Below are 144,179 nucleotides of genomic sequence, written 5' to 3'. Positions count from 1 at the left end.
ACGGGTAGAGTATTCATTTTCATGAGAAAATAAAATGTAAACAAATAATAAAATGTCTTTCTTCCTCGCTCGCTGACAATATTTTGCGAATATATATCTTTTATTTCGGCATTACATCGTTACCACACTCATTACAATTATAAACATGATAAATCAAGGCAACGAGAGGCCCGAATATCCTCATATTCGTGTATCAAGGTCATGACCGAATATATCACTTTATATTCGTGTACATTCTGCGGTGAGGCGCCCGCATACCTTAAATTTTTATTATTATGTTTTACCATTTTGGAAATGTCTTGTCCTTTTTTTTCTTGCTCGTTCACTAAATCAAGAAACAAATGTGCCCATTCGTGTGTACATAGCTCTTGACGAATGCAAGAGTGATGCAAAATAAATAGTTTGTGAAGAATTTAAGATTGGGCGAAACTTTTCATTTCTTAAGAGGGCACTGTGTCTAACAAAAATTTGAAATAACACTGCTCAAGAGAAATCCTTCGTAGAAAACAGCAACCACAGTGGTGTTGCATACATTATAGTTAAAGAAAAATGTGTAGTAATGAGGAACATCACGCGCAAGTATTTGAACGAATGTGGGTTCATGCACGGGATGTTATGGGCTCGTAGCCTTCACAGCATCTCTCAATGTGTCAAATCGTCTTTTGCTACTGAATCCTGATTGTCCTCGGGGGGAGGGGGGGGGGGGTAGTTTGTTCTCAGGCGTAGTTATCCATGGGAGCGGGTAATTGTCTTGTCCTCGGGGGGTAATTCCTCAGGGGGTAGTTTTCCGGGGGGTAATTGTCCTTGGGGGGTAATTGTCCTCGGGGGGGTAGTTTTCCGGGGAGTAATTGTCCTTGGGGGTAATTGTTCTCGGGGGTAGTTGTCCTTGGGGGGTAGTTGTCCTCGGGGGTAGTTGTCCTCGGGGGGTAATTGTCCTCGGGGGTAGTTGTCCTCGGGGGGTAGTTTTCCGGGGGGTAAATTTCCGGGGGGTAATTGTCCTTGGGGGTAATTGTCCTCGGGGGGTAATTCTCCGGGGGGTAAATTTCCGGGGGGTAATTGTCCTTAGGGGGTTATTGTCCTCGGGGGGTAATTCTCCGGGGGGGGGGGTAATTTTCCGGGGGGTAATCGTCCTTGGGGGGTAGTTTTCCGGGGGTAATTTTCCGGGGGTGATTTCCCAGGGGGTAATTGTCCTAGAACCTATCCACATTGCAAATTGCCCACTGCCCTTTCCTGGTAAAAAAAAAACACCTTCTTATTTTCTTTTTCTTTCTTTCACCCTTAACAGGAGTTTTTATCACAACAAAATAATCAAACTCACATACATATTTTGTTTAACATAACCACTATAATACTTTACACATACATTTCTACCAATGCAGGTAAATTATACGGTTCTAGGACAATTAATGTATGTGAGTTTGATTATTTTGTTGTGATAAAAACACCTGTTAAGGGTGAAAGAAAGAAAAAGAAAATAAGAATGTGTTTTTTTTACCAGGAAAGGGCAGGGGGGACTTTGCAATGTGGATAATATGGGGTCCCTCTTGCCAGGCGTGTAACCCCCACCCCTAAAATAAACAAAACAATAAGAACAAAAAAAGAGATGGAAAAAGGGGGAAAGAGAGAATTTTTGTCAGTTAAAGGAGAAAGGAAAACAAATGAAAGAGAATTAAACAACGATAGAAGAGAGGTGCGAGAGCATGAGGAATTGCATTTTTTTTAAAACGAATAATGGGATAACAGCCAGGGCCGTCGTGAAAGGGGGATGTGGGGGTGCGACAATATCCTGACAGGTGGGGACCTGTCAGGATATTGTTGTCGCTAAATTATTGTCGGTAAAATTGCGCTGCTTTCGGGAAAAATGAGAAAAGGGGGAGGGGAAAATGAGAGGGAAAGGGAAAGAAAAAAATAAAAGGGAAAGAAAGGAAAGAAAGAAAAGAGAGGAGAAGAAAGAAAGAGAAGAAAAAAAAAAGAGGAAGGAGAGGAAAGAAAGGAAAAGAAAGAAAAGGAGAAAAGGAAGAGAAAAGGGGAACCAAAGAAACTGGGGATAAAACAGAGAAGAGAGCGAGAGAGGGGGTAAGAGCCTAAAAGAAGAGGGGTGGGAGTAAGAGAGAAAGGAGGATGTTGGGTGGAGACGGAGTCTCCATGTCGAGGGGGGCAAGGAAGATACGCATAGATAATAATGTTGCTGTGTCGATATTCTTGCTCAATCCTCGTGTACTATATCAATGCAGAAGTTTGAAGTCGGTGAGATGTATTATGTCGGTCGCCCGGCAATTTGTTTTACCCTACGAATTGTCACTTTTTATCGGACAAAGAAACATTTTCGAAAATTCAGAAAATGATTATAATAGTCGGTACAACGAATCGTCTTCTTTCTCTGATAATTTGATGAAACGACAAAGCTTCTGCGCTTCGCGCGGGAGGAGGGCAACTGAATTCAAACTAGGATTAAGAGACGAGAACGGTACAACGAATCGTTTTCTTTCTCTATTTAATAAAACGTCGAGGCTTCCACGCTTCGCGCGGGAGGGGGGGGGGGGGGCAACTAAATTCAGACCAGGATTAAGAGTGGAGAGCGGTATAACGAATCATCTCCTTTCTCTAATATTTAATGAAACGTGGAAGCTCCGGTGAAAGCTACGGCGCTTCGCTTCAGCAAGGATAAAAAATAATAATTTAATGAAATAGTGCGGTATGATATGTAATCCCGTAGGATTTTTTGGCCAAAATTGAATTTTTTGCTGTTTTGGCTTCAAAAGGGTCCCAATTGGCCAAAAATGATGGGGTTCAAATTTTCAGACCCCTCCTTCATTTCCTGGGGGGGGGGGGGTCCATTTTGGGCGCCAAAATTGTATATATAAAGCGCAATAGAGAAATTTGGTTTCTTCCACACTAATTCATATATTTTTTCACCAATTCCACCGTGAAGTTGTTTGAGGTATATATGGATTCATTTTCAATGATATTGTGTCATAAAACTTTTTCTTTTAGACCTTATGGGGGCGCAATTTGCGAAAATTTGTGAAAAACTGGGAAATATTTCCTAAAATGTGCCCTTCTTCTTTCTTTTGGGCTAGAATTTTGAAATAATAAGTGGAAATGGCATTATTGTGTATTATTATAGAGTTGAATAATTGTGAAACATATCACATGTCATTAACACTGTTATTTTAGGCTGTTAATATAAAAACCAACCCTATTTTAGTATTCTATCAAATGAATAACTTACTTAAACACCAGATGGCGCCAAACACCTTCAGATGATAATATAACAAAATTCTCAAATATCAACTTCTAGGCACTGTAATTGCATCAGTCAATCAGAAAGTTGACAAATTATATATGTAATATTTTTTTCAAATGCAGAATAATACGAAAATGTGCATTTTATGTTGTTGATATGGTCCCCATCCCCCCCCCCCCCCCCCCCCCTCGCCCCGAAGAAAAAAAAACAATAGAAACAAGTTGAGCTATTTTGTTCCGAAATACTTGCACATGACACAATCTTGATCTAAATCAAATAATTATTTGGAAACATTTTCCAGTTACCTACTTCGTGGTTACCATGACAACAGGAAAGTTAATCGCTGTCACTATCTGGAGCATCCTCCCTTGTCCGGTTTTCACAGTCTCCACTATAGCATTTACAGAGAGGAGTGCAGGGCAAATCGTTGTTGGAGCAGCTACACCGTCCCTTGCATCCTGCTTTGCAGCCACATTTGATGAGTTCAAGTACTGCCCGTGGTGCAGGGAGCGCAAGACACTTGACTGGAAGACATCCTCGATTATCTGAATACCATCCATTCTCTTCGATAGGAGGAAGCACTGGGTAGTTAGTCTTGTATGATTTATCTCTCATTGTGATGTAATTGGCATGGAGGATGTGAGGTAGTAATGCGGCACGAGTTGGAGGTAACATCTCACCTTCCGGGTTCTTTGATCGGAACAGTTCCCATCTGAGCGATGGTAGGGTTGTTGGACCTGATGAACAGTAAAAACGACATATGAAATGCTCTAGTGCCTTCACCTGTGTTGGAAGCTCTCCATTGCTAAGCTCAGTTGGAATGGAACCCTCGCCCAGTTCTTTGAAGCAGATAATGGCAGGATCATCATCATCAAGCTTTAAGTAGGCATTGATCCATGTCTTCTTGGATATCCCAACAAACTTCCTCCCCAGTCAGCACCAGAAAAATTATGAAGTCCAAGGAGGCCTTGACATTTTTTTATGTCCAATGACTTGAACCCGCTCCAGCACATCTATTTCTCGTTTCTTTGTACCCTTGCCTGTAGAAAATTGTAGAGAAGTGGGCACTGCATTGTTTCCACAAGATGCTAGATGAATTAAGAGAAGGAGGACATCAGTGTCAGGGGACCAGACAGTAATTTCTTGCAAGGCACCACTAGCAGTAGAGGCAAGGACTTGATAAGGAATCAGGGTATCAGCCTCTTCATGTGTGTGCGCCTCCTCAAAATCATGTCCCTCGATTAAGGTATCATACACAACCACTAGCTTGAAAGGGCTGTTCGTGTTCTGTGAAAAGTTATCAAGCACAGGCGCGGATCCAGGGGGGGCCGAGCGGGCCTTGGCCCCCCCCCCCGCAAAAAAAAAAAAAAAAAAAAAAAAGAGAGAGAAGAAAGGAAAAGAAGGGAAAGGAAAAGAGGAGAGAAGGGAAAGAAAGAAGAGAAAGAAAAAAAAAAGAAAAGGGGGAAGAAGGAGATCGGGGGGGGGGGGGGTCGAAAGGGCCTTGCCTCCCAGGCTGTTGACCACCCCCCCCCCCCCCCCCCCCCAATAAAAAAAAAATAAGGGAGAAGGAAGGAAAGGGAAAGAAATGACATAATTCCGAGATTTTTCCTCACTTTTGAGTAAAAACGTTTGTATGTGTTTGTTGGAGAATGACAAATTACTAAATTTACAGCCGAGCAAGAAATATGATTCTTGAGATTCCTACATGTCAGGCCCGAGGTGGGGCGGGGATCGGGAGCCTCCAGCTCCCTCCCCCCCCCCCCCCCACTTTTTTGAAAAAGTATATTAAAGAGAAATAAAATAGAATGAGAGCAAGAAAGAAACAATAGTTAACTGCCAGTGTTAAAAATTAATGAGGCATCTAAATATGCTCATCTGACCGTGATTAAATGCCTAGAACCCCTAAGCTCCCGAGGGCTCTGCCCCTGGATTCCACCTAGGACCCTACGGCGGGCCCTTAGATGCTCATCTGACGGTAATTTAATGCCTAAAACCCCTGATTATGGGGGGGGGGGGCTTCGCCCCCTGGAACCCACCAGGGGCCCTAAGGCGGGCCCCTAAATGCTTGCGGGGTCGGACAAGGTATCAAAATGTGTTTATCTGACCGCAGGCGCGTAGCCAGGGGGGGGGGGGGGGGGGGGCGGTCCCCCCAAATCGGAAGAGGACGTAGGAAGAAAAAAGAGCAGACAAAGAACACATTTAAAAAAGGATTAAGAGTATAGACAACGGTACAACGCATCGTCTTCTTTCTCTAATAATTTAATGAAACGTCAAAGCTTCGCTCAGGAGGGGAGGGGGGGGGGAACTGAATTCAGACAAGGATTCAGAGGCGAGAACGGTAATACGAATCTTTAATGATTTAATGAAACGTAAAAGCCTCCGCGCTTCGCGCGGGATGGAGGGGAAACTATATTCCGACGAGGATTATTTTTCGAGTACGGTACAACGAATCGTCTTCTTTCTCTAATGATTTAATGAAAATTAAAAAGCGGCAGGGGGTCACCTGAATTCAGACGAGGATTTAGAGTCGAGAACTGTACAGCCAATCGTCTTCTTTCTCTCATAACATTATGAAATCTAAAAGCTTCCGCGCTTCGCGCGGGAAGGGGGGGGGGGGGAGGGGGACCTGAATTCGGACGGGGATTAAGAGTCGAGAACTGTACAACGAATCGTCTTCTTTCGAATGAGTTAATGACACGTAAAAACTTCCGCGCTTAGCGCGGGATGGGGGGAACTGAATTCAGACGAGGATTAAGAGTCGAGAACTGTACAGCCAATCGTCTTCTTTCCCTCATAATCTTATGAAACTTAAAAGCTTCCGCGCTTCGCGCGGGAAAGGGGGGGGGGACCTGAATTCGGACGATGATTAGGAGTCGAGAACTGTAAAACGGAGCGTCTTCTTTCGAATGCTTTAATGAAACGTAAAGGCTTCCCCGCTTCGCGCGGGAGGGGGGGGGGGGGGAATGAATTCAGACGAGGATTCAGAGGCGAGAACGGTAATACGAATCTTTAATAAATTAATGAAACGTAAAAGCTTCCGCGCTTCGCGCGTGATGGAGGGGAAACTATATTCCGACGAGGATTATTTTTCGAGAACGGTACAACGAATCGTCTTCTTTCTCTAATGATTCAATGAACATTAAAAACTTCCGCGCTTCGCGCGGGAAGGGGGGGGGGGGGGGGACCTGAATTTGGACGAGGATTAAGAGTCGAGAACGGTACAACGAATCGTCTTCTTTCTCTAATGATTTAATGAAACGTAAAAGCTTCCGCGCTTAGCGCGGGAGGGGGGAACTGAATTCGGACGAGGATTAAGAGTCGAGAACTGTACAACGAATCGTCTTCTTTCTCTGATTCAATGAATCGTAAAAGCTTCCACGCTTCGCGCGGAAGGGGGAAAACAGATTTCAGGCGAGGATTAGAGTCGAAAACGGTACAACGAATCGTCTTCTTTCTCTAATGATTAAAGGAAACTTAAAAAGCTTCCGCGCGAAGCGCGGGAGGAGGGAACCTGAATTGAGACAAGGATTAAGAGTCGAGAACTCTCCAAAGAATCGTAATAATTTAATAAATCGTAAAATTTTCCGCGCTTCGCGCGGGAGGGGAAAAACTAAATTCAGACGAGGATTATTTTTGAGAACGGTACAACGAATCGTCTTATTTCTCTAATAATTTAATGAAACTTCAAAACTTCCGCGTTCGCGGAGGAGGGAGGGGGAAACTCGCCCCTCCCTGCATCGACCCCCCCGCATTACGTCACTGTTGGTCACCATTACGTACCAATATTTGGCTCGCATAATTTCAAATTTGGGCCCCCCCCCCCTAAGAAATCCTGGATCCGCGCCTGATCAAGCAGCCCCTGACCTAACAGGCACGTCAGCTTTTTCTTGGTTGACGATGAAGATAGAAGCTCCTTGATGGACATTGTGAGCTTCATTTCTGGGTGTATCTCGTATTATACTGATGTAGTTGCCCTCTTTTGTCGAGTCTTTTTCTTTAATTTTTTTTTTTTTTGTAAAATAACCATTTCAGGTCTTCTTTATTCTTTTCTTCATAATAATATAAGCATATTCACATTTTTAGCATTCGCCTCCATTTCTGGAGGGATATACATGGTTTTCTAATATTTTCTTCTATTTGTAAACGATAACTTAATAGGTAAACAAAAATATGAAGAAGTCTCGTTATAGTTGTTTTCTTTTTAAATTCTTTTCCAACAAAACTTTTGTAAACAGTAAAAAGTGCATAATTCAAAATAATATCAACATCGTTTTCCTTCTTTGAATTAAAATCAATACCAAACAATAGATGACTTGGTTTGAAATTAAAATTACACATGAAATATTTCTTTATAGTCCTTTCAACTTCATTCCAAAACATACTGACTTCGTTACAAAAAAAGAACATGTGCATACAATCACCTGTCTGATTACAGTAATAACATTTATCATTGGCATTAACTTTCCATTTAAACAAGTTATATGGTATTGCTAAAATATTATACATGAATTTGAAATTGAAATTAATTAGTAAGCTGTCTTTTATATTTTTTAACTTAAATAACCAAACATCCGACCATACAGGTATATATTCAACTTCCAAAGTATTACGCCAAAATTCCTCCGCTCTAGATTTTTCGATTTTTGATTTAATTAACTCTTGATATATTCTTTTAACTGTCAACTGTCTAACTGAAATCATATCCTCAATCAATTTTATATCATTATATACAAACGCTTTGGGTCTAAATTTCATATACTCTCTATGTTCTACATTCATATCTGCAAGTACTAACATATTCCCGAGTGATTGAATCGCTCTTCTAATACGTGCATATTGACTATACCACCTTCCATCCTTAAATAATATGTTCGCACTTAACTCATTAACTGGTAGAAAACCTTTACCATCCATTAAATCCCCAACAAACAAAATGTCAGAATTTATCCAATTCCTATAAAAAAGCATTTTCCTTTTATACGTTACATTTGTATTCAGCCAAATCATTTCTCTACGATAACTGCCCAAGGTACATGATCGATACAAGAAAAATGTCATAATTAAATTATAGTAGAAATGAGGCATCTTGTTCTCCAGAAAATTTGCGTTTTTTATACTATATTTACAATTCATTATAACCTTTATACCACCAATTTTCTCAAACCAATAGTCAAACATACATTTGCAACCTGCATTTAATTCATCGCTTAGATATTTACAAAACCAATTTATATTTAACGATGCCACCTTTGTTTGAACATCTAACATATCTAAACCACCTTCTTGAATACTATTCAGTACATTTGACCTTTTGACCTTTGCAGGTCTCCCTTTCCAAAGGAAATCAAAAAATAACTTATCGAGCTCTTTAATTATCTCTTTAGGACAAGACAAAACTTGTGAAGTATAAATGATTTTCGACATTATCAATGATTTTAATATCATTATTTTTCCTTTAAGCGTGAGATTTCTCTGTTTCCAAAGATTTAACAGCTGTTTTATTTGTAATATCCTCTCTCCAGACCAGTTCATTTCTAAGCCTATATCTTTATTTTTACAAAAATAAATACCAAGTGACTTAACATAAACATCTTCCCATAACATATTTCCAATAGTATTTGTTGGATTGTTAGTTCCCAACCAAAGTGCTTTTGTCTTGTTTTCATTTAATTGAATTCCAGAATACTTTTCAAATTTTTTAATAATCTTTATAGCTGTATTACCTGACATAACTGTACGAACAAATAATGTCATGTCATCTGCTAATTGTACTATTTTAAATGTTTTTTCATTACAACCAACACTCAAGCCTATGACATTGTTATTTTGTCTAATCTCATTTGCAAGAGCTTCAATGCTAAGGATAAATAATAATGCAGATAGGGGACACCCCTGTCTTATACCTCTAGATGGTTGTATATCTTTTGTCAACCAACCGTTCATTAAGATATTAAGATGAGGATCACAATACATCACCGAGACCCATTTCCTGAAGTTATCATTAAAACCATAGCTCTTCAAACATGTATCAACAAATTTCCATTCTATAGTATCAAAGGCCTTTTTAAAATCGGCAAATATGATGGCACCATCAATCTTATTAAATGCACTATAATCTATCATATCTTGAATTAATCTGGCATTATTAATGCCACTCCTGCCTTTAAGATACCCTACTTGGTCTTCACTAATTAAGTGTGTTAAAACTTTTTGTAGCCTGTTTGCCAACACAGTTGCAAGTATTTTATAATCGGTATTAAGTAATGTAATGGGTCGCCAATTTCCTAATTCCAGCGCATCACCACCTTTGAATAGCAGAGTAATGACTCCTTTCCTTTGTAAATAGCTAAGCTTACCCTTGTTATAACTTTCATTAAAGCTGTCTAAAACAAGATCTTGTATTTCAACCCAGAATTCCTTAAAAAACTCCACCGTTAGGCCATCTATACCAGGAGCTTTATTAATATGCATCCCTTTTAGAGCATTTGTTGCATCTTGAATTGAAATTAATCCCTCACATTCTTCGGCTTCACTACCAGATAAAATGGGATTATTTATTTTCTTAAGATATGTTTCGATTACTGTCTGATCTGGGCTTCTTGTTGTGTATAAGCAAGAATAAAACTTTTCTACAAATTTTATAATTTTACGGTTATCAGTTTCTAATTTTCTGCCTATTCTAATTCCTGATATATACTTTCTCGCACCATTTCTATGTTCTAAATTTAAAAAATATGAAGAATTGTTTTCACTGTTTTCAAAATGAATAACTCTAGACCTAACCTTTGCACCATCGCATTCCTTTTTGTAGTACCTATTAATCCTTCTCTGAACATTTGCCATTTGCTCTTCAAGCTCATCATCGCCTGCACATATTCGTTCATGTAGTTCATTCAGTTTTTTTTCTAAGGATTTTAGCTCTTCTTTTTCAGTTTTTCTGAGCTTCTTAGCAAAAGATATAGTATATTTTTTAATCCTTAACTTACATAGGTCCCATGCATACTGCAGATCAAGCTTTGATCTGAATTCATTTTTTGTACGACGAATAACGTCTTTTATACCATCTTTATAAACATCACTTTTCAGGAGCGAATTATTCATTTTCCAATACGAGGAACCACGGACATTATTACATGATAAAGTTATTGTCATAGTAACAGCACAGTGGTCTGGACACATGGAGACTGGTTTAATTGACACATTATTGATATAGTCAACATAGTCAACTTGCACAAGCCAGTAATCTATTCTCGATGACATATTCAAATACTTACTTCTATATGTATATTGTTTCTTAGTTTTGTTTATCTTTCTCCATACATCAATCATCTTAAACTTTTTAACAAACTGCCTATAGTTTGTTGGTTGTTTATAAACTGACTTATTTCCCATCACGTCAAGACGTGGATTGTTAACACAATTGAAATCACCCCCTGCGATTAAAACATGTGAGCCAGTAGGCCTACCATCATACTGAATTAAAATCTTTTCCATTTTTAAGAAAAAAGATTCTTTATTCTTCTTCTCTGTAGGAGCGTATATATTTATCAGAGTTACCTTTTTATTATCTATTTCAGTATTTATCATCAATATCCTTCCATCATCCGATGAGTAAATCAAATTAACTGGTATTTGAGCATTCTTTTTCACGAGAATTGAAACACCTCTGCTGTGATTACTTCCAAATGAATGGAGAGTAATACCATTCCATTCCCTTTTTACAGTATCATCTAGATCTTTAGTGAAAAAAGTTTCCTGTAAGAATATTACATCTGTACCTTGTTTCTCTAAAAATTTAAATACCAATTCCCTCTTTCTTTTATTCCTTATCCCTCGTACATTGAGCGACAAAAGTGAGATACCCTTTACATCATTCATTTTTTGTTCGATCCCTTCCTTCGTCTTTTTCTGGTTTTTCTTTTACTCCTCTCCCTATGTCCACTCCTTGAATCATGTGACCCCCTTGAATCACGTGACTGTTCGGATTCTGATTCATGAGATTCATGTGAGTCGCTATCAGTTGAATGATCTACTTGATCCAGGGAGGTGAAAGAACAGGAGGCGAAACTCTTGTAATTTATTCAAACGCATTCTTGAGTTCTAAAGCGTAACAATGGGATGTGTAACATTCCACTTGGCTTTGAAGTTCCATGCTCCGAACCGCGCTTCCACTGCGGGGAATTTCGGAAGACAGGCACCAGTTTTACATTTATTACAAAATATTAAATTACCGGCAAAATTACAGTGTAAATTAAAAACTTTATATGGGAATTTTATTGGGAATAGTGCTTCAAACAAATTTTCAAATTTAGAACTCCGTCCTGCCTTTAAATTGTGTGCCAGAGTTGGTAAAAGAAAAATTACATCCTGTCAAAAACTCAATATTTTAGGAAGATGCGCTAATTTGTGCATGCTTTAATGTCCCGTTATTTGATCCATGATTTACAATCTTCAATAACATTAAGTTTGCTAATGCGTGTTTTCGCGTGTTTTTTGTATTTTTCAAGTTTAAAAAAGAATGATATTACACAAGTTTGTGTTCGCTTGTTCTACTCTTTACACATTCAACAATGGATGAGAAATCATTGGAAGGGACAGCGAACAGTTGCTGTGATACCATTTTCTGATGTAGGAATTCTAAATCCTAAAATTTCATGCGCTCTTTTATTTCACCACCTGGTCAACAGCTGCAGATTAGCGCATAACTTTCCGGCGGCTTGGAGCATGGGGTCAAAGGAGAACGGCTTGATTCAAGTCCTTCTCTATCACGTCCCTGCTTGATCTGACGGCTTTACTTCTCGCGACAGCATATCTCGGATGCTTTGCTGTTTCTTCGCTGCGACTCCATTCTTTTCTTTCGGCCTCACCACCTGCACTTCTCTCTCTTGTGCTTGCTCTACCGTAGAACTTTTGTGTGAACTCTCTGCTACGATGCAATCATCATGCCTTGCCCTAGCGATTGACACAGAGGCAGCAACTTGACTCTGTAGTTGTTGCTCGTCACACTCAAACGCGCGATGCCCGGGATTCTTGCATTGTCTGCAGACAAAAGGCTTGGAGCAAGTGGAGGCGTGGTGCCCTGTTGTTAAGCAACGTGAACACGTTGCTATCGACGCTTCGGTCAATTGCCCGTCATGAAATGTGCGGGCCTTGAAAGCAGCTATGCTGACATGGCGGGCAAGCGGCTGCCGTGGGGTATCAATGAAAACAACCCTGTCACCGTTAAGGCAGGTAGTAAGCTGTCCGCCTACCCTCAAACGCTGCCTAACTATTTTCCCCTTCACTACATATTTCCATCCTTCTAATTCAGCCACAATTAGCTCATCAGAGACAGATAAAGGTACATCTTTGATAGTCACCCGCACAAAATTTTCAGATTCATATGAAACGAATGGGTTCCTGTCGTGAACACTCACCATTGATCCTCTAAGTAAAATCCCACTGCTAATGAGAGCGATCCTTGCCTCTTTGCTATCTATGTAGATCCGCCATAAGCCTCTGATTTTCTGCACACCAGCTAAGCGTTGGGGGTCAACAACCTTGGCAAGGGCTAGGTATAACTCTTCCCCAGTTGCCATGTTGTTTTGAACATTTGGTATGTCCCGTTGCCTGATGTACACTGGCTTCTCTCCTTCCCTTTGGGCGGGAGTGATGGGCGTGGTTCTCTCAGCGTACGTTGTTGTAGTACTAGAGCCTGCCTGATCCGAATGCACATTTAGATTTGTCTCATTTTTCTCACCTTCCTTTCTACTAACTTCCCTTTCTCTTCCTGAATCACGTCCATGCACCATCTTTATCACTGTGATTATGTCAAAATTCGAAATTACTTGTCTTTTCCTTGCAAAAAAGAAGATATTCCTGGACACTTTCCATACAACCGTGGTTATCTTGAAAAACGCCCTCTTTAATGACTCTTTCATATATCGGTCAATCACAACTCGACCTTCATCATACGGTAGCTAGCCATCATCCCTTCGATGCGCCTGTTGAATGCATTCTGCAGGTCTGACATATTTTGCATGGCAGCTAGTGTCTTTTTCATGCCTTGAAGTACACCCATGACGTCAATTATCAGCACCTTGACAGGAAGATCATGCAAGAGGTTAGATTGTTGGGCTGCTCCAGAAGGAACCTGCGTTATCTCATGTTCTACGGTAACCGGAACCTCTTCCTGCATCATTTCAACCTGTTGGGAAGTTGAATATGATTATCCTCCACGACATCAGGCTGTTTTACAGCATCGGGAGGTTCTGCCTTTGCATCTTAAACTGCATGCATCAGACTTGCTTTGTTTGTTGGGATGTTCAAAGAACCATCGACAGCACATAGTGAACGGGGAACCACTGACATTTCATATTCACCCATTTCATCTTCCCAGCAATTCACGTTCCTCCCGCAACTTGATGACCTTGTCCCCAACACGCACTTTCCTTTTCTCCATCCAGTTCGAAAAGGATTTCAGCTTCAGTTTCTTCATTTTGTCCCACACCGAGAGGGTTGATGATGAAAGCAAACGATCTGATACAAACTCCTCAAATCGCTTCTGGCCCTTTTCTGCAAAGTGGAGAAAGTCACTTTTCGCCTCATTTGACACAAGTGCCGATGAAACCAGACTCTTCAATTGTGTCTTCTCCTTGAAAGGATTGACTCCGCAGTGCAGCTCGATTAGGTGGCGTAGTTTCAGAGCATTCTTCTCTGACTTCACTGCAATGTCTCCTGAGAGCTGATGATGCTCCTTCCTCACCGAAGCTCCAGTAGCTGTTGGGAAGTCATTGAGGTAATGATTTACCAGAGCAGCAAGGTGAGGTGTGGTAGTGACTAGTCGGTCCAGAGCGGCTTCATTTCTTGTGAGTCCAACCATCCCACCATTCCCCTTTAGTTTCTTGATTTCTTGCTCTAGAGCCTGATCAGTGAAGAGAAGAGAAAAGGGTATCTCTGACTTTGCCACCACAAAGTCTCCAGACTTGAGGGCATTCCATGTTTCTGGGTCATCCTATTCTAGGGCATTCATTTGAGCGAGATGTACTGGCATCAGGCGAGCATAGTTCAGGAGATCACGAGCAAAAAGTACTTGGTGAGGTCTTCTAGTGATGACAAGTAGCCCTCCCAGTCCCCTGATCGACATGAACTAATGAGATGTAAAAGCTCTCCACCTGGTTAAGATACCGGGTCAGGAACTGGGCAAACTCGCCAAGGTCTTCAGCTTCTTCAAGCGGTTTAACATTGCTTGAGTACCAGGATTGGATTTCTTCATAGATCTCTACCATCTCCGGGTCACGTCTATGAAGTTTTTCTTTGAGAGAATTGCACTGGATACGAATTGGACCCTTGGGAAGAACCAATAGTATGGCATCAAAACGCAACATCATGATTGCAAGGCTTGCAGTAATGTGGAATTCAAGGCCACGCTTATAAGCTTTACCACCAAAGATCCTGCGAAGAGATGCTGAGGTGTACGCACCACATTCGATAGCACACGTGTCAAGACCGCTACCATCGATGGTTTTGCCAAGAGCATGTAAGGCAGCGAAAGCAATGTGGAGAGCTCCAGCTCTTAAGATCCAGTTGGCGTTTCCCACCGACTGCTGAATCTTCAACGCTCGGGAGTAAAGATCGAGATCTAGCGTTACCAATGTCTTTCTGTGAGGGCCAACAACAGTCGCAGATATTCCCTGGGATAACCGGAGAACAGTATAGAGGGTCCCATAATCAGTTGGCGATGTCTTGAATAATGGGGCAACCACCGCTGTGATTGTAGGCGTGCTAGCGGGAGAGGATTTTGAGACAATAAGGACCTAGTTGCAGCCCATGTTGGAAGAACATCATTCTTTGCTAGTTTATCTGATTTCTTCACCTGCTTTTTGATGATCACGACAGAGTTTGTTTCCTCTCTGTCCGTTGAAGACCCAGCTTCCTCCTTCTTGCTAGAAGGCTCATTTTCCTCATCATTTGTAGACTCTGCATCACTTGGCATCTCTTCACTGCGCTGGGCTTCTTCATCGTGCAGCTGAGGTTCAGTTCGGATGATTCCTCCGTTGTCATCTTTTGTAAGGTAGTACACAAGAGCCCAGGTATGAGTGAATTCTTGAGAAATGAGATTTTGTTTCCTCTTCTTGTAGGCCTGAAATCTCAGTGGGCTATTTCTGATGTCTGGCTCTGGAAGCACATGCATCTCAAATGCTAGAAGGTCTTGCCAAGAAAGTTTCTCGGGTATGACACGTGGTTGATTCACTGGCTCTCCATCTACAGCCTGTTGGTTGATTACAACCACTGTCCCGTGAAAGGTTCCTTGCCCTGTGGGTGTGTCTTCCAAGAGATCATGTTGTCAATGGCAAACCAGATGTTCACACCCTTCTTGTTAAAACAGCTGAATGTTCTCATTAAGATGCACATAATCAGAAGGCGGTGGATCTCATTGGATCAAAGAAAGAATAACGTTGAATGTCCTTCCGTAATGGGTCCATGATCTTATATATATATATATATATATATATATATATAATATATATATAACCATCTAAGTTGATTGATTGATCAAGAGTAATAAAGTTCTCTCTTGTTTTTGCAATTTATTTTCTTCTTCTCTAACCGATAATGAAGACCCACATCACATAAAATTTTAAAATCTAGATTTGCCATTGGCTATATGTTTATGCTTACCTTGGAAAATCAGGCAATATACTGCAAAAGAGGGGTCTTTATTCTGTCAAACTTGCGAAGACCAAGGAACAAAACAACTTTTACCACAGAAGAGCTGGAAACAATGATCACAGAGCAGCATAATATTATGTAGGAATGTATGCGCGCTGTGTGCGCGCGAGCGCACTTGCCTGTGAATGTTTGGGTGTGTGTGAGTATGTGCGTGTGGGAGGAAGGGTGTGCATGTGGGAGGAAGGGTGTGCGTGTGTGCATGAGCGTGCGTGTGTGTGTGTAGGGGGGGGGGAGGGGGAGGTAGATGTGTATACATGAAGGTTGTCTGTATGTTTGTTTCTGTCTCTTTGTGTTTGGAAATGAGCTGGTAAATATATATGATAAAAGTACTACACCTTAAAACAGCTGGCCGAACAATGACAAAGGTACGCAAATTGGGCTGACGGGGGTGGGGTAGGGATGGGGATGGGTTGGTTGGAGTGTTTATCCAACTGAAAGTCTTCAAATTACCTTTCGAGGGATAACCACAGTTCTAGAAAACAACTAAAGTTTTGTGAAACCAGTCATTAGATGAATGACACACCCAATTTTAGGGGGTCTCATGTTAAGAAACTACCCCCCCCCCCCCCAGAGAGGGGTTGAGGGTCGGGAAAATTTGAACCCCATCAATTTCTGATAGCTTGGACCCCAATCAATCCAAAAATGCAACAACAAAAAAATCAATGTTGGCACAAAAGTCCTACGGTAGCTGTTTCAGTGACATACCGTACCACACTAAAAAGTCAAAGCTTCGCGCGGGACGGGGGAAACTGAATTCAGATTAGGATAGAAAGTCGAAAACAGTAAAACGAATCGTCTTCTTCCTCTAATGATTTAATGAAACGTCAAAGCTTCCGCGCTTCGAAGTCGAGGGGGCCAACTGAATTCAGATTAGGATTAAGAGTCGAAAACAGTACGTATAACGAATCGTCTTCTTTCTCTAATGATTTAATGAAACGTCAAAGCTTCCACGCTTCGCGCTGGAAGGGTGGGGGGCAACTGAATTCAGACTAGGATTAAGAGTCGAAAACAGTACGTAGGCCTTTAACGAATCGTCTTCTTTCTCTAATAATAAAATGAAACGTCATAGCTTCTGCGCTTCGCGCGAAACAAGAATTAAGAGTCGGGAATGGTACAACGAATCGTCTTCTTTCTCTAATAATTTAATTAAGTGTCAAAGCTTCCGCGCTTCGCGCGGGAGGTGTACATCCTCTACCCTTTCGTGATGTATTTCTTTGTTTCTCCTTGAATCTATCCTTTTCTCTTTCGTCATGTATTTCTTTGTTTTTCCTTCCATCTAGCCTATCCTTTTCTCCTTCTTTATGTATTTCTTTTCCCGATTTTTCCTAGTCTTTACCCGAATCTATAATCCTCTTAGCTCTCAATGTATTTCTATGTTCTTCCTTTGGCTTATCCTCTTCTCTTTCCTTATGTATTTCCTTGTTTTTCCTTCTCCATATTCTCTCCACTATATGCTTGTTTTCCCTTTTCTATCATCTTCTTTTCCCTGGGTGTACGTGCTTGCACATGTACTATAGTGCGCTGACGACTTGGACTCTTTTACCAGAGCACTTCTAGGAAATATTTCGCGAAAATGGCTAAACAGATGTGTACAAAAATATGCACGAACGGCGCTGCTGTGCTGTAATGAACGAGAGATGGCGCTAGACCACTCGTTATTTTTTCTCTTTTTAATAGACTACCGAGTCCGATAGGGATTTGCCTCAATTATATTTCAATGGTCAAAAAGGAATTAAAGGATATAACATTCATCAAAGCTAGACTTACGTCACTTTTGAACTCACTTTTATGACAGTCACTTTCAACATAATATCATCTTGTCTCTCAAGGTAATTTGCACTCTCATCATCTTTTACTTTCAGAATATATGAGATTTAGAAAAGAGAATCGCAACTATTAAACAAAAATAAATGAGAAAATAAGACAATTTATTGAATCTGTATCCTAAAAACATTTGTAAGTTCATGCTGATAAATAAAAGAATTGTTCAATCCAGTACACTCAAAGAAATTCTTAACATGATAGCATATTTTCCCAATGAAATCAGGTGCTTAAGTGTACAACTAAAAAAATACATTTTTAAATTTTCAATTCTATCAAAAAATGAAAAGAATGAAAGAAAGAAAGAAAAAGAAGACAAAGAAGAAGGTTGTAAGAAGGGAAATAAAAATGGCAAGCAAACTCCTTGCAAATTTTTGGTACCTTCAATTTTTACTATGGAACAGACACATTTTTTCTCCTGACATGTAAAAAGAATTTCCCCCATTACAAATCAGAATAATACATCTCTCGTCCCATCATGAAAAATAAAGAAAAGGGTTTATTATCAGTACAAAAGTATAAACCACAAATGATTTCACAAATATCATAGAATTGTGAATGGGAGGCTCTCCATATCAGTTATAATCACAGATATTTAAAAAAGAATTGACCCTTCTCACTTTGTCTGATTCACAAATGTATCTGCATCTCACTAATTTTTTTTTTTTAAATTCCTGTTTCCATTTAATGCCAACATTGTAAGAAGATTTAATTCCCCTTTTATACAGCATGCTTTTTATATACCCAAATTATGAAACAACTTCCAAGTATCTTATAATGATAATAAACTGAAATCATGACATTACAATACATAATGAGGATAGTATTATTACTATTGAAATGGGGGACCAGTTCGGGGTCAGAATACATGCATTTCAGATTCACAGTTAGAGAGGCAATATCATGACGGGTCTGAAACTTACATACTAAAACAATTGTTCCATAAATAAATACAGCCTTCATGCCTTTCCAAACTATGTGGGAGCAATGTCAGTGAGGATAAAATGTATTAAAGCCTGGCGGGGGGGGGGGGGGGGGGAGGGGGCAACGAGGAACAGGTCATCATATCGATGGCACGTTTGCCTCACAATCTCAATACTCACATGTAGAATTTAAAAAATGTATGAATTAATTTCCTACAGTTATCAAATGGAAACCAGATTTGTTACAGACGGAAGGACGGCTTGCAGCATTACTATATCCCCTCCGACTTCGTGGGCGAGGGGATAATAACATTTGATTCTTTTATACCGTAGTGCATATCACATTATAAAGTCTCTATGCGTTTCCAAAGAGCTTTGGAAATGATTACCCTTGCTTTAGCAAGGCTGCCATCATGGAGCTCTAGCATTTCAAGGAACTAATTCCTGCCAGGTACCCATTTACCTCAACTGGGTCGAGTGTGGCAAATGTAAATTAATGTCTTGCCAAAGGACATTGCAGTGGGACTTAAACCTCAGACCTTGTGATCCACAGTCAGGTGACATATATCCACTCCACCACAACACTTCTACAGTTTAAAGTACAATACTTCTGTTTTAATTTTACTGTCCAACACACTTAAAATGTAACATATGGTCACTTTGGTTGTTGTCACATGTTTTCCTGTGCAGCTGGTATAAGTATCAAAGAAATATAATAATAATAGGAAGATATTTGAAATACCTATATGTAATGATGACAAATGTTTGATAAATATCCGTGATAGCTTATACAGAAAGTCAACTTATCAGTACATGGGTACCCATATCACTTCAAAATACACTCTCGAACAACCATAATAAAACTATCCATGAGTTTGTGGATACTGCATTTACTACTGAACACACATCAGCCAATATTCTACATCAAACAGATTACACTCTACAGTACACTGGGTAAAAGCTTGGTAGGTAGAACACAAGCGAATGCTTACCAGTATTAGAAGACTGTATTTCAGAACTGCATGTTGATGTTAAGTAAGCAATAAAATAATCAAATATGTATCTATGATTTTACAGCAATAGAACATAATGTATGTATCAATACCATACCCAAACATTAACTTTGATTGCTAAAATAATACTATGAACTGTTTAGTGTCAATTTTACAAGAGGATTTCTAAGAGGCCCAAATATGGCATTTTCCATCTTTGACACTAGAATGCAGCATCAAACGAAATATTAAAAAAATTGCTAAGAGTAACAGTTTTAACAATCACATGTAATTTAAAAAAGAAAAAAAGAAACACCAACACACCCATATTTTTGGCATTGAAAATTTGCACACAAGTTTCACATGCTTATAACTGCATCAATGTTCTATTTTATCATGCACAAGGGGCTTTCATAGCCTGACCATGGACTTATTAGAGCAGGTATTTGGTGATGTACATGTTTACAACTATGTTGTTTGAATATTTTATCTTCCCAATACAGGTGACAAGATATAAGTTCAGCAGCAACCCCACCTAGGTTTATACCTTTTTACAAATTGGAGTACCTGGGACTTTAAAAGAAAAGACTATGTGAATGGATGCTATTCAGCAACGTGCAGTTATTTGTTTCATGGTGCTACAGAAGAAGGAGCTGAAGGATATCAATGAGGAACTGGTGATAACATTAGGGGGACCATGCTCTTGCCAACTCCACAGTATAGAAATGGGCAGCTGTCTTCAAAGCTGGTAGAGAAAGCATTGATGATGACCCACACAGGGTCGCCCATCCACTTCAGTAACAGATGTCATTGTCATTGTCATTTGTAACTGAAGTGGACGGGCGACCACTGCGTGGGTCGTCATCAATGCTCACCCAACCAGCTTTAAAGAGAGCAAAGAGCATTGTCCCCTAATATTGTGTTAATCACTTTAGAGATATCCTTCAGCTCCTTCTGAACTAAGAAATGGGTGACTGCATGTTGCTGAACAACATCCATTGACTTAATAGTCAGGTACTCCAATTTGAATGGCTGCTCTTATACCTAGGTTGGGTGCAGCTGTACAGAAATGGGAAAGATGAAGTATTCATAAGACATAATTACGTCACTGAATACCTACTTCTTCATAGTTGGGTTATGAACTTACTGATCGCCCCTAGTAGGTATACACTAAAGACTAGGAGTATCTCACACCATGCCATACACAAATTTTATTTTTAAAAGTTAACGCCACCCATTTCTAGGACAGCTGGAAATCTAATTAAACCAAGAGTGGAACAAAAGTGAGACAACCTTTTGGCCATCGTAAAGTTATAGAGTTCATTTGGCTTTTTTGCAGGGGATAGAATGGTGGCCAATGAACAGCTTCAATGGCATACAATAGTGATCTATCCAGCAAATGTATAGATCAGTGGTACATGTACAACTGTCATGCTTGAAGATTTGGCAGAATAATATCTCAAGTTCGGGATACCATTTTTTAAAGTCCATCATCAGTTTCCCAAAACAAAATCAACAGACGTTGTTATGTAAAGGGTACATGCAACACAGCAATTGTCAAAGTCATTCTTATCATGACTGATTTGAACATTGAAACAGGTTTTTATTTTTTAAATGCAAATAAATTGTGTAATAATTAAATTTATTCAGATGCCAGCTCCATAGAATTTAGATCAAACTATTTTTATTACCCAACTTTTTTTGCCAGCAACTGCTTATATATCCCCTTATCCCATTGGTGTACAGCTAACAAGGTTTGATTGTTGAAATACAGGCATCATTGTGTGCTTACACTTCTCTAATAGGATAAATTACATGCATGCAGTAATTAACACTTCAAAAAGTCCTGTCATCTATGTTTCAGAATATATCTGATAGAAATTTGTGCATTTTTAATATAAATTTTCTAAAAACAGGGCTCAATGCACACAAAGGTCCAATTGTAAATGACACTATGACATCCCGCAATGAACCTCAAATGTAAACAATTATTCCACATAATGACAGCAAAGACTTTCAAGAAATCAACTCAAGGGCAATTCTAATTCCTATTTTTTTTCCTAAATAATATCGGTTTGGATATGTCATTGTACTGTTTGTATATGTCAGATATTGGTGGACAAGGCTATTTAAACTGCCTGAAGTTGATTTCTTGAATGTAAGGGGATAATGTTCCTTAAAGAGATACAAGATGATCCTCTTGTTTTCAAATTTTTTGAAAGACTCCTGAGTAAACATTGAGCCCTGGCAAATATTAACTGCAACAGTGCTATCATGAATTCATCATACTCAAGACCATTCAGTCAAAGATGCAGCGCAAGAATCCTTCTCAAAGTCACTCTTTATACCGGCCAAGATGCCTGGATCCAACATTGCTTTGAGTAACGCCTTACACATTGCTTTAGAAGCCACTATGGTCTGATTATGTGCCTCCTCCGTTCCTGCCAACTCTGCAAAGGACTGGGTGTTGGTGGCGCTTGCAGCGTTTGCAATGTCGAAAGCTGGCGCAATGGTCGGTACAACGTGTGACACGTTACCAGAGTCTGATGACCCGACTAGTCTCCCGCCCATCTCTTCATTGGTAGTGAATACGCAGCCCAGGCTCTCTGCTTCTTCTTGATACAGCGCAGCCAACTTGGAGCTGTTGCATAGGTTGGAGTAGGGTGTTGGGGTAAAGGCTATTTCCAGCTCACATCCAGTGGCTCGGGCAGCTGCCTTGAAGGCTGCATCGGCTCGCTGCTGTAGGTGGGCCATTTCGATGTGGTCAGGGGCACGCAAGTAAAACTTCATCTCTGTTTGTTCTGGGATGATGTTAGGTCTTAATCCTCCATTTGAGATGATACCTGTTGGATGGCACAATAGAAAAATAATAAATACATATTATTACTATAATATAATAATAACAATAATAATAATAATAATAAAAATAGTGGTTTCTTATATAGCGCACATGTCCGTCACGTTATAACGCTGCCCTGATTTAATAATAATAAACAAAATTTGTACAATCTTTAGCAATATACATTTTTAATTAACAAGATAATAGATTATATAGGAAACTGCTTTGTACAACGGTATGTACTGGACTGGATTGATTTCCTCAAGCACAAATATCTGGCATTACCATTGAGACAAGCCTTTTCAACACACATGACCCACTTGAACAAACAGATAAATGAATGTCAATAGTTAAAGGAGGCCACTTGGCTCAGTCAGTAAAGCATCTGCCTGTTAAACTGAATTCAACCCAGGCAGGTGACTGAAGCCTGCGTTGTCCCGTTTCATAGACATTAGACAAAATATAGGTTAAAGTGGAAAACACTCAGTCCCTGAGATAGGATATTAAATGGAAGCCCCATGTAGTGGAGATTCACTACTCTTGCATATTAAGGTTCCAATGCACTAAACCTCACCTGCACATCTCCAATAAGTGATAGTGGGAGGAGAGACCCCAAGGGTCACAGTGGCTTAGTTTGCTTTTCCCACCATAATCACCTTAACCTCCCTCCAAGACCACACAACTCCCTAGTAGCACTAAGGGTGCGTTTAATTGACACTTTTTCACCCTAGAATCACGATATTTAAAGACGTTTAGTTTAAAACACGTTCCGCTCAAGCAATTTTTTCATCGGGCGATAAAATAAACGTGTTTAAATACACAAACATGAAACACTGAAAAAGATGCGTTTTGTATCATGATTCTGCTGAATCACGGTCGCTAAAATTCGATTGAACGAACTTAGTTCTCAATCATGATTCTATGGCGTAATTTTCCTGGCCTGTTCCAGTTTAGGCAAAAACCGCGCGCATGCTTTTCACACAATTTGCGTTCACTATACCATGCTCTTTATCGTGGCCTGTTCCGTTTTGTTATTCCTTGTTTTCCTTCTATCATTTTCTCTTTGTTTCTTCTTTCTATTCTTATGTCATTCTTTGTTTTTATAATTCTATCACTTTCTCTTTTGTTATTCTTTGTTTCTTCCTTCTAATCTTATAATTATTCTTTGTTTTTTCCTTCTATTCTTATAATTATTCTGTGATTTTTCCTTCTATCACCTTTTGGTATGTTATTCTTTGTTTTAATCATTCTATCATTTTCTCTTTCCTTATGTTATTCTTTGTTTCTTCCTTCTATCACCTTCTCTTATCTTATTCTTTGTTTTTATAATTCTATCAATTTCTCTTATGTTATTCTTTCTTTTAATCATTATATCGACTTTCTCTTTCTGTCTTTCCTTATGTTATTCTTTGTTTCTTCCTTCTATCACCTTCTCATTCTTTGTTTAATTATTGCTATCTATGCTCAAAACAGCAATCGACAGTCGGCCGTTAACAATTCCAGAAAGCACGCGCCGAAGTTGACCTTTACTTCCTTGGTCAAACTGCGCAGTGTGATGGGCAGTGGCTGGGCTCGAAATGAGCTAGAATCAGCGTTAATGGAAAATCGCTTTAAGCACTTTCCCGCAGTGACCTTGTTTTGTAACAAAGTTCTGATTTGTGATTCATGTTTGGGATTCTAGCCCAGTGCAGCGAGCACGGATTGTATGCGTTGCCAACCTGTACCCGGGGTATAAAGTGGTGATGAATTGACAAATTCTAACCCTCATCCAACAAATGCGCAAACATATGGTAATATACAGATATTGACTGGCAGGGGGTGTAAAATAACATTCTTTGGACTGCTGAAGGGAGTTATATTTTCCCAATGCGCGCAATACTCCCTTCAGGTCCGAAGAATGTTATATGGCACTGTTTTTTTAAACTATGACTATATAGCTTAATGGCCCTTTGACAGCCGGAAACTTTACAAAGATAAAGAATTAGAAATCAGTTACAACTTTTTCTTGTAGCATGGACCTAGGTTAACCTCCCATAGCTTAACGAAAAAATGTCAGCGTTGCTTTATGTGCATGAGGTATCCCTGAACAGCCAATTGTTTACGGAATTTTGTAACAAAACTGACATACCTTTTTGGTTGGAGCCGAAAAAAATATATACCCACCAGCAATATGTTTTTTTTCTATTGATGATTAATGAGCATGGGTGGATCTTAAAGAAAGTTAACAGTAATCTGAATTAACTCCTGTATTTCTGTAAACAATGTAGGCCCTCATTTAACCCACTAGAACAATCATTTAATGAGATTGTTTATGGTTTGAATAAGCTTATTAGTTACTCCAAGTCATTAAATTAAAAGAAAATATCATTTAATTGTAGTAGCGCTTATATTATAAATATATTCAAAATTTGAAAAAGTTGTCTCATTTTCCGTAAACAATTTTGTAACGTCCGAAACAACTTTCAATTTGAAGTAGCAGAAAATATATGAACTGCAGGACCTACATGTATCTTTCGTAACATTTTTTAAACATTTCATGGCGGCTACCCACCAAAAAAAAAGAAATTTGCAATACATCATTACAATACTATTTTATAGTTAAAACCAATTTTCTGTTAACAGTTGTAACGTCCGAAACAAAAAATACCAAATAAATGATGATAATCTATATTTGAGGGTATCCGGAGTGAAAAAATCATTATGAAATAAATTATTATAAGTCTTAACACAAGTCAAAACACAAATCAGGTCAAATCCAATAACTTTGTGGTGCAAGGCATTCCTGGCTGTTTTAGTATATCCTTAGTTGTAATTTATCAGAAACAATCTCAATAAAAGTGACTCATAAAAATTATTCAGCCATTTTAACAGCACTTTCTTAGCTTAGAGACATTTGTATTAAGCGCTATATAAAAATTAAATATTATTATTATTATTTCTGTTTTGCTGTAGCACGTTTCGGATGTTACATTAAACTGTTAACAGACATTTTCATACTTTAACTAGTTCAAATGAGGGGCAAAGATAGATGTGAGAATAGCAAATTTCAATTTTTCAACCTCTCCTCTTGCTATTTACATTGATGTGTGTTTGCAAATCATCACGTTTTCATTTTTACAGAGGTTGTTCCAAATTATGTCATATAACCAAAGATTGTATGGTCTATCTAAACTATTTGGTAGGTTAAAAAAGCTCAAAATCACCCACTTAAGCAATACCCAGTGTACGTGTATGTACATGACACGGGTATGATACAGGTATATAAAGTTGATAAAATCAAGCAAATTAAAATGTTTTTCTAAAAATTTATGGGAAATATGGATTTTCATTTAAAAATACCTTTTAAAAAGGGCACTCTGTACACGTAACTAATCTGTGTAGAAAGTACATACATGTATAAAAGAAAAGGGCATTACCAGTAATACCTTATTTAATGATCCTAAACATATACATGTAGTATCTCCCTCAAATGTATGCATACATACAAAATGTATAAGCTAGTGTAGGGATTTATTTTGAACTTCTGAAACTCCCCTTCATATCCATGATTCATCCCTTTCATATTAATAGGTCATCCCTCATTCACATTCACCCTTTTCATCCACTTTCCTTTCATCTGTCTATCTCTCTCTCTCATTAGTTTCAATGTTCACCTGATGCAGTCATGCTTATGTAGTATGATTTACACATACTATGAATATTCAATATATACCCTTTGTTTATGTTTGAATATTCAAGAATACTTTGTGATGTTGATTTATACTTGTATGGGACTATATGAATATTTATTGATTTATTATACTTTGCATGGAATGTATGTGGAATGCTACATAGAATGCTGTAATGCCTTTACACATTAAAACCTGGTCAGTTAGCTAGTAGTTATCAATCCTACAACATGTCTGCTGGGCTGCCTCTGTGTTAAGAGTGGTAGGAATTATCTGTTAGAACCGCAACCCTACACTAGTGTGAAATATAAATGGGCTGTCCGTTTTTGTTTTTTTTCCTCTACAAAATGTCAAAGTTGGGGGTGCGGCGCTGCGGCCTTATCGCCGGCAAATACGGTACATGTTTAACCTACACTGTATATTGTTTGTCACCTGTAATATAGGCACAGCAAGAGTTAAGATGTATCAACCAACCAACCGACCAACCAATCAATCCATCCATTCATCAATCGGTCATCAATTAAATAAATAAATTTAAGAGCATTAAAACATATTGTCGTTTGAAACAGCCTCCTAATACAAATAGTGGTAAAGGATGATTGTTACTACAGTAGTATTATAACCTAAAACATACACAATTTTAAAACACATAAAAAATGTCTAATTCTCGAGATGTACATACATTAGGATTCACTTATTTCTTACTACCGTACTTACATGACTGGGGGTACTTTTTTATAGTTTTATTTTTTTAAAGATTTGTCAATGTTTCAGTGCTTACATACATGTATGTGTTAGTGATATTATTGAATGACACACTATATAGTTGAAGGCAAAGAACATTAGCAAGCTGATTAAACATCTATATTGTAGAGTTTGTAGAAATTGATGATCTCATTGAAATGTTAACATTGTGTAACATCTGAAACAAACCATAGTATACATTTCACACTGTTGTTCATAACATGCAATAAAGAGTATGTTTCTAAGTGAAAAATGTGGAAAATATCATTTCAAGGGAGAAAAAAAATATTGATTAAAAAAAAATTGACTCTCGGTATAGGTGTTACTGGTGACATACAGTCCTTAAGAGGGCGACATGCATTGGTTAAAAATATGTTCATTTCACCAGCTGGTGAATATAACACTGGAAAGTGACCAACCAGGAAAATACAGTGTATAACAATTACAAAACTTGCTCGCAATTGATAACACGTGACGAGCTCTGGACCAATTACATCTTGGTATCTGTCTAAGCTATCTAATATCACAATTTCATTTACTTCTTTTCGGAGATAAACCTTTGGACTACCTTCCTAGCTACATGTATGTACAAATTTTGGAAATATATGGAAGATGTCAATAATTAGATAAGAAAATTGTGATGATGACAACCTAACATTGGCTCTAACTCCCGATTTCCTTGGTCGATTTTGCTGGTTCAAATGGTTATGTCTTCAGTAGAGTTATCCGAGCACAAAAGAAACATATGATAACCAATAGAAAGTTGCATTGGTCATATGTTGTGTATTCTGTATTCTATATATTATAGCTACATCTTCACTGAACATGACGTCATTTTTTGCGGTGGCACGCATGGCTTCTAAGCTCGATGCCTCCATATTCTTACGACCGAGTGTTTAGAGATCTAAGGCGAGCAGACTGATCTGGGCAGCGTCTCACGAAACCGTCATAAGTACAATCTCACCGACATCCCATTGAAATGCGTGTATTAAGTTTAACACGCGTTTCAATGGGATGTCTGTGAACCTGTAATGTTTCATGAAACACTGCCCTGTGGTCTGATAGGGGCAGCTGTTGATGGACTTGATGGCTGGAGGGGATTACAATTCTTGTTGTTAAGCCAAGTCAATCCTGAATATCTTTTCCTCTGGAAATTCCTTTGAGACGGTATCTCCATCCATTCCAAGTTTCTAAATCCCTGGTCTGAATTGGATTTTATGTGAGCCCTACATATGTGGTTTTATGTTATCTTATGTTTTCTTCATGTAAAATCGTTAAAAAGGTTGATTTTATACATTTTAGATTTCCTTGGTTGACTTTATACATTTTAGATTTCTAGCTATCAGGGTTGGGCGGTAAATACCAGTGGCGGTAATTACCGGCGGTAAATACCGGTAAATACCGTCCGGTAAATAAGATGTGCGTCCGGTATATATGTAAAAAACGGGAAATATGATTTTAATTCTCTATTTATTAATAATTTTACTTGTTTTTAGCCTCATAACTGAAAATATTGTTCTGAAATAATTAGCAGCACAATACTCATAGTAGGAACACACAAACAGATTTATAAAATCCTCACTGCATACAAAATTGTACACACCCAAACAAATGGCATTTTGAGCATATGCTAATTAATAGATATTCATGAATATGGTAATTAGCAACTGGGAACCAAAACCTTTATACAAGTTACTTTTATTGTAAAGTTTAAGATATTTGAATAAAATCAGTGAAAATTTGAACAAAATCGGGCAAGGAATGAGGAAGTTAAAGCTTTTTGAAATGACTAGTCACTAGAGGGCGATATTCAATTTGACGACATCATTTTTTCTTGTGATTGAGATAATAGAATGCAAAATGATATTCTGCTTCACATGTTATGAAATCCGATCAAGAACCAAAATAAATAGGAAAAAACAAAAGACTTGTGAAATTTGATGTACAAAAGGCATGGCGAGTTGTCCACAAATGATGTCATCAAATTGAATATCACCCTCTAGTGACGAGTCATTTTAAAAAGCTCTAACTTCCTTATTCCTTGCCCGATTTTGTTCAATTTTTCACTGATTTTATTCAAATATCTTAAACTTTACAATAAAAGTAACTTAGTATGAAGGTTTTGGTTCCCTTTAATGAAGAACATCATATCTAGATTAGGTGTATATTTGGTATCTTTTTCCTGTATTTTTTTCCAGCATTACATAATTACAGACATAGACAAACACACGAACAAACACACACACACACAAAATAGTACACACAAGAGCAACCATACTCGCCACCATTGTTATTATGTTCAAAATTGGACAATCCCTATGAACAAGTGAGTGGAGAAATATATTTCCCGGTATTTCCCGGTAAAAAGTGGTAAATACCGGTAAATACCGGTAAAAAGCAGTAAAATACCGGTAAACACCGGTTATTTCCCGGCGTCCGGGAAATAAGCCTCCGAAGCGGGAAATATGCCAACCCTGCTAGCTATACATTAATTTTTTCTCTAGAGAATAGGTACACTTTAAAAGTATTCAATATTTGGGTATTGTACTAAAATATGAAAACTCCTGAATTTTGTTAAATTTTGTCCTTACACACAACTCGGATGTAAATGTGATGTCACGAGCTACAATTTCTACAAACCTCCTCTTAAAAGTCTTGCTACATTTGAAAGATAGAATTTTGTAATCTTTATCAAGACAAGCCCTCCACTTTTTGTGGTTTGGCTCAGTAAATATGATGCAGAACCATTAAAAATACTAGATGCATAAAAAGAAAGGGCAAAAATGTCTCCACCCACTGTATCCTTTTTGTTGCATTTATAACCACATTGCTTTTAACACCAGGAATTTTGAAAAAGAAAATGATCTTTAAAACCCTTCAAATGACAACGTGCTGACAGGCTTAAAACCACTGTTTTTCGAACAATATTTTTTTAATAAACTTTCCAACATCATGCAGCTCGCTAAGCATTTTGTTTTGAGAGACAAGACATTTTACTAGAACAACATTACATAGCAATGACAATTATAATTGGTGCCACTTTGAAAAAGAAAAGGGATCAATTTAGCCCTTAGAAATTGCCTATCCTAAAAGGGTTAAAAATATTGCTATATTGCTATCATGATCTTACAATGGATCTGCATGTATGGCTTGAGCTGTTGCCTTAGTACTGAGATGTTGTTATAGCACAGGATGGCAGCATCCAGGGCGTTCCTCCCATCCCAGGGGCTGGTTGATGCATGAGCTGCCTTGCCCTTGAAGCAGATGGTTTGCCTCATGATAGTCAGCATGATAGGCTTGGCGACATGGCAGGTAAATGGGATGAATGTCACAGCCAGGTCAACATCTTTGAAGAAGCCTTCCTTGATCGCCTCCATCTTCTTGCCATTACCTTCCGAATCTGGGGTCCCAAGGATGGTAACCTATTTGAGGGTCAGCAGCAACGTTGATTGGATAAAAGTGGTAAAATGGTAAAAATGAGTGGATAACAGTCTATACTCCAATTGTGAAAATATTCCTGAGGAAAAAACATGTTATGCATTGAAGCTATGTTACGTGCAGAGATAGAGAGAGTGAGAGAGAGGCACGTAGATCAGGATTGAGGTTTGAGCGCTGCCTTTGCACGAGCAAGAACAAAGCGAAAGAGGAATATAGGATCTTGTTTTAGTCCATTGTACGGTAGACTGAAATCATTACTCATTAGGAAATAAAGTTATATTTAAGAAAAGGTTAAATCTAGGATTTAAAAAAATGATTCCTTAGCCTATATTATGGGATAGGTGGCAGTACTAAATATGCAGGTAAAAAGGAGGAATTGATTAAGAGGAGGCTTTGATCGAATCACCAGAAAAGTAGTTTTTGGATTGATTTTTTCCTGGAAGGGGGGGGGGGGGGGCTCACTGAATTTCTTCAGCATGATTTTGCAGTCAATGGAGAGGAATTTCCTGACAAAAAAAAGAGATTGAAGTCCGAGAAAAATCATGTTATATCCGATGCATTTATTATGGAACATACCAGTAGACTAAACTACATCAGTTCCACTTACCGTATAATCCCGTTTAATGGTCCCTTTTCAGGAAATTATGGGTCAAAATCGACATCCATGTTGAAAATCTTGCAGCCGTATTTTAAACTCTCACTGCGCATGACGCATCTAAATCTCATCCCTTCTAGTCTACGCGCAAGGAAAAATGATTATGAAAAAAAAATTGTGCACTCGTAGCTCGGTAGCTACAGCAGAGACGCCAAGTTCAAAGATCGGCGATGCGCGTGACATTTTAATGATTCGGCGCGTGAGCGCATAACACACATATAAGGTATAGCGTTTTTCAAAATCTAGCGCACGCGTCGTGCGTAAGAGCATTTTCAGACCCTTGAAATGCATGATGTCAATGCCTAATGCATGATACTTGGTACTGGTAGCTCTGCTACAACCATCTCAAAACAAGAACGAGAGGGAAAACTGTGAAAGATGACGTCCTTTTCAAGCCAAGACTTAATGAAAAAATATGATTGCACTCGTAGCTCGTGCACAGGTTTTCCTTCAGAGGCTAACGAACGAAAGAGACAAAAAATTTCGGTCAACTGAATCAAGTCTAACTAAGTTAGACCGACTCCAAATCCAATATCTACCCGCATTAGCATTGACTCGCTATGACTAAGACCGAAAGCTTCAGTCTCTCTAATCATCGGTTGTTCCACTGAGACTACGTCTGGCTCCACTAGACCTCCGATTATAGAGACTGAAGTAGGGCCTATCCGGGACTGTACGGGACTGTACGGAACAAATGGTTCGGTTCGACCGGACCGCGATGAATGAGATATGCAACAAGATTTTTTACTCTTTACATCCTCATAACTGCAACTGCTGCAATTATAATAAAAATTAAAAATAACATATAGGCCTATATAGCTTATTTGACTTACGATAGCTTGCTGATTTAGATCCTAAATTAATGATTAATCCGAGAAAGTCTTGCGTCAACATTATCCGTCTTGGTTTTAGTTGATGAATATTCATTTTTTCTTTTTGAACGTCCAATAGCTACCGTACCTACGTATGAGTCAGCTTCGGCTTGACCAACGAACTCCCACGAAACGAGTGCTCTGATTGGCCATTTGGCTATGTTTTGGTAGGTTGACCCGGAAATATTTTGCATGAACGTACTGTTTCACAGTTCAGACTAGACCGAAAGCTTCAGTCTCTATAATCGTCGATTGTTCCACTGAGACTACGTCTGGCTCCACTAGACCTCCGGTTATAGAGACTGTGATAACGCCATTACGAATGTGTAGATGGCGCACAGTTTTTCCTTCATAATCATTTTGCCTTCGGCGTAGACTAGAAGGGATGAGATTGACGGCAGCGAGAGTTTAACACGGCTTGCAAGATTTTCAACATGGATGTCGATTTTGACCCATAATTTCCTTAAAAGGGACCATTAAACGGATTATTTCAATCAAGTTAGTAAGTGGAACCGATGTATTATAGCCTAGGCCTAATTTAAAATTGGATATGGACGAGGTAAAATGACATTTTGGGGGATTTTGGGGGCATAACAATACGGCCGTGGCAAGTTTGTCATGTTTGTGGGAGGGGCCTAGCGGCTAAAATCTAGCCGTGATATCTTCAACATACGATGGTATAGGCGATCGTTCAGTCTCTATAACCGGAGGTCTAGTGGAGCCAGACGTAGTCTCAGTGGAACAACTGACGATTATAGAGACTGAAGCTTTCGGTCTAAGTTCAGACATAGTCTACAAGTTGGATAATTCATATAAGTAAGTCCGTAAATTATACATTTAATATTAAGTTATCAAATTTTGATAACTGCAATTAGGACAAGTGACATACCGACCTAATTTACATCTGATATAGACATCAGAAAATTAGATCTAAAATAAAGAAAATCGGGAAGAAAATGTCGTGAACGAAAAGATGTTCATAGCCACCCCCACGGTACGAGATCTCTGGGTTACCATCTGTATTGGGGAATGACAACAAATGTCAGTTTTATTAAAGAAATGACCCAAATCAGATGGTTATTTCTGTCTAGCTATGACTGTCTTAGACAGCAATAACCATCTGATTTGGGTCATTTCTTTAATAAAACTGACATTTGTTGTCATTCCCCAATACGGATGGCAACCCAGAGATCTCGTACCATGGGGGTAAATTAGAGCCACAGCGGAACAGCTTTTCGTTACCGACATTTCTCCCCGATTTTCTTTATTTAGATCTAATTTCCTGATTTCTAAATCAGATGTAAATTAGGTCGGTCTATATATCTCCTAATTACAGTTTTCAAAATTTGCTAACCTATTATAGAATGTGAAATTTTCGGACTTACTTATATGAATTATCCAATTTGTTCCTCAGAACCGCGAAGCACTTACGTTCATGCATTCGAAATATTACCCGGCGGCCGATATATTTCCGGGTCCACCTACCAAAACATAGCCAATGGCCAATCAGAGCACTCGTTTCGTGGGAGTTCGTTGGTCAAGCCGGGCCGACTCGTATGTAGCTACGGTAGCTATTGGACGTTCGAAAAGAAAAAATTAATATTCATCAACTAAAACCAAGACGGATAATGTTGACGACGAGACTTTCTCGGATTAATCATTAATTTAGGATCTAAATGAGCAAGCTATCGTAAGTCAAATAAGCTATATATATGTTATTTTTAATTAGACTCTAATTATTGTCATATTGCAGCATGTGTGAGGATGTAAAGAGTGAAAATCTCGTAGCATATCTCATTCATCGCGGTCCTGCCGAACCGAACCATTGGTTCCGTACAGTCCCGATAGGACAATCTTCAGTCTCTCTAATCGTCGGTTGTTCCACTGAGACTACTTCAGTCTCTCTAATCGTCGGTTGTTCCACTGAGACTACGTCTGGCTCCACTAGACCTCCGATTATAGAGACTGAAGATTGTCCTATCGGGACTGTACGGAACCAATGGTTCGGTTCGGCAGGACCGCGATGAATGAGATATGCTACGAGATTTTCACTCTTTACATCCTCACACATGCTGCAATATGACAATAATTAGAGTCTAATTAAAAATAACATATATATAGCTTATTTGACTTACGATAGCTTGCTCATTTAGATCCTAAATTAATGATTAATCCGAGAAAGTCTCGTCGTCAACATTATCCGTCTTGGTTTTAGTTGATGAATATTAATTTTTTCTTTTCGAACGTCCAATAGCTACCGTAGCTACATACGAGTCGGCCCGGCTTGACCAACGAACTCCCACGAAACGAGTGCTCTGATTGGCCATTGGCTATGTTTTGGTAGGTGGACCCGGAAATATATCGGCCGCCGGGTAATATTTCGAATGCATGAACGTAAGTGCTTCGCGGTTCTGAGGAACAAATTGGATAATTCATATAAGTAAGTCCGAAAATTTCACATTCTAGATCTAGATCTATAATAGGTTAGAAAATTTTGAAAACTGTAATTAGGAGATATAGATCTAGTATAGACCGACCTAATTTACATCTGATTTAGAAATCAGGAAATTAGATCTAAATAAAGAAAATCGGGGGAGAAATGTCGGTAACGAAAAGCTGTTACGCTGTGGCTCTAATTTACCCCCACGGTACGAGATCTCTGGGTTGCCATCTGTATTGGGGAATGACAACAAATGTCAGTTTTATTAAAGAAATGACCCAAATCAGATGGTTATTGCTGTCTATGACTGTCTATGCTCTGCTGGAGTGCTTGTTCCAAAGTAGGCCTACAATTTAAAAGAAATCCAACCAAAATTATGACACTTTTCATGTATATTACCTTTCCCAAACTGCTCTTCTTGTCAATAGCTGCTTTGAGACCAATAGCTGTAGCGACACAGGCCTCTGAAACCAAATTATGTGCTGTAGCATGACCGAGCTCTGGAAGCGCGTCGTACTCAGCCATCAGGCATACGTGAACCCCTGGTGGACCAGAGACCCCATCACCATCGACATTTTCCGTGCTACCGTACGAAGCACGAAAGCCAGTGGGGCCTAGGAATTCTTCAACCGTGAACCCGTTTTCGCGAAAGAAGTTACACAGGATCGTGTTGGCATGAAACTCTTGTAAACCTAATTCTGGATTTCTCCATATATCTTGACCGATATCTCGAAAACTGCTTGCGCCAAAGTCGACAGCGGAAGAGCAAATTCTCGACAATTCTTCCATGACGAAATCGGTGTAGACCCTATTGTCAACTGAGCCAACTTTGGAGACCACTACTTTTGCGACTACTAAGAGGTCAACGAACTTTCAGAAATACATTGATATAAATTATATATACATTAGACTGCGAAGAGTGCGCACGAGGATTCTTTAAGGCCCCATTCGTTTATATTCATGTTACTAATGATAGCGGATGTTGCCTTAGTGGGCGCGGGTGCGCATATTTTTTTACACAACAGCTGTTTAGCCACTTCAGTCAAATATACTGTGCAAACGACTAGAGACAGAGTCTAGCATTACCCTTAGCAGTTTTGTTGGATTGCTGGAGCTGTATACATGATTGATTGATTGATTGATTTTTATTCGACAAGCTTCCAACATACAACAATATACAATAATAACAGATCAAAAATAAGTCAGCTTGAACAGGATAACCCACGAAAGCTCGAGAGCTTATTTCCAGTGGGGTCCCTTACAGACATGTATAAAATTAATAAGTTAAAATAGTTTTTTTTTCAGACAGATAAGAAAATTAAAAGAACTACTTATTAAAGATAATAATAATAATAACAACATTAAACTGATGATAGAAATGATATCAAGTACAAGAAGAAAAGGAAGAAGGAGAAGAAAAAAAAGAGGAGAAGGAAGAAGAGGAAATTAATGATGAATTTTTAGAATTTCTATAACGTACGAAAACATAAGTATATACAACATGAAAAAGTATGAACCGACAGAAGAATAAAAATTTCAATCATATAACATGTCATTCACTTCTCTTCTCTGACTGTCAAGTATTAGGTATGCCTTTAATTTCCTCTTAAAATGATCATAGTTTCCTATTTCTTTTACACCATTGGGAAGGGAATTCCAATGTTTTATGGCATTGTAATAAAACGAATTTCCAATACTACCTACTCTTTCTGTTAAAGTTGAATCGTCTATTTCTTGTATTATAATCATGTACGTCAGTAACAAGATCGAAGTTGGATCGAATATAATGATTCGACCTAGTATGATATATTTTATGCACGTGATGCAATACGAGTTGTTTTGATCTTTGGTCGACTTCAAGAAAACCAGCTTTAGAAAGTTCGCTAGTGTAGCCAACATGAGTTCTTGGACCAGAACAGTTGATAAATCTCACCATTTTGTTCTGTATAATCTTCAACTTCTTTTGATCGGACTTGTTTATGTTACTATACCATGCAGGGTTAGCATAGTCAAATAAACATTGAATAAGGGCAAAACAGAGTGTACGTCTTGCTTTTAAATCCATACAACTTTGATATCTGTACAAAAATTTCAGACGAGAATTTGCTTTTTTACAACTGATTCTACTAAAGATGAAAATGAAATTGCGCTAGCCAACTCAATGCCTAAATACTTCACAGACTCTTTTCTCTTGATTGCTTGATTATTGTGTGTCACTTTGAATTCAAATGACTTTTTAGAACTACTTTTAGAACAAAATAAAATGCTTTCTGTTTTTCCCAAGTGTAAAGAAAGCTTATTATCAGTCATCCAATGGACACACGTAGACAGCTGTTCACTGAGGTTTTCCTCAATATATTTAGGATCAGGATTTGAATAGATACGCTGCCATCTGCGTACAATTATAGTTTGAAGTCTTTTATACAAATACACATATCATTTATATAACTTGAAAATAGAATTGGGCCTAAAATGCTTCCCTGAGGAACACCGCATGTTATAGGCATTAGTTTGGAACGAATATCATGAATGGCCACTACATGGTGCCGATTAGATAAGTAGGATCTAAACCAATCTAAACTTACCTTAACAAAACCCATTAGTTGTAACTTCTTCAATAAGACGCAATGATTAACTGTATCAAAAGCTTTTTGCAGATCAAGGAGCACCATACCAACAAAGCGCCCTTGGGAAGTTTCTCTCTTCAAATAATCAGTCAAATGAATTAGACTTGTTTCAGTCGAATAACCATGTCGAAAACCAGATTGAAATTCATAAATTATATCATTTTCTTTGAATTTTTGATTTTTCTAGAATCTTTGATGCTACGCTTAAAACCACTGGCGTACCTGAGGGGGGGGCAAGGGGGCAGAGTGCCCCCCCCCCTGACGGGCTCCAGGGGAAAAAAAGGAAAAGGGGGGAAGGGAAAGGAAAAAAAAGGAGAAAGAAAAAAAAGGGGAAAGAAAATAAAAGAAAGGAAAGGAAGGAAAAAGAAAAAAGGAAAAGGGGAGAGAAAAAAAAAGAAAAGAAAGAAAAGAAAGAGAAAAAAGGAAAAGGAAAAAAAAGGAAGAAGAAGAGAAAAGGAAGAAAGAGGGAAAAGAAAAGGAGAGAAAAAAATGGGGAATTTATTTTAAAAAAGACCATGGCCGTACGCACCGGGGGGGGGCAGTTGACCCCAGATATTTTGAAAACGTACAGTTTTTTTTCCTGAAAATGTTTAACAAATCTCACAAGTAGTGAAGGCCTATACCAAATCCTTAAATTCTACTTTTGAAAAATGCAAAAGTACCCTCATGACCAGTTTGGTCGCTCGAACTCCCTTCACTCCTTTTGCTTTTGAGTTTCTTCAAAAAAAAAATATGCATCTTTCCCCCTCCCCCATCAGAAAAATATTCCGCATACGGCAAAAAAAAGACAAATGAAAATAGGAAAATATAAGTGATATAACAAATTCGACACTATTCGCTGGCGCGAGCTGCTTGCTAGCCTATTTTGTATTAATTGTTTTCACTTGCTCGTCCCCCTGAAAAAAAAAAAGGATTAGCCTTGCCTAGAATACAATTGTGTCTGCCCCGACTGGCCCCGACCTGCAACCATGGCAACCATAACACCCAGTTTATGTATCAAATGTTACTAAAAGAGACTAATTCATTTTTTCTCGCTCGCTACGATCGCTCGCGAATAAATGAAATAGACATTGCTTTGGAAACAATTGTGCCCACCCTTGACCTGCAACAATATCATTAAAAATGGAAGTGTTTTTTCGCCCTCTCGCCAAAAAGGAATTGATATCGTGTTAAACGCGATTGCGCCCATTCCGACCTGCACCAATAAAAACAAGTTTATGTATTAATTTCTATTAAAAGAGAATTGATTTTTTTTGCATCGCTATGATCGCTCACCAAAATGGAATTGACATTCCTAACAAAATATGTGCGCTCCCTTGCCTGCAACGAAAATCTCAGTAAATAAGTACCGAACTTTATTTTGAGAGATATTGTTTCCTCGCTCGCCAGAATTGATGAATTGATTGATTTTAGTGATTGATATATGACTTGATTTGTTTTTTGTTTTACCCTCTCTTGCTACGCTGTATTTACAATTAACATCGCTAACAAACATGCTCAACCAACCTACAACAAATTACCAGTTGATAATTATGTACCAGACGTTAATCAAAGAAAATTTGGTTTGCTCGCTAGCTACGCTCCCTCGCCAATATGGAATTAACATCACCTTAAACATGATTGTGTAAGCCCCGACCTGCAACAAACAAAACTGAAAATTATGCACCAATCATCATTAATTTTGTTTTGCCTGCCCACCTGAATGGGATTGACATTGGCTTAAACACGATTGTACCCACCCCCGACCTGCAACAAGGACACAAAGTTTATGGACCAATTCATTGAGGACAATTGAACCAAGTTTAATTGGCAATATTATTATTACAAAAAGAAGCGATTTTTTTATTCTTGCTCGCTACGCTCGCTCGCCAAAATGAAATTAACATCGCTAACGTGCCCGTCCTAACATGCAACAGCATTACTAGTTAATAATTATGTACCAAACATTATTCAAAGAAGTTTTGGTGTGCTCGCTCGCCAAAGCGGAATTAACATCACCTTAGACATGATTGTGTAAGACCTGACCTGCAACAAAAAACCTGAATTTTATGAACCAATTATCATTACAAAAAATTTTCTTGCTCGCTACGCTCGCTCGCCAAAATAGAAATAACATCGCTTTAAATAATCATGTCCCTGACATGGATCAATGAAATCAAGTTTATGTACACTGTTGGTCATAATGGTGGAATATTTATTTTTACCCCAGTTTAGGGAAGGATTTTAAAAAAATATTTATTTCTGATAGATCTAGATAATGGCGTACATTCTCAGATTTTATTGAATATTAATTTGCGAGTGTTTGTTTTGCGTGACTGCTTAATCATTTGTGTGCTACTATGCTAATCAGCTAAGGTACCTACGTTCTTAAATCATAATTGACAGTAATGAGGATTAATGCCTCACAAAAGGGCACTATTAAAGCTGATCGACACGATTTTTATTCTGGGGTCTCACAGTAACGAGGCCATTGCTTAGCCCCTGAATCATGACTGAACGCAGTGTTTGCTAGGGTACGCGGCCCCTTCCACAAATCCCCCAAAACGAAGAAAATGCAATAAATTGTCAAAAATTCATTGCATTTTCCCCCGGCCCCCAACAGGAAAAATTCCTCTGTAGGGCCATGCATTATGGTTCAAGGCAAGGCCACACAGAGGAATTTTTCCTGTTGGGGGCCGGGGGGAAATGCAATGAATTTTTGACAATTTATTGCATTTTCTTCGTTTTGGGGGATTTGTGGAAGGGGCCGCGTACCTTAGCAAACACTGCGTACAGTCATGATTCAGGGGCTAAGCAATGGCCTCGTTACTGTGAGGCCCCATGAAAAAAATCGTGTCGATCAGCTACATATTAGTGCCCTTTTGTGAGGCATTAATCCTCTTTACTGTCAATTATGACTTAAGGACGTAGGTCCCTTAGCTGATTAGCATAGTAGCACACAAATGATTAAGCAGTCACGCAAAACAAACACTCGCAAATTAATATTCAATAAAATCTGAGAATGTATGTCATTATCTAGATCTATTAGAAATAAATAATTTTTTTAAATCCTTCCCTAAACTGGGGTAAAAATAAATATTCCACCATTATGACCAACAGTGTACTATGTTCTCACCGTAAAGTGATTTTTTCGCTCGCTAGCTCGTGGAATTATGTGCCCACCACTGACCTGCTACAATATCATTAAAAAGAGAAATGTAGGGGAGGGGGTTGCCTGCCCGCCAAAATGGGATTGAAATTGCCTTACACACGATTGTGCCCACCCCGACCTGCAACAATGAAATAAGTTTTATATAGCAATTCATTAAGAGAAAGGTGTATTTTCGCTCGCTAGCTAAAATGGGTATAAAATCACCCCTAAACACGATATTGTTCCCGCACCCGGCTTAGGACAATTGGACCAAGTTTAAGTGGCAAATATTAAAAAAAGAAGGGATTTTTTTCTTGCTCGCTACGCTCGCTTGCAAAAATGAAATTAACGTGGCTAACAAATGAATGTGCCCACCCCCGACTTGCAACAATACCGGTTTATATACCAAACGTTACTTAAATATATTTTTTTGCCCGCTCGCTCGCCAGAAGTAAAAATTAGCATCGCCTTTTTTGTTTTGTTTCGATCGCTTGCCCCCCCCCCCCTGACGGAGTACCCCAGGTACGCCACTGCTTATAACACTAATAGGTCTATAGTTGCTAACATCAGTTTTATATTTCTTTTTATAAAGTGGAGTCACTTTTGCTATTTACAATCCTCTGGAAAAGTACTCGTCAAGATAGATAGGTTCATTAAGTAACTTAGAGGCTTAAATAAAACCTTCGCACCATCTTTTAGAAATTTAGCTGGAATCAAGTCTAACCCAGTACTTTTTGATACATTCAACTTACGTAACTCTTTGAAAACAAATTGTTCACTGATTGGTAATAACTCGAAGCTGTTTTCACGTACACCTTTTCTTTCGTAAAAGTCACGAATACAATCATTGTCTGCGCTGAAAAAGTCTTTGGAAGGGAGGAGTTTGTCTACTAATTTGGCAGCCACATTTGTGAAATGAGAATTGAATTCATCAGCGATGGCCATCTTATCATGACATAATTCCCCATCAATTTTAATGACAGATTCTTGTTCTTTTCGCTTCTTATTTTTCAATCCTAAGCTTTTGTAGATTCTGCCAAAGTTTTTTCGAATCTTGTTTATTTTCTTCTATCTTGTTTTGTAAGTAATCGAGTTTAGCCTTTTTCACCTCTCTTTGGACCATATTTCTTAATACTCTGTATCTTTTATAGAGCTTCTCATCTTTTGCTCTTTTCCTCCATTTTTTGTATACTATATTTCTCTCTTGAATTAGGGAAAGAATATCTTTAGTTACCCAAGTTTCTGATCTTTGTTTTATTCTTATCCGTTTCATTGGCGCTATCATATTCAAATTTGAGATAAAAACATGTTGAAATATTGACCATGCCTCATTTACATCTGTACAGTCAGTTATTCGTGACCAATCAACAACAGATAGTTGAAGATTGAAAGACTCTTCTGTATATTTTTTCATGGATCTGATATCATTAGTCCTATGATGACCTATAGCCAGTCTAACATTTTTCCGTGTACAGAAAGTAAAATAATGGTCGCTAATACCTAGATCAATGACACCACTTTGACTTATTTTATTTTCTTTGGTACAACCAACATGATCCAATAGAGAAGAACATGTAGGTGTAACGCGTGTTGCCTCTTTAATGAGTTGACTAAACCCATGAAGACTCAACAAGTCAATATATTTTTTAGCCAGTGGCGATTTGCGAAGAAGACAAATATTCATGTCTCCTAAAAGAATTATTTCGTCATCCTTCTTTAATGTATCAAGAATATTGGACAATTTCTCGATAAACAAATTGTTTTTCGGAGGTCGATACAGAACGCCAACAACAATTGGTTTTGATCTTGGTATAAGCATGTGTACAATACTCGTTATTTGTTTCGGGTTAAATATATCCTCTCTTCTCTTTCATTATGTATTTCTGTGTTCTCCTTCAATCTATCCTCTTCTCTTTTGTCATGTATTTCTTTTTTTCCTTCAATCTATCCCTAAATTTTCTCCTTAGTTATATATTTCTTTGTTTTTCCTTCAATCTATATCCCCCAGTTCTCCTTCGTTATGTATTTCTTTTGTTCTCCTTTATTCTAACCTCTTCTCTTTTGTTTTATCTATTTCTTTGTTTTAATCTGATAGATTCCCTTTCTCCTTCTTTATATTAATTTCCCTGTTTTTCCTTAGTCTAGATCTATGATCCTCTATAGCTCTTCAATTATGTATTTCTATGTTCTTCCTTTGACTTATCCTCTTCTCCTTCCTTATGTATTTCCCTTGTTTTTCCTTCTCCATATCCTCTCCACTATCCTTGTTTTCCCCTTTCTATCATTTTTCCTTCCCTGAGTGTACGTGCTTACTGACGACTTAGACTCTTTCACCAGAGCACTTCTTGAAATTTTTACGCCAAATAGCTAAACAGTTGTGTAAAAAAAAAATATGCACTTCCCGGCTATGCCTTTCTACCTCGTATTTTTTTTCATCTCTTTTTTTTGTTTAGGGGACACCCCCTCCTCCTCAACGTTTTTTTTTGATCATTTTTTTCTTCATATTGATTTTGATTTGTCCTTCTCTTTTTTTTTTGAGGGGATACCCCCTTTTCCTCAACAAAGGAGTACAAGTAGTTTATCAGCATATTTTTTTTAAGTCATTAACATCAGAAAGTGTTAAAATCTTGAACCGAACAAGTTAATAACAGTGAAGCAAAGTGGTCATGTGGATAAGGCATCGCTTCACAATGCAGATGTACTCGGTTCGATTCCCAGCTACGCCTTTCTACCTCGCGTTTTTTTTCATCTCTTTTTTTTGTTTAGGGGACACCCCCTCCTCCTCAACAAAGGAGTACAAGTAGTTTATCAGCATATTTTTTAAAGTCATTTACATCAGAAGGTGTTAACATCTTGAACCGAACAATTTAATATCAGTAAAGCACAGTGGTCATGTGGATAAGACATCGCTTCACAATGCAGATGTACTCGGTTCGATTCCCTTCTATGCCTTTGTACCTCGTTTTTTTCAATCATTTTTTCCTTCATATTGATTTGTCCTTCTCTTTTTTTTTGTTCAAGGGACACCCCCTCCTCTTCAACAAAGGAGTACAAGGAGTTGATCAGCATATTTTTTTAAAGTCATTAACATCAGAAAGTGTTAACATCTTGAACCAAACAAGTTAATATCAGTAAAGCACAGTGGTCATGTGGATAAGACATCGCTTTACAAAGTAGATGTACTCGGTTCGATTCCCAGCTACGCCTTTCTACCTCGCGGTTTTTTTTTCCATCTCTTTTTTGTTTGTTTAGGGGAGACCCCCTCCTCCTCAACAAAGGAGTACAAGTTGTTTATCAGCACATTTTTTAAAGGCATTAACATCAGAAAGTGTTAACATCTTGAACCGAACAAGTTAATATCAGTGAAGCACAATGGTCATGTGGATAAGACATCGCTTCACAAAGATGTACTCGGTTCGATTAAGTTCCCGGCTATGGCTTTCTAACTCATTTTTTTTTAATCATTTTTTTCTTCATATTGATTTGTCCTTCTTTTTTTTTTGTTTAGGGGATACCCCCTCCTCCTCAACAAAGGAGTACAAGTAGTTTATCAGCACATTTTTTAAAGTCATTAACATCAGAAAGTGTTAACATCTTGAACGGAACAAGTTAATATCGTGAAGCACAGTGGTCATGTGGATAAGACATAGTTTTACAATGCAGATGTAGTCGGTTCGATTCCCAGCTACGCCTTTCTACCTCGCGTTTTTTTTTCATCTCTTTTTTTGTTTAGAGGACACCCCCTCCTCCTCAACAAAGGAGTACAAGTTGTTTATCAGCACATTTTTTAAAGTCATTAACATCAGAAAGTGTTAACATCTTGAACCGAACAAGTTAATATCAGTGAAGCACAATGGTCATGTGGATAAGACATCGCTTCACAAAGATGTACTCGGTTCGATTAAGTTCCCGGCTATGGCTTTCTAACTCATTTTTTTAATCATTTTTTTCTTCATATTGATTTGTCCTTCTCTTTTTTTTTGTTTAGGGGACACCCCCTCCTCCTCAACAAAGGAGTACAAGTAGTTTATCAGCACATTTTTTAAAATCATTAACATCAGAAAGTGTTAACATCTTGAACGGAACAAGTTAATATCGTGAAGCACAGTGGTCATGTGGATAAGACATAGTTTTACAATGCAGATGTAGTCGGTTCGATTCCCAGCTACGCCTTTCTACCTCGCGTTTTTATTTTCATCTCTTTTTTTGTTTAGAGGACACCCCCTCCTCCTCAAGAAAGGAGTACAAGTAGTTTATCAGCATATTTTTTAAAGTCATTAACATCAGAAAGTGTTAACATCTACTTCGCGTTTTTTTTTACATCTCTTTTTTGTTTAGGGGACACCCCCTCCTCCTCAACAAAGAAGTACAAGTAGTTTATCAGCATATTTTTTAAAGTCATTAACATCAGAAAGTGTTAACATCTTGAACCGAACAAGTTAATATCAGTGAAGCACAATGGTCATGTGGATAAGACATCGCTTCACAAAGATGTACTCGGTTCGATTAAGTTCCCGGCTATGGCTTTCTAACTCATTTTTTTTAATCATTTTTTTCTTCATATTGATTTGTCCTTCTCTTTTTTTTTGTTTAGGGGACACCCCCTCCTCCTCAACAAAGGAGTACAAGTAGTTTATCAGCACATTTTTTAAAATCATTAACATCAGAAAGTGTTAACATCTTGAACGGAACAAGTTAATATCGTGAAGCACAGTGGTCATGTGGATAAGACATAGTTTTACAATGCAGATGTAGTCGGTTCGATTCCCAGCTACGCCTTTCTACCTCGCGTTTTTATTTTCATCTCTTTTTTTGTTTAGAGGACACCCCCTCCTCCTCAAGAAAGGAGTACAAGTAGTTTATCAGCATATTTTTTAAAGTCATTAACATCAGAAAGTGTTAACATCTACTTCGCGTTTTTTTTTACATCTCTTTTTTTGTTTAGGGGACACCCCCTCCTCCTCAACAAAGAAGTACAAGTAGTTTATCAGCATATTTTTTAAAGTCATTAAAATCAGAAAGTGTTAACATCTTGACACAAACAAGTTAATAACAGTGAAGCACACTGGTCATGTGGATAAGACATCGCTTCACAATGCAGATTTTTCCCCGACTCCCAGCTACGCCTTTCTACCTCGCGTTTTTTTTTTCATCTCTTTTTTTGTTTAGGGGAAACCCCCTCTTCCTCAACAAAGGATTACAAGTAGTTTATCAGCACATTTTTTAAAGTCATTAACATCAGAAAGTGTTAACATCTTAAACCGAATATGTTAATAACAGTGAAGCACACTGGTCATTTCGAAAAGACATTGCTTCACAAAGATGTACTCGGTTATATTAAGTTCCCAGCTATGGCTTTCTAACTCATTTTTTTTAAATCATTTTTTTCTTCATATTGATTTGTCCTTTTCTTTTGTTTTTGTTTAGGGGAAACCCCCTCCTCCTCAACGAAGGAGTTCAAGTAGTTTATCAGCTTATTTTTGAAAGTCATTAACATCAGAAAGTGTTAACATCTTGAACAGAACAAGTTAATATCAGTGAAGCACAGTGGTCATGTGGATAAGACATCGCTTTACAATGCAGATGTACTCGGTTCGATTCCCAGCGACGCCTTTCTACCTCGCGTTTATGTTTTTCATCTCTTTTTTTGTTCAAGGGACACCCCTTCCTCCTCAACAAAGGAGTACAAGTAGTTTATAAGCATATTTTTTAAAGTCATTAACATCAGAAAGTGTTAACATCTTGAACCAAACAAGTTAATAACAGTGAAGCACGCTGGTTATGTGGATAAGACATCGCTTCACAAAGATGTACTCGGTTCGATTAATTTCCCAGCTATGGCTTTCTTCCTCGTTTTTTTTTAATCATTTTTTTCTTCATATTGATTTGTTTTTCTCTTTTTTTTTCGTTTAGGGGACACCCCCTCTTCCTCAAGAAAGGAGTACAAGTAGTTTATCAGCTCATTTTTGAAAGTCATTATAATCAGAAAGTGTTAACATCTTGAACCAAACAAGTAAATTCTAGTGAAGCACAGTGGTCTTGTGGATAAGACATCGCTTTACAATGCAGATGTACTCGGTTCGATTCCCAGCTACGCCTTTCTACCTCGCGTTTTTTTTCATCCCTTTTGTTGTTTAGGGGACACCCCCTCCTCCTCAACTACTTGGCGACAATAGTCAAATTACTGACTTATCGCCAATAACTCAAAACACAACAGCAACAACAAAGGAGTAAAAGTAGTTTATCAGCATCATTTTTAAAGTCAGTAACATCAGAAAGTATTAACATCTTGAACCAAACAAGTTAATAACAGTAAAGCACGCTGGTCATGTGGATAAGACATCGCTTTACAATGCAGATGTACTCGGTTGGATTCCCTGCTACGCCTTTCTACCTCGCGATTTATTTTTTTGCATATCATTTTTTGTTTAGGGGACACCCCCTCCTCCTCAACAAAGGAGTACAAGTAGTTTATCAGCATAATTTTTAAAGTCATAAACATCAGAAAGTGTTAACATCTTGAACCAAACAAGTTAATAACAGTGAAGCACGCTGGTCATGTGGATAAGACATCGCTTCACAAAGATGTACTCGGTTCGATTCCCAGCTACGCCTTTCTACCTCGCGTTTTTTTTCATCCCTTTTGTTGTTTAGGGGACACCACCTCCTCCTCAACAAAGGAGTGCAAGTAGTTTACAGGCATAATTTTAAAGTCATTAACATCAGAAAGTGTTAACATCTTAAACAGAACAAGTTAATATCAGCTGAAGCACAGTGGTCATGTGGGTAAGACATCGCTTAACGATGCAGATGTACTCTGTTCGATTTCCGGCTGTGCCTTTCTATCTCGTATTTTTTTTTTTTTCATCTCTTTTTTTGTTAAGGGGACACCCCCTCCTCCTCAACAAAGGAGTAAAGTAGTTTTTCAGCATATTTTTTTAAATCATTAACATCAGAAAATGTTAACATCTTGAACCAAACAAGTTAATATCAGTGAAGCACACTGGTCATGTGGAAAAGACATTGCTTCACAAAGATGTACTCGGTTCGATTAAGTTCCCGGCAATGGCTTTCTACCTTGTTTTTTTTAAATCAAATCTTTTCTTCATATTGATTTGTCTTTTTCTTTTTTGTTTTGTTTAGGGGACACCCCTTCCTCCTCAACGAAGGAGTTCAAGTAGTTTATCAGCTAATTTTTGAAAGTCATTAACATCAGAAAGTGTTAACATCTTGAACCGAACAAGTTAATATCAGTGAAGCACAGTGGTCATGTGGATAAGACATCGCTTCACAATGCAGATGTACTCGGTTCGATTCCCAGCTACGCCTTTCTACCTCGCGTTTTTTTTTCCTTCTTTTTTTTTTGGTTTTGTTTAGGGGACACCCCCTCCTCCTCAACTACTTGGCAACAATAGTCAAATTACTGACTTATCGCCAATAACTCAAAACACAACAGCAACAACAAAGGAGTACAAATAGTTTATCAGCATCATTTTTAAAGTCAGTAACATCAGAAAGTATTAACATCTTGAACCAAACAAGTTAATAACAGTAAAGCACGCTTGTCATGTGGATAAGACATCGCTTCACAATGCAGATGTACTCGGTTGGATTCCCTGCTACGCCTTTCTACCTCGCGATTTATTTTTTTGCATATCATTTTTTGTTTAGGGGACACCCCCTCCTCCTCAACAAAGGAGTACAAGTAGTTTATCAGCATAATTTTTAAAGTCATTAACATCAGAAAGTGTTAACATCTTGAACCAAACAAGTTAATAACAGTGAAGCACGCTGGTCATGTGGATAAGATATCGCTTCACAGAGATGTACTCTGTTCGTTTAAGTTCCCAGCTATGGCTTTCTTCCTTGTTTTTTTTAATCATTTTTTACTTCATATTGATTTGTTTTTCTCTTTTTTTTCGTTTAGGGGACACCCCCTCTTCCTCAACAAAGGAGAGAAGTAGTTTATCAGCTCATTTTTTAAAGTCATTATAATCAGAAAGTGTTAACATCTTGAACCAAACAAGTAAATTCTAGTGAAGCACAGTGGTCTTGTGGATAAGACATCGCTTTACAATGCAGATGTACTCGGTTCGATTCCCAGCTACGCCTTTCTACCTCGCGTTTTTTTTCATCCCTTTTGTTGTTTAGGGGACACCACCTCCTCCTCAACAAAGGAGTACAAGTAGTTTATCAGCATATTTTTTAAAGTCATTAACATCAGAAAGTGTTAACATCTTGAACCGAACAAGTTAATATCAGTGAAGCACAGTAGTCATGTGGATAAGACATCGCTTCACAATGCAGATGTACTCGGTACGATTCCCAGCTACGCCTTTCTACCTCGCGTTTTTTTGTTTAGGGGACAACCCCTCCTCCTCAACAAAGGAGTACAAGTAGTTTATCAGCATATTTTTTAAAGTCATTAACATCAGAAAGTGTTAACATCTTGAACCGAACAATTTAATATTCAGTGAAGCACAGTGGTCATGTGGATAAGACATCGCTTTACAATGCAGATATACTTGGTTCGATTCCCAGCTACGCCTTTCTACCTCGCGTTTTTTTTCTTCCATTTCTTTTTTTGTTTGTTTAGGGGACACCCCCTCCTCTTCAACAAAGGAGTACAAGTAGTTTATCAGCATATTTTTTAAAGTCATTAACATCAGAAAGTGTTAACATCTTGAACCGAACAAGTTAATATCAGTGAAGCACAGTGGTCATGCGGATGAGACATCTCTTCACAATGCAGATGTACTCGGTTCGATTCCAGGCTATGCCTTTCTACCTCGTTTTTTATAAATCATTTTTTCTTCATACTGATTTGTCCTTCTCTTTTTTTTCGTTTAGGGGACACCCCCTCTTCCTCAACAAAGGAGAAAAAGTAGTTTATCAGCTCATTTTTTAAAGTCATTATAATCAGAAAGTGTTAACATCTTGAACCAAACAAGTTAATTCTAGTGACGCACAGTGGTCATGTGGATAAGACATCGCTTTACAATGCAGATGTACTCGGTTCGATTCCCAGCTACGCCTTTCTACCTCGCGTTTTCTTTCATCTCATTTTGTTGTTTAGGGGACACCACCTCTTCCTCAACAAAGGAATACAAGTAGTTTATAAGCTCATTTTTTAAAGTCATTATAATCAGAAAGTGTTATCATCTTGAACCGAACAAGTTAATATCAGTGAAGCACAGTGGTCATGAGAATAAAACATCGCTTCACAATGCAGATGTACTCGGTTCGATTCCCAGCTACGCCTTTCTACCTCCCTTTTTTTTTTCCTTCTCTTTTTTGTTTGTTTAGGGGACACTCCCTCCTCCTCAACAAAGGAGTACAAGTAGTTTATCAGCATATTTTTTAAAGTCATTAACATCGGAAAGTGTTAACATCTTGAACCGAACAAGTTAATATCAGTGAAGCACAGTGGTCATGCGGATGAGACATCTCTTCACAATGCAGATGTACTCGGTTCGATTAAGTTCCCGGCTATGGCTTTCTAACTCGTTCTTTTTAAATCATTTTTTTCTTCATATTGATTTGTTTTTCTCTTTTTTTTTCGTTTAGGGGACACCCCCTCTTCCTCAAGAAAGGAGTACAAGTAGTTTATCAGCTCATTTTTTAAAGTCATTATAATCAGAAAGTGTTAACATCTTGAACCAAACAAGTAAATTCTAGTGAAGCACAGTGGTCTTGTGGATAAGACATCGCTTTACAATGCAGATGTACTCGGTTCGATTCCCAGCTACGCCTTTCTACCTCGCGTTTTTTTTCATCCCTTTTGTTGTTTAGGGGACACCCCCTCCTCCTCAACTACTTGGCGACAATAGTCAAATTACTGACTTATCGCCAATAACTCAAAACACAACAGCAACAACAAAGGAGTAAAAGTAGTTTATCAGCATCATTTTTAAAGTCAGTAACATCAGAAAGTATAAACATCTTGAACCAAACAAGTTAATAACAGTAAAGCACGCTGGTCATGTGGATAAGACATCGCTTTACAATGCAGATGTACTCGGTTGGATTCCCTGCTACGCCTTTCTACCTCGCGATTTATTTTTTTGCATATCATTTTTTGTTTAGGGGACACCCCCTCCTCCTCAACAAAGGAGTACAAGTAGTTTATCAGCATAATTTTTAAAGTCATAAACATCAGAAAGTGTTAACATCTTGAACCAAACAAGTTAATAACAGTGAAGCACGCTGGTCATGTGGATAAGACATCGCTTCACAAAGATGTACTCGGTTCGATTCCCAGCTACGCCTTTCTACCTCGCGTTTTTTTTCATCCCTTTTGTTGTTTAGGGGACACCACCTCCTCCTCAACAAAGGAGTGCAAGTAGTTTACAGGCATAATTTTAAAGTCATTAACATCAGAAAGTGTTAACATCTTAAACAGAACAAGTTAATATCAGCTGAAGCACAGTGGTCATGTGGGTAAGACATCGCTTAACGATGCAGATGTACTCTGTTCGATTTCCGGCTGTGCCTTTCTATCTCGTATTTTTTTTTTTTCATCTCTTTTTTTGTTAAGGGGACACCCCCTCCTCCTCAACAAAGGAGTAAAGTAGTTTTTCAGCATATTTTTTTAAATCATTAACATCAGAAAATGTTAACATCTTGAACCAAACAAGTTAATATCAGTGAAGCACACTGGTCATGTGGAAAAGACATTGCTTCACAAAGATGTACTCGGTTCGATTAAGTTCCCGGCAATGGCTTTCTACCTTGTTTTTTTTTAATCAAATCTTTTCTTCATATTGATTTGTCTTTTTCTTTTTGTTTTGTTTAGGGGACACCCCTTCCTCCTCAACGAAGGAGTTCAAGTAGTTTATCAGCTAATTTTTGAAAGTCATTAACATCAGAAAGTGTTAACATCTTGAACCGAACAAGTTAATATCAGTGAAGCACAGTGGTCATGTGGATAAGACATCGCTTCACAATGCAGATGTACTCGGTTCGATTCCCAGCTACGCCTTTCTACCTCGCGTTTTTTTTCCTTCTTTTTTTTTTGGTTTTGTTTAGGGGACACCCCCTCCTCCTCAACTACTTGGCAACAATAGTCAAATTACTGACTTATCGCCAATAACTCAAAACACAACAGCAACAACAAAGGAGTACAAATAGTTTATCAGCATCATTTTTAAAGTCAGTAACATCAGAAAGTATTAACATCTTGAACCAAACAAGTTAATAACAGTAAAGCACGCTTGTCATGTGGATAAGACATCGCTTCACAATGCAGATGTACTCGGTTGGATTCCCTGCTACGCCTTTCTACCTCGCGATTTATTTTTTTGCATATCATTTTTTGTTTAGGGGACACCCCCTCCTCCTCAACAAAGGAGTACAAGTAGTTTATCAGCATAATTTTTAAAGTCATTAACATCAGAAAGTGTTAACATCTTGAACCAAACAAGTTAATAACAGTGAAGCACGCTGGTCATGTGGATAAGATATCGCTTCACAGAGATGTACTCGGTTCGATTAAGTTCCCAGCTATGGCTTTCTTCCTTGTTTTTTTTAATCATTTTTTACTTCATATTGATTTGTTTTTCTCTTTTTTTTCGTTTAGGGGACACCCCCTCTTCCTCAACAAAGGAGTACAAGTAGTTTATCAGCTCATTTTTTAAAGTCATTATAATCAGAAAGTGTTAACATCTTGAACCAAACAAGTAAATTCTAGTGAAGCACAGTGGTCTTGTGGATAAGACATCGCTTTACAATGCAGATGTACTCGGTTCGATTCCCAGCTACGCCTTTCTCCCTCGCGTTTTTTTTCATCCCTTTTGTTGTTTAGGGGACACCACCTCCTCCTCAACAAAGGAGTACAAGTAGTTTATCAGCATATTTTTTAAAGTCATTAACATCAGAAAGTGTTAACATCTTGAACCGAACAAGTTAATATCAGTGAAGCACAGTAGTCATGTGGATAAGACATCGCTTCACAATGCAGATGTACTCGGTACGATTCCCAGCTACGCCTTTCTACCTCGCGTTTTTTTGTTTAGGGGACAACCCCTCCTCCTCAACAAAGGAGTACAAGTAGTTTATCAGCATATTTTTTAAAGTCATTAACATCAGAAAGTGTTAACATCTTGAACCGAACAATTTAATATTCAGTGAAGCACAGTGGTCATGTAGATAAGACATCGCTTTACAATGCAGATATACTTGGTTCGATTCCCAGCTACGCCTTTCTACCTCGCGTTTTTTTTCTTCCATTTCTTTTTTTGTTTGTTTAGGGGACACCCCCTCCTCTTCAACAAAGGAGTACAAGTAGTTTATCAGCATATTTTTTAAAGTCATTAACATCAGAAAGTGTTAACATCTTGAACCAAACAAGTTAATTCTAGTGACGCACAGTGGTCATGTGGATAAGACATCGCTTTACAATGCAGATGTACTCGGTTCGATTCCCAGCTACGCCTTTCTACCTCGCGTTTTTTTTCATCCCTTTTGTTGTTTAGGGGACACCCCCTCCTCCTCAACTACTTGGCGACAATAGTCAAATTACTGACTTATCGCCAATAACTCAAAACACAACAGCAACAACAAAGGAGTAAAAGTAGTTTATCAGCAACATTTTTAAAGTCAGTAACATCAGAAAGTATTAACATCTTGAACCAAACAAGTTAATAACAGTAAAGCACGCTGGTCATGTGGATAAGACATCGCTTTACAATGCAGATGTACTCGGTTGGATTCCCTGCTACGCCTTTCTACCTCGCGATTTATTTTTTTGCATATCATTTTTTGTTTAGGGGACACCCCCTCCTCCTCAACAAAGGAGTACAAGTAGTTTACAGGCATAATTTTAAAGTCATTAACATCAGAAAATGTTAACATCTTAAACAGAACAAGTTAATATCAGCTGAAGCTCAGTGGTCATGTGGGTAAGACATCGCTTAACGATGCAGATGTACTCTGTTCGATTTCCGGCTGTGCCTTTCTATCTCGTATTTTTTTTTTTATTTCATCTCTTTTTTTGTTAAGGGGACACCCCCTCCTCCTCAACAAAGGAGTAAAGTAGTTTTTCAGCATATTTTTTAAAATCATTAACATCAGAAAATGTTAACATCTTGAACCAAACAAGTTAATATCAGTGAAGCACACTGGTCATGTGGAAAAGACATTGCTTCACAAAGATGTACTCGGTTCGATTAAGTTCCCGGCAATGGCTTTCTACCTTGTTTTTTTTTAATCAAATCTTTTCTTCATATTGATTTGTCCTTTTCTTTTTTGTTTTGTTTAGGGGACACCCCTTCCTCCTCAACGAAGGAGTTCAAGTAGTTTATCAGCTAATTTTTGAAAGTCATTAACATCAGAAAGTGTTAACATCTTGAACCGAACAAGTTAATATCAGTGAAGCACAGTGGTCATGTGGATAAGACATCGCTTCACAATGCAGATGTACTCGGTTCGATTCCGAGCTACGCCTTTCTACCTCGCGTTTTTTTTCCTTCTTTTTTTTTTTGGTTTTGTTTAGGGGACACCCCCTCTCCTCAACTACTTGGCAACAATAGTCAAATTACTGACTTATCGCCAATAACTCAAAACACAACAGCAACAACAAAGGAGTACAAATAGTTTATCAGCATCATTTTTAAAGTCAGTAACATCAGAAAGTATTAACATCTTGAACCAAGCAAGTTAATAACAGTAAAGCACGCTTGTCATGTGGATAAGACATCGCTTCACAATGCAGATGTACTCGGTTGGATTCCCTGCTACGCCTTTCTACCTCGCGATTTATTTTTTTGCATATCATTTTTTGTTTAGGGGACACCCCCTCCTCCTCAACAAAGGAGTACAAGTAGTTTATCAGCATAATCTTTAAAGTCATTAACATCAGAAAGTGTTAACATCTTGAACCAAACAAGTTAATTCTAGTGACGCACAGTGGTCATGTGGATAAGACATCGCTTTACAATGCAGATGTACTCGGTTCGATTCCCAGCTACGCCTTTCTACCTCGCGTTTTCTTTCATCTCATTTTGTTGTTTAGGGGACACCACCTCTTCCTCAACAAAGGAATACAAGTAGTTTATAAGCTCATTTTTTAAAGTCATTATAATCAGAAAGTGTTATCATCTTGAACCGAACAAGTTAATATCAGTGAAGCACAGTGGTCATGAGAATAAAACATCGCTTCACAATGCAGATGTACTCGGTTCGATTCCCAGCTACGCCTTTCTACCTCCCTTTTTTTTTCCTTCTCTTTTTTGTTTGTTTAGGGGACACTCCCTCCTCCTCAACAAAGGAGTACAAGTAGTTTATCAGCATATTTTTTAAAGTCATTAACATCGGAAAGTGTTAACATCTTGAACCGAACAAGTTAATATCAGTGAAGCACAGTGGTCATGCGGATGAGACATCTCTTCACAATGCAGATGTACTCTGTTCGATTCCCGGCTATGCCTTTCTACCTCGTTCTTTTTAAATCATTTTTTTCTTCATATTGATTTGTTTTTCTCTTTTTTTTTCGTTTAGGGGACACCCCCTCTTCCTCAAGAAAGGAGTACAAGTAGTTTATCAGCTCATTTTTGAAAGTCATTATAATCAGAAAGTGTTAACATCTTGAACCAAACAAGTAAATTCTAGTGAAGCACAGTGGTCTTGTGGATAAGACATCGCTTTACAATGCAGATGTACTCGGTTCGATTCCCAGCTACGCCTTTCTACCTCGCGTTTTTTTTCATCCCTTTTGTTGTTTAGGGGACACCCCCTCCTCCTCAACTACTTGGCGACAATAGTCAAATTACTGACTTATCGCCAATAACTCAAAACACAACAGCAACAACAAAGGAGTAAAAGTAGTTTATCAGCAACATTTTTAAAGTCAGTAACATCAGAAAGTATTAACATCTTGAACCAAACAAGTTAATAACAGTAAAGCACGCTGGTCATGTGGATAAGACATCGCTTTACAATGCAGATGTACTCGGTTGGATTCCCTGCTACGCCTTTCTACCTCGCGATTTATTTTTTTGCATATCATTTTTGTTTAGGGGACACCCCCTCCTCCTCAACAAAGGAGTACAAGTAGTTTACAGGCATAATTTTAAAGTCATTAACATCAGAAAATGTTAACATCTTAAACAGAACAAGTTAATATCAGCTGAAGCTCAGTGGTCATGTGGGTAAGACATCGCTTAACGATGCAGATGTACTCTGTTCGATTTCCGGCTGTGCCTTTCTATCTCGTATTTTTTTTTTTATTTCATCTCTTTTTTTGTTAAGGGGACACCCCCTCCTCCTCAACAAAGGAGTAAAGTAGTTTTTCAGCATATTTTTTAAAATCATTAACATCAGAAAATGTTAACATCTTGAACCAAACAAGTTAATATCAGTGAAGCACACTGGTCATGTGGAAAAGACATTGCTTCACAAAGATGTACTCGGTTCGATTAAGTTCCCGGCAATGGCTTTCTACCTTGTTTTTTTTTAATCAAATCTTTTCTTCATATTGATTTGTCCTTTTCTTTTTTGTTTTGTTTAGGGGACACCCCTTCCTCCTCAACGAAGGAGTTCAAGTAGTTTATCAGCTAATTTTTGAAAGTCATTAACATCAGAAAGTGTTAACATCTTGAACCGAACAAGTTAATATCAGTGAAGCACAGTGGTCATGTGGATAAGACATCGCTTCACAATGCAGATGTACTCGGTTCGATTCCGAGCTACGCCTTTCTACCTCGCGTTTTTTTTCCTTCTTTTTTTTTTTGGTTTTGTTTAGGGGACACCCCCTCCTCCTCAACTACTTGGCAACAATAGTCAAATTACTGACTTATCGCCAATAACTCAAAACACAACAGCAACAACAAAGGAGTACAAATAGTTTATCAGCATCATTTTTAAAGTCAGTAACATCAGAAAGTATTAACATCTTGAACCAAGCAAGTTAATAACAGTAAAGCACGCTTGTCATGTGGATAAGACATCGCTTCACAATGCAGATGTACTCGGTTGGATTCCCTGCTACGCCTTTCTACCTCGCGATTTATTTTTTTGCATATCATTTTTTGTTTAGGGGACACCCCCTCCTCCTCAACAAAGGAGTACAAGTAGTTTATCAGCATAATCTTTAAAGTCATTAACATCAGAAAGTGTTAACATCTTGAACCAAACAAGTTAATAACAGTGAAGCACGCTGGTCATGTGGATAAGATATCGCTTCACAAAGATGTACTCGGTTCGATTAAGTTCCCAGCTATGGCTTTCTTCCTTGTTTTTTTTAATCATTTTTTACTTCATATTGATTTGTTTTTCTCTTTTTTTCGTTTAGGGGACACCCCCTCTTCCTCAACGAAGGAGTACAAGTAGTTTATCAGCTCATTTTTTAAAATCATTATAATCAGAAAGTGTTAACATCTTGAACCAAACAAGTAAATTCTAGTGAAGCACAGTGGTCTTGTGGATAAGACATCGCTTTACAATGCAGATGTACTCGGTTCGATTCCCAGCTACGCCTTTCTACCTCGCGTTTTTTTTCATCCCTTTTGTTGTTTAGGGGACACCACCTCCTCCTCAACAAAGGAGTACAAGTAGTTTATCAGCATATTTTTTAAAGTCATTAACATCAGAAAGTGTTAACATCTTGAACCGAACAAGTTAATATCAGTGAAGCACAGTGGTCATGTGGATAAGACATCGCTTCACAATGCAGATGTACTCGGTACGATTCCCAGCTACGCCTTTCTACCTCGCGTTTTTTTGTTTAGGGGACAACCCCTCCTCCTCAACAAAGGAGTACAAGTAGTTTATCAGCATATTTTTTAAAGTCATTAACATCAGAAAGTGTTAACATCTTGAACCGAACAATTTAATATTCAGTGAAGCACAGTGGTCATGTGGATAAGACATCGCTTTACAATGCAGATGTACTTGGTTCGATTCCCAGCTACGCCTTTCTACCTCGCGTTTTTTTTCTTCCATTTCTTTTTTTGTTTGTTTAGGGGACACCCCCTCCTCTTCAACAAAGGAGTACAAGTAGTTTATCAGCATATTTTTTAAAGTCATTAACATCAGAAAGTGTTAACATCTTGAACCGAACAAGTTAATATCAGTGAAGCACAGTGGTCATGCGGATGAGACATCTCTTCACAATGCAGATGTACTCGGTTCGATTCCAGGCTATGCCTTTCTACCTCGTTTTTTTAAAATCATTTTTTCTTCATATTGATTTGTCCTTCTCTTTTTTTTCGTTTAGGGGACACCCCCTCTTCCTCAACAAAGGAGTAAAAGTAGTTTATCAGCTCATTTTTTAAAGTCATTAACATCAGAAAGTGTTAACATTTTGAACCGAACAAGTTAATATCAGTGAAGCACAGTGGTCATGTGGATAAGACATCGCTTCACAATGCAGATGTACTCGGTACGATTCCCAGCTACGCCTTTCTACCTCGCGTTTTTTTGTTTTTGTTTTTTTGTTTAGGGGACAACCCCTCATCCTCAACAAAGAAGTACAAGTAGTTTATCAGCATATTTTTTAAAGTCATTAACATCAGAAAGTGTTAACATCTTGAACCGAACAATTTAATATTCAGTGAAGCACAGTGGTCATGTGGATAAGACATCGCTTTACAATGCAGATGTACTCGGTTCGTTTCCCAGCTACGCCTTTCTACCTCGCGTTTTTTTTTCTTCCATTTCTTTTGTTTTTGTTTAGGGGACACCCCCTCCTCTTCAACAAAGGAGTACAAGTAGTTTATCAGCATATTTTTTAAAGTCATTAACTTCAGAAAGTGTTAACATCTTGAACCGAACAAGTTAATATCAGTGAAGCACAGTGGTCATGCGGATGAGACATCTCTTCACAATGCAGATGTACTCGGTTCGATTCCCGGCTATGCCTTTCTACCTCTCGTTTTTTTATATTTTTTTTTTAAAGTCATTATAATCAGAAAGTGTTATCATCTTGAACCGAACAAGTTAATATCAGTGAAGCACAGTTGTCATGTGAATAAGACATCGCTTCACAATGCAGATGCACTCGGTATGATTCCCAGCTACGCCTTTCTACCTCGCGTTTTTTTCCATCTCTTTTTTTGTTTAGGGGACAACCCCTCATCCTCAACAAAGGAGTACAAGTAGTTTATCAGCATATTTTTGAAAGTCATTAACATCAGAAAGTGTTAACATCTTGAACCGAACAAGTTAATATCAGTGAAGCACAGTGGTCATGTGGATAAAACATCGCTTTACAATGCAGATGTACTCGGTTCGATTCCCAGCTACGCCTTTCTACCTCGCGTTTTTTTTTTCATCTCTTTTTGTTGTTTAGGGGACACCACCTCCTCCTCAACAAAGGAATTCAAGTAGTTTATCAGCACATTTTTTAAAGTCATTATAATCAGAAAGTGTTATCATCTTAAACCGAACAAGTAAATATCAGTGAAGCACAGTGGTCATGTGGATAAGACATCGCTTCACAATGCATACGTACTCAGTTCGATTCCTGGCTATGCCTTTCTACCGAGTTTTTTTTCAATCATTTTTTTCTTCATATTGATTTGTCCTTCTCTTTTTTTTCGTTTAGGAGACACCCCCTCTTCCTCAACAAAGGAGTACAAGCTGTTTATCAGCTCATTTTTTAAAGTCATTAACATCAGAAAGTGTTAACATCTTGAACCGAACAAGTTAATATCAGTGAAGCACAGTGGTCATGTGGATAAGACATCGCTTCACAATGCAGATGTACTCGGTACGATTCCCAGCTACGCCTTTCTACCTCGCGTTTTTTTGTTTTTGTTTTTTTGTTTAGGGGACAACCCCTCATCCTCAACAAAGAAGTACAAGTAGTTTATCAGCATATTTTTTAAAGTCATTAACATCAGAAAGTGTTAACATCTTGAACCGAACAATTTAATATTCAGTGAAGCACAGTGGTCATGTGGATAAGACATCGCTTCACAATGCAGATGTACTCGGTTCGTTTCCCAGCTACGCCTTTCTACCTCGCGTTTTTTTTCTTCCATTTCTTTTGTTTTTGTTTAGGGGACACCCCCTCCTCTTCAACAAAGGAGTACAAGTAGTTTATCAGCATATTTTTTAAAGTCATTAACTTCAGAAAGTGTTAACATCTTGAACCGAACAAGTTAATATCAGTGAAGCACAGTGGTCATGCGGATGAGACATCTCTTCACAATGCAGATGTTCTCGGTTCGATTCCCGGCTATGCCTTTCTACCTCGTTTTTTTTTAATCATTTTTTTCTTCATATTGATTTGTCCTTCTCTTTTTTTTCGTTTAGGGGACACCCCCTCTTCCTCAACAAAGGAGTACAAGTAGTTTATCAGCTCATTTTTTAAAGTCATTATAATCAGAAAGTGTTAACATCTTGAACCAAACAAGTAAATTCTAGTGACGCACAGTGGTCATGTGGATAAGACATCGCTTTACAATGCAGATATACTCGGTTCGATTCCCAGCTACGCCTTTCTACCTCGCGTTTTTTTTTCATCTCATTTTGTTGTTTAGGGGACACCACCTCTTCCTCAACAAAGGAATACAAGTAGTTTATAAGCTCATTTTTTAAAGTCATTATAATCAGAAAGTGTTATCATCTTGAACCGAACAAGTTAATATCAGTGAAGCACAGTGGTCATGTGAATAAGACATCGCTTCACAATGCAGATGCACTCGGTATGATTCCCAACTACGCCTTTCTACCTCGCGTTTTTTTCCATCTCTTTTTTTGTTTAGGGGACAACCCCTCATCCTCAACAAAGGAGTACAAGTAGTTTATCAGCATATTTTTGAAAGTCATTAACATCAGAAAGTGTTAACATCTTGAACCGAACAAGTTAATATCAGTGAAGCACAGTGGTCATGTGGATAAGACATCGCTTCACAATGCAGATGTACTCGGTACGATTCCCAGCTACGCCTTTCTACCTCGCGTTTTTTTTGTTTTTGTTTTTTTGTTTAGGGGACAACCCCTCATCCTCAACAAAGAAGTACAAGTAGTTTATCAGCATATTTTTTAAAGTCATTAACATCAGAAAGTGTTAACATCTTGAACCGAACAATTTAATATTCAGTGAAGCACAGTGGTCATGTGGATAAGACATCGCTTTACAATGCAGATGTACTCGGTTCGTTTCCCAGCTACGCCTTTCTACCTCGCGTTTTTTTTTCTTCCATTTCTTTTGTTTTTGTTTAGGGGACACCCCCTCCTCTTCAACAAAGGAGTACAAGTAGTTTATCAGCATATTTTTTAAAGTCATTAACTTCAGAAAGTGTTAACATCTTGAACCGAACAAGTTAATATCAGTGAAGCACAGTGGTCATGTGGATAAGACATCGCGTTACAATGCAGATGTACTCGGTTCGATTCCCAGCTACGCCTTTCTACCTCGCGTTTTTTTTTCCATCTCTTTTTTTTTGTTTAAGGGACACCGCCTCCTCCTCAACAAAGGAGTACAAGTAGTTTATCAGCATATTTTTTAAAGTCTTTAACATCAGAAAGTGTTAACATCTTGAACCGAACAAGTTAATATCAGTGAAGCACACTGGTCATGTGGATAAGACATCGTTTCACAATGCAGATGCACATTTAATAAGTTAATTTCAGTAAAGTACAGTGGTCATGTGGATGAGAGATCGCTTCACAATGCAGATGTACTCGGTTCGATTAAGTTCCCGGCTATTGCTTTCTACCTCGTTTTTTTTTAATCATTTTTTTCTTCATTTTGATTTGTCCTTCTCTTTTTTTCGTTTAGGGGACACCCCCTCTTCCTTAACAAAGGAGTACAAGTAGTTTATCAGCACATTTTTTAAAGTTATTAACATCAGAAAGTGTTAACATCTTGAACCGAACAAGTTAATTTCAGTAAAGCACAGTGGTCATGTGGATAAGACATCGCTTCACAATGCAGATGTACTCGGTTCGATTCCCAGCTACGCCTTTCTACCTCGCGTTTTTTTTCTTCTTCCATTTCTTTTTGTTTTTGTTTAGGGGACACCCCCTCCTCTTCATTAAAGGAGTACAAGTAGTTTATCAGCATATTTTTTAAAGTCATTAACATCAGAAAGTGTTAACATCTTGAACCGAACAAGTTAATATCAGTGAAGCACAGTGGTCATGTGGATGAGACATCTCTTCACAATGCAGATGTACTCGGTTCGATTCGCGGCTATGCCTTTCTACCTCGTTTTTTTAAAATCATTTTTTTCTTCATATTGATTTGTCCTTCTCTTTTTTTTTCGTTTAGGGGACACCCCCTCTTCCTCAACAAAGGAGTACAAGTAGTTTATCAGCATATTTTCTTGAGTCATTGACATCAGATAGTGTTAACATCTTGAACCGAACAAGTTTATATTAGTGAAGAACAGTGGTCATGTGGATAAGACATCGCTTTACAATGCAGATGTACTCGGTTCGATTCCCAGCTACGCCTTTCTACCTCGCGTTTTTTTCCATCTCTTTTTTGTTTGTTTAGGGGACACCCCCTCCTCTTCAACAAAGGAGTACAAGTAGTATATCAGCATATTTTTTAAAGTCATTAACATCAGAAAGTAATAACATCTTGAACCGAACAAGTTAATATCAGTGAAGCACATTGGTCATGTGGATAAGACATCGCTTTAAAATGCCGATGTACTCTGCATTGTACGATTCCCAGCTACGTCTTTCTACCTCGCGTTTTTTTTCATCTCTTTTTGTATTTTAGAGGACACCACCTCCTCCTTAACAAAGGAATACGAGTAGTTTATCAGCACATTTGTTATAGTCATTATAATCAGAAAGTGTTATCATCTTGAACCGAACAAGTAAATATCAGTGAAGCACAGTGGTCATGTGGATAAGACATCGCTTCACAATGCAGATGTACTCGGTTCGATTCCCAGCTACGCCTTTCTACCTCGCGTTTTTTTTCATCTCTTTTTTTGTTTAGGGGACACCCCCTCCTCCTCAACAAAGGAGTACAAGTAGTTTATCAGCATATTTTTGAAAGTCAATAACATCAGAAAGTGTTAACATCTTGAACCGAACAAGTTAATATCAGTGAAGCACAGTGGTCATGCGGATGAGACATCTCTTCACAATGCAGATGTTCTCGGTTCGATTCCCGGCTATGCCTTTCTACCTCGTTTTTTTTTAATCATTTTTTTCTTCATATTGATTTGTCCTTCTCTTTTTTTTCGTTAAGGGGACACCCCCTCTTCCTCAACAAAGGAGTACAAGTAGTTTATCAGCTCATTTTTTAAAGTCATTATAATCAGAAAGTGTTAACATCTTGAACCAAACAAGTAAATTCTAGTGACGCACAGTGGTCATGTGGATAAGACATCGCTTTACAATGCAGATATACTCGGTTCGATTCCCAGCTACGCCTTTCTACCTCGCGTTTTTTTTCATCTCATTTTGTTGTTTAGGGGACACCACCTCTTCCTCAACAAAGGAATACAAGTAGTTTATAAGCTCATTTTTTAAAGTCATTATAATCAGAAAGTGTTATCATCTTGAACCGAACAAGTTAATATCAGTGAAGCACAGTGGTCATGTGAATAAGACATCGCTTCACAATGCAGATGCACTCGGTATGATTCCCAGCTACGCCTTTCTACCTCGCGTTTTTTTCCATCTCTTTTTTTGTTTAGGGGACACCCCCTCTTCCTCAACAAAGGAGTACAAGTAGTTTATCAGCATATTTTTTTGAGTCATTGACATCAGATAGTGTTAACATCTTGAACCGAACAAGTTTATATTAGTGAAGAACAGTGGTCATGTGGATAAGACATCGCTTTACAATGCAGATGTACTCGGTTCGATTCCCAGCTACGCCTTTCTACCTCGCGTTTTTTTTCCATCTCTTTTTTGTTTGTTTAGGGGACACCCCCTCCTCTTCAACAAAGGAGTACAAGTAGTATATCAGCATATTTTTTAAAGTCATTAACATCAGAAAGTAATAACATCTTGAACCGAACAAGTTAATATCAGTGAAGCACATTGGTCATGTGGATAAGACATCGCTTTAAAATGCCGATGTACTCTGCATTGTACGATTCCCAGCTACGTCTTTCTACCTCGCGTTTTTTTTCATCTCTTTTTGTATTTTAGAGGACACCACCTCCTCCTTAACAAAGGAATACGAGTAGTTTATCAGCACATTTGTTATAGTCATTATAATCAGAAAGTGTTATCATCTTGAACCGAACAAGTAAATATCAGTGAAGCACAGTGGTCATGTGGATAAGACATCGCTTCACAATGCAGATGTACTCGGTTCGATTCCCAGCTACGCCTTTCTACCTCGCGTTTTTTTTCATCTCTTTTTTTGTTTAGGGGACACCCCCTCCTCCTCAACAAAGGAGTACAAGTAGTTTATCAGCATATTTTTGAAAGTCAATAACATCAGAAAGTGTTAACATCTTGAACCGAACAAGTTAATATCAGTGAAGCACAGTGGTCATGCGGATGAGACATCTCTTCACAATGCAGATGTTCTCGGTTCGATTCCCGGCTATGCCTTTCTACCTCGTTTTTTTTTAATCATTTTTTTCTTCATATTGATTTGTCCTTCTCTTTTTTTTCGTTTAGGGGACACCCCCTCTTCCTCAACAAAGGAGTACAAGTAGTTTATCAGCTCATTTTTTAAAGTCATTATAATCAGAAAGTGTTAACATCTTGAACCAAACAAGTAAATTCTAGTGATGCACAGTGGTCATGTGGATAAGACATCGCTTTACAATGCAGATATACTCGGTTCGATTCCCAGCTACGCCTTTCTACCTCGCGTTTTTTTTCATCTCATTTTGTTGTTTAGGGGACACCACCTCTTCCTCAACAAAGGAATACAAGTAGTTTATAAGCTCATTTTTTAAAGTCATTATAATCAGAAAGTGTTATCATCTTGAACCGAACAAGTTAATATCAGTGAAGCACAGTGGTCATGTGAATAAGACATCGCTTCACAATGCAGATGCACTCGGTATGATTCCCAACTACGCCTTTCTACCTCGCGTTTTTTCCATCTCTTTTTTTGTTTAGGGGACAACCCCTCATCCTCAACAAAGGAGTACAAGTAGTTTATCAGCATATTTTTGAAAGTCATTAACATCAGAAAGTGTTAACATCTTGAACCGAACAATTTAATATTCAGTGAAGCACAGTGGTCATGTGGATAAGACATCGCTTTACAATGCAGATGTACTCGGTTCGTTTCCCAGCTACGCCTTTCTACCTCGCGTTTTTTTTCTTCCATTTCTTTTGTTTTTGTTTAGGGGACACCCCCTCCTCTTCAACAAAGGAGTACAAGTAGTTTATCAGCATATTTTTTAAAGTCATTAACTTCAGAAAGTGTTAACATCTTGAACCGAACAAGTTAATATCAGTGAAGCACAGTGGTCATGTGGATAAGACATCGCGTTACAATGCAGATGTACTCGGTTCGATTCCCAGCTACGCCTTTCTACCTCGCGTTTTTTTTTCCATCTCTTTTTTTTTGTTTAAGGGACACCGCCTCCTCCTCAACAAAGGAGTACAAGTAGTTTATCAGCATATTTTTTAAAGTCTTTAACATCAGAAAGTGTTAACATCTTGAACCGAACAAGTTAATATCAGTGAAGCACACTGGTCATGTGGATAAGACATCGTTTCACAATGCAGATGCACATTTAATAAGTTAATTTCAGTAAAGTACAGTGGTCATGTGGATGAGAGATCGCTTCACAATGCAGATGTACTCGGTTCGATTAAGTTCCCGGCTATTGCTTTCTACCTCGTTTTTTTTTAATCATTTTTTTCTTCATTTTGATTTGTCCTTCTCTTTTTTTCGTTTAGGGGACACCCCCTCTTCCTTAACAAAGGAGTACAAGTAGTTTATCAGCACATTTTTTAAAGTTATTAACATCAGAAAGTGTTAACATCTTGAACCGAACAAGTTAATTTCAGTAAAGCACAGTGGTCATGTGGATAAGACATCGCTTCACAATGCAGATGTACTCGGTTCGATTCCCAGCTACGCCTTTCTACCTCGCGTTTTTTTTCTTCTTCCATTTCTTTTTGTTTTTGTTTAGGGGACACCCCCTCCTCTTCATTAAAGGAGTACAAGTAGTTTATCAGCATATTTTTTAAAGTCATTAACATCAGAAAGTGTTAACATCTTGAACCGAACAAGTTAATATCAGTGAAGCACAGTGGTCATGTGGATGAGACATCTCACTACAATGCAGATGTACTCGGTTCGATTCGCGGCTATGCCTTTCTACCTCGTTTTTTTTAAATCATTTTTTTCTCCATATTGATTTGTCCTTCTCTTTTTTTTTCGTTTAGGGGACACCCCCTCTTCCTCAACAAAGGAGTACAAGTAGTTTATCAGCATATTTTCTTGAGTCATTGACATCAGATAGTGTTAACATCTTGAACCGAACAAGTTTATATTAGTGAAGAACAGTGGTCATGTGGATAAGACATCGCTTTACAATGCAGATGTACTCGGTTCGATTCCCAGCTACGCCTTTCTACCTCGCGTTTTTTTCCATCTCTTTTTTGTTTGTTTAGGGGACACCCCCTCCTCTTCAACAAAGGAGTACAAGTAGTATATCAGCATATTTTTTAAAGTCATTAACATCAGAAAGTAATAATATCTTGAACCGAACAAGTTAATATCAGTGAAGCACATTGGTCATGTGGATAAGACATCGCTTTAAAATGCCGATGTACTCTGCATTGTACGATTCCCAGCTACGTCTTTCTACCTCGCGTTTTTTTTCATCTCTTTTTGTATTTTAGAGGACACCACCTCCTCCTTAACAAAGGAATACGAGTAGTTTATCAGCACATTTGTTATAGTCATTATAATCAGAAAGTGTTATCATCTTGAACCGAACAAGTAAATATCAGTGAAGCACAGTGGTCATGTGGATAAGACATCGCTTCACAATGCAGATGTACTCGGTTCGATTCCCAGCTACGCCTTTCTACCTCGCGTTTTTTTTCATCTCTTTTTTTGTTTAGGGGACACCCCCTCCTCCTCAACAAAGGAGTACAAGTAGTTTATCAGCATATTTTTGAAAGTCAATAACATCAGAAAGTGTTAACATCTTGAACCGAACAAGTTAATATCAGTGAAGCACAGTGGTCATGCGGATGAGACATCTCTTCACAATGCAGATGTTCTCGGTTCGATTCCCGGCTATGCCTTTCTACCTCGTTTTTTTTTAATCATTTTTTTCTTCATATTGATTTGTCCTTCTCTTTTTTTTCGTTTAGGGGACACCCCCTCTTCCTCAACAAAGGAGTACAAGTAGTTTATCAGCTCATTTTTTAAAGTCATTATAATCAGAAAGTGTTAACATCTTGAACCAAACAAGTAAATTCTAGTGACGCACAGTGGTCATGTGGATAAGACATCGCTTTACAATGCAGATATACTCGGTTCGATTCCCAGCTACGCCTTTCTACCTCGCGTTTTTTTTCATCTCATTTTGTTGTTTAGGGGACACCACCTCTTCCTCAACAAAGGAATACAAGTAGTTTATAAGCTCATTTTTTAAAGTCATTATAATCAGAAAGTGTTATCATCTTGAACCGAACAAGTTAATATCAGTGAAGCACAGTGGTCATGTGAATAAGACATCGCTTCACAATGCAGATGCACTCGGTATGATTCCCAGCTACGCCTTTCTACCTCGCGTTTTTTTCCATCTCTTTTTTTGTTTAGGGGACACCCCCTCTTCCTCAACAAAGGAGTACAAGTAGTTTATCAGCATATTTTTTTGAGTCATTGACATCAGATAGTGTTAACATCTTGAACCGAACAAGTTTATATTAGTGAAGAACAGTGGTCATGTGGATAAGACATCGCTTTACAATGCAGATGTACTCGGTTCGATTCCCAGCTACGCCTTTCTACCTCGCGTTTTTTTTCTTCCATTTCTTTTGTTTTTGTTTAGGGGACACCCCCTCCTCTTCAACAAAGGAGTACAAGTAGTTTATCAGCATATTTTTTAAAGTCATTAACTTCAGAAAGTGTTAACATCTTGAACCGAACAAGTTAATATCAGTGAAGCACAGTGGTCATGTGGATAAGACATCGCGTTACAATGCAGATGTACTCGGTTCGATTCCCAGCTACGCCTTTCTACCTCGCGTTTTTTTTTTCCATCTCTTTTTTTTGTTTAAGGGACACCGCCTCCTCCTCAACAAAGGAGTACAAGTAGTTTATCAGCATATTTTTTAAAGTCTTTAACATCAGAAAGTGTTAACATCTTGAACCGAACAAGTTAATATCAGTGAAGCACACTGGTCATGTGGATAAGACATCGTTTCACAATGCAGATGCACATTTAATAAGTTAATTTCAGTAAAGTACAGTGGTCATGTGGATGAGAGATCGCTTCACAATGCAGATGTACTCGGTTCGATTAAGTTCCCGGCTATTGCTTTCTACCTCGTTTTTTTTTAATCATTTTTTTCTTCATTTTGATTTGTCCTTCTCTTTTTTTCGTTTAGGGGACACCCCCTCTTCCTTAACAAAGGAGTACAAGTAGTTTATCAGCACATTTTTTAAAGTTATTAACATCAGAAAGTGTTAACATCTTGAACCGAACAAGTTAATTTCAGTAAAGCACAGTGGTCATGTGGATAAGACATCGCTTCACAATGCAGATGTACTCGGTTCGATTCCCAGCTACGCCTTTCTACCTCGCGTTTTTTTTCTTCTTCCATTTCTTTTTGTTTTTGTTTAGGGGACACCCCCTCCTCTTCATTAAAGGAGTACAAGTAGTTTATCAGCATATTTTTTAAAGTCATTAACATCAGAAAGTGTTAACATCTTGAACCGAACAAGTTAATATCAGTGAAGCACAGTGGTCATGTGGATGAGACATCTCACTACAATGCAGATGTACTCGGTTCGATTCGCGGCTATGCCTTTCTACCTCGTTTTTTTTAAATCATTTTTTTCTCCATATTGATTTGTCCTTCTCTTTTTTTTTCGTTTAGGGGACACCCCCTCTTCCTCAACAAAGGAGTACAAGTAGTTTATCAGCATATTTTCTTGAGTCATTGACATCAGATAGTGTTAACATCTTGAACCGAACAAGTTTATATTAGTGAAGAACAGTGGTCATGTGGATAAGACATCGCTTTACAATGCAGATGTACTCGGTTCGATTCCCAGCTACGCCTTTCTACCTCGCGTTTTTTTCCATCTCTTTTTTGTTTGTTTAGGGGACACCCCCTCCTCTTCAACAAAGGAGTACAAGTAGTATATCAGCATATTTTTTAAAGTCATTAACATCAGAAAGTAATAATATCTTGAACCGAACAAGTTAATATCAGTGAAGCACATTGGTCATGTGGATAAGACATCGCTTTAAAATGCCGATGTACTCTGCATTGTACGATTCCCAGCTACGTCTTTCTACCTCGCGTTTTTTTTCATCTCTTTTTGTATTTTAGAGGACACCACCTCCTCCTTAACAAAGGAATACGAGTAGTTTATCAGCACATTTGTTATAGTCATTATAATCAGAAAGTGTTATCATCTTGAACCGAACAAGTAAATATCAGTGAAGCACAGTGGTCATGTGGATAAGACATCGCTTCACAATGCAGATGTACTCGGTTCGATTCCCAGCTACGCCTTTCTACCTCGCGTTTTTTTTCATCTCTTTTTTTGTTTAGGGGACACCCCCTCCTCCTCAACAAAGGAGTACAAGTAGTTTATCAGCATATTTTTGAAAGTCAATAACATCAGAAAGTGTTAACATCTTGAACCGAACAAGTTAATATCAGTGAAGCACAGTGGTCATGCGGATGAGACATCTCTTCACAATGCAGATGTTCTCGGTTCGATTCCCGGCTATGCCTTTCTACCTCGTTTTTTTTAATCATTTTTTTCTTCATATTGATTTGTCCTTCTCTTTTTTTTCGTTTAGGGGACACCCCCTCTTCCTCAACAAAGGAGTACAAGTAGTTTATCAGCTCATTTTTTAAAGTCATTATAATCAGAAAGTGTTAACATCTTGAACCAAACAAGTAAATTCTAGTGACGCACAGTGGTCATGTGGATAAGACATCGCTTTACAATGCAGATATACTCGGTTCGATTCCCAGCTACGCCTTTCTACCTCGCGTTTTTTTTCATCTCATTTTGTTGTTTAGGGGACACCACCTCTTCCTCAACAAAGGAATACAAGTAGTTTATAAGCTCATTTTTTAAAGTCATTATAATCAGAAAGTGTTATCATCTTGAACCGAACAAGTTAATATCAGTGAAGCACAGTGGTCATGTGAATAAGACATCGCTTCACAATGCAGATGCACTCGGTATGATTCCCAGCTACGCCTTTCTACCTCGCGTTTTTTTCCATCTCTTTTTTTGTTTAGGGGACACCCCCTCTTCCTCAACAAAGGAGTACAAGTAGTTTATCAGCATATTTTTTTGAGTCATTGACATCAGATAGTGTTAACATCTTGAACCGAACAAGTTTATATTAGTGAAGAACAGTGGTCATGTGGATAAGACATCGCTTTACAATGCAGATGTACTCGGTTCGATTCCCAGCTACGCCTTTCTACCTCGCGTTTTTTTTCTTCCATTTCTTTTGTTTTTGTTTAGGGGACACCCCCTCCTCTTCAACAAAGGAGTACAAGTAGTTTATCAGCATATTTTTTAAAGTCATTAACTTCAGAAAGTGTTAACATCTTGAACCGAACAAGTTAATATCAGTGAAGCACAGTGGTCATGTGGATAAGACATCGCGTTACAATGCAGATGTACTCGGTTCGATTCCCAGCTACGCCTTTCTACCTCGCGTTTTTTTTTCCATCTCTTTTTTTTTGTTTAAGGGACACCGCCTCCTCCTCAACAAAGGAGTACAAGTAGTTTATCAGCATATTTTTTAAAGTCTTTAACATCAGAAAGTGTTAACATCTTGAACCGAACAAGTTAATATCAGTGAAGCACACTGGTCATGTGGATAAGACATCGTTTCACAATGCAGATGCACATTTAATAAGTTAATTTCAGTAAAGTACAGTGGTCATGTGGATGAGAGATCGCTTCACAATGCAGATGTACTCGGTTCGATTAAGTTCCCGGCTATTGCTTTCTACCTCGTTTTTTTTTAATCATTTTTTTCTTCATTTTGATTTGTCCTTCTCTTTTTTTCGTTTAGGGGACACCCCCTCTTCCTTAACAAAGGAGTACAAGTAGTTTATCAGCACATTTTTTAAAGTTATTAACATCAGAAAGTGTTAACATCTTGAACCGAACAAGTTAATTTCAGTAAAGCACAGTGGTCATGTGGATAAGACATCGCTTCACAATGCAGATGTACTCGGTTCGATTCCCAGCTACGCCTTTCTACCTCGCGTTTTTTTTCTTCTTCCATTTCTTTTTGTTTTTGTTTAGGGGACACCCCCTCCTCTTCATTAAAGGAGTACAAGTAGTTTATCAGCATATTTTTTAAAGTCATTAACATCAGAAAGTGTTAACATCTTGAACCGAACAAGTTAATATCAGTGAAGCACAGTGGTCATGTGGATGAGACATCTCACTACAATGCAGATGTACTCGGTTCGATTCGCGGCTATGCCTTTCTACCTCGTTTTTTTTAAATCATTTTTTTCTCCATATTGATTTGTCCTTCTCTTTTTTTTTCGTTTAGGGGACACCCCCTCTTCCTCAACAAAGGAGTACAAGTAGTTTATCAGCATATTTTCTTGAGTCATTGACATCAGATAGTGTTAACATCTTGAACCGAACAAGTTTATATTAGTGAAGAACAGTGGTCATGTGGATAAGACATCGCTTTACAATGCAGATGTACTCGGTTCGATTCCCAGCTACGCCTTTCTACCTCGCGTTTTTTTCCATCTCTTTTTTGTTTGTTTAGGGGACACCCCCTCCTCTTCAACAAAGGAGTACAAGTAGTATATCAGCATATTTTTTAAAGTCATTAACATCAGAAAGTAATAATATCTTGAACCGAACAAGTTAATATCAGTGAAGCACATTGGTCATGTGGATAAGACATCGCTTTAAAATGCCGATGTACTCTGCATTGTACGATTCCCAGCTACGTCTTTCTACCTCGCGTTTTTTTTCATCTCTTTTTGTATTTTAGAGGACACCACCTCCTCCTTAACAAAGGAATACGAGTAGTTTATCAGCACATTTGTTATAGTCATTATAATCAGAAAGTGTTATCATCTTGAACCGAACAAGTAAATATCAGTGAAGCACAGTGGTCATGTGGATAAGACATCGCTTCACAATGCAGATGTACTCGGTTCGATTCCCAGCTACGCCTTTCTACCTCGCGTTTTTTTTCATCTCTTTTTTTGTTTAGGGGACACCCCCTCCTCCTCAACAAAGGAGTACAAGTAGTTTATCAGCATATTTTTGAAAGTCAATAACATCAGAAAGTGTTAACATCTTGAACCGAACAAGTTAATATCAGTGAAGCACAGTGGTCATGCGGATGAGACATCTCTTCACAATGCAGATGTTCTCGGTTCGATTCCCGGCTATGCCTTTCTACCTCGTTTTTTTTTAATCATTTTTTTCTTCATATTGATTTGTCCTTCTCTTTTTTTTCGTTTAGGGGACACCCCCTCTTCCTCAACAAAGGAGTACAAGTAGTTTATCAGCTCATTTTTTAAAGTCATTATAATCAGAAAGTGTTAACATCTTGAACCAAACAAGTAAATTCTAGTGACGCACAGTGGTCATGTGGATAAGACATCGCTTTACAATGCAGATATACTCGGTTCGATTCCCAGCTACGCCTTTCTACCTCGCGTTTTTTTTCATCTCATTTTGTTGTTTAGGGGACACCACCTCTTCCTCAACAAAGGAATACAAGTAGTTTATAAGCTCATTTTTTAAAGTCATTATAATCAGAAAGTGTTATCATCTTGAACCGAACAAGTTAATATCAGTGAAGCACAGTGGTCATGTGAATAAGACATCGCTTCACAATGCAGATGCACTCGGTATGATTCCCAGCTACGCCTTTCTACCTCGCGTTTTTTTCCATCTCTTTTTTTGTTTAGGGGACACCCCCTCTTCCTCAACAAAGGAGTACAAGTAGTTTATCAGCATATTTTTTTGAGTCATTGACATCAGATAGTGTTAACATCTTGAACCGAACAAGTTTATATTAGTGAAGAACAGTGGTCATGTGGATAAGACATCGCTTTACAATGCAGATGTACTCGGTTCGATTCCCAGCTACGCCTTTCTACCTCGCGTTTTTTTTCCATCTCTTTTTTGTTTGTTTAGGGGACACCCCCTCCTCTTCAACAAAGGAGTACAAGTAGTATATCAGCATATTTTTTAAAGTCATTAACATCAGAAAGTAATAACATCTTGAACCAAACAAGTTAATATCAGTGAAGCACATTGGTCATGTGGATAAGACATCGCTTTACAATGCAGATGTACTCTGCATTGTACGATTCCCAGCTACGTCTTTCTACCTCGCGTTTTTTTTTCATCTCTTTTTGTATTTTAGAGGACACCACCTCCTCCTTTACAAAGGAATACGAGTAGTTTATCAGCACATTTGTTATAGTCATTATAATCAGAAAGTGTTATCATCTTGAACCGAACAAGTAAATATCAGTGAAGCACAGTGGTCATGTGGATAAGACATCGCTTCACAATGCAGATGTACTCGGTTCGATTCCCAGCTACGCCTTTCTACCTCGCGTTTTTTTTTCATCTCTTTTTTTATTTAGGGGACACCCCCTCCTCCTCAACAAAGGAGTACAAGTAGTTTATCAGCATATTTTTGAAAGTCAATAACATCAGAAAGTGTTAACATCTTGAACCGAACAAGTTAATATTAGTGAAGCACAGTGGTCATGTGGATAAGACATCGCTTTACAATGCAGATGTACTCGGTTCGATTCCCAGCTACGCCTTTCTACCTCGCGTTTTTTTTCTCCATCTCTTTTTATTTGTTTAAGGGACACCGCCTCCTCCTCAACAAAGGAGTACAAGTAGTTTATCAGCATATTTTTTAAAGTCTTTAACATCAGAAAGTGTTAACATCTTGAACCGAACAAGTTAATATCAGTGAAGCACACTGGTCATGTTGATAAGACATCGTTTCACAATGCAGATGCACATTTAATAAGTTAATTTCAGTAAAGTACAGTGGTCATGTGGATAAGAGATCGCTTCACAATGCAGATGTACTCGGTTCGATTAAGTTCCCGGCTATTGCTTTCTACCTCGTTTTTTTTTAATCATTTTTTTCTTCATTTTGATTTGTCCTTCTCTTTTTTTCGTTTAGGGGACACCCCCTCTTCCTTAACAAAGGAGTACAAGTAGTTTATCAGCACATTTTTTAAAGTTATTAACATCAGAAAGTGTTAACATCTTGAACCGAACAAGTTAATTTCAGTAAAGCACAGTGGTCATGTAGATAAGACATCGCTTCACAATGCAGATGTACTCGGTTCGATTCCCGAAAAAAAAAATGATTGAAAAAAAAAATGATTGAAAAAAAAACGAGGTAGAAAGCATGCTTTCTACCTCGTTTTTTTTTCAATCATTTTTTTTTCATATTGATTTGTCCTTCTCTTTTTTTTGTTTAGGGGACACCCCCTCTTCCTCAACAAAGAATTACACGAGAATAAGAGAATAAGAGAATAAGACGATAGATAGATGAAGAAGACGAAAAACCTTATAATGCTTAGGATTTAATGAATAATAAGGAACGTACATTTGATGCGGCTGGCCAAATCTAGGGGCCGTTTCACGAAACTTCTTTTAGAACAAGTTCGCCAACATCTCATTGCAATTCGTGTAGACTTGTTCTCCTGGGGGGTGTTTCACAAAACTTGTCATCAGTGGCAAATGACAGTTTTTGTTATAAGCTACTAAAATCCTTGCTTCTGATTGGTTATCAGCAGATTTGTCACTGATTTTTGTCATTTGTCATTGAAAAAAGGCTTTGTGAAACGGGTCCCAGAAGGTTTCATGAAACGGTGCCATAGTTGATGCTTCTACGACGTATGATGGGTCAAATGTCAATCTCTCTATTTAATACAAACTGCGGTTATTCTGTAACAAAGTGGGTCGGTCCAGGAGACCAACATGTCATGAGACCGATAGGTTTGATTCATGATCCCATTTAATAGAAATGGTGTGAAGAGGCCTGTGAGACCGACAGGAGAGCGCCATGAGTGACCGGTCTCGTGGGCTGAGGTTTCGTGAGGTGCAGTAGTTTACGAATATATTGAAATTGATTAAGTATTGAAATGAATTTCTTAATTGCATTCCGTGCGACATGGCATTTAGCTGATTCACTTAGGATGGTATTTTTGAAAGCGGACTAACTTTAGTCCATGGTTTAATCCTCCGACTAAGTATAGAATGCCAAGTGTCAATATGAAATGTGTTTTTGAATAAGTTAATATGTCACTAAATTAAAATAAGATGTAATAACATAATTAATAAGCAACAATATAACTATGTTATAATTATGTTAACATGGTAATGTAGGGACATATCAGATTATTCAAAAACACATTTCATATTGACACTTGGCATTCCATACTTAGTCGGTGGATTAAACCATGGACTAAAGTTAGTCCGCTTTCGAGAATACCACCCATAGTTGCAAGAATATGGTCATGGGTAAGAGGTTGACATTTAGCACTCCATACATTAGTGGGCATTTTCGACCCATGTAATCAAGAAAAGTTAGAAACTTCAGGAATAATGCAATGAAAACGCTCACGAGGCTTCCCTTGTTCCATTGGCTCTTTGTGTCAGTTCGGGTTGTTGGTTGACACACAAACGTTTATGAAAACACGCCCTTTATTCTATGACGTGAATATCCGATGGCACGAAGTATGCTCACTATCAACGATTGTTTGCACATGTTGGAGTAATAATATCTACAGTAGAATCATGATTTATTTGTATTGTGTGATTAATAAAAAATTTAACGACATTTGTATTTCTGGAAATATCCAAGGTGTATGCAAATAGTTATGGGTTGACGCCTCTCAACAAAGTTTATATCGTCGTGTTTCATATACATGATATGTAATGATGCATATTGTGTCAGCCTTTGGTTGGTCAAACAATAACAAAATACAACAATAACAGTATTTAATACTTCCTTCATACCAATGACACCGACCCCAGACCGACAAAAGACCGAGTATAAAAATTAGATTATTTGGAGAGGATGATGGATCTGTTTAACAGTGTGAATGAGGCATCATCTCGTTCAAACTATGTTCGAAAATCGCGATTTTTCTATTGACGTGATGTTATTTTGAGGAGCGACTTTTGTATGTTTATTTCCCAAGGTAACCTCCCACCCTAAATAAGCCCTCATGTCTGGGCTGTGGTGTAAATATGCATATGGTTTATATGTTGATGTGCATTTTCTATGCATCCGAAGTTTCCATAACTCGGATTTCGTGTTGGTGAATGAATAGACCGTTTCCAAAGTAATGCCACAGAGATTGTCAAATCTCATTAAGTTGTTAAAAGGCTAAATTGGCAAGCGGCCTGGGGGGGGGGGGGGACATTACTAGTTGTAAGCAAGAAACATGGTTGATGTATCATCTTCCTTCGTTTTCTTTATAAAAAAAAAGATTGTTACGAATTTCGTTTGTTTCTTGATTAAATTGAATGAATTCGGTTTTTTGTAATTACCTCGGAGGTTCTATGTTTGTACAATCCATTTTCATTTATCAAAATGATGATAAGATGAGAGATTATGCCCCTCCCCCGATCTTTTTCGACGTGTTACTATTATCACGACTTAACTACATAGTTGAGTCAAAGGGCTTTGGGATACATTCCCCCTTTCAATATTATTATGATCAAATTGTAAATGATATGATAATACAGGTTAAATCAATGGAGAATTCACTATGTGTAAAGCATTTTGTAGAGAAAAAAAAACTTCAAATTTTCATTACTTGCACAAATACTTGCCATAAAACAGCAAATCAGAAATTTTAACTTTCTTGCAACAGAATAAAAATTAAGATTTGCATATCTGGGCTCCGTTTTATAAAGAGTTGCAATTGATCCGAATCAATCGCAAGTCCTCTTATCAATCTCAAGTTTGCAGTCTCCTATCTCTAATGATATCAATCGCAAATAAGTTGCGATTAATACCAACTATTTATGAGACAAAGGCCCGGGAGTAACAAAATGACGTTTCCTTGGTTTTGCCTCCTTTCATAACTATACATTCAAATGTCAAAATTAATTAGTGTCTAAATAAACTTTTCCCTTGTTACGATAAGCTTAGATAGTAACATTTTAGGTCGATTTTGATGGATGTTTTATTAACTGGTTTTGAAGTGGAGAGCAATAATAACCAATAAAAGAAACACGCGTTTGACTACCTTGCCTAATTTATGAAGTTTTCTCATTGTTGTTACCTATTGTACTTTTGTTACTGCTCAATTATTCTCTTGTGTGTACCGTTGGTTACTTGATCATGTATACATGTTAATAAATAGTCTTTCAAAAACACTCTGTCATGAAATGTCTTTTGTGATTCTAAAGTTGTTTAATTACGCATTCAACAATTGAAATGTTCTTTCTTTAAAGTAATTCGGTAACATTACCTCATATTCTGAATAAAAATCCTGGATTTAACTCATGCTGCGATCATAATTATAAAGCTTTAGGTCAGTCAGGAACCCCATGACTTTTACCAACCAATCGCTTGTCTGATTATCAAGATATTTATGATTGGAAATCGTTTCCCTAAAGCTTTTTATAACACTTAAGTCCATTGGGGAAAATGAGTATGGTAAAACCGGTCACTCAAAGACTTTTACTCTTTTGAGGCACTTCATGATAATTTTGAAGCGCAATTTTGTTAGGGCTTCAATATTACACCATATCACAGACACTGATAACAAGTAGGACCATGCATCTCAGATTTCACATTGTTAAACAATGCCTTTAAGTAGTAGCAGTAGTAGTATAATGGTTTATCAAAACAATTGCAAAATGGTAGCCCGAGAGCTAAATAACATTGCAAGTTTTACAAGCTCAGATTAAGAAAAACGTTTCCACAAAACTTTGTCAAATAATACACAGTATTAAAAATAGATTACAATTTATTACATAATACTTGCAAAATATTTAAAGATACAAATAGTATAAATTCGTCGCTATCATAATTTAAAAAAATTATTATTAAGTAAGGAATATTCATTTTACAGATAGAAATTGAGGCTGAATAATTGAGTTTATGACAAGTAAATATCGAAGACGTGTTTGATGGAAACTGATTACACCTTTGAGAAGAATAATTCATCTTATTAAAATACTAAGACTTGGAAAATAGCATTAAGCATACATGTTTGATATCAAATCAGAATATACTACAAGTTATATGCCTTTTCACAATGCTACTCGATAACGTAATTCAATACAGTCATACACAATATAGGAGGATTTATCATAGAAACATCATCAAACAATACTGACACAAATACAAAGTGTCAGGAAGAGAAGCACTTAGAGAGAGAGAGAGAGAGGGGGGGGGGGTTATTTAATGAAGATACAGATACATGTATAGTGAGAGGGAGAGAGTGAAATAAGAAGAGAGAGAAAGAGAGAGAGGGTGGCATGAGAAGAATGGAACAGATGAAACTGGAAGACATTGAGAAGAAGATCGATGATTCAAGGAAAACGACAGAGGAATAGCTATTGGATATACAGTAGTAACAAAGAAAGTTATTTATACACAAGACATTTCAGAGAAAAATTTAAAATAAAAGGTATGCTGATGAACCCTAAGGCCCGAATTCACAAAGGAGGTTTGTCGACAAACCTTGGTTTTCGTACGTCATATAACGCGTTTTTACGCGTTTTTTTTACAAACCTCGTTTGTAAAGAACAAAAGGAGGTTTGGCGAAACAAAAGGAGGTTTGTCGACAAACCTCCTTCGTGAATTCGGGCCAGAGGGTTCAATCAAATCAATGGTTCGGAAGTTGTTTGGTGAACAGCGCCATCTTCTGCAGCCACGTCTTCCATCGCATCTAAATCTCAATGACCTCTTTATTCTCTCTGTTTGTCTGCCTCTCGTCTCCCCGTTCTCTCTCTTTCTCTTTCTCCTCTCCCCCTCTCTCTTTCTCTCTCTCTCTCTCTCTCTCTCTCTCTCTCTCTTTCTCTTTCTCTCTCTCTCTCTCCATTCTTTCTACATCAATCGTTTCCTACCTTGAACCCGTCCTTTTCAATAACCTCCTTTCATTTACCCCCTTCTCTTACCCTTTTTTCTATCACTCCCTCCTCCTCCCTTCCTTCCTCCCTTCCTCCCTCCCTCTCCATCCCTCCTCCTCCCTTCCCCTCCATTTCACTTTTTCCCCTTCTCAGTCAGATATCTGTCTGCGTTTTTTTCACTTGGACTGACCAATAATGTTACTTTACTATCAATTCCCATTTATTATGTGAACATCAGCTTAATTTTCTTCGTTTGATTAAAATTAACATTTTGCTATGCCTATGCAAAGCATGTTGCCTATTATTGTACAAAGATATTGCTGACAAATTGTGTTTTTATGTATATAGTGTATGTTATGTAATTGTATGTCGTCTTTTAATTATCTTTTTGTAAACGTTTCGGAATCGGAACATGTTACCGCGATGAATGGTTCAAACCTCTTTAGCCGCTTTAAATTGACGTGAATATAATGCTTAATAATAAGATACTTGAAAACTCATTAAACAGCCTTCTCCTTCTTCTTCTTCTTCAACATAATCTGCCTCCTTCAATACTGACGATTCTTGCAGAAGCCGTAGACTCGGCCTATATGGGGTAGGCAGGTGGACCAGGGACGGATCCAGCCGGCGGCAAGAGGGGGGGGGGGGGGGCCAAATCTTGAGAAAATATTTAGCGGCGAATCAGCCAGCCGGCGAACGGCGAGGGGGGGGGGGGGGGGGGGATAAGAGCACATATATTTGTTTTGGGGGTCCAGTTTTTGGGGAACATTTTTGCGCGACTCAGCTGGCCGGTGAATATTAAAGCGGGGGGGGGGATGCTGGAGAGGAGGACCACTAATTTCTTCCTTTTTTTCGAGGGGGTGGGGGGAGGTGAGCGCCGTTTTAGCATGACTTTCTTTTTAACTCTCACTTTCACCTATCCCAGACAACCCTAATTTTTTTGTTGCTGCTTGATTATGTAGTTGATAATACAGAGGGAGAGAGAGAGAGAGAGAGAGAGAGAGAGAGAGAGAGAGAGAGAGAGAGAACCACCATCATTATGCAATGGTTCAGGTTGTAAAAGTTGTTTTTACAAGGAAGATTCTGGTGAATAGTAGTGCTTATTCAAACAAATATTCACATCAATTTAAAATCATAATCATTATTTGTCGCTTAGTCCCTTTTAATGACCTTGTTTTCTTTCTCGTTTGCAAGGGGAGAAGAAGATATGTCACGTTAAAGACATCATAAAGATCAGTGTTGTATGCGTATATATTATATACACCGGCCCCGCGGAACGTTTATCAAAGTGGGGGGGGGGGGCTAAAGTATTTACGATCAGGTAGAGGGTTGCGAGCGTAAATTAGTGGGGGGAGAGGGGGGTTCAGGGGGCGGAGCCCCAGGAAGCTCAGGGGTTTTAGGCATTTAATTACGGTCAGAGAAGCACAAATATTTTGATGCCGCATTTGTGTCACTGGCAGGTCGGGGGGGGGGGGCGTTTTTGGGGTTGTTTTTTTAAGGTAAAATTTCCGTTACTATCTATTTTTTTACCAGTTTGAGAGGTTAGGGGGGGCCAGGCCGGTAGAATCGGCCCGTGGATCCGCGCCTGAGGTGGACCACTACAACGGGGTTTCCCCCTACTCTTACACGAATAGTTTAGTGGGTTCTTAACGTGCAAGGGTGGTGACTCTCCTGTGAACGGGGCCTCCATTTAACGTCATATCCGAGGGTTGGAGTGTTTTCCACTTAACATCGCCTGCGTCTATGAAACAATGGGAGGGGCTCGTTGACACACAACGCAGGCTTCAGTCATCCGCCTGCTCTTCCTCGCATTTATTCTAGAATGGTCTATTTACAGTACGTCATGTATGCCCACGTACAAGGTCCATCATTTATAATACAACAATCACGGATATTTACTTAAATCTAATATTTACAGATCAATAAAACGGGTATTGCTTCATTGAACATGATACAGTTCAAATCAATATGTTTACTATGCTGTACCATTGACGAGAAGAGAAGAATTGCTTCATCTCAATATGTGGACTCATTCAGGCGAAGATAAATAGGATTATTTGATTTAAACTACATCATGTTCAATGATACCCGTTTTATTGATCTGCAAATATTCCGGAAAATGAAGGGGGCGAAAACACAGCCTTTACCCTTTATAAAAGGTACTGGAAGATATAAAGAACTATAAGGGGAAACAAAAAGAAGAAGTGTATTATAGCATGTTTGTGTCGTTATCATTCTTGTGCTTTCCATGCTGTAATGCATACAAGTAACATAGTGAGAGGAGATGATGGACATACAAAGCCTGAATAAAAATAATAAGATATGGCAGCCGATTATTAACTGCGCATACTATAAAAATATAAGACACATTATTTATCGTTAACTCGGTACATTGACACCAAAACTTCATTATATTATTAGTCCCAACCAGTTCTGATATTAAATCACTAACACATAATGAGTAACGAGCACATTAATCACCCATAACCTTGCACTTCGCCAATAACAAAGGTCAAGGTAAATTTTTATCTCACACACTGGGCAAGTATTAGAATCACAGAAACGTAGAGCAGCAGAAGTGAGAGCAAGACGCCCTCACGCACAGCCTGGCGGAAATCATCGGAATCGATGGATAGCGCCGATAAACTCAACAACAACAACAACACAGATAGCACACGCCCAGTGCGAATAATGACATCAGGAAGGTCACGTGACTGTAAGGCCTGTATGTATTTGTTAAAGGTTTATAATGCATGTCCAACGTTACATGAAGCATACCCCTTTCATTCCCTTCAATGCATTCATTTCTATTATTATAGTTTGTAATGTTATAATCATGAGGTCCTCATTCTTTTAATTGCCGGTTTCAATAAGAGTTCAAAGCCAATGTGATTGTAGCATTAATTTCTCAAATTAAAAAAACATGATCAATAACAATAGAATAAGAACACGAAGAGAAAATGGAAAAGGAGGAGAGAAAGAAGAAGAAGAAGATAATAATGAAGAAAAAACAAATGTAGTTACTTATATTTATTGGATTTATAGAAGAAGATAACATATATTTTCTTCTTCTGGAGACTAGATTCACCTATTGTGCAAAAAAGCGTCACTAAGATCGACATGTCTCATGTGTATAATTAATTTCCATTGTAAATTAATTCGTAATATTTTGTAAAAGGAAAACTACCTTACGTAATGATGTTAAAAGTTGATTTCTTTCTTCTTGTGTTGTTGGTCCTTCGTCATCATCTTCTTCTCTTTTCTCTCCGTCTTCTTTTACTTCTTCTTTTTTTTTTCATCTTTCGCTTAACCTTATCCTTATTTCTTTTTCTAATTCTTTTTTCCTCTTCTTCTTCCTCTTCTTCTTCCTCTTCTTCTTCCTCTCCTTCTTCTCCCTTTTTCTCCTTCTCCCTTTTCTCTTTGTGTTCTTATTCTTCTGTTACTAACTTAAAGGCTGTTTAATCATGTCTTTTGACTGTGAGAAATGAATGCTCCAATCACACTTGCTGTATGCGCTTATCAAAACTGGCAATTAAAAGACGACGAGATGTGCTTACAAATCCCAATTAGAGAAAGAAAAAAAATCTGACATCGGTCCCCGCCCCCCCCCCCCCCCCCCCTCGAAGAGAAAAAATATTATAATAACAAAATAAAATAACAATAATAAAATCAAAACAAATGAACAATTGAGGGGTTGGAAGTCATGTTATGATAAAAGGGCGTGTTGTATTTTCTCTGGTCAATTCTTTTGCGCTCATTATGCAAGTCGAAGAAAGAATGAAAAGGATCCGCGGATGTGTTAAAGGGCATTGTTGGGGGTCTACAAAATGGAAATCTAAAGAATTGTTAAAGCGCCAAAACGTTGCACAAACAAATCGTAGTTGAAAACTAGCCTAACAGTATGATTGCACAATATTCGTTATTAGATTTTTTTTAATTTGACTTTTACAGCTGGCAGTGTTTTATCAAAACCATGTGTTGTATACAACTTGAGGGCATTGATATTCACCTGCAGAGAAAAAACCCCACACAGTCCTTCAATCTGAAACTTTGCAATTACTTTCATTAACTCATCGTTTTGCTACAGGTACAATTATTTTTAGTTAAGTTTTTCTCGGGCTTCAAATCCCCGAGAGGTGATTTAAAGTAACTCGGAAACATTGCCTCAGATTCTAAAACAAAATCCTAGATTAAGCTCATACTGCAATGATAATTATAAACCTTTAGGTCAGTCAGGAATCCCATTACAAGCCGATCGCCTGCCTGATTATCAAGATATTTATTATTGGAAATCGAAATTTCATTTTTCGTTTTCCTAACGGTTTTTAGAAGACTACAGTCTACTGAAAAAAAAATGAATCACTCAAATATTTCTACTTTTTTGAGGCACTTCATGATTATTTTAAAGCGCATTTTTTTTTTAGGGCTTCAATATTACACCATTATCACAGACACCGATAACCCGTATGCATCTCAGATTTAACATTGTTAAACGATGCCTTTAAAGGACAATCTAACGGTTTAAATAAATTCATTTGTATCAGAGCAGAAACATCAGAGAAACTAAATGATGAAAGTTTGAAATACGAAATAACTGAATTCATACGAACCTCAGATTGGCAATTTGGACAGTTTTGCTGATCATGTTTTTATCCTATATAGATATGTTTCAATAATTATAGCAAATATTTAAACAAATCTGTAAAACAAACAAACAAACCAGGTAATTGAATTATTATATATTCCTTCAATTTAATTCAAATGTTAAGAAGACGACTAACGGTATTTAATATCAAATCAATGATTGTGTTAACACTTTATACCAATATTCTGCTATGTTCCAAATGCTCCACAATCTACCAAGGGTTAAAGAAGAGGCAAACATGACACTTTGGGACAGACCTGACTAAATTCGTCAAGAGAGTTTTTGCTAAATTTGCGCCCAATTTAAAAAGTGAAGAAAAAGCCAATTATGTCTATCAAAACACCCCATTAATCCTGCTCTGTCTTGCAGTCATAGACGTGGGGTGCGGGAAGGGGGTGGAGGGATCTGGGGCTGGCTCCCCCAAGTATTATACATTTCAATTTTTCGAGCAACGATCGCCTCGAATTCGGCAACAGCATGCCCCTAAATCCTCATACTTGGATGCCAAGGCCCCATTCCAATAAAAAACTTACCGTTGATGGTAAGTTTGCAATCAATCAGCCAATCAAATCAACGTTTCAATGTAAGCTACTATTAACGGCAAATTCAACATCAACGGTAAATTTAATATTATCATCCATTATAATAATGTGTGTGCATTTCATCCCCGATTTATCTTTCTTGACATTTTATTTTAAATACAATATATGTCACTATAAGTTTTTTTTTAATGCGGTAGATCGGTCTCGCAGAAGGCATTATTCTCGAAACCGCGTATTTTTTTGGTTTCTTTTTAATTACCTCCACACAAATTTCAAAATTTCGCTGCACTATCCACTGCCTAAAATGCATTGCATTATCTGAATAGATTTATACTGTTCAAATTCATTAACAATTCCCTTTATACCTTTTCCTTTGTGTGCCAACCTTGCCCTTACAAACGAACGTAATTCTTTTGACTAGACAATGTTTGCCTTTAACATTGTTGATTTGACCGTGTTCCTTACGTTCCCATCCTTTGCATCTGCCACCATCGCAATATCAAAGGCATCGTTTAAGAATGTTAAATCTAAGATGCATGGCCCTACGTGTAATTAATGTATGTGGTATGGTGTAATATTGAAGTACTACAAAAAATGCGCTTCAAAATGATCATGAAGTGCCTCAAAAAAGTAAAAGTCTTTGAGTGAGCGGTTTGACCATACTCATTTTCCCCATTAAATGGATTGTAGTAATGGACTGTTATAAAGTAATAACTCCTTTCCTTAATAGATAATTAAAATGTCCTTTCTCAAAAGCCCCCTTCAAACTACTTCGGACCTAAATTCTGAATAGAATCCCAAGCTTAAACCATCCAACCGTATCGCTTTATTAGGTTTCATGATTGTTATCGCCTAGTAATCTCTTCAATGTAACGAGCCCTTCGCAAACATCCGCTTCGTTAGTATTCAGGCCTGGTGTTTTTACTTCTGCAGTATATTGATCTAAATAGCTCTTCATTACACTCATGTCTTGAGTAAAACTTCTCAATGAACTTTAAGACTCTGATCTTGTCGTACTCAAATTTTCACAATCCTTAAACTAGAGATAAATTGTTTTGCACCGTTTCTTTTTTCTAAAACTAAAACAAAATTGGATTTACTTTCCCCTTCTTCAAACTGAGCTAACCTTGCTATAACTTTAGCACTATAACATGAATATTTGTAATACGCATTTAAATTCTGTTTGACACTATTCAACTCTTCTTCTTGTTCTTCGTTCCGTTTAGAAAACTGGTTTCGATTATAACATTTTAAGTTGTTAAAACTTCTTGTGGTTCCTAAAAAAACGATAACAAAACTAAGTTTTAACGATATGAAGATCGCTATCCAATTGAGACTATAATTGACAACTCTGTCTCCCTATACCCAATTGCATGTATGAGCTTTGTGTCCTAAATTCAAATGTTCATAGCTTTGTGTATTACTTATCTGGTCGTTCTTTCTCTTTCTTTCTTCATCTCCCTTAACCCCCCCCCCCCCTCTCTCTCTCTCTCTCTCTCTGTCTGTCTCTGTCTCTCTCTCTCTCTCTATATATATATCTCTCTATCTCTCACTCTCTCTCTTTTGATAACCCAGCTCGTAAAAATGTAGAAGTGCTATGGCCCAGTGGCTGGACTGTGAACCATAAGGTACGGGGTTCGAATCTCTATCGCAGCACTAATGTCCTTTGGTGAGATATTAATCTACATTTGCCATACTCCGCCTAGGAGAGAGGTGATGGGGGTACGTATCAGGACAATTACTCCTTAGGCAATAACACCCAAGTCAGGCTAATTACCAGCGGGACAATTACCCCCTGGACAATCACCCCCGGAAAACTACCCCAACCACCCCCTAACACAATTACCCCCTAGGACAACCCCCTTGGAGAATTACACCCCACCCCTGAAAAATACCATCTAGGACAGATATCTCCCTCTCCCAAGGACAACCAAGAACAACCACTCCGAGGACAATGTTCATTAAAGGGGAAGTCTACCCTGATTCTAAGTTGGTTTAATAAAAGCATTATTCGGGGGTAATTGTCCTCGCGTGGGGGGGGGGGGGGAGTGATTTTCGAATGGGGTAATTTTCAGTGGGGTAAATTTTCTTGGGTGTAAGGGGGAGGGTTAATTGTCCTGGGGGATTTTCAGGGGGTAATTGTCCCGCTGGTAATTGAACCGATGGAGTGACTGTCAGCAATTTATTCCCTAGAAATACATGATCGTCATTAATATTAGTCTCGTTATTAATTGTTATCATTATTATTAATATCGATATTACTGTTATCAATTAGTAACATCATCATCGTCAACGTCATCCTCATTATCATTTTAAAAACTGAATAAAAGAAGAAGAAAGAGAAATCTTTCTCTTCGGCATCTACCAATGGGTGTGGCAAGGTCTTGACGTAATACGCCATGCATGAGAAACCACGGCTCATTGTCTATCCCGCCGTGATTCTCTATCAAAATTATTTCATGACCGTGTGAAATTGCACACACCCATTACGTGCGCAGACTCAGGAGAAAGGCTCCTACAAATAACTTTACAATACCCAAATTAGTTCAAGCACCAGGGCGTTGTAACGCACCCAACCGGCAAGTTTGGTCAATGCTCTGAGAAATATAGAGATATATTGTAAAAAGTGAGATGAAAAAAGACTTTCTACCGTTCAAAAGCAGAACTGTCTAAACTAGCATAGAACAGCGGACGAGAAATGTAAACTTAGTTTAAGGAGATAAAGGTGAACTTTTTAAGTATAAACTTTAAGGATAAGTTTGAGTGCAAACTTGAGGAAATCATTTATCTTGGACGCTATCACGGAGAGGCATTACTATATTGACGGATATTTTTCACGGGGTTTGTGTAACTTCTTGCAGGTTGTGGAATTAATACCGAAGAGAAATGCGCGGCTAATAGATTGTGAAGATTGGACACTTTTCATGATCGAGTATCCCCTCGTCTGTTCGTCTGTAAATGAAAAAGGTAAGTACTTGATTATTGACAGTGGTGATGATGACGATGATGATGATGACGATGATGATAATGATAATGAGGATGACGATGCTGCTGATGATGATGATGGTGATGACGATGACGATGACGATGATAATGATTATGATAATGAGGATGATGATGATGTCGATGATGAATATGATGATGACGATGATGATAATGATTATGATAATGATGTCGATGATGAATATGATGATGACGATGATGATAATGATAATGAGGAGGGTGATCATGACGATGATGGTAATGATTATAATAATAATAATAATATATATATATATATATATATATATATATATATATATATATATATATATATATATTATATAAATATATACTGTCTTTAGAGGGTCTGGTACAAACTATTGGCAAGAGCTGAATTCCATATTTTTAACCAGTACCTCGAAAAGAAGGCAGCGTATGTTTGTTTTATATCCTGAATCAAAAATGCATTTTATCCTGAATCAAAATATTGTTGTATCCAGCATCAAGAATACGACTGTAGCTCATCGAAGGAGTTGCATGCTGGAGGCATTTGAACATAGGACAGACATTAGTTCGCAGCATGTGTGGGATATATGTTATTTAAAAAAAAATCGTGATTATACCATTATGTTTGCAACAACAAAAATCAGAAACGAAATGAAAGGAAAGATTTATTTGAAAAAAAATGTGAAATATTGCACGCTCAAGTATGCAATGGAACGAAGAACAAGAAGAAGAGTTGAATAGTGTCAAACAGAATATTTAAATACGTCTAACAAATACATGTGATAGAGGTAGAGTTAGAGCAAGGGTAGCTCAGTTTGAAGAAGGGGAAAGTTATTCCAATGTTGTTTTACTTTAACAAAAAAGGGTGCAAAACAATTTATCTCAAGTTTAAGGATTGTGAAAGTTGGGGTACGACAAGGACAGAGTCTTAAGCAGGGCTCCCACTTAGCCGAATTGGAGCCTCAAATTGTGGCGAGCTGGCGCAAGCTTATGGCAAGCCGTTTTTATCATTAAAACATATTTCTTGATATCAAGAAATAATTTTACGTTGTAAAGCGTTGGTAATTCTTGATATCAAGAATTAGATTTCGTGATATTAAGAATTGAATTCTTGATATCAAGAAATATGTTTTAATGATAAAACGGCTAGCCATAAGCTTGCGCCAGCTCGCCACAACTCGAGGCTCCAACTCGGCTAAGTGGGAGCCCTGCTTTTACTCAAGACTTTATAGGTCAATTGAGTGTAATGAAGAGCTAATAGATCAATATACTGCAGGAGTAAAACCACCAGGCCTGAATAGTAATGAAGCGGATATATGCGAAGGGCTCGTTGCATTGAAGAGACTACTGGGGCGATAACAATATTGTGACCCTAATAAAGCTTTATTAGGGTCATGATTGTAGGATGGTCTATGGTTTAAGCTTGGGATTCTATTCAGAATTTAGGTCCGAAGTAAATGATCTAGTTCTTAAGTTTGAAGGGGGCATTTGAGAAAGGACACTTAAATTATCTATAAAGGAAATATTTATAATAATTTACTACGAGCTTTTGACTCGTAGGAATATATGTAATGTTTGCCTTTATATGGTTTTAGGTAATACAAGCTTATCAGTTGCAGTAAATGGAAGGTTTACTGGCAATATTAAACCATCTAGAGCCAACCTTCCAAAGCTCGCGGGCCACAGCAAACGATTGGCATAACTTGGCGGGCCGTAGGTAGTCTTCTCCACCCCCCCCCAAAAAAAAAAACACTCATACAATACGGGTACACACCTGCAATTTTGCATAAATAAACAAGCAAACAACAAAAGCAGTGGAAATAAAATCAGGCTTACTTTTTTAGTGTGATTTCTTGGGCTTGCACTTTTCTGCTATGTTGTTAACCTTCATTACATCCTCTGGTGACAAATGAGGCAAAGTGGTTCAACTTTCTCTTCTATGAAGAAATAAATCAGAGACCAATCTGATTTAAAGTTTCTGCCTTCATCAGAAACTTTCCTTTTCTTCGCAGGTCTCGAAGTCGGTGCCATGTTGGTTGTTATTTCAAACAAAGGGAGACAGCAGAAAGAATATCCTATCTTTATTAGTTGTACACTGTTCATCTCATTGAGCGCGGTGTAAAGGGAAGGAGACTGTCCAGTTTACGATTAAGATTCTTAAGATTTGATGAGATAACCACCTTTCAGGTACCATGCAGGGAGGTTTAAACCCTCCCGACCAAACTAGGACAAATATGCTTTAACTTACCAGCCCTGGACAAAAGTGCTCCTATTACATTAAGGTTTATGCCTGTTTTCTTTACAGTCTCTTGAATTAATACCATTCCACAGCGAATGTACGTTTCTGTTATCTTTTCATGGTACTTTATTCCTCTCATCACAAAAATTAAAGCTTTAGTAAGCTTTCATGGGTCTTATAATTTTTCCTTGGCTGTGCGTCGTAGGTTGAAAAGGTATTACCTGACCAGACTTTTAATAGTTGCATCGAATTCCATGGCGTTAAATATTGCCTTGAACTAGTGACCGTAAGTAAATTGACGACAAACAAATTATATATGGATGAAAATATTTTCTCCTGAAGAACACGAATAATTTGCTGAAAAATCATATAGATATCATGGAAAGGCATGAAATGCAATTTTTTGGCTAGCTGTGTCTCGCATGTGACGTCACGAATCTCGAAGCTCTACGGAGGCCCGCCGAAGGCAGAAAATCTGGATCTCAAAATTACATTTTTTGAGAGATTATTACCGCTGGCCCAAAACATATTTTGACGAGGGAAGTTGTTATATTTGATCAGTAATAAGGCTTCCTCTTCGCAATGATATGAATTTTGCATCAATTCAAAACACTTAAGATTCTTCGGGTGACTACAGTGAGTGGGAAAGAGTTGTGTGAGGCTTGTCTTAAAGGTAAAGGCCAGTTTTGGAAACGCCCCCCCCCCCCCTCACCCCCATCTCAAAAAAATTAAATGGAAGTTCTTATTACCAATCATGTGAGAGAACAGGTTTTGACTAATACGTGATCATACACATTTTGCCGAGAAACGCCTACCAATTGATATATTTGGCAAATTTTTATATCTATTTGGACCTGATAGATATAACGAACGTGTCGCGCACGTGTCGGGTAGTCCCATATTCATCTTTCTGTGTACAGTGCATGTAACTTTACCAAGACTGGGCCACATTTCTTATCATTTTGATGATTCCAGAACCTTGCAGTACACAGCAATTTACTTATATGATAGATGATCAACCTTTTCTGATCGATTCCACAACGTTTCTTTCACAATGCAATAGCATGACCATAACTGGTCTTTAACTTTAATCATGAAATCAAGTTGAGTGACTCAACAAGCTTTATATTCCCACACTACCTTCGCAAATGTTATTTCATGCTCTGAATCCACAATGTTTAGGCAAAGAAATTATCAAAAAGTAATTATCAAACCGATGGCTCAAGACCGAAGAACTTAGAGAGACACTTGATATACAATTTTGATTGGGTCACTGAACCTGTCATAAACTGACAGATCACTATTGATGATGATAGTTAAATACGTCTTATATATCCTTACTTCAAACCAACTTGATGATAAGTTTACAATGCATTGCAATGTATTTTCTTATTCCGTTCGGTTTCATTTGGGCATTGAACGGTTGAATGAAATTTGTGGAATGACATTAAATTGCCCATTTTCGTGTTTGTGCGTTGTTTTTACTACTACTAATAATAGGTCAATGTATATAGCGCAGCTAATATATATGAATATACTCTACTGCGTTTAATACAAGGTATCATATTATTACCCACTTATTAGCTTAGCTGCCATAATAAGGCGCTAAAGCATTCAAGGAATTTCTTACTACCGGGTATCCGTTTGCATCACCTGGGTGGAGGGTGGCAAATGTAGATTAATGTTTTGCCAAAGGACATTAGTGTCGCGGCGAGACTCTAAACGCAAACCACGTGATCTACAATCCGGTGACGTATCTTTTAGACCACGGCTTCTTACAGTCTGGACCGCGCTTCGCATCCGTTACAGGACCGGGCAAGCCAACCCGGTACGCCTGGGAGAGAGTCTCCAAATGCCTTATTCTAAGGAGAATGAAGAACTTTGAGAGTGTCAAGGAATTTTAAAGGAAATTTAAAGAAAATTTAAAAAACCCACGAAGGAATGTAATAAATCCTGAATAGTGAACATTTTCACCATTTTATCATTATATTTGTTTAGCTTTCAAAATAAAGAGAAGGCGGGAAATGGTAAAAGAGAAAAAGAGAGGTAAAGGAAAAATAAATGAAGAGAGGACAGAAAAAAGAGACAGTAACGGGCAGGCAACGTACTAGATAGGATGGAAACCAAACCACAGCCCAGGTTATGTGGATTGCCTGCATCAACGTTTGTTGTATATAATTTGAGAGAGTGTGAGGTCTATGTAGTTTAAGCTTCTAACAACCACTCCCGTCAATTGTTATCTCTCTCTCTCTCTCTCTCTCTCTCTCTTTTGGCGATCATGCTGTTCCACAACCCTCGGCTCCTAGCCTTCTGTATTAGTACCACTCCCAGTTCTTTCACTCCTCTCTCTTCCAACAATTTCCGTAGACTGTCCATCCAAAGTATCCTCCTTCTTCCCCTACTTCTTCTTCCCACAATAGTCCAGTAGACGGTACCATAGACCATGTACATGACCTGGAAAAGTTGATAAGTACAAGGTTTTTTTGTTGATTCGTGTTCTAGATGGGTATTGAAGTAATTTCAGCTTGGTTGCCAGCTTGGCAACCTTGAGCAACTTTTTTATAGCCATATTAGCATAATCATCTAATTAGCATATGTGCAATTTGTGATAATGTTGCTACTCTCAATCCAGGGAGCATGGAAACATGGATAATACGACTTTTCAAAGGTTTTATATGACAAGGAATTCATTTATGACACCAACTTTTATTTTTAAGTAATACAATTGTCTTAAATAGCATAATTAGCATAATATGTACAATACATGGACTTCATTGTCAGTGTTTGTCTATAAAGCCTTAAAATGGTGCAATGCAACATTGTAAATCACTTTTGAAAGAATAATCATTAATTCATGAGAAGATATTCCATGTATATGTAGTATAATTAGCCTAATTAGCATATAATCTAATAAGCATATATTTGTGCAGTATGTAATAAGGTTGCTAATCTTAATCCAGGAAGCCTGAAAACATTCATATTGTGATTTTTCAAGGATTTTCCATGACAAGGATAGAAAGCTTCATAGAAAGCTCTTGAAAAGTCGTATTATCTATGTTTTCAGGCTTCCTGGATTGAGATTAGCAACATTATTAGGCCTACAAAATTGCGCATATATGCTTATTGGATTGTTATGCTAATTTGGCAAATTATACTATACCCACATGAAATTAATGTGTCGTCTTTCAAAAGTGATTAACAATGATGAATTGCACCATTTTCAGGCTTTATAGATAAACAATGACAATGAAGTCCATATATTGAACATATCCTATAATTAGCTCATTATGCTAATTATGCTATTTAAGACAATTGCATTACTTAAAAATAAAAACTGGTGTCATAAATGAATTCCTCGTCATAGAAAACCCTTGAAAAATCGTATTACCCATGTTTTCAGGCTTCCTAGATTGAGATTAGCAACACTATTACATATTGCACATATGATCATTAGATGATTATGCTAATTAGGCTATAAAAAAGTTGATCAAGGTTGCCGAGCTGGTAACCAAGCTGAATTTACTTCAATACCCATCTAGAACATGAATCAACAAAAACAACCTTGTACTTATCTACTTTTCCAGGTCTGAAAAATTTCTACAGGACTATGACAACGGGTGTTCCAGAATATGTAGGCGTGAAGAAAAAGGTCTAGAAACGTGAGACGTAGCTGTACTTAACAAGTTTATTACGAGCTTTCGGCTTGTGAGGCCTTCTTCGGGTTCTGAATGTATGTGTTTGCACTTCAGAACCTGTTTCTAGACCTTTTTCTTCACGATTATATGTATACAGTGTGATATGTTTAAACAGGGACATCATGTCCCATATATAAACGTCTTCTGTACCCGGCTTTGTGCTTTGCCATTGGACCCGACCAAGAAGGGCTAGCGTTTACGCTCGATTGCAGTCACTGTGTGCTTCGCGCACCCGTTGGCTTCGACCCCCCCCCCCCCCCCCATCCTTTGAACAATCCCGGACCCGCCGCTGAGCAATGTATAGTTTCACCCCTTAAGGGATCCGGTAACTTTGATCCTTTAAAAAAATCCTTGATTTAGCTCATGCTGCAATGATAATTACAAGCCGATCGCCTTTCTGATTATCAAGATATTTATGATTGAAAATCGAAATCAAATTTTGCGTTTGCCAAACGGTTTTCATAACACTATAGTCTATTTGGGGAAAACTAGTATGGTAAAAACGGTCACTCAAAGATTTTTACTTTTCGAGTAACTTCTTGATCACTGATAACACGTAGGACCGTGCATCTCAGATTTAACATTGTTAAACGATCCCTTTAATAAAGAATAAAGTATCGCTAGCTCGTTAAATTTAAATTTGAAAGTTCCTGATCTGGTACTGTGCGACAAGGCGTTCGATATTGGTCTCCCCATAGCAATTCATCCTAATAACAAATCCACGTAGGAGGCATTTTGAAAGTTTTGAGAAAATTCCATCAAAAACCTGGAAATTTGGATGTCCTTTTTAGGAACCTCGATTTAAACGACTGAAAGCACAGGTGGTCAATTTTCTTTGGATCAGATATAGACATAAACAAGTTTGATCATCTTCAGTATGCAAGAGTCATTGCTGTAAAATATAGGAGTATATTGTTTAAGTCTGAAACAAAAATTGAGCACAATAATTTTGAGTCGTGCCCGGCTTTCCAGCACTCATTATTGTATATTGTTTTGTGGCTTCCCGTGTTTTGGACCTTACGGTTTTCAGTCAAATATTTCAACACTATACTCTTTACCTATATCTTGCCATTATGTTGTTTATGCATGCCATACACTCCATTGATACTATGTTGCAGTCCTCTTGTTTCCTCTCTTCTTTTCTCTTTCTCCAAGCTCTCTATCCTCCTCTCCTCTTTGCCTTTCCCTTTTTTCCTTTCTTCCATTTATAATGTATAATTGTATTTGTGTATTCGGGCGTACCCATTACAAGCTTTGCTTATCGGGTTTCGCGCCTTCTTCCTTGTAATACAAGTTCTTTAATTATATTTAATATGTTCCTATTTATAAATTGTATTGCTTTAACAGATGTCAAAAAAATGTTGTCAAATTGAATGGAAGAAAATAAATGTTTATTTGAATTGAATTGAATTGAATAGACCGTCATATTTTTTTGAGAAACCACGTTCTAGACCAAGACACTTCTACATGAATGTGTTAAATATAATGATTTGTCTGCAGAAGAAGGGGCAAATGAAATTGTTATTTAATTGATTTACACATTTGTATGAAATTGATTAGAAAATATCTATTTTAGCAAACACGAAAGATACGATAAGAAAGCATGTTTAATGGTATATCATTATGCAGAGAAAGGCCGATTTGTCTGTTAGATTGTTTTACCCGAACTGCTAAGAAATCATGTGTATGCTTGTAAGTAATCAACCAGTCTTTACAAGTCTTTGAAGTCTTTAAATCCTCTCCGAAGGACTTGGCAATCAGGATTAATGCCTACCAAATGGCAATAGCGCTTCGACTTGGTTTTGAACCCGGGACCTCCCTGTGACGAGACCGTTCCGCGGCTCGACCACTCGGCTTTGTGCCGCCTAAAGATATTTCGTAATGGACAAAAGAAAAAACTTCTCATGTAAATGTTTTTCTTTAATAGGGTCGTTATTTTTCCTCGCTATATAACAAAGGCAAGTCGGCCTCAACCTATTTTATAAACCGTGAGAAATGTCACCACACCCCTCCACACGATTCACTTTGCGCAATAGACCAGCAGTGGCGGATCCAGGGGTGGGCCGAAACGGCCGCGGCCCCCCCTATTGGCGAAGCAAAAAAATTGAGAAGGAAAAAAGAGGAAGAAAAAAAAGAAGGAAAAAAAGGGGGAAAAGGAGAAGATAAAAGAAAAGAGAACAAAAAGTAAAGAAAAGAGAGAGAGAGAGTTCAAAAAAGAGGAAAGAAAAAGAAGAGAGGAGCCGGGGAGAAAGCAAGACAACGAAATGGCACTAAAAATTAGTGACAGTAACGACGAATAAGGGAAAGACAAGGGGAAGGGGGTGCGTGAAGGCGGATGCATTAAGGGGAGGGGGGGGGGGGTGACTGGCCGTATTCTTATTTTTAGGTTATGCGAAACTGAGTCGAAATTATGCTTCTTTTCAAAACAATCTTAGCATGCTTGTTTATGTTAAGCCGGAGTGCATGAAAAGGTTAGTGTAGAAACACTTCTGAAAAGGCCGCGCCCGGCCCCTCCAAAGAACGGCAGAATGGTAATCTATAAATTACGGGGTCATTCTTGATGGCTTGGGAGTCGTTATTAAGGAGGGGGCCGGCCCTACTCAAATGGTTGTGACGGTAACGATGGATAAGGCAGAGGGGGGGGGGTCGAACCCCCCTCAAATTTTTGTCAAGTTGTCAAGTTGGTCCTGATGTGTATAATGCGTAGACCAGGGGTTCTCAAACTTTTTCTTTGACGGTCCAGAAGCGATTTCTATGAAAGCTGTAAGGTCCGAAATGACACTTGTATACTGAAGATAATGAGGCTTGTTTTTGGTCTATATCTGATCCAAGGAGAATTGTTACAGTTTAAAAAAAAAACAGAACCGCCAGTGCTTCCACTCGTTTAAATAGAGTTTCCTGAAAAAGAACACCCAATATCCTGGAATTTGAAAGAATTTTCTTAAAACATTCAAAATGCCTCTTACGTGGATTTCTTATTTGGATGAATCGCTATGACGTTTTAGTATGTATCAATTATTGAGTGGGCTTATTTTGCTTTCTAATGGATCCATACAACGTGGCAGAGCTTGAGGGGTCTGGTAGAGCCTTTTCAAGAAAGAAATTGTCTTTAGGAGAAAAAAAGAGGTTATTTCTAAAATAAATTAAAGGGTTATTGACTTTCAAGAGAGAAAATTGTCTATAAGAGAGGAAGAGAGGTTATTTCTAAAATGAAATGAAAGGGCTCTTGTCAAATAGCCCTCTCATTTCATTTTTCTCTCGAAATAAACTCTCTTTCTCTCTTATAGACAATTTTATGAAATGGAATCTTCAATCTGAAGCCTTTTTGTGCTCTTTGAAAATGGCACACTGAATGGGGGCAGTGCAATTTAAATTTCAAGGGATGGATTAGAGTTTTTATCGCTCTTGAAAGTCAAATTCGCAAGCAGACATAATCCGAGTTCCGACTGTTGAAGACAATGACCCAGTGAAAATAGCTACCGCCATTAATGAATTCTTTGCAAATGTTAACGCTGATATCCCCGAACTACATTTGAGAGACCTACCATCGTACCTGCCAGCCCAAACACCGCCCCCACATGTTCAACCGTGGGAAGTCATGAGTGAATTGAAGAAGATCAAGCCTGGCAAGTCAAGCGGCCCTGACGGCATTCCTGGACGCCTCGTTCGGGAATTTGATTGCAAACTCTCAATTCCCCTGTCAGGGATACTAAATGCATCCTATCAACATAACAAGGTCCCAACCCAGTGGAAACAGGCAATAATTGTCCCCATCCCTAAAGGTCCTACATCTGCAACTTTGGATAAACTGAGGCCTATATCCCTCACCGACCACTTTTCCAAAATTGCTGAGTTGTTTATAACCAAGCTTCTGTTACGCGACATTAACCCTCATTTGGACAAACACCAATATGGAAGCAGACCGAGCCTCTCAACTACCATTTGCATCGTCGACCTAATCAACTACCTTGCTAAATCAGCTGAGGCACCAAGAACTGCCACTACCGTAGTATGCACCGACTTCAGCAAGGCATTCGATCGGGTCAACCACACTATCGCGATTAAGAAGCTTATTGATCTTGGTGCCCGCCATTCGATTCTTCCTTGGATCTGCGATTTTCTGACCGACCGCCAAACCTGTGTTCGTTACCATGGTTCACTTTCGCCCTGGAAGAAGATTCATGCTGGCGTCCCACAAGGCACACGCCTAGGTCCTGTTGTATTCTTGGCCCTTATTGATGATGGAATGCGTGATTCTTCATCAACGAGTCACTGGAAGTACGTCGACGACATGTCCATTGCCGCCTCGCACGATGCACGCAACCAGCCACGTGATATCTCCCGTTCACTATCCACTCTAGAAGATTGGTGCCAGAACAATTACGTTAAACTCAACACCAAGAAGTGTTCAATCATGCGATTGTCCTTCAGTAAAGTCCAACTACCCCCACTAGGAGTACTTATTGATAATGTCCCCCTGAACGAGGTTAGCAGTGTGAAAATCCTTAGAGTAACCATTGAAGACACCTTGAAGTGGAATGTACAGGTTTCGGATACGGTTTCTCGTGCTAACCGCCGCATTTTCATGTTAAGATCCCTGAAAGCCTTCTATCCCTCCACCAACGACCTCGTTACAGTTTACATAGGATTTGTAAGACCACTCCTCGAATATGCCTGCCCTGCCTGGAACGGAGCATTGACTATCGCCCAGTCCAACAAGATCGAAAATGTTCAAAAACGGGCATTAAGAATTATACTAGGTAGATATTACATATCCTATTCAAATGCCCTATCAATGACCAAGCTTCAAACTCTCCATGCTCGCCGAGAAGAGCTATGTCTCAAGTTTGCCCTGAAAGCACTGAAATCCGACCAATCAGACTGGTTTAAACTGAACGCCAGCACCAGAAACACACGGAAATCACGTATCTGTATAGAACCTAAGTCCAAAACAGAACGTTACAGGAAAAGCCCAGTCCCATATCTCACCAGGTTACTCAACAACGCATAAATTCCCCTGATTCCTGCCCGATTCCACACCTCTTATTCAAATCGTATGCCTTTTGTTGCTTTTAATACGGCTCAACTTTATACCCATCAACTCATAAAGATTAGTGCATGTAATCCACATTGTAATTAATGGATACACTTGTGTTTTTAACTGTCAAACTGATTAATTAGTGAATATATTTTTTATAGTTACGCACGTTCCCATGTACATTCTATGTCTTTACATATTTAAAGTTTTTACGCATATATTATGTTATTGTCTTAGTAATGCATGATTGGTAAATTGTACTGTTTTTCTCTGTAAGGGAAACTTTGTATTTTACTTTGTAATTTCTTTCTAATCGCCTTTTCCTTGTCGTCTTACTTTCATCATCATTCCGCTTCTCCATGTCTTCACAGTTCCAACTGTTCCATTCTTCTCATTCCACTCCCTCCCTATTTCCCTCTCCCTCTCCCATCTTTCGCATGTCTTCCCATTTTTCTTTCTAACTTAACTCTCTCTCTCTACATCGTTCTCTCCCTAACCTTTTCTCTCCCTTTCGGTAATTGTTTTATCGTGTTTCTATGATAAATCCTTATATATTGTGTAGCTTTATAGACATTCAATGTGCATTACGGTTCGAAGTTAAATAAATCTTCAGTACTTACTTGTTATAACTCCATTAATCAGCCTCAATTTATATTTAAAATATGAATATTCCTCACTTAACAATGATTACAGAAAAAAAGAACGCCGAATCTATTTTATTTGTTTCATCAATTTGTTTGTAAGTAGGGAATATGTAATTAGTTATGATCTAACCGACTGTGTATTATGTGTACTTGTCCATATTATCTAAGTTTGTTGAAATGATTTTTAATACATGTAAAACTTGCAATGTAATTTAGCTTTCGAGCTACCATTTTGAAGTTGTCTAATAAAAAACCATTCTACTACTACTACTACTACAAATAGCCCTTTCATTTCATTTTAGAAATAAACTCTAATACATTCCTTGATATTTAAATTGCGCCGCCCCTATTGTGTCCTCTTTTTAAAGAGCACAACAGAGCCCTCAGATTAGGCAGCAAGTAGCAAAACAAACCCGTAACACTGGACACAACATTCAATGGGATGATGCCCATATCATTGAGTTTGAAACGCACTTCTGGTCAAGAATGGTAGAAGAAGCATCTGCATAAAAAGGATGAATCCTTCACTGAATAGGGATTCTTGCTATACACTTTTACCTTTGTGTAAATAATAAGAAGTCCACGGGCGTGGTTGTTAGAAGCTAAAACTACATATAACTCTCTCCAATTTTGCAGGGGGAGAGCCTTTGTCGGGAGTCTTTAATAATAAAAGGGATAAATCCTTCACTGAATAGGGATTCTTGCTATACACTTTTACCTTTGTGTAAATAATAAAAAGTCCACGGGCGTGGTTGTTAGAAGCTTAAACTACATAAAACTCTCTCCAATTTTGCAGGGGGAGAGCCTTTGTCGGGAGTCTTTAATAATAAAAGGGATAAATTCTTCACTGAATAGGGATTCTTGCTATATGTTACCTTTCTTCGCTCCAGTGATCTCGAGGCAGCAGACAGCAAGAAATTGTGTAAATAATTCGCTGTTGCCGGGAGTCTTGCATGGGGCGGAGCCCCAGGAAGTTCTTGAACTTTAAACAAAATTAGGAAATTCCAAATAGTCGTCATGAGCGATAGAAATTGTAATTTCCTCCTTGAGAGTCACATACCCCCTTTCATTTCATTTTAGAATTTATCCTCTCTTTCTCTCTTAAAGACAATTTCATATAACTTCTGTTTTCGTATTGTTGTACTTTCGTCCGCAGACTACTTAAGCACATGTCGAGCCAACTCAGTCGGAAATGTAATATGTAGGCCTAAGTGTAAAGTTAAGTTTCATGTTCTTCCTTTTTTTCTTTCTTTCTTTCTTTCTTTCTCTCCCTCTCTCTGTCTCTCTCCCTCTCTCTGTCTTTCTCCTTTTCCTCTATCTTCTTTAAAAAAAAAAAAAATCTTTCTTTTCTTCTCATTTTTCTGTGTGTGACATGCGTTGCGCGTACGTCTATCAATGTCTTAATATGGTAGATTTACATTTTGATGTTTCCCTTTGTAGGTGCACCTTATATTCCAGAAAGTGCCCTTTTTTGATGGTGCCCCCCCCCCCATGTATTGATCTCGATAAAAAATAAATTTCTCATTTATTCTATTTCCAATATATCTAATACTTGCACTAATCTCCAATTAAAAAAAAATCGTCTACTTTCTCTCAAGACAACATTATATAAAGGATTCATTAATGCAAGGCTATCACGCGAGTAATCTCTAGGCGTTGTGGCGTGCGCCTGTAATCCAGCTAAAAAGTGGAAGTTACAAACTGATTCAGCCGAGGACGCAGGTTCGAAACTGAGTCACGTCTTTCGGATGGTGACGTTTAAAGGTCGGTCCCAGACGTAAATAATCATATCTGATTGATACACGTCTGTAAAAACCCAATACACACACACACACCATCTCAATTTCTAACTTCCTGCTTTCCTCATCTCCCAGTCTCCCTTGCTTTAATATTCCTCGTTACTTCCTTCCAATTGAACTCCAACTTAATTGATGTTATACACTGTATCTATTCTTCAACTACAGGTAGATGCAAATGTTACTCAAAATCCATTATATAAATCACACTCAGGATACAGCCAATCGACGAGAATTGCTTCAATCTATATTTTACATGTATCATTAATATATGGTTTTACAATGGCTATGGTGATGAGTTGTCTAGGTAACATGTTGATGTGTTTGTTAAAATGTATTACCATGGTGCACCCAAGTTCTTGGTTACAAACAAATTATGTGTATGTATTAACGTAAGTTCGTGCCTTTACATATCACAGTAGAAATCAATGTTTTATATTTGATGCAGAATAATATTAATATTTGGAGATTAGAAACACAAACAGTTTCCATAACCGTTCAAGTGTTTCAAGAAAAAGTTAAGAAAACTTTCTCCTGGATGTTCATTGGAATTAATCGAGAAATTCCCCTCGCTAGCCTAGCGTGTAAATAAAAATACGCCGGCCGGCCATACGTAAATGGCAGTGACGGTAACGACGAATTAGGAGGAAGGGGTGCATACGTGAACTACAAGCGTATTGGGGATGATCATACTATCATTTTAGAGTGTGCAATCTGGGTCGGAATCCAGCATAATATATTTATAAAAAAAGAGGTTCACATAAAAGCACTCATGATAAAGCCGCGCCCGGCCCCTACAACATCATTTTGGATTTTCAGATGATGGGGCGGGTGGCAGGGGTAGGGGGCAAAGTTCGCCCCACTCTTCAAGTACCCCCCTCCCCAAAGGGCCACTTTTACTTTGTAAAGAAGTGCCCCTTCCCCTTTTTAACTCGGATAAGCGCACATTTCATCAACACATGTGCCCCCTTTCCTATCTGATAAGGGCTATTTAGAAAAATGAGGCCCTTCATAAATAAAAAGTGTCCCTTTTCATCTCTGGTAAATGACCATTTTCATATATGAGAAGTTAATTCTTTTCACTTCAGTGCGCTCTTCACCTTCGATAATTGCCCCTATTCAAATCTGAGAGATGCTCGTTTTACTTTGAAAAGTACCCCTTCCCCTCCTGATAGGTACTCTTTTCATCTATGATGAGTGCCCATTTTCACCTTTGCTAACTGCCCTTTTATTTTGAATCGTGCCCCTTTTCCTTTCTATTAAGGGACCTATCCCCTTTTCATAAATGCCCCTTTTCACCTCTGATAAATCAATTTCTGATGGATGCCCCTTTTCCGTCGACAAATGCCCATTTCCCATACTCATAAGTGCCCAATCTCATTTCTGGTGAGTGCCTCCTTTCAGGTGTAAGAAGTGCCCAGTTTAAACCTTGATAATTACTCTTTGTACCTTGACACATGCTCCTTTTCTTTTCTAATAAGTGTCTTTATCCCTTTCGATATGTGTCCCCTTGACCCCTCATCATCAGGCACGTAGGCACGGGGGGGGGCACGGGGGGGGCACGTGCCCCCTAACCTGCTCATCATTAGTCTTGCACTAATTTAAAGCGACTAAGAGTAATTTCCCCTAAAGCTTGCTCGCTCGCTCGCATTTATAGATGATACAATTATATGTCACTTTAAAACAAATGTTTTTTCAGTCTTCCGTGATGCTTATAACCCCATCATGATTTGGTTTTTTCCTTTTTAAAAGATGTAATTTTTCACTCTGCGACCTCACAGATCTTACATTTTTTTCTCGCTCGCTTTGCTCGCTCGCAAATGAATATTCAGACAATCACACTCAGCCGAAAGTGTGATGCTTAAGCAATAACTTGTATGATATATAAAGAAAAACAAATATTGAAATCGTCCCTGATAATGGGATCACAATGAAAGGGTATATACCAATGTCTAAAAAAATGTATATTTTCGCCTTGAGATTTCGCTTTGTAGGTGCCCTTTTTTGTTGGTGCTTTCCACTTTGGAAATAGCTCCGCCGCCCTGCTTACGCATTAGCGCCAGCGTTAATTTCACGCTTGCGCGCACAGGGGGTGTATCTGTGCGTGTGTGTGTGTGTGTGTGGGGGGGGGGGTTCCTCTCTAGCTCTGAAGCTGATTTTTTTTTTACCTAGATTCGTGCGATTCGGTTAATACGTTAAGAGGGAGTCTGAGGGGTGATGTGCCCCCCTCTGAAGCTGACATTTTTTTGGATTTTTGAAACTTTTTTGTCCCCTTTCCAAAATAATTGTGCCCGTTTGTAGGTACCAGTACACTATTAAAGTACAGTGCTTCTAATATGACCTTGTCATTATTGGTAAGTTTAAATAATGGTCTGCGCGAATTTCGAATTTCCGGCCCCCCCTATTGGAAAATCCTGGATCCGCGCCTGGACCAGGGAGGTGTTTCACAAAGATCCCAAGTCTAACTAAACTGAAAGTTGGAGTTAAACATTATAGAGAGCCATTTGTAGCTTTCCAATAAAATATATTCCAAAGCAAAAATTCAAGTATTTTAGAGTTTTCATAAATTCCACATCACGAAAACGAAATATCCTAGGATAATAGAAAATATGAATGATTTGAATCAACATTTTATGCCTTTTAAAATAACTTTTACAAAATATTTTCAGAGATGCTAACGGCTTTTCATCAATTTAAAGTCCAACTTAGAGATAAATTAAACTTAGGATCTTTGTGAAACACCCCTCCCCCATGTTTATCAAGGAAAGAACCTTTGGGGGATTAACGTTTAGTGCATAGACGTTTGATGATCACTTATTCGGAATATGTTTAAAGAAATACTCTACAAAACAAATTATTCATACTTTAAACGACTATTTGTAATTGTTGAAGTATGTGAATTTTTTTTTGTTGTTGTTGAGAATTTGAAGTATTACAAACTTACATCTAAAAGTATTTAACAAACGCCTTTATAATTTAACCAGTCCAATTTTCATTCTTGAGTTACAAAAACACAAAAATCATCATATTTACAAGGGGTTTAAATATGTTAGTAGTTACTGACAACTAACTCCCATTCAGTGGGTGTCGGTGACCGGTCGAAGCGCTAGTGTGACTTATACGTCATTCACATGCACCTCCAGGCCGACCCAAGCCCGTCGACCATAAACTGATAAAATCTGTGTGATGTCGACAGGGGTCGTTTATGTCGTTCTGTTATCGCGGTTGTCGGCCTGCTGTCTGTTCATTGTCGGGTTCCAGAATTTGTCTGGATGTGATCTTTCAAACATGCTCGCAAGATTCCTTCCCGATCTTTTATCAGGGATTGATCGGGTACCAGAAGGGGACTAGTTAAAGGCAGAGGCGGCCCTCCCGGGGTGCCCCTTTTTACATAGGAAAAGTGCCCCTTTTACTTTGACAAGTGCCCCTATTACTTAGTAAACGTGCCCCTTCCCCCTTTTCACCTCTGACGAGTGCGCTTTTCATTTTTGACACGTGCCCCTTTTCCTTCGACATGTTTCCATTTTCCTTTGCAATTAATGTCCATTTTCCATTCTCATAAATCTTGAAATTATCTTGAATAAGTGCCATTTTTAATCTCTAGTAAGTACCTCTTACGTACAAGAAGTGCCCCTTTTCACTTTTGATAAGTGCCCCCTTCACCTCTGATAATTGCCCTATTCAAAACTGAGAGGTGCTTCTTTTACTTTGACAACTGCCCCTTTTTTCCTTTGTAAGAAGTGCCCCTTCTCCTTTTAATAACTACTCCTTTTTTAAACTCGGATGAGCACACCTTTCATTTTAAAATGTGCCCCTTTTATTTTCAAATAAGTGCCCCTTTTCCTTATGAAAAGTGCCCCCATTAAAAAGAGAGACCTCCTTCCCCTTTTCATAACTACCCCTTTCCTTTTCTAATAAGTGCCCCTTTTCCTTATGATAAGTGCCTCCATTAAAAAGAAAAGAGCTCCCTCCCCTTCTCATAACTGCCCTTTTTAAAAATCTGAACGGTGCCCCCTTCTCATTCAACAAATGCACATTTTCCTTTATTATAAGTGCCCCTTTTACATTTTCATAAGTGACCCTTTCAATATCTGGTCAGTGCCCCTTTTCAAGTCTGATAATTCCCTTTTTAATAATGAAACGTGCCCCTTTTTCTTTCTAATAAGGGACCTATCCCCTTTTCACCTCTTATAAATGCCCCTATCAAAATCTGATGGGTGCCCCTTTTCCGTCAACAAAATGCCTATTTACCATTTTCGTAAACGCATCTTTTTCATCACTAGTGAGAGCCTCTTTTCAGATGAAAAAATGCCTCATTTTCACCTCTTATAATTATCCTTTGTACTTTGACACGTGCTCCTTTTCTTTTCTAATAAGTGTCTTATCCCTTTCGATAATTGCCCCCTTTTCATGTAATCATTAAACGCGCCCATTATTTAAAGCGACTAAGAGCAATTTCCCCCAAAGTTCGCTCGCTGCGCTCGCTCGCATTTAAAGATGATATAATTATGTTACTTATGAAAGGTCTTTTCAGTCTTCCGTTATGAGAATGTGCTTATAACCCCATCACGATTGGCTTTTTCCTCTTTATAAGATGTAATTGTTCGCACTGCGACCTCACAGATCTTTAAAAATTTTGTCGCTCGCTTCGCTCGCTCGTAAATGCATATTAAGACAATACACCCAACTGTACACTATGATGCTTAAGCCATATCTTGTATGATTGTATGAAGAGAAACAAATAATGAAATCATCCCTGATAATGTAATCACAATGTAGGGGTATATACCAATGTCTAAAAAATTGTATATTTTCGCTTTGAGATTTCCCAATGTAGGTGCTCTTTTTTTTCCCAGAAAGTGCCCTTTTTTGTTGGTGCCCCCCCCCCCCACTTTGGAAGTCGCTCGGCTGCCCCTGGTTGAAGGTGACAGTTCCAAGAGAGTGAGAGAATTTAGAATGGGACAATATCAGTTTAAAGATAAATACCAGTTATGGTCATGTGATCGAATTGTGAAAGAAACGTTGTGGAATCGATCAGAAAAGGTTGATCATTTAGCATAATTCTTGGTAAAGTTACAAGCATGCACTGTACACAGAAAGATGTATATGGGACTACGCACACGTGCGCGACACGTGCGTTATATCTATCAGGTCCAAATAGATATAATAATTTACCAAATATATCAATTAGTAGGCGGTTTCTCGGCAAAATTTGTATGATCACGTATTAGTCAAAACATATTCTTTCAATAAGAGCTTCAATTTCAGTTTTTGAGAGGGGGACGTTTCCAAAAGTTGAATCACAGTCCGAATGAATACTTAATGAAGTTTGTTCGCCCGACTCAAAACCGAACAGTGCATCTCCCCGCCCGAACAATTTCTCTGATAACACATACAACAAACCTATGGGAGCACGACAGGAGCTAATAAAGCAGAGGTCCTAAATGAAACGTTCGAAGTCTCTTTGATTTCGACGAGTAATGTTTGCTTAAAAGTTAAAAGTAGTCGTGCTATAAATTGAAGGGGAAACAAAATCACTTTCAATATTCTCATGCTGACATTTGTAACTTAATAATACCATAATTCTAAAATATTAATTAATAAATTAATAAATCATTGATTCACTTATTCACAGATTCGTCCTTTCATTCGTTCATTTATTCATTCAAAAGGTCTAAAAGAATAACTGCCACGATGGAACTCAGCGGCAGAAGAAGACCGTCGTTGATGGCGCTCTTCATTTTCATGACGGTAATATTATTGCAAGGTAAGCAGAAGACAAATACCATTTATAGAACCTATAGAAAAAATGGCAAAACAAATAAAATTAATAAATGCATGAATAATTGAATAACTAAATAAAAAAAATGAATACATACCTAAGCAAATAAATAATTTAAATCCTAAGTAAATCAAAAAGACTGAAATGTGATAGATCAATAAATAATAAGTAAATATTTGAAGGAAAACAAATAGGATGAATTAAATAAATAGAACGAAATGCCTATGAAACATATTGCTCTGGAAAAAACGCCCTTATAATACTCTAATTAAAAGTTTTAAAAATGCGAAGCTCAAATGTGGTATAACATACATTTTCTTACTGACTCTTTTGTATTGTGTAACGTACAGTTTATGAATTAAACATGTTCTTTGGTAATGTTATTACACAGACGCGTATTACGAGGATTAATATCATAGGAAATTATAGGAAAAAACGATCTAAAAAAAAAATCAAGTTTACTTATAAATTAAGCATCGGTTTTCGAAATGCGATAACAAATATTTCATCAATTTATGTATAAACTTATTTCAGTTTCAACATCGTTAACGCAAACAACTACTACTACAATGACGACAGCGCCTAGCACAACTGCTTCATCTACAGTGACAGAAACCACCACTTTGTCATCTACAGTAACACCAACCTCCACTTTGTCATCTACAGTGACACCAACCTCCACTGTGTCATCTACAGTGACGCCAACCTCCACTGTGTCATCTACAGTGACACCAACCTCCACTTTGTCATCTACAGTGACACCAACCTCAACTGTGTCATCTACAGTGACAACAACCTCCACTGTGACATCTACAGTGACACCAACCTCCACTGTGTCATCTACAGTGACACCAACCTCCACTTTGTCATCTACAGTGACACCAACCTCCACTGTGTCATCTACAGTGACACCAACCTCCACTGTGTCATCTACAGTGACACCAACCTCAACTGTGTCAACTCAAGTAACACCAACATCCACTTTGTCATCTACAGTGACACCAACCTCCACTGTGTCATCTACAGTGACACCAACCTCCACTTTGCCATCTACAGTGACACCAACCTCCACTGTGTCATCTACAGTGACACCAACCACCACTTTGTCATCTACAGTGACACCAACATCCACTTTGTCATCTACAGTGACACCAACCTCCACTGTGTCATCTACAGTGACACAAACCTCCACTGTGTCATCGTCAGTAACACTAACCTCCACTTTGTCATCTACAGTGGCACCAACCTCCACTGTGTCATCTACAGCAACACCTACCTCTACTGTGTCATCTACAGTGACACCAAGCACCACTTTGTCATCTACAGTGACACCAACCTCCACTGTGTCATCTACATTGACACCAACCTCCACTTTGTCATCTACAGTGACACCAACCTCCACTCTGTCATCTACAGTAACACCAACCTCTACTGTGTCATCTACAGTGACACCAACCTCCACTTTGTCATCTTCAGTGACACCAAGCACCACTTTGTCATCTACAGTAACACCAACCTCCACTTTGTCATCTACAGTGACACCAACCTCCACTGTGTCATCTACAGTGACACCAACCATCACTTTGTCATCTACAGTGACAACAACCTCCACTGTGACATCTACAGTGACACCAACCTCCACTGTGTCATCTACAGTGACACCAACCTTCACTTTGTCATCTACAGTGACACCAACCTCCACTGTGTCATCTACAGTGACACCAACCTCCACTGTGTCATCTACAGTGACACCAACCTCTACTGTGTCATCTACGGTGACACCAACCTCCACTTTGTCATCTACAGTGACACCAACCTCCACTATGTCATCTACAGTGATACCAACCTCCACTTTGTCATCGTCAGTAACACCAACTACCACTGTGTCATCGTCAGGAACACCAACCTCTACTGTGTCATCTACAGTGACACCAACCACCACTTTGTCATCTACAGTGACACCAACATCCACTTTGTCATCTACAGTGACACCAACCTCCACTGTGTCATCTACAGTGACACCAACCTCCACTGTGTCATCTACAGTGACGCCAACCTCCACTGTGTCATCTACAGTGACACCAACCTCCACTTTGTCATCTACAGCAACACCAACCTCAACTGTGTCATCTACAGTGACAACAACCTCCACTGTGACATCTACAGTGACACCAACCTCCACTGTGTCATCTACAGTGACACCAACCTCCACTGTGTCATCTACAGTGACACCAACCTCTACTGTGTCATCTACGGTGACACCAACCTCCACTTTGTCATCTACAGTGACACCAACCTCCACTATGTCATCTACAGTGATACCAACCTCCACTTTGTCATCGTCAGTAACACCAACTACCACTGTGTCATCGTCAGGAACACCAACCTCTACTGTGTCATCTACAGTGACACCAACCACCACTTTGTCATCTACAGTGACACCAACATCCACTTTGTCATCTACAGTGACACCAACCTCCACTGTGTCATCTACAGTGACACCAACCTCCACTGTGTCATCTACAGTGACGCCAACCTCCACTGTGTCATCTACAGTGACACCAACCTCCACTTTGTCATCTACAGCAACACCAACCTCAACTGTGTCATCTACAGTGACAACAACCTCCACTGTGACATCTACAGTGACACCAACCTCGACTGTGTCATCTACAGTGACACCAACCTCCACTTTGTCATCTACAGTGACACCAACCTCCACTGTGTCATCTACAGTGACACCAACCTCCACTGTGTCATCTACAGTGACACCAACCTCAACTGTGTCATCTACAGTGACACCAACCTCCACTGTGTCATCTACAGTGACACCAACCACCACTTTGTCATCTACAGTGACACCAACATCCACTTTGTCATCTACAGTGACACCAACCTCCACTGTGTCATCTACAGTGACACAAACCTCCACTGTGTCATCGTCAGTAACACTAACCTCCACTTTGTCATCTACAGTGGCACCAACCTCCACTGTGTCATCTACAGCAACACCTACCTCTACTGTGTCATCTACAGTGACACCAAGCACCACTTTGTCATCTACAGTGACACCAACCTCCACTTTGTCATCTACAGTGACACCAAGCACCCCTTTGTCATCTACAGTGACACCAACCTCTACTGTGTCATCTACAGTGACACCAACCTCCACTTTGTCATCTACAGTGACACCAACCTCCACTCTGTCATCTACAGTAACACCAACCTCCACTTTGTCATCTTCAGTGACACCAAGCACCACTTTGTCATCTACAGTAACACCAACCTCTACTGTGTCATCTACAGTGACACCAAGCACCACTTTGTCATCTACAGTAACACCAACCTCCACTTTGTCATCTACAGTGACACCAACCTCCACTCTGTCATCTACAGTGACACCAACCTCCACTGTGTCTTCTACAGTAACACCAAGCACCACTTTGTCATCTACAGTGACACTAACCTCCACTGTGTCATCAACAGTAACACCAACCTCCACTTTGTCATCTACAGTGACACCAACCTCCACTCTGTCATCTACAGTAACACCAACCTCTACTGTGTCATCTACAGTGACACCAATATCCACTTTGTCATCGTCAGTGACAGTAACACCTACCTCCACTTTGTCATCTACAGTGACACCAACCTTCACTTTGTCATCTACAGTGACACCAACCTCCACTTTGTCATCTACAGTGACACCAACCTCCACTTTGTCATCTACAGTGACACCAACCTCCACTCTGTCATCTACAGTGACACCAACCTCCACTTTGTCATCTACAGTGACACCAACGTCTACTGTGTCATCTACAGTGACACCAACCTCCACTTTGTCATCTACAGTAACACCAACCTCCACTTTGTCATCTACAGTGACACCAAGCACCACTTTGTCATCTACAGTAACACCAAGCACCACTTTGTCATCTACAGTAACACCAACCTCCACTTTGTCATCTACAGTGACACCAACCTCCACTGTGTCATCTACAGTAACACCAACCTCCACTGTGTCATCAACAGTAACACCAACCTCCACTCTGTCATCTACAGTGACACCAACCTCCACTGTGTCTTCTACAGTAACACCAAGCACCACTTTGTCATCTACAGTGACACTAACCTCCACTGTGTCATCAACAGTAACACCAACCTCCACTTTGTCATCTACAGTGACACCAACCTCGACTGTGTCTTCTACAGTAACACCAAGCACCACTTTGTCATCTACAGTGACACCAACCTCCACTTTGTCATCTACAGTGACACCAAGCACCACTTTGTCATCTACAGTGACAACAACCTCCACTTTGTCATCTACAGTGACACCAACCTCAACTCTGTCATCTACAGTGACACCAACCTCCACTTTGTCATCTACAGTGACACCAATGTCTACTGTTTCATCTACAGTGACACCAACCTCCACTTTGTCATCTACAGTAACACCAACCTCCACTTTGTCATCTACAGTGACACCAAGCACCACTTTGTCATCTACAGTTACACCAACCTCCACTTTGTCATCTTCAGTGACACCAAGCACCACTTTGTCATCAACAGTAACACCAACCTCCACTGTGTCATCTACAGTGACACCAACCTCCACTGTGTCATCTACAGTGACACCAACCTCCACTTTGTCATCTACAGTGACACCAACCACCACTGTGTCTTCTACAGTAACACCAACCTCCACTGTGTCATCTACAGTGACACCAACCTCCACTTTGTCATCTACAGTGACACCAACTTCCACTCTGTCATCAACAGTAACACCAACAGCTACTGTGTCATCTACAGTGACACCAACCTCCACTTTGTCATCTTCAGTGACACCAACCTCCACTTTGTCATCTACAGTGACACCAAGCACCACTTTGTCATCAACAGTAACACCAACATCTACTGTGTCATCTACAGTGACACCAACCTCCACTTTCTCATCTTCAGTGACACCAACCTCCACTTTGTCATCTACAGTGACACCAACCTCCACTTTGTCATCTACAGTGACACCAAGCACCACTTTGTCATCTACAGTGACACCAACCTCCACTTTGTCATCTACAGTGACACCAACATCCACTTTGTCATCTACAGTGACACCAACCTCCACTGTGTCATCTACAGTGACACAAACCTCCACTGTGTCATCGTCAGTAACACTAACCTCCACTTTGTCATCTACAGTGGCACCAACCTCCACTGTGTCATCTACAGCAACACCTACCTCTACTGTGTCATCTACAGTGACACCAAGCACCACTTTGTCATCTACAGTGACACCAACCTCCACTGTGTCATCTACATTGACACCAACCTCCACTTTGTCATCTACAGTGACACCAACCTCCACTCTGTCATCTACAGTAACACCAACCTCTACTGTGTCATCTACAGTGACACCAACCTCCACTTTGTCATCTTCAGTGACACCAAGCACCACTTTGTCATCTACAGTAACACCAACCTCCACTTTGTCATCTACAGTGACACCAACCTCCACTGTGTCATCTACAGTGACACCAACCATCACTTTGTCATCTACAGTGACAACAACCTCCACTGTGACATCTACAGTGACACCAACCTCCACTGTGTCATCTACAGTGACACCAACCTTCACTTTGTCATCTACAGTGACACCAACCTCCACTGTGTCATCTACAGTGACACCAACCTCCACTGTGTCATCTACAGTGACACCAACCTCTACTGTGTCATCTACGGTGACACCAACCTCCACTTTGTCATCTACAGTGACACCAACCTCCACTATGTCATCTACAGTGATACCAACCTCCACTTTGTCATCGTCAGTAACACCAACTACCACTGTGTCATCGTCAGGAACACCAACCTCTACTGTGTCATCTACAGTGACACCAACCACCACTTTGTCATCTACAGTGACACCAACATCCACTTTGTCATCTACAGTGACACCAACCTCCACTGTGTCATCTACAGTGACACCAACCTCCACTGTGTCATCTACAGTGACGCCAACCTCCACTGTGTCATCTACAGTGACACCAACCTCCACTTTGTCATCTACAGCAACACCAACCTCAACTGTGTCATCTACAGTGACAACAACCTCCACTGTGACATCTACAGTGACACCAACCTCCACTGTGTCATCTACAGTGACACCAACCTCCACTGTGTCATCTACAGTGACACCAACCTCTACTGTGTCATCTACGGTGACACCAACCTCCACTTTGTCATCTACAGTGACACCAACCTCCACTATGTCATCTACAGTGATACCAACCTCCACTTTGTCATCGTCAGTAACACCAACTACCACTGTGTCATCGTCAGGAACACCAACCTCTACTGTGTCATCTACAGTGACACCAACCACCACTTTGTCATCTACAGTGACACCAACATCCACTTTGTCATCTACAGTGACACCAACCTCCACTGTGTCATCTACAGTGACACCAACCTCCACTGTGTCATCTACAGTGACGCCAACCTCCACTGTGTCATCTACAGTGACACCAACCTCCACTTTGTCATCTACAGCAACACCAACCTCAACTGTGTCATCTACAGTGACAACAACCTCCACTGTGACATCTACAGTGACACCAACCTCGACTGTGTCATCTACAGTGACACCAACCTCCACTTTGTCATCTACAGTGACACCAACCTCCACTGTGTCATCTACAGTGACACCAACCTCCACTGTGTCATCTACAGTGACACCAACCTCAACTGTGTCATCTACAGTGACACCAACCTCCACTGTGTCATCTACAGTGACACCAACCACCACTTTGTCATCTACAGTGACACCAACATCCACTTTGTCATCTACAGTGACATCAACCTCCACTGTGTCATCTACAGTGACACAAACCTCCACTGTGTCATCGTCAGTAACACTAACCTCCACTTTGTCATCTACAGTGGCACCAACCTCCACTGTGTCATCTACAGCAACACCTACCTCTACTGTGTCATCTACAGTGACACCAAGCACCACTTTGTCATCTACAGTGACACCAACCTCCACTTTGTCATCTACAGTGACACCAAGCACCCCTTTGTCATCTACAGTGACACCAACCTCTACTGTGTCATCTACAGTGACACCAACCTCCACTTTGTCATCTACAGTGACACCAACCTCCACTCTGTCATCTACAGTAACACCAACCTCCACTTTGTCATCTTCAGTGACACCAAGCACCACTTTGTCATCTACAGTAACACCAACCTCTACTGTGTCATCTACAGTGACACCAACCTCCACTCTGTCATCTACAGTGACACCAACCTCCACTGTGTCTTCTACAGTAACACCAAGCACCACTTTGTCATCTACAGTGACACTAACCTCCACTGTGTCATCAACAGTAACACCAACCTCCACTTTGTCATCTACAGTGACACCAACCTCCACTCTGTCATCTACAGTAACACCAACCTCTACTGTGTCATCTACAGTGACACCAATATCCACTTTGTCATCGTCAGTGACAGTAACACCTACCTCCACTTTGTCATCTACAGTGACACCAACCTTCACTTTGTCATCTACAGTGACACCAACCTCCACTTTGTCATCTACAGTGACACCAACCTCCACTTTGTCATCTACAGTGACACCAACCTCCACTCTGTCATCTACAGTGACACCAACCTCCACTTTGTCATCTACAGTGACACCAACGTCTACTGTGTCATCTACAGTGACACCAACCTCCACTTTGTCATCTACAGTAACACCAACCTCCACTTTGTCATCTACAGTGACACCAAGCACCACTTTGTCATCTACAGTAACACCAAGCACCACTTTGTCATCTACAGTAACACCAACCTCCACTTTGTCATCTACAGTGACACCAACCTCCACTGTGTCATCTACAGTAACACCAACCTCCACTGTGTCATCTACATTGACACCAACCTCCACTGTGTCATCTACAGTGACACCAACCTCCACTGTGTCATCTACAGTGACACCAACCTCCACTTTGTCATCTACAGTGACACCAAGCACCACTTTGTCATCTACAGTAACACCAACCTCCACTGTGTCATCAACAGTAACACCAACCTCCACTCTGTCATCTACAGTGACACCAACCTCCACTGTGTCTTCTACAGTAACACCAAGCACCACTTTGTCATCTACAGTGACACTAACCTCCACTGTGTCATCAACAGTAACACCAACCTCCACTTTGTCATCTACAGTGACACCAACCTCCACTGTGTCTTCTACAGTAACACCAAGCACCACTTTGTCATCTACAGTGACACCAACCTCCACTTTGTCATCTACAGTGACACCAAGCACCACTTTGTCATCTACAGTGACAACAACCTCCACTTTGTCATCTACAGTGACACCAACCTCAACTCTGTCATCTACAGTGACACCAACCTCCACTTTGTCATCTACAGTGACACCAATGTCTACTGTTTCATCTACAGTGACACCAACCTCCACTTTGTCATCTACAGTAACACCAACCTCCACTTTGTCATCTACAGTGACACCAAGCACCACTTTGTCATCTACAGTTACACCAACCTCCACTTTGTCATCTTCAGTGACACCAAGCACCACTTTGTCATCAACAGTAACACCAACCTCCACTGTGTCATCTACAGTGACACCAACCTCCACTGTGTCATCTACAGTGACACCAACCTCCACTTTGTCATCTACAGTGACACCAACCACCACTGTGTCTTCTACAGTAACACCAACCTCCACTGTGTCATCTACAGTGACACCAACCTCCACTTTGTCATCTACAGTGACACCAACTTCCACTCTGTCATCAACAGTAACACCAACAGCTACTGTGTCATCTACAGTGACACCAACCTCCACTTTGTCATCTTCAGTGACACCAACCTCCACTTTGTCATCTACAGTGACACCAAGCACCACTTTGTCATCAACAGTAACACCAACATCTACTGTGTCATCTACAGTGACACCAACCTCCACTTTGTCATCTTCAGTGACACCAACCTCCACTTTGTCATCTACAGTGACACCAACCTCCACTTTGTCATCTACAGTGACACCAAGCACCACTTTGTCATCTACAGTGACACCAACCTCCACTTTGTCATCTACAGTGACACCAACCTCCACTCTGTCATCTACAGTGACACCAACCTCCACTTTGTCATCTACAGTGACACCAAGCACCACTTTGTCATCTACAGTAACACCAAGCACCACTTTGTCATCTACAGTAACACCAACCTCCACTTTGTCATCTACAGTGACACCAACCTCCATTGTGTCATCTACAGTAACACCAACCTCCACTGTGTCATCTACATTGACACCAACCTCCACTGTGTCATCTACAGTGACACCAACCTCCACTGTGTCATCTACAGTGACACCAACCTCCACTTTGTCATCTACAGTGACACCAAGCACCACTTTGTCATCTACAGTAACACCAACCTCCACTGTGTCATCAACAGTAACACCAACCTCCACTGTGTCATCTACAGTGACACCAACCTCCACTTTGTCATCTACAGTGACACCAACTTCCACTCTGTCATCAACAGTAACACCAACATCTACTGTGTCATCTACAGTGACACCAACCTCCACTTTGTCATCTACAGTGATACCAACCTCCACTTTGTCATCAACAGTGACACCAACCTCCACTGTGTCTTCTACAGTAACACCAACCTCCACTGTGTCATCTACAGTGACACCAACCTCCACTTTGTCATCTACAGTGACACCAACCTCGACTGTGTCATCAACAGTAACACCAACATCTACTGTGTCATCTACAGTGACACCAACCTCCACTTTGTCATCTTCAGTGACACCAACCTCCACTTTGTCATCTACAGTGACACCAAGCACCACTTTGTCATCTACAGTGACACCAAGCACCACTTTGTCATCTACAGTGACACCAACCTCCACTTTGTCATCTACAGTGACACCAACCTCCACTCTGTCATCTACAGTGACACCAACCTCCACTTTGTCATCTACAGTGACACCAACCTCCACTTTGTCATCTACAGTGACACCAAGCACCACTTTGTCATCTACAGTGACACCAACCTCCACTTTGTCATCTACAGTGACACCAACCTCCACTTTGTCATCTACAGTGACACCAAGCACCACTTTGTCATCTACAGTGACACCAACCTCCACTTTGTCATCTACAGTGACACCAACCTCCACTCTGTCATCTACAGTGACACCAACCTCCACTTTGTCATCTACAGTGACACCAAGCACCACTTTGTCATCTACAGTAACACCAAGCACCACTTTGTCATCTACAGTAACACCAACCTCCACTTTGTCATCTACAGTGACACCAACCTCCACTGTGTCATCTACAGTAACACCAACCTCCACTTTGTCATCTACAGTGACACCAACCTCCACTGTGTCATCTACAGTGATACCAACCTCCACCTTGTCATCTACTGTGACACCAACCTCCACTGTGTCATCTGCAGTAACAACAACCTCTACTGTGTCATCTACAGTGACACCAACCTCCACTTTGTCATCTGCAGTGACACCAACCTCGACTCTGTCATCTACAGTGACACCAACCTCCACTTTGTCATCTACAGTGACACCAACCTCCACTGTGTCATCTACAGTGACACCAACCTCCACTTTGTCATCTACAGTAACACAAACGTCTACTGTGTCATCTACAGTGACACCAAGCACCACTTTGTCATCAACAGTAACACCAACCTCCACTTTGTCATCTACAGTGACACCAACCTCCACTGTGTCATCTACAGTGATACCAACCTCCACTTTGTCATCTACTGTGACACCAACCTCCACTGTGTCATCTACAGTGACACCAACCTCCACTTTGTCATCTACAGTAACACCAACGTCGAATGTGTCATCTACAGTGACACCAACTTCCACTTTGTCATCTTCAGTGACACCAAGCACCACTTTGTCATCTACAGTAACACCAACCTCTACTGTGTCATCTACAGTGACACCAACCTCCACTTTGTCATCTTCAGTGACACCAAGCACCACTTTGTTATCTACAGTAACAACAACCTCTACTGTGTCATCTACAGTGACACCAACCTCCACTTTGTCATCTACAGTAACACCAACGTCTACTGTGTCATCTACAGTGACACCAACCTCCACTTTGTCATCTACAGTGACACCAAGCACCACTGTGTCATCTACAGTGACACCAACCTCCACTTTGTCATCTACAGTGACACCAACGTCTACTGTGTCATCTACAGTGACACCAACCTCCACTTTGTCATCTACAGTGACACCAACCTTGACTGTGTCATCTACAGTGACACCAACCTCCACTTTGTCATCTACAGTGACACCAACCTCCACTGTGTCATCTTCAGTGACACCAAGCACCACTTTGTCATCTACAGTAACACCAACCTCTACTGTGTCATCTACAGTGACACCAACCTCCACTTTGTCATCTTCAGTGACACCAAGCACCACTTTGTTATCTACAGTAACACCAACCTCTACTGTGTCATCTACAGTGACACCAACCTCCACTTTGTCATCTACAGTGACACCAAGCACCACTTTGTCATCTACAGTAACAACAACCTCTACTGTGTCATCTACAGTGACACCAACCTCCACTTTGTCATCTACAGTGACACCAACCTCCACTCTGTCATCTACAGTGACACCAACCTCCACTTTGTCATCTACAGTGACACCAACCTCCACTGTGTCATCTACAGTGACACCAACCTCCACTTTGTCATCTACAGTAACACCAACGTCTACTGTGTCATCTACAGTGACACCAACCTCCACTTTGTCATCTTCAGTGACACCAAGCACCACTTTGTCATCTACAGTAACACCAACCTCTACTGTGTCATCTACAGTGACACCAACCTCCACTTTGTCATCTTCAGTGACACCAAGCACAACTTTGTCATCTACAGTAACACCAACCTCTACTGTGTCATCTACAGTGACACCAACCTCCACTTTGTCATCTACAGTAACACCAAGCACCACTTTGTCATCTACAGTAACAACAACCTCTACTGTGTCATCTACAGTGACACCAACCTCCACTTTGTCATCTACAGTGACACCAACCTCCACTTTGTCATCTACAGTAACACCAACCTCCACTCTGGCATCTACAGTAACACCAACCTCTACTGTGTCATCTACAGTGACACCAACCTCCACTTTGTCATCTTCAGTGACACCAAGCACCACTTTGTCATCTACAGTAACACCAACCTCTACTGTGTCATCTACAGTGACACGAACCTCCACTTTGTCAAATACAGTGACACCAAGCACCACTTTGTCATCTACAGTGACACCAACCTCCACTCTGTCATCTACAGTAACACCAACGTCTACTGTGTCATCTACAGTGACACCAACCTCCACTGTGTCATCTACAGTGACACCAACCTCCACTTTGTCATCTTCAGTGACACCAACCTCCACTTTGTCATCTACAGTAACACCAACCTCCACTTTGTCATCTACAGTGACACCAACCTCCACTGTGTCATCTACAGTGACACCAACCTCCACTTTGTCTTCTACAGTAACACCAAGCACCACATTGTCATCTACAGTGACACCAACCTCCACTTTGTCATCTACAGTGACACCAACCTCCACTCTGTCATCTACAGTAACACCAACGTCTACTGTGTCATCTACAGTGACACCAACCTCCACTTTGTCATCTACAGTAACACCAACCTCCACTTTGTCATCTACAGTGACACCAACCTCCACTGTGTCATCTACAGTGACACCGACCTCCACTTTGTCTTCTACAGTAACACCAAGCACCACTTTGTCATCTACAGTGACACCAACCTCCACTGTGTCGTCAACAGTAACACCAACCTCCACTTTGTCATCTACAGTGACACCAACCTCCACTCTGTCATCTACAGTAACACCAACGTCTACTGTGTCGTCTACAGTGACACCAACCTCCACTTTGTCATCTTCAGTGACACCAAGCACCACTTTGTCATCTACAGTAACACCAACCTCTACTGTGTCATCTACAGTGACACCAACCTCCACTTTGTCATCTTCAGTGACACCAAGCACCACTTTGTCATCTACAGTAACACCAACCTCTACTGTGTCATCTACAGTGACACCAACCTCCACTTTGTCATCTACAGTGACACCAAGCACCACTTTGTCATCTACAGTAACAACAACCTCTACTGTGTCATCTACAGTGACACCAACCTCCACTTTGTCATCTACAGTGACACCAAGCACCACTTTGTTATCTACAGTAACACCAACCTCTACTGTGTCATCTACAGTGACACCAACCTCCACTTTGTCATCTACAGTGACACCAAGCACCACTTTGTCATCTACAGTAACAACAACCTCTACTGTGTCATCTACAGTGACACCAACCTCCACTTTGTCATCTACAGTGACACCAACCTCCACTCTGTCATCTACAGTGACACCAACCTCCACTTTGTCATCTACAGTGACACCAACCTCCACTGTGTCATCTACAGTGACACCAACCTCCACTTTGTCATCTACAGTAACACCAACGTCTACTGTGTCATCTACAGTGACACCAACCTCCACTTTGTCATCTTCAGTGACACCAAGCACCACTTTGTCATCTACAGTAACACCAACCTCTACTGTGTCATCTACAGTGACACCAACCTCCACTTTGTCATCTTCAGTGACACCAAGCACAACTTTGTCATCTACAGTAACACCAACCTCTACTGTGTCATCTACAGTGACACCAACCTCCACTTTGTCATCTACAGTAACACCAAGCACCACTTTGTCATCTACAGTAACAACAACCTCTACTGTGTCATCTACAGTGACACCAACCTCCACTTTGTCATCTACAGTGACACCAACCTCCACTTTGTCATCTACAGTAACACCAACCTCCACTCTGGCATCTACAGTAACACCAACCTCTACTGTGTCATCTACAGTGACACCAACCTCCACTTTGTCATCTTCAGTGACACCAAGCACCACTTTGTCATCTACAGTAACACCAACCTCTACTGTGTCATCTACAGTGACACCAACCTCCACTTTGTCAAATACAGTGACACCAAGCACCACTTTGTCATCTACAGTGACACCAACCTCCACTCTGTCATCTACAGTAACACCAACGTCTACTGTGTCATCTACAGTGACACCAACCTCCACTGTGTCATCTACAGTGACACCAACCTCCACTTTGTCATCTTCAGTGACACCAACCTCCACTTTGTCATCTACAGTAACACCAACCTCCACTTTGTCATCTACAGTGACACCAACCTCCACTGTGTCATCTACAGTGACACCAACCTCCACTTTGTCTTCTACAGTAACACCAAGCACCACATTGTCATCTACAGTGACACCAACCTCCACTTTGTCATCTACAGTGACACCAACCTCCACTCTGTCATCTACAGTAACACCAACGTCTACTGTGTCATCTACAGTGACACCAACCTCCACTTTGTCATCTACAGTAACACCAACCTCCACTTTGTCATCTACAGTGACACCAACCTCCACTGTGTCGTCAACAGTAACACCAACCTCCACTTTGTCATCTACAGTGACACCAACCTCCATTCTGTCATCTACAGTAACACCAACGTCTACTGTGTCGTCTACAGTGACACCAACCTCCACTTTGTCATCTTCAGTGACACCAAGCACCACTTTGTCATCTACAGTAACACCAACCTCTACTGTGTCGTCTACAGTGACACCAACCTCCACTTTGTCATCTTCAGTGACACCAAGCACCACTTTGTCATCTACAGTAACACCAACCTCTACTGTGTCATCTACAGTGACACCAACCTCCACTTTGTCATCTTCAGTGACACCAAGCACCACTTTGTCATCTACAGTAACACCAACCTCTACTGTGTCATCTACAGTGACACCAACCTCCACTTTGTCATCTACAGTGACACCAAGCACCACTTTGTCATCTACAGTAACAACAACCTCTACTGTGTCATCTACAGTGACACCAACCTCCACTTTGTCATCTACAGTGACACCAACCTCCACTCTGTCATCTACAGTAACACCAACCTCCACTCTGTCATCTACAGTAACACCAACCTCTACTGTGTCATCTACAGTGACACCAACCTCCACTGTGTCATCTACAGTGACACCAACCTCCACTCTGTCATCTACAGTGACACCAACCTCTACTGTGTCATCTACAGTTACACCAACCTCCACTTTGTCATCTACAGTGACACCAAGCACCACTTTGTCATCTACAGTAACACCAACCTCTACTGTGTCATCTACAGTGACACCAACCTCCACTTTGTCATCTTCAGTGACACCAAGCACCACTTTGTCATCTACAGTAACACCAACCTCTACTGTGTCATCTACAGTGACACCAACCTCCACTTTGTCATCTTCAGTGACACCAAGCACCACTTTGTTATCTACAGTAACAACAACCTCTACTGTGTCATCTACAGTGACACCAACCTCCACTTTGTCATCTACAGTAACACCAACGTCTACTGTGTCATCTACAGTGACACCAACCTCCACTTTGTCATCTACAGTGACACCAAGCACCACTGTGTCATCTACAGTGACACCAACCTCCACTTTGTCATCTACAGTGACACCAACGTCTACTGTGTCATCTACAGTGACACCAACCTCCACTTTGTCATCTACAGTGACACCAACCTCGACTGTGTCATCTACAGTGACACCAACCTCCACTTTGTCATCTACAGTGACACCAACCTCCACTGTGTCATCTTCAGTGACACCAAGCACCACTTTGTCATCTACAGTAACACCAACCTCTACTGTGTCATCTACAGTGACACCAACCTCCACTTTGTCATCTTCAGTGACACCAAGCACCACTTTGTTATCTACAGTAACACCAACCTCTACTGTGTCATCTACAGTGACACCAACCTCCACTTTGTCATCTACAGTGACACCAAGCACCACTTTGTCATCTACAGTAACAACAACCTCTACTGTGTCATCTACAGTGACACCAACCTCCACTTTGTCATCTACAGTGACACCAACCTCCACTCTGTCATCTACAGTGACACCAACCTCCACTTTGTCATCTACAGTGACACCAACCTCCACTGTGTCATCTACAGTGACACCAACCTCCACTTTGTCATCTACAGTAACACCAACGTCTACTGTGTCATCTACAGTGACACCAACCTCCACTTTGTCATCTTCAGTGACACCAAGCACCACTTTGTCATCTACAGTAACACCAACCTCTACTGTGTCATCTACAGTGACACCAACCTCCACTTTGTCATCTTCAGTGACACCAAGCACCACTTTGTCATCTACAGTAACACCAACCTCTACTGTGTCATCTACAGTGACACCAACCTCCACTTTGTCATCTACAGTAACACCAAGCACCACTTTGTCATCTACAGTAACAACAACCTCTACTGTGTCATCTACAGTGACACCAACCTCCACTTTGTCATCTACAGTGACACCAACCTCCACTTTGTCATCTACAGTAACACCAACCTCCACTCTGGCATCTACAGTAACACCAACCTCTACTGTGTCATCTACAGTGACACCAACCTCCACTTTGTCATCTTCAGTGACACCAAGCACCACTTTGTCATCTACAGTAACACCAACCTCTACTGTGTCATCTACAGTGACACCAACCTCCACTTTGTCATCTACAGTGACACCAAGCACCACTTTGTCATCTACAGTAACACCAACCTCTACTGTGTCATCTACAGTGACACCAACCTCCACTTTGTCATCTACAGTGACACCAACCTCCACTCTGTCATCTACAGTAACACCAACCTCTACTGTGTCATCTACAGTGACACCAACCTCCACTTTGTCATCTACAGTGACACCAAGCACCACTTTGTCATCTACAGTAACAACAACCTCTACTGTGTCATCTACAGTGACACCAACCTCCACTTTGTCATCTACAGTGACACCAACCTCCACTCTGTCATCTACAGTGACACCAACCTCCACTTTGTCATCTACAGTGACACCAACCTCCACTGTGTCATCTACAGTGACACCAACGTCTACTGTGTCATCTACAGTGACACCAACCTCCACTTTGTCATCTTCAGTGACACCAAGCACCACTTTGTCATCTACAGTAACACCAACCTCTACTGTGTCATCTACAGTGACACCAACCTCCACTTTGTCATCTACAGTGACACCAACCTCCACTCTGTCATCTACAGTGACACCAACCTCTACTGTGTCATCTACAGTGACACCAACCTCCACTTTGTCATCTACAGTGACACCAAGCACCACTTTGTCATCTACAGTAACAACAACCTCTACTGTGCTATCTACAGTGACACCAACCTCCACTTTCTCATCTACAGTGACACCAACCTCCACTCTGTCATCTACAGTAACACCAACCTCCACTCTGTCATCTACAGTAACACCAACCTTTACTGTGTCATCTACAGTGACACCAACCTCCACTTTGTCATCTACAGTGACACCAAGCACCACTTTGTCATCTACAGTAACACCAACCTCTACTGTGTCATCTACAGTGACACCAACCTCCACTTTGTCATCTACAGTGACACCAACCTTCACTCTGTCATCTACAGTAACACCAACCTCCACTCTGTCATCTACAGTAACACCAACCTCCACTGTGTCATCTACAGTGACACCAACCTCCACTTTGTCATCTTCAGTGACACCAACCTCCACTTTGTCATCTACAGTAACACCAACCTCCACTTTGTCATCTACAGTGACACCAACCTCCACTGTGTCATCTACAGTGACACCAACCTCCACTTTGTCTTCTACAGTAACACCAAGCACCACTTTGTCATCTACAGTGACACCAACCTCCACTGTGTCATCAACAGTAACACCAACCTCCACTTTGTCATTTACAGTGACACCAACCTCCACTCTGTCATCTACAGTAACACCAACGTCTACTGTGTCATCTACAGTGACACCAACCTCCACTTTGTCTTCTTCAGTGACACCAAGCACCACTTTGTCATCTACAGTAACACCAACCTCTACTGTGTCATCTACAATGACACCTACCTCCACTTTGTCATCTACAGTGACACCAAGCACCACTTTGTCATCTACAGTAACAACAACCTCTACTGTGTCATCTACAGTGACACCAACCTCCACTTTGTCATCTACAGTGACACCAACCTCCACTCTGTCATCTACAGTAACACCAACCTCCACTGTGTCATCTACAGTGACACCAACCTCCACTTTGTCATCTACAGTAACACCAACCTCCACTTTGTCATCTACAGTGACACCAACCTCCACTGTGTCATCTACAGTGACACCAACCTCCACTGTGTCATCAACAGTAACACCAACCTCCACTTTGTCATTTACAGTGACACCAACCTCCACTCTGTCATCTACAGTAACACCAACGTCTACTGTGTCATCTACAGTGACACCAACCTCCACTTTGTCTTCTTCAGTGACACCAAGCACCACTTTGTCATCTACAGTAACACCAACCTCTACTGTGTCATCTACAATGACACCAACCTCCACTTTGTCATCTACAGTGACACCAAGCACCACTTTGTCATCTACGGTAACAACAACCTCTACTGTGTCATCTACAGTGACACCAACCTCCACTTTGTCATCTACAGTGACACCAACCTCCACTCTGTCATCTACAGTAACACCAACCTCCACTCTGTCATCTACAGTAACACCAACCTCTACTGTGTCATCTACAGTGACACCAACCTCCACTGTGTCATCTACAGTGACACCAACCTCCACTCTGTCATCTACAGTGACACCAACCTCTACTGTGTCATCTACAGTTACACCAACCTCCACTTTGTCATCTACAGTGACACCAAGCACCACTTTGTCATCTACAGTAACACCAACCTCTACTGTGTCATCTACAGTGACACCAACCTCCACTTTGTCATCTACAGTGACACCAACCTCCACTCTGTCATCTACAGTAACACCAACCTCCACTCTGTCATCTACAGTAACACCAACCTCCACTGTGTCATCTACAGTGACACCAACCTCCACTTTGTCATCGTCAGTGACAGTAACACCTACCTCCACTTTGTCATCTACAGTGACACCAACCTCCACTGTGTCATCTACAGTGACACCAACCTCCACTTTGTCATCTACAGTGACACCAACCTCCACTGTGTCATCTACAGTGACACCAACCTCCACTTTGTCATCTACAGTAACACCAACGTCTACTGTGTCATCTACAGTGACACCAACCTCCACTTTGTCATCTTCAGTGACACCAAGCACCACTTATTCATCTACAGTAACACCAACCTCTATTGTGTCATCTACAGTGAACCCAACCTCCACTGTGTCATCTACAGTGACACCAACCTCCACTTTGTCATCTACAGTGACACCAACCTCCACTCTGTCATCTACAGTAACACCAACCTCTACTCTGTCATCTACAGTAACACCAACCTCTACTGTGTCATCTACAGTGACACCAACCTCCACTTTGTCATCGTTAGTGACACCAACCTCCACTTTGTCATCTACAGTGACACCAACCTCCACTTTGTCATCGTCAGTGACACCAACCTCCACTTTGTCATCTACAGTGACACCAACCACCACTGTGTCATCTACAGTGACACCAACCTCCACTTTGTCATCTACAGTGACATCAACCTCCATTGTGTCATCTACAGTGACGCCTAGCACCACTGTGTCTTCAACAGTGACACCAACCTCCACTTTTTTATCGTCAGTGACACCAACCCCCACTGTGTCATCTACAGTGACGCCTAGCACCACTGTGTCTTCAACAGTGACACCAACCTCCACTTTTTTATCGTCAGTGACACCAACCCCCACTGTGTCATCTACAGTGACACCTAGCACCACTCTGTCATCTACAGTGACACCAAGCACCACTTTGTCATCTACAGTAACAACAACCTCTACTGTGTCATCTACAGTGACACCAACCTCTACTTTGTCATCTACAGTGACACCAACCTCCACTGTGTCATCTACAGTGACTCCAACCTCCACTGTGTCTTCTACAGTAACACCAAGCACCACTTTGTCATCTACAGTGACACCAACCTCCACTGTGTCATCAACAGTAACACCATCCTCTACTGTGTCATCTACAGTGACACCAACCTCCACTCTGTCATCTACAGTGACACCAAGCACCACTTTGTCATCTACAGTAACACCAACCTCTACTGTGTCATCTACAGTGACACCAACCTCCACTTTGTCATCTACAGTGACACCAACCTCCACTCTGTCATCTACAGTAACACCAACCTCCACTCTGTCATCTACAGTAACACCATCCTCTACTGTGTCATCTACAGTGACACCAACCTCCACTTTGTCATCTTCAGTGACACCAAGCACCACTTTGTCATCTACAGTAACACCAACCTCCACTTTGTCATCTACAGTGACACCAACCTCCACTTTGTCATCGTCAGTGACACTAACCTCCACTCTGTCATCTACAGTGACACCAACCTCCACTTTGTCATCGTCAGTGACAGTAACACCTACCTCCACTTTGTCATCTACAGTGACACCAACCTCCACTTTGTCATCTACAGTGACACCAACCTCCACTGTGTCATCTACAGTGACTCCAACCTCCACTGTGTCTTCTACAGTAACACCAAGCACCACTTTGTCATCTACAGTGACACCAACCTCCACTGTGTCATCAACAGTAACACCAACCTCTACTGTGTCATCTACAGTGACACCAACCTCCACTTTGTCATCTACAGTGACACCAAGCACCACTTTGTCATCTACAGTAACACCAACCTCTACTGTGTCATCTACAGTGACACCAACCTCCACTTTGTCATCTACAGTGACACCAACCTCCACTCTGTCATCTACAGTAACACCAACCTCCACTCTGTCATCTACAGTAACACCAACCTCTACTGTGTCATCTACAATGACACCAACCTCCACTTTGTCATCTTCAGTGACACCAAGCACCACTTTGTCATCTACAGTAACACCAACCTCCACTTTGTCATCTACAGTGACACCAACCTCCACTGTGTCATCTACAGTGACACCAACCTCCACTGTTTCTTCTACAGTAACACCAACCTCCACTGTGTCATCTACAGTGACACCAACCTCCACTGTGTCTTCTACAGTAACACCAAGCACCACTTTGTCATCTACAGTGACACCAACCTCCACTGTGTCATCAACAGTAACACCAACCTCCACTTTGTCATCTACAGTGACACCAACCTCCACTCTGTCATTTACAGTAACACCAACCTCTACTGTGTCATCTACAGTGACACCAACCTCCACTGTGTCATCTACAGTGACACCAACCTCCACTGTGTCATCTACAGTGACACCAACCTCCACTTTGTCATCTACAGTGACACCAACCTCCACTCTGTCATCTACAGTAACACCAACCTCTACTCTGTCATCTACAGTAACACCAACCTCTACTGTGTCATCTACAGTGACACCAACCTCCACTTTGTCATCGTTAGTGACACCAACCTCCACTTTGTCATCTACAGTGACACCAACCTCCACTTTGTCATCTACAGTGACACCAAGCACCACTTTGTCATCTACAGTAACACCAACCTCTACTGTGTCATCTACAGTGACACCAACCTCCACTTTGTCATCTACAGTGACACCAACCTCCACTCTGTCATCTACAGTAACACCAACCTCCACTCTGTCATCTACAGTAACACCAACCTCTACTGTGTCATCTACAATGACACCAACCTCCACTTTGTCATCTTCAGTGACACCAAGCACCACTGTGTCTTCAACAGTGACACCAACCTCCACTTTTTTATCGTCAGTGACACCAACCCCCACTGTGTCATCTACAGTGACACCAACCTCCACTCTGTCATCTACAGTAACACCAACCTCTACTGTGTCATCTACAGTGACACCAACCTCCACTGTGTCATCTACAGTGACACCAACCTCCACTGTGTCATCTACAGTGACACCAACCTCCACTTTGTCATCTACAGTGACACCAACCTCCACTCTGTCATCTACAGTAACACCAACCTCTACTCTGTCAACTACAGTAACACCAACCTCTACTGTGTCATCTACAGTGACACCAACCTCCACTTTGTCATCGTTAGTGACACCAACCTCCACTTTGTCATCTACAGTGACACCAACCTCTACTGTGTCATCTACAATGACACCAACCTCCACTTTGTCATCTTCAGTGACACCAAGCACCACTTTGTCATCTACAGTAACACCAACCTCCACTTTGTCATCTACAGTGACACCAACCTCCACTTTGTCATCTACAGTGACACCAACCTCCACTGTGTCATCTACAGTGACACCAACCTCCACTTTGTCATCTACAGTGACACCAACCTCCACTGTGTCATCTACAGTGACACCAACCTCCACTTTGTCATCTACAGTAACACCAACGTCTACTGTGTCATCTACAGTGACACCAACCTCCACTTTGTCATCTTCAGTGACACCAACCTCCACTTTGTCATCGTCAGTGACACTAACCTCCCCTCTGTCATCTACAGTGACACCAACCTCCACTTTGTCATCGTCAGTGACAGTAACACCTACCTCCACTTTGTCATCTACAGTGACACCAACCTCCACTTTGTCATCTACAGTGACACCAACCTCCACTGTGTCATCTACAGTGACTCCAACCTCCACTGTGTCTTCTACAGTAACACCAAGCACCACTTTGTCATCTACAGTGACACCAACCTCCACTGTGTCATCAACAGTAACACCAACCTCTACTGTGTCATCTACAGTGACACCAACCTCCACTTTGTCATCTACAGTGACACCAAGCACCACTTTGTCATCTACAGTAACACCAACCTCTACTGTGTCATCTACAGTGACACCAACCTCCACTTTGTCATCTACAGTGACACCAACCTCCACTCTGTCATCTACAGTAACACCAACCTCCACTCTGTCATCTACAGTAACACCAACCTCTACTGTGTCATCTACAATGACACCAACCTCCACTTTGTCATCTTCAGTGACACCAAGCACCACTTTGTCATCTACAGTAACACCAACCTCCACTTTGTCATCTACAGTGACACCAATCTCCACTGTGTCATCTACAGTGACACCAACCTCCACTGTGTCTTCTACAGTAACACCAAGCACCACTTTGTCATCTACAGTGACACCAACCTCCACTGTGTCATCAACAGTAACACCAACCTCCACTTTGTCATCTACAGTGACACCAACCTCCACTCTGTCATCTACAGTAACACCAACCTCTACTGTGTCATCTACAGTGACACCAACCTCCACTGTGTCATCTACAGTGACACCAACCTCCACTGTGTCATCTACAGTGACACCAACCTCCACTTTGTCATCTACAGTGACACCAACCTCCACTCTGTCATCTACAGTAACACCAACCTCTACTCTGTCATCTACAGTAACACCAACTTCTACTGTGTCATCTACAGTGACACCAACCTCCACTTTGTCATCGTTAGTGACACCAACCTCCACTTTGTCATCTACAGTGACACCAACCTCCACTTTGTCATCTACAGTGACACCAAGCACCACTTTGTCATCTACAGTAACACCAACCTCTACTGTGTCATCTACAGTGACACCAACCTCCACTTTGTCATCTACAGTGACACCAACCTCCACTCTGTCATCTACAGTAACACCAACCTCCACTCTGTCATCTACAGTAACACCAACCTCTACTGTGTCATCTACAATGACACCAACCTCCACTTTGTCATCTTCAGTGACACCAAGCACCACTGTGTCTTCAACAGTGACACCAACCTCCACTTTTTTATCGTCAGTGACACCAACCCCCACTGTGTCATCTACAGTGACACCAACCTCCACTCTGTCATCTACAGTAACACCAACCTCTACTGTGTCATCTACAGTGACACCAACCTCCACTCTGTCATCTACAGTAACACCAACCTCTACTGTGTCATCTACAGTGACACCAACCTCCACTGTGTCATCTACATTGACACCAACCTCCACTGTGTCATCTACAGTGACACCAACCTCCACTTTGTCATCTACAGTGACACCAACCTCCACTCTGTCATCTACAGTAACACCAACCTCTACTCTGTCATCTACAGTAACACCAACCTCTACTGTGTCATCTACAGTGACACCAACCTCCACTTTGTCATCGTTAGTGACACCAACCTCCACTTTGTCATCTACAGTGACACCAACCTCTACTGTGTCATCTACAATGACACCAACCTCCACTTTGTCATCTTCAGTGACACCAAGCACCACTTTGTCATCTACAGTAACACCAACCTCCACTTTGTCATCTACAGTGACACCAACCTCCACTGTGTCATCTACAGTAACACCAAGCGCTACTGTCACATTTACAGCTGGTAAGCAAACATATCATTATAGTAAACAAATATACGATGGACTGAGAGGCTCTAGTTGAAATTATGGATCGAGGAGGCAGGAATAGCACTATTTTCCGAGGGGCGTAGTCCCGAAAACATAGTGGTATTTCTGTCGCCGAGGAATCCATAATTTCACCAAATAAGCAAATATTAATCGACTACGATGGTAATGGTACATACTATCATCACCGAGGCGATGATATTATGTTTCAATTGCCCGAGTAAAGGAGGTTAATATTTGTTTTATATCCCACATCGGCAATAAGGTCTATTTAAAGTGAATTTTACGTAATTAAAAGAACAGATTTTGGAGATAGTTAAGCTTCAGCTAGATTTTACAAAGATTTGACATTGACATTGACATTTCGCGTAACGTACTTTGTATGCGTATTCGCTGGCAAGTGGGGCAGCAGCAAAAATAAAAGAAAAGAAAACGGTACAAAAGTCCTATCGCAGGGAGACTTATCTTTCATTCATCATGTGACCTCGTTTAGACCAATCAGATTGCAAGATTCTTAGTAAGCGGGATATAATGCATGATATATTTGTTTTATATTTTTTAAACCAACCAAAAAATAATGGTAATAATAATGTTTACTGTCACTGAAGTAGTGAAGAGTGCAGCGCATCCGCGCGACCGCGACCAATAGCACATTGATCTTATATATACGACGTCATCCATGGTATAGTGATATGGTATAGTGCACTATACCATGGATGACGTCACGTTTACATCATAGCAGTGTTATGTTTGGTCACGTGATGCTAAGTTGATCAATCACTGAACAGGATTTCATTGATCAAAACTACAATACCCTTTTGCACATGATGCGTTGTTTGCTGACGCAAGATTGAGCCACTACCGGTAATTGTCTTTGTGTTCGAAGCCAGAATTAGGATTTTGGTCAGTATAAAAATGATTAGTCTAAGTATTCTTACAAATTACTGACGTACGGCCTTTACAAATTATTTATGTTTATTACCATCCGAATCACTCGATTGAGTCCGTTATTTCTCTGGCTTTGACCCTGTTGATTACAAGTCTTGCTTTCAAAATATGACTCATCATCCATCCATGTACTGACGTCAGCATCTCACCATTCACACAGGACGAAATTGAAATGCACATTGGTGAAATTGAATAAATAAAGTTGTTGAAATGGACAGGAAAGCCTTTATCATTATTGTTATTTTTGCTATCAATTAAATTCTTCATTTTCTTTTTCTTCTCGTTCATTATTATTATCATTTGTATTTATCTTCCTCCTCTTATTATTATTTTCATTATTAGTGTTATTATCGTTATTATTTTCATTATTAGCGTTATTATTGTTATTATTATCATTATTAGCGTTATTATCGTTATTATTATCATTATTAGTGTTATTATCGTTATTATTATCATTATTAGTGTTATTATTGTTATCATTATCATTATTAGTGTTATTATCGTTATTATTATTATCATTATTAGTGTTATTATCGTTATTATTATTATTGTTATAACTATAATCATTATTATTGTTTTTTTCTTTTACAGATGTAGGAGTTTCCGCCACAGTAAGCTTTGATATGACATTCGAAACACAGGACAATGAACTATTAGTGTTCACAGATGACCTCAATGACCCAACTTCCGCTCGCTTCATTGAGCTGCAGACCTTCTTCTGTAGAGCGGTAAGTGTTCTCGAGAATTCCGCACCATTCATTTATTTATCTATTTATTTATTTTCTTTTATTTCGACAGGGTAGCCCCATCAGTAGTTAAAATACTGTTTGTTGATGATATATATGTTCAATTGCAAGCTTTGTGCGGGGAGGTGTCATGGTACAGAGGTTCTTTCACATGACTCTTTATCCAGTAAGCGAGGGTTCGAATTCAAGCCGGGCACTAGTAATAATAATATAATAATAACAATAATAACAATAATATTAGCTGAATTTATATTGCGTCTGAAGGAATGCTCGATAGGTCTACATAGTACTATTATTGCCCTGGATTTAGTCTGGATGAAATCATTCAAGAAATAGATTCCTACAAGGTACTATAATTGCAGAAATGCGAGAAGTTCGTTTTATAACAAACATATTTAAAGAGAAGGTTGAGTTCTGGGAAGAGGTGACAAATAATTTGTGAGCGTTATCATTCTTATTATGCAAGTTTGGAAGAACGTCAGATAAGACATGTTCCCTGAAAAGCATGGCTCTTCAAATGCCTTCATATTCTAAATATGTCATGTAACATCGTAAAAATCCAGGGTAGGATTTTTACGCCACGTGTTCGTGTAGTCCCATATACATCTTTCTGTGTACAGTGTTTGTAACTTTACCAAGACTTGCCCAAATTTCTTATCATTTTGATGATTCCAGAACCTTGCAATACACACAAATTCTTATATGCTAGATGATCAACCTTTTTTGGTCGATTCCACACCGTTTCTTTCACAATGCAATCGCATGACCAGAACTCAACTTCATCTTAATCGGTCTTACTCCCTTCCACCTTTTTTTCTTTCCCAAATGCAGATGGTAGCAATAATCCGCACGCGATTGCCCTCCGATGTGGGGGATTCCTTCGTCTTCGTTTGCGTGGTGAATCGGTTCCGGTCGGGAAGTGTGATTGCAAATGGCGATGTAGAGATGGAGGCTCCAGCTGGAGCCATCACCCCGGCCCAGGTTGAGGACGTGACGTCACTAGATAACATCACCGCTCCAAAGGAAATCTTAGTAGACGGTGTCCTGTTTGGAATAGCCTCCCTGAACTGTAAGTATACCATGGGGGGGGGGGGGTTCACAAAACTTGTCATCAGTACTTGTCATCAGTACTTGTCATCAGTAACAAATGACAGTTTTTGTTGTAAGCTACTGAATTCCTTGCTTCTGATTGGTTATCAGCAGATTTTTTTAATGAGTTTTTGTCATTCGTCATTGAAAAAAAAGACATTTAAGTATAATCACTGCCAAAGTGATCAGGTGCTTCACATATATCTTTCGTTTGTAATTTTGAGAAGAATACTATGACTTGTGTAGCATGTAATGTACCGTCGATGCACAAATGAATGATTACATAACTTTCATGAGCACAAATCCAGTATTCGTCTACATGGTCTCAATGAGTTTTACAATTGTGGTACAAATGACCTGTATATGCCCATGCGTTGTTATCTACGAACTGGCTTGTTGTAACCATTTCATTTCATTTATATTTTTAATTTTTTTTTCTTTTTTTTCTTCAATACAGCAAACGTCAGTATGCTGACTGCAACGGAAGCTCCAACAGCAGTGGCAACAGCGCCCTCTGCCAAATATTCGTCTATATCAACAGGAGCGATTGTGGGTATTGTTCTTGGGTGCCTGGCTTTCATCATGATCGTTCTCATCGTCTTCTGTTTCTGCTTCATAGCCAACATAAGACACCATCAAAAGAATAAGATGCTTATGGCGTAAGTAATCAATTGTTTTGATAAGATATATATTTTGAAATCGCTTTAAAAATCCTCGCTGTGGGTTGGGAATTTGTTCGTTCTTGTGGTTGCTAACTATTGTAAAGATCAGTCAGGAGGGAAGGTTGGTTGATAGCTATTCCACTATGTCATCGTGAAGTTCAAGACCTTCGGGAGCCTGGTGGATGTTGCAACTGGGGACTAAATGGCCGATGGTTTGGGTTTCACAGGTGGCAGATGGCCCAGCTTATATTTTGTGGTGTCAAGGCTAGTTCAGATATGGCACGGTAAACCGGTGGAAGAAAAACAACAACAACAACAACGACGCGGTTTTTTCTTTTAAACTTGCAGATTGATGGCGATTGCGCGCAACAGAAGACTTGCGCTCATTTACTGAGCCCTTCGTCATTATATACAGGATTGTGTAGCGTATTGCACTTTGCATCATCATTTAAGAAAAAACGTTGCGATTTTGACTCGTCATATCTAAACCAGCCTTAAAAACTTTGTGCGGCTAACACCCAATCTGGGTTTTGTTGGGAACAATACAATCAGGAATACTTAAATTTGATAGCAAGCCTCGTCCGGGATATTACATATTATTAAATTAAGTTCGCTTTCATACCTCAGACATTTTTTTTAAACAAAGGGTTTAATCATTCTCTCTCTCTCTCTCTCTTTCTCTCCCTCCCGTACTCTCACTTTCTCTTTCCCTCCCCCACCCTCTCGCACCCTCTTTCGTTCCCTCCCCCAATCCCTCGCACCCCCTCCCCATCGCACCTCTCTCTTTCTCTGCTATTCACCTACCAGTGGTCCCCATCATCCCGACCTTAACTACCACGATGCGAGCCTGAATTTCCTGGACGAGGACGATCTCCATCCTGATGACCTGTCCAGTGGCTCTTCCTTAGAAGATAGAAGATTCGTCGTCGGCCAGGCCTTAAGAAACATGGGACAACCAAGATACCCAATGTCAGAGTATTCTCAGGTAATTACCCAAGTCACACTAGAGGCGTCGTTTCACAAGACTGCCACACGTAAAAGTCCGCCGACATTCCATTGATACACGCTCTTTAATTTGGGATGTCGTTGAACTTGTATAATGACCACTTCGTGAAACGAAGCCCTTAGGCCCGACAACTGACCGGGTGTCGTTTCACAAAGCTGTCACACGTAAAAGTCCGCCGACATTCAATGCATTGACATGCGTGTGAATATTGATACACGCTCTTTAATTTGGGATGTCGTTGAACTTGTATAATGTCCACTTCGTGAAACGATGCCCTTAGGCCCGACAACTGACCGGGTGTCGATTCACAAAACTGTCACACGTAAAAGTCCGCCGACATTCGATGCATTGACATGCGTGTGAATATTGATTCACGCTCTTCAATTTGGGATGTCGTTGAACTTGTACTTATGGCCGTTTCGTGAAAGGATGCCTGTAAGCCCGACAACAGACCGGGCAAACATTCTAGTGGATACGTCACCGGATTGTTGATCACATGGTTCAAAGTTCAGCCGAGTTTAGTTAGACAATAATCGATATAATTGGGTCACCCGGTATGAATAATATTAATAATAATATTCCGTTTTTATATTGCGCTCAATACATCGATCCAACGATGTGCCTAAGCGCTTTACAGATATATTATTACCCCGGTCATCGGATTCAGGCTTACCCGCACACAAAGTATGCACATTTTCCATTTCCTTTGGGAGCATTCCAGTCAGTCGCCATTTTACAAGCGCATACTTGCTCGTCCAACCATATGAAGACTATATGACGACAGTTTTCGGATGCCAGAACGCCTTGTTAGGGTAGCTCGGCTAAATGAAGCCTCATGCCGGGGCAGGGGCGTAGACAACGGGGGGGGGGGGGGATGAGGGGGATGGCATGTACAATCATCCCCCAGGTTTTGGGGAATGATATTTGCTTACTTAATAAGTAATAATGATGATAATAATAGTAATAATAATAATGATAACAATTATAATATTAATAATAATAATAATTATGATGATGAAAATAATAATCCTCATCATTATTGTAATTGTGTTTATTGTTATTAGCCGCATTCACACGGTGAAAGCCAATTCAGACGGTAAAAAAAAAGAAAATCTTACAAGTATTTTGTGGTTATGTTGTGGTTTGGAAACCACAAGATAACCACAAGATTAAACAGGCGCGGATCTACGGGGGGGGGGGGTTTAGGGGGTTTAACCCCCCCCCCCCCCCCTTGGGCGGCCCAAAAAACAAACAACGAAAAAAGGGGAAAAAAAGAAAAAAAGAAAGAAAAAAGAACGCACGCTGGAGAGAAACCCTTTCAAGTGCAAATATTGCAGTGGCGGATCCAGGGGGGGGGCCGAAACGGCCGCGGCCCCCCCTATTGGCGGCGCAAAAAAAAGAGGAAAAAAAAGAAAGGAGAAGAGAAGAAAAAAAGGAGAAGAGAAAAGAAAGAAGAAGAGAAAAGAAAAGAGAAGAGAAAAGAAAGAAGAGAGAGAGAGAGAGAGAGAAAGAAAAAAAAATAAGAAGATACCCCCCCCCCCCCCCCCCACCTCACTCCCACTCCGGGGTCGGAGGGACCGATTTTGTGTTTCCAAAATTTCTGATAAAGGGTTACTTTTCACGCAACAAAGTCCGGCCCGTAATACACACAAATCCGGCCCGCACTGACTTTACACACCGAAGATAAAGGGGTGCTTTCAAACTAAGAGAGGGAACATACATGCGCGTACCCTAGATAACACTGAGTGGGTGGGGGGGGGGGGGGGAGGGGAAGAGAGAAGTCGGGTGAGAAAGGGGGAAAAGACAAGGAAATGGCGCTAAGTGACAGTAACGACGAATAAGGGAAAAACTGTAATCGGGAGATTTGGGGTCATTCCAGAAGGCTTGGGAAACGTTATTGAATAGAGGGGGCCGGGCCGGCCGCATAAAATCTCGAGCCACGGATTCAAAGTTAAACGTTACAAACAGCCCCTGCTTTTTGAAAAAAATTGAAAAGGGCACAATATTTTGGATGTCTTTCAAATAGAAGCTATATACTAAGCAGCCAAATTTTAAATTAACGGTAGGTCCGCTTCACAACTCTTATTTTGCCCTTCATTTGGATTCAGCTCATAACAACTCGCTTGTGCTTATATTTAAACTCATGTTGGTAGTGATAATGGACAGCGGCGGCGATCCAGGGCCCGATAGAGGGACACGTCCCCCCGGAAATATATATATATATAGCTAGAAGGAAAATATACATGTAGCGGAAAGAACGTACATATTGGACTAAAGGATTTTCTAGAATGCATAATTATAGCATTCTACATTGCAAAATCTCGCTTGGTCGCTACGCCCCGGCCCTCGCCCCGATAACACAAAACTAAGATATGACGCTCCCGGTCGCGATTATTTCATGGTTGGTATATAAAAAGATTTTTTTTCCCCCTTTCATTTCTACTGACCTAATTGTATGCTATCACAATCATGATTGTTTCATTTTCCCTTTAAAGCATGCGTAGCTAGGGGCGGTAGGGGCAGTAAGGGGACATAGGACGAAAAAAGGAGCAGACAAAGAAACATTTTTGACAAGTCTATAACGGTACAACAAATCATCTTCTTTCTCTATTAACTTAATGAAACGTTAAGCTTCTGCGCTTTGCGTTGGAGGGGGAAACTGAATTCAGAGAAGGATTAAGAGTCGGGAATAGAACAACGAATTATATTCTTTCTCTAATAATTTCATTAAACTATGAAAGGGGGGAAATGAATTCAAACAAGGATTAAGAATCGAGAATGGGACAACGAATCATCTTCTTTCTCTCATAATTTAATGAAGCGTCAGAAGCTTACGCGCTACGCGCGGGAGGAGGAAAACTGAATTAAGACAAGGATTTAGAGTCGAGAATGGAACAACGAATCATCTTCTTTCTCTAATAATTCAATGAAACGTCAAAGCTTCCGCGCTTCGCGCGGGAGGGGGTATAGAAACTGAATTCAGACAATGATTAAGAATCGAGAACGGTACAACGAATCGTCTTCTTTCTCTAATAATTTAATGAAACGTTAAGCTTCTGCGCTTTGCGCTGGAGGGGGGTAATCTGAATTCAGAGAAGGATTGAGGGTCGAGAATGGAACAACGAATTATCTTCTTTCTCTAATAATTCAATGAAACGTCAAAGCTTCTGCGCTTCGCGCGGGAGGGGGTATAGAAACTGAATTCAGACAATGATTAAGAATCGAGAACGGTACAACGAATCGTCTTCTTTCTCTAATAATTTAATGAAACGTCAAAGCTTCCGCGCTTCGCGCGGGAGAGGAAAGGGGGGGGGGACTCAATTCAGACAAGGATTAAGAGTCGAGAACGGTACTCTTTCTCTAATGATTTAATGAAACGTCAAAGCTTCCGCGCTTCGCGAAGGAGGGGGTATGGAAACTGAATTCAGACAATGATTAAGAATCGAGAACGGTACAACGAATCGTCTTCTTTCTCTAATAATTTAATGTAACGTCAAACTTCTGCGCTTCGCGTGGAGGGGGGGGGAACTGAATTCAGACAATGATTAAGAACCGAGAACGGAACAACGGATCGGCTTCTTTCTCTAATAATTTAATGAAACGTTAAAGCTTCCGCGCTTCGCGCGGGAGAGCGAAAGGGGGGAGGGGACTCAATTCAGACAAGGATTAAGAGTCGAGAACGGTACTCTTCCTCTAATGATTTAATGAAACGTCAAAGCTTCCTCGCTTCGCGCGGGAGAGGGTATGGAAACTGAATTCAGACAATGATTAAGAATCGAGAACGGTACAACGAATCGTCTTCTTTCTCTAATAATTTAATGAAACGTCAAAGCTTCCGCGCTTCGCGGGAGAGGTGGGGGGGGGGGAATTCAATTCAGACAAGGATTAAGAGTCGAGAACGGTACTCTTTCTCTAATGATTTAATGAAACGTCAAAGCTTCCGCGCTTCGCGCGGGAGGGGGTATGGAAACTGAATTCAGACAATTATTAAGAATCGTGAACGGTACAACGAATCGTCTTCTTTCTCTAATAATTTAATGAAACGTTAAGCTTCTGCGCTTTGCGCTGGAGGGGGGAATCTGAATTCAGAGAAGGATTGAGGGTCGAGAATGGAACAACGAATTATCTTCTTTCTCTAATAATTTCATTAAACTATGAAAGGTCAATGCTTCAGCGCTACGCGCGGGAGGGGAAAAACTGAATTCAGACAAGGATGAAGAGTCGAGAACGGTACTCTTTCTCTAATGATTTAATGAAACGTCAAAAATTCCGCGCTTCGCGCGGGAGGGGGGGGGGCGGGGGAGAGCAGGGGGGGAGAGCAGGGGGGAGAGCAGGGGGGAGGAACTAAATTCAGACAAGGGTAGGAGTCGAGAATGGTACAACGAATCCTCTTCTTTCTCTAATAATTTCATGAAACATTAAAGCTTCTGCGCTTCGCGCGTAATGGGGGGGGGGGGGGAGGGAGGGGAACAGCGAGCTGCCCGAATATGAATTTGTTATATCTTTCCTCGTATATTTTGGTGATAAATAACACTTTCACAAAATACATATTATCCTCAAATTGTTGCTCGCTCGCTTCGCTCACTAACCGAATTGTGAAACCAGAAAATTACTTTTTCGGGCAAGAGGCTTCAGCCCCCCCCCCCCCCGATGAAAATGTCAAAAAAATTACCGGTATGGTGCTTCTAATATGACCTCGTCAGTATTGGTATGTTGAGTTGAAAAATTGTCTGCGCAATTTTCAAATTTCCGGCCCCCCCTATTGGAAAATCCTGGATCCGCGCCTGCTCAAGATATTCAACTCATCTGGTAACTTAACCAAACACATGATAACTCTGGATATAACTGTGTATTTAACTGTTACTTGATTTAAAAAGACGTTATCATGCTCTGTTTTTTATGGTCTCCATTGTATTAATAGATGCCAGGAAAACATCACTTACGGGGTTCAAAATAACACCAAAAAAAAATATCGGCTCGCCGCTTCGCGGCTCGTGGACGATGCTCCGCATCGTCATTATTGGTCACCCCCCCTTAGCAAAAAGCTAGATCCGCCCCTGAGTCATCCCCCCCAGGTGTACGAACCTGTCTACGCCATTGTGCCGGGGTAATGATATTACAGTGATTAGAAAGTATCCAGAGCTGTATACAACATATTAATATTAATTATTTCAGAGGATATTCTTCTCCACTTCTTACCATATTTGTTGCTTACGTTTTTATTATTATTTTTGCTTTTTAACAGGAGGGGTCGCAAAACTTCGGCGCAGAGAATTACATGACACCGTATGTAGTGGATGGCATGGATGGGGTGAGTTATGATGTCTGAGTTAACCCATAACCACCTGAAACCATAACAGTAAACATGTAATGAGAAGTGAATAGGTTAATATAGTGCTCTGTGTATTAAAGTGTATAGTCAACTGCTTTGAGCTTTTGACTGGAAATGCATAGGTCGTGGGTTCGATCCCCGACGTAGCACTAAATATGTCCTTTGACAATGCATTGTTTTACATGAGCCACTCGACTCAAAAGAGAAATAGGGACCTGGTAGAATGACGGAAGCGTTTGTGATAATCATTGGAATAACGCCCTGGCGTGTTTATTTATTGATGAATTTATTTGTTTAAAGATATTTATACTGGATGACAATATCAACCGAAGCTGATTTTTTTACATTGGTCCTGTATGTACATGGTATTAACCTACAACATAATAATTAAATAAGCAAAACATCAAATATATTGCAGGGATTTCAAATAATATGACGTATGAAATAACCATGGACTTGAGATATGAATGTAAATTTATAGATTTACCCAGAATCACTAAATGAGATTATCCAACGATTTGTCCAAATGCTAAAAATAAAAACAATAACTAAACACACAGCTTTATCGATATTGCGATTTAACAAGGTCTTGGCAATTAATACACCATTTGACCTTTCTACATGAACTAGTTGGAGAGGTCATATCAGCCTCGGTTTTTTATTTTATAATTAAGCCTATTATTTGCCAAAAGTGAAATCTTGAAATTGTGTTTAAGAAAAATGTTGTATTCTTTACAGTGGTAGGTAACGATTAAAAAAGAACTGAGGATACCGTTTCAGGTCCATAAATCTATTTACCCTGAGAGTGAATTTCAAATAATATTTTAAAAAACATGCCGTAATCGTGTTGCTCTTATTGTTTTTCATTGTAATTCATATTTGTTGTGTTTATTTTCATGATTATTTTTACAGGAAATCGTCGAAAGGAACCCACTTCATGTGTCCCACATGTAATCTTTGACTTTTGATCTATACCGGAGGGTAACGCTGCGAATTCGAAATCTACCATACATCGAGGAAAAAGTGTATTTATTTTTTTATTTTTATATATATGAAAAGCAATGCCAGCTATGTTCATCTGGACTTATTTATTGATTCGCTGCACTACTTTAATGCGAATGAGAACAAGAGATATCTCAGAGTTTATAAGGTTGAATGTAAGTTCTTTAATCTTCATATACGTATAAAGAAGAAATGGGAATAATGTTATTTAACGTAAAACAGTACTAGTATGTTGTATTTATTAGTAAAACTTCATCCATATGGTACATGAATATTATTGTTGTACAAAACATTAGTATAATAATAACGATGAAAAGAAAACGTGTGAAAAAAAGCATGGAAATAATGTGATTAATTAAAGAAGTATATGCATATGCTGCATATGATGTAAACTTTAAGAAGACGGCTAACTGTAATTCATAATAATTCATTTATGTTAACCTTTTACTTACTTTAGTTCTACACAGCTTATAGCAAATCATAATTATATGGGTCAATCTGGACCCCGTTTTATAAAAAGTAGATATTAACTGCAACTATGTACATATGAGATAGGGGAGTGCAAACTAGTGCGATTGATTAGAGGACTTGCGACTGATTTGGATCAATCTCAACTCTTTATAAGAGTGGTTCCTGAGAGTAAATATTGGTATTTTACACATTTTTGGGGAAAATAATTAAGGTATGACAATGAATGAGAATCATATTTTTGTATCAATGACAGCTCATAAAAATGTGACATATTAAATTTTATATCTAAAGGTATTCAACAAAGGTCGCAATTCAATTAGTGCTCCTTTCGTTCTTCAGTTACAAATTACACAAAAGACATCCAATTTCTAAGCATTCAAAGGCTTATGCCTAACTTAGTTGTCAACTATATTAACCATATTAGCAACTACATTAATCACATCCCTTGAAAATTTGATATCTTTTTTGTGTTTTTCATAACTCATGAACAAAAGGAGCACTGATTGAATTTCGTCCTTTGTTGAATAATTTTAGATATTTGTGTGCCGGTGTATATACTGTTGCCCTGTAGAGATTCGTATTCATGTATTTAGGGCATTATGCCATTAAGAAGCTGAAATAAATCAAAGCCTTACCTATAATGATAATTTATGTTTCCAATATTTTTGGAGAACTTTAAATGCAATATGTGATAGTAGTAGTAGTAGACTTTATTTGATAACTTGTTCAGCACATGGTCAATCTGCCACACGGTCTATTTTTATAAATCGTAAACAAAATATTGTCAGATACAAACTGTAACAAAGTAAAAACGTGAAAATACATGCAAAAGAGGACCATTATACCTCTTCACACACCATTGAATACTTGCATAAAGGGGAACAGAAAAATGAAAAACAAAACAAAAGAGATAGCCTACGATTATCAATATTAATTGGATTTTTTTAAATATTTGTTTCTTCTATCTAACATATCGAATTCGCAAAGCAATAACTGAGATGCGTCTTTAAATAACGCAAGATTGGAGTATCTACGTTGTCGTAATGTTGCGTGTGTTTATATTATTATAATAATCATATTGTACAAACACTTCATGTTGAGAATAATCAAGATGGGAATACTTTGAGAAATACTTTATCAAAACAATTTTTTGGACAGCAACTCAAGTTTTACCCATGGAATAGATGTAACATGGTGGTATTTGATTTATAGATTTTTACACGGAAGAAATGAGCCTATTTCAATACATTTCAATACATACTTTTGATATTTGTATACATAGTGTTGAAGAGTACTTTTGTAATTAGATTCATCAAGCTTATTTATTATATATTATATTTGTAACTATGCAAGTAAGGATTAGTTTGGTGAAATAAAAACACGATATAGATATATTTTACTGCGACATGGCCCTGAGTTTTAATTACGTGTCAATGGAGTTTTACACAAAGATGTATGATTAACATTCCCTTTAAAGTGTACCATGATCACCTAAATATAATTCATGTGTGCAGCTACGAGTTTAAAACGAACATAAAATTGTTAATCTGGGCCCCGTTTTACAAAAAGTTGATATCTACAGTGCGTCCCAAAAAAAACTATACACTTTTGAAATGGCTGCTGAATAAAAAAAAATATATAATTCTGGGGGAAAAGTTTCATATGTATGGAAAGCTCATAAACTCAACTTTCATATAACACCAAAAAGTCCGAAAATAATTCATGCTTGAGTGAGCACTGCTCACTTTTGTAAAGTGTATGAAAATTTGGTTGCGCAGGAATTAGCCTTCCAATTTGTGAGAGGTAAATCCTTTGGTGCTTACAAAATGGAGGGTGATATGATACATTCATGATTTGCTGAGTGAATTTCATGGTTTATTAAACCAAAATTTTATGCACGAGTGAACAGGAATTTCATTTTTTTATTGTAGCATTGTAACTTTCTCTGGTAGACTCAGTGGTGTGTTCATGGGAGTCAGGATGGGGTGATGGTACATGTTGTAATTTCCATCTTACACACTCTTATATTTTTTTACATCTGTGGCTTTGAATAAAAACCTTCAACCCACATTTCAGTTATTGTAAGATTAGTTGAACATCTCATTGATTTACCTAATAACCAGCTGGGGATTATGTAAATTGATTATTCAAATACGGTTTGTTGAAAAAGGAATATCACAGATGTTGGCTACTTATTCATTCTTCAGGTTACCCATTTACCATTTACAGAAACTCAAGTGCTAAAATGACTGGTTGGTTGGTTGGTTGATAGATTGAGTGATTGACTGAGTTATTGATTAATTATGATTGATTTATTGAATGATTAAATTGATTGAAATACTGAACGGTGATTGAATGCTTGATTGATTGATGGATTGACCGATTGACTGATACCGTACATTTTTGATTAAGTGATGTAAGCTGAATGTTGATTGTCTAATGAATTATCAAGATATGCAAAAGCACACCCTGGCAGAGAGAGAGAGAGAGAGAGAGAGAGAGAGAGAGAGAGAGAGAGAGAGAGAGAGGTAGGGGCATACGTGTCCTCTTGACCCTTATCCCATCTACCCAACAAAGTCCTACCCTACATTTCACCTCCCCTGCACCATGTACCATCACCCCGTCCTGACTCCCATTAACTCACCACTGAGTCTACGGTAA

General features: G+C 39.5%; 2 protein-coding genes and 2 long non-coding RNA genes across 4 annotated transcripts; 2 read left to right on the top strand and 2 right to left on the bottom strand.

Annotated features, from left to right (window-relative positions):
• Positions 1–17,865: 17,865 nt before the first annotated feature.
• LOC115920154 (peptidase M20 domain-containing protein 2-like) lies at positions 17,866–35,193 on the bottom strand. The gene is made up of 3 exons (XM_030975119.1): positions 34,750–35,193; positions 30,076–30,367; positions 17,866–22,537 (listed from the first exon to the last, which is right to left on the bottom strand). The coding sequence occupies exons 1-3, from the start codon at positions 35,137–35,139 to the stop codon at positions 21,984–21,986; spliced, it is 1,236 nt and encodes a 411-aa protein (XP_030830979.1). The 5' UTR covers positions 35,140–35,193; the 3' UTR covers positions 17,866–21,983.
• A 50,770-nt stretch (positions 35,194–85,963) lies between these two features.
• LOC115920295 lies at positions 85,964–106,362 on the top strand. Its single transcript, XR_004062308.1, has 3 exons — positions 85,964–86,446; positions 105,552–105,646; positions 106,196–106,362. It is a non-coding gene; the product is annotated as an uncharacterized LOC115920295 (long non-coding RNA).
• An 11,700-nt stretch (positions 106,363–118,062) lies between these two features.
• Positions 118,063–142,917, top strand: LOC100893297 (cell wall protein DAN4; the record flags this gene model as incomplete). Its single annotated transcript, XM_030976101.1, has 13 exons — positions 118,063–118,116; positions 119,404–119,448; positions 121,345–121,392; positions 125,221–125,268; positions 129,262–129,333; positions 129,505–129,756; positions 130,120–130,240; positions 131,802–131,938; positions 132,788–133,025; positions 133,503–133,704; positions 134,515–134,692; positions 139,959–140,024; positions 140,958–142,917. Coding segments are annotated over 13 exons (1,503 nt in total), but the record flags the coding sequence as incomplete, so codon positions are not given.
• LOC115920208 lies at positions 125,441–126,074 on the bottom strand. The gene is made up of 3 exons (XR_004062251.1): positions 126,062–126,074; positions 125,556–125,671; positions 125,441–125,465 (listed from the first exon to the last, which is right to left on the bottom strand). It is a non-coding gene; the product is annotated as an uncharacterized LOC115920208 (long non-coding RNA).
• Positions 142,918–144,179: the final 1,262 nt, after the last annotated feature.

Source organism: Strongylocentrotus purpuratus, unplaced genomic scaffold, assembly GCF_000002235.5.
Source record: "Strongylocentrotus purpuratus isolate Spur 01 unplaced genomic scaffold, Spur_5.0 spur5_scaffold_8, whole genome shotgun sequence".
Taxonomy (NCBI): Eukaryota; Metazoa; Echinodermata; class Echinoidea; order Camarodonta; family Strongylocentrotidae; genus Strongylocentrotus; species Strongylocentrotus purpuratus.
The sequence above is the reverse complement of the archived record's forward strand: the minus strand, read 5'-3'. Positions and strand labels throughout refer to the sequence as shown.

Excerpts from the sequence above, each read along its gene's own strand:
- LOC115920154 (XM_030975119.1), bottom strand. The coding sequence starts at position 35,139 with ATGGAAGAATTGTCGAGAATTTGCTCTTCCGCTGTCGACTTTGGCGCA. Across the intron at positions 30,368-34,749 it reads AGAAGAGCAGTTTGGGAAAG|GTTACCATCCTTGGGACCCC; the intron begins GTAATATACATG and ends ACCCTCAAATAG. Across the intron at positions 22,538-30,075 it reads GCCATACATGCAGATCCATT|GTATCATCTCAAATGGAGGA; the intron begins GTAAGATCATGA and ends GCCATCCAACAG.